Source organism: Lates calcarifer, linkage group LG11, assembly GCF_001640805.2.
Source record: "Lates calcarifer isolate ASB-BC8 linkage group LG11, TLL_Latcal_v3, whole genome shotgun sequence".
In the NCBI taxonomy this organism is placed as follows: Eukaryota; Metazoa; Chordata; class Actinopteri; family Centropomidae; genus Lates; species Lates calcarifer.
In genome coordinates, this window is record NC_066843.1 from 21,455,357 (window position 1) to 21,599,535 (window position 144,179).

At 39.3% G+C, this 144,179-nt stretch overlaps 7 protein-coding genes across 12 annotated transcripts in view; 3 read left to right on the forward strand and 4 right to left on the reverse strand.

Annotated features, from left to right (window-relative positions):
• Positions 1 to 429: 429 nt before the first annotated feature.
• LOC108898550 (TANK-binding kinase 1-binding protein 1) lies at positions 430 to 27,643 on the forward strand. Of its 2 annotated transcripts, none has more exons than XM_018698464.1 (13): positions 430 to 543; positions 10,570 to 10,810; positions 10,974 to 11,102; positions 12,843 to 12,947; positions 13,058 to 13,208; positions 14,267 to 14,460; positions 16,349 to 16,416; positions 16,519 to 16,625; positions 17,633 to 17,823; positions 17,937 to 18,215; positions 20,692 to 20,772; positions 21,776 to 22,006; positions 23,013 to 27,643. In XM_018698464.1, exons 2-13 carry the CDS (start codon positions 10,577 to 10,579, stop codon positions 23,139 to 23,141), a joined length of 1,899 nt encoding a protein of 632 aa, XP_018553980.1. In that variant the 5' UTR covers positions 430 to 543; positions 10,570 to 10,576; the 3' UTR covers positions 23,142 to 27,643. The 2 variants fall into 2 exon arrangements, with proteins under 2 accessions (XP_018553980.1, XP_018553981.1); XM_018698465.1 differs by having other exon boundaries at positions 10,570 to 10,804.
• Positions 27,644 to 28,630: 987 nt separating this feature from the next.
• Positions 28,631 to 48,301, reverse strand: LOC108898547 (oxysterol-binding protein-related protein 7). Of its 5 annotated transcripts, XM_051074011.1 has the most exons (24): positions 41,858 to 41,940; positions 41,668 to 41,732; positions 40,226 to 40,445; positions 39,362 to 39,505; positions 39,187 to 39,240; positions 38,908 to 39,021; positions 38,536 to 38,703; positions 38,124 to 38,265; positions 37,815 to 37,933; positions 36,655 to 36,744; positions 36,280 to 36,433; positions 35,362 to 35,495; positions 34,045 to 34,137; positions 33,367 to 33,547; positions 33,179 to 33,253; positions 32,245 to 32,459; positions 31,905 to 32,042; positions 31,745 to 31,808; positions 31,566 to 31,644; positions 30,714 to 30,858; positions 30,450 to 30,600; positions 30,170 to 30,296; positions 29,962 to 30,084; positions 28,631 to 29,751 (listed from the first exon to the last, which is right to left on the reverse strand). In XM_051074011.1, the coding sequence occupies exons 3-24, from the start codon at positions 40,391 to 40,393 to the stop codon at positions 29,643 to 29,645; spliced, it is 2,787 nt and encodes a 928-aa protein (XP_050929968.1). In that variant the 5' UTR covers positions 40,394 to 40,445; positions 41,668 to 41,732; positions 41,858 to 41,940; the 3' UTR covers positions 28,631 to 29,642. The 5 variants fall into 5 exon arrangements, with proteins under 5 accessions (XP_050929968.1, XP_018553974.1, XP_050929967.1 ...); XM_018698458.2 differs by lacking the exons at positions 41,668 to 41,732; positions 41,858 to 41,940 and adding an exon at positions 48,163 to 48,301; XM_051074010.1 differs by lacking the exon at positions 41,668 to 41,732 and having other exon boundaries at positions 41,858 to 41,993.
• A 2,693-nt stretch (positions 48,302 to 50,994) lies between these two features.
• Positions 50,995 to 61,792, forward strand: LOC108898537 (NACHT, LRR and PYD domains-containing protein 12-like). The gene is given in 10 exon segments (XM_018698439.2): positions 50,995 to 51,132; positions 53,084 to 53,369; positions 53,902 to 55,771; positions 55,987 to 56,160; positions 56,297 to 56,470; positions 56,939 to 57,112; positions 58,066 to 58,239; positions 58,400 to 58,446; positions 59,172 to 59,257; positions 59,259 to 61,792. Coding segments are annotated over 10 exon segments (3,537 nt in total). The 5' UTR covers positions 50,995 to 51,051; the 3' UTR covers positions 59,730 to 61,792.
• Positions 61,250 to 74,177, reverse strand: ube2z (ubiquitin-conjugating enzyme E2Z). Its single transcript, XM_018698441.2, has 8 exons — positions 73,807 to 74,177; positions 73,240 to 73,718; positions 71,527 to 71,599; positions 69,307 to 69,494; positions 69,017 to 69,128; positions 64,764 to 64,876; positions 64,521 to 64,611; positions 61,250 to 64,019 (listed from the first exon to the last, which is right to left on the reverse strand). The coding sequence occupies exons 2-8, from the start codon at positions 73,698 to 73,700 to the stop codon at positions 63,837 to 63,839; spliced, it is 1,221 nt and encodes a 406-aa protein (XP_018553957.1). The 5' UTR covers positions 73,701 to 73,718; positions 73,807 to 74,177; the 3' UTR covers positions 61,250 to 63,836.
• A 2,444-nt stretch (positions 74,178 to 76,621) lies between these two features.
• atp5mc1 (ATP synthase membrane subunit c locus 1) lies at positions 76,622 to 82,867 on the reverse strand. Its single transcript, XM_018698457.2, has 5 exons — positions 82,733 to 82,867; positions 81,180 to 81,227; positions 79,981 to 80,061; positions 78,795 to 78,973; positions 76,622 to 77,038 (listed from the first exon to the last, which is right to left on the reverse strand). The coding sequence occupies exons 2-5, from the start codon at positions 81,216 to 81,218 to the stop codon at positions 76,924 to 76,926; spliced, it is 414 nt and encodes a 137-aa protein (XP_018553973.1). The 5' UTR covers positions 81,219 to 81,227; positions 82,733 to 82,867; the 3' UTR covers positions 76,622 to 76,923.
• Positions 82,868 to 110,544: 27,677 nt separating this feature from the next.
• eve1 (even-skipped-like1) lies at positions 110,545 to 141,702 on the reverse strand. The gene is made up of 5 exons (XM_051074077.1): positions 141,625 to 141,702; positions 125,120 to 125,196; positions 121,907 to 121,917; positions 117,000 to 117,223; positions 110,545 to 111,454 (listed from the first exon to the last, which is right to left on the reverse strand). Exons 1-5 carry the CDS (start codon positions 141,700 to 141,702, stop codon positions 110,972 to 110,974), a joined length of 873 nt encoding a protein of 290 aa, XP_050930034.1. The 3' UTR covers positions 110,545 to 110,971.
• Positions 141,703 to 143,023: 1,321 nt separating this feature from the next.
• The window catches only part of hoxb13a (homeobox B13a), a 2,981-nt gene continuing 1,825 nt past the window's right edge, over positions 143,024 to 144,179 (forward strand). The window contains exon 1 of the mRNA XM_018698421.2: positions 143,024 to 144,179. This exon is cut by the window's right edge and continues 251 nt beyond it. Coding sequence (XP_018553937.1) covers positions 143,704 to 144,179 — 476 coding nt within the window. The 5' untranslated portion in view covers positions 143,024 to 143,703.

The window sequence follows — 144,179 nt, forward strand, 5'->3', positions numbered from 1 at the left end:
CCATAGTTGTTGATATAGAGCAAAGTGGTGGACAGGCCCACATCACCATCTTTAAAACATCATAATACACTGCTAAAATGAGTAAAGTTGAGTTTTAATAAACGAAAAAAGACGCTGGCTTCCACGGTGTACAAGCATGAAACATGATGCTGAACGAGACTGGCTGACATCAGTTTCTGATTTGGTGAAATAAATGTTACAGATGATCTGTTTTAACGAATTTTACCGTAATGCTACAAATATATTTTGCTCTGTAGCGATCAGAGTATAAGTCTAAAAAATGAAAGCAAAAATGTGTGTTGTTCCGTGAACCTTCTTTAGAACCAGTCAACAGAAAATAGTGCTAACGCGAGCTTCTCTTCCTCTGATGAGCATCCTCTGTTCTTTCCCCCTCCCCTTCTAGATTATGGTCAAAAGAGGGGAGGGGGTGGTACACACACACACACACACACGGCAGCATCCACTGCTGATGTCAGACTCCAGTCATGTCGACCCTCCTCAGCACCATCAACACCATCATCTTTATGGCTTTTCTACAGAGACGTAAGTAAACCGGCGTCGTCATCGTATCGGTCTTTTCTTCAACTTCTCGTTGTGAGTGTGTGTGTGTCGCTGATTGCCTGTTATCTGCCAGATCTGCGTAGAAAAGCGTAGTTTACCGGTGAGAATAAGATTTCAGTGTTTCTAAGCGGGTCAGGCTGGGATGTTGTGTTTGCGCAGCGGTGGATGCTGTCGGGGAAGAGGCTCAGCAGTGACGCTGTAGTGAATATTAGAATAATAATAGACAAATAAATCCAACACAGACATTACACTGTGAATGTGAAAGAGATATAATATCACCAAGCTCGATAAGGTTGATGGAAACTCTCTCCAGTCCCACAGATGCGCTATGTGGCGCTATGGAGTGATAATAGGATGATTAAGGCGCAATTATGTTGTATCTTGACTGTAACATACAGAATGAGGACATTTTTTCCTGAGTGACAAGGCTTCATAAAAAGCATGGATGCACGTGTTGCCTTAAGGTACTGTCGGTTTTCTGAAACACATATCTATCCAATACGGATATATGCCTCTATAATTAGTTGTCAAATGACCTTATATATTTTGGAAAACCTAAACCTTAGCATCTTACTTAGATGTGATGGCAGACAGTAAATCTGTTGTCTGGTTTGTTTGTGAGGAGCCAGTTGAAAGGAAGTGAAATAGGCATGTGCATTCTGCTGTTTGCACTGCACATAAATAGTATTCAAAGGTGGCTGGATATATACACAGTGAACTAGTGAGAAATAGTTTATGCCCCTGAGGTCACTCATGGTTAATGATCAGTTAGTATCCAGGTACCCAGGCATGAATTATTAAAGCCCATGTCAGGATTTTTTTTCCTGTGTATTTTTATCCTTCATAGGGCACATTTGTAACTTTTCTTAGTTTGCATATATTTTTATGTGAAAACTGTGAACATTAAATGTCATTGTGTTACTGTAAAACAAATATATCTAACATATTTTAACCCATACTGCTGCTGTTTATGGAAAAAACTACGTTAAGTCTATGAGAATTGTGAGGATGCTCTTTCTCTGTATTTTGTAGCTCAGCCCAAATAATGTTCCTGAGGCTAAGAAACATCCCTGAAATAATTTTCAGCAATTTTAAGCTCTACTCTTCACTGTCCTTGAAATGCACATCAGTTCCTCAGTTCTGTCATATGTGAAAATTGGCAAAGCACATAGCACACAAAGCAACAGGACCCTACATGCAGATGTACTTGTACATGTGTCATTGTTTGTTTGCATTCCTTGTTTTTAGTGACCTGTGGCCAGTGGTTTCCAGGGCCAAATCTTACTTTAGTGCATAGAAAATATGATGATTGAATGCCAGGCATCAACAGACCTGATTAGCACAAAATATTGTCTTTTGTTGTAAATATAAATATAATAGATATGAAGTGATTTAGTGAGATAATGTTACTATAGACAAAGTATTTCCACATCAATAGAGTTTTGGTGCAACATGATTTGTTGCTGAATTATAACCAGTAATGCATGATGTCTATTTTTGGCCACATGAGTTATTGTAATCTTCTGCTTGAACACAATAAATATTTGAGAAATGTGCTGTTCCTTTCATGTTACTTGATATCAAGATATGATTTTTTCACCTGTAAGACTCCTCTTCTATCGAAGGACTAGGCAGATATTCCTGAGGTACTTGGCATATACATGACATTTCATCAGCCAAGTGATGTTGTGGTGTTAAGCTACACAGACAACTGCTTGCCACCAGGTTGCTGCTTATGGTGTTTTGAAGGTCAGTCCACTGTAGTGAGACAAAGTTAGCGCCACTGTAACCCATGCACTTACAATAAACTGACTTTTGAATAGCTGCCCACTGTGGGGAGCATTATGAATGAAATGTTAGCACTCCATTCCTTTATTTTCAAGAAATTCTCTTTCAGAAAACACATTCACATAGGTTTGACGTAACCACGGCAACATGTAACTCCAGACTATCCAGGTCCTCAGCAGGGTAGTTTTCATGTTTAGAAATTAGTCACCCAATATGAGGGTATTCAGACTTGTATAAACCAAGCAGTATAATGCACCCAATGGAGAAATTTAGTTTATAGAAAATGCTGATCATCTTATTTTCTCATCTTTTATATCAATTATTTATCTATTATTTTTAAGCATTTATCATACAATAACAATTCCCATTACTCATATGGGACTCCAGTCCACAATGATTTGATTACAGCAAAGTGTTTTAACTGCAAATTTCCAACTGAATTCATCTGTACTTCTGTCAGAGTCTGTGCTCACTAGCTTTCCGACAACATGCTGCCAAAAGTTGTCTTTTGCTCAGCTAATTTCAATTGCAATACACTACACTCAATATTATATAATTAACATGTGCTGCTTTGTGGCCATGAACATTGTTGTTTTGAATGCTTTGTATGTTTTCTTTATTGTGGATTGATTTGATCAGTACTTAATGTCTCAGGTCTGTGTTTCATGGTTATGAAATGAGCCAGTTTTGACTTAGTCTGATCTTATTAGCATCAGGTTAGCTAGGAGGCTCACCACCTGCAAGATGGAGTGCAAGGATCAGATGCTGTGTCTCTGGAGACAAGAAATCCAATCTAATTAGCTCTAATCATGTCTGAAGTATTTGACTGGGAATATTACAGAAGCTCGGCCTGGAAGGCTCAGTTTAAGGCCACAGAGTCCTCTTTGTGTCTAAGTTTTTTTGTAGGCTGACACAAAGTCTGGCATTCTGAATGTTGCAATGAAGCTGACGCAATACTAGAATGGCTAATATAAAACATGTTCAAAATAATCCCTAAATACTAAGAACTGATGCATCCCAGCATGAAAACACATCCGTTTTAAACAATAGGATTTAAACCGAACACTCTAAAGTGATGACATAGACCACCAGTGTTGAATTTATAACTGAGTATGCAATGAAACAAATTGCACAGTACCAGACTGAATCAGATGTGATATTAATTAAAAAGAGCTTGGACACACGGACAGCACAGTCCAAAGCTGTTTACTTTATCCCCATCTGCTCTGTGCCTCCTGTCACTCTGTCATTGACCTGGCTGCCTCCTCTCTGCCCACATCACTGTTTAGTACGATTGGTTGGGAGTCAGATAGCTGACTATGTGCAGTGACCTCCTAACCATGCTGCTCATCTCGTTTATGGATGAGACGCGTAGGCCACTTCTCTGTTGGTCACTGTGTGTACACTGTATTGGATAAGGTCACAGTGTTTTATTTAAAACTTAAACTTCCACAGTTCAGTTGGTTTCAGTCCTGTGTCCACAATGGCAGTCATGTTGGATGCCATTGTGGACACAGGAGTGATGACTGACTTTGTATTTTCATATATCATCATTATCTAGCAAACTGTAGCTTTTGCATTGAGCTGCCACTGTATAACACTGTTTATTTTCAATGGATGGCCATCTTCTTTAGGGTTAATATAATATTTTAACCACCAATACGCTATCAATGAAACCACAATACAGTGACCATCAACCACTCAGGACTGAGTGGTTGCTTTTAAAAGGATAATGTTTATGCTGAATAAGGTAAACTTCTTGGAGGAGGTACTGCAAACAAAAATCATCTGTTCTGCAGAGTGGTTTGCAGGGATTGTTTTTAAAATAACTCACATCAGACTTTCATCTTAGCTTCAGTTAGTTAAAACTTGACTTTTTGAAAAAGTGACAGCCTTAGTGTCAATAAATTGTCACATATAGGTCATGTTGCACAAAGGCTCTGGTTGGTTCAGGATGTTTGTTTTTTTATGTTATAAGAAATGTTGCTGTTTCTTTCTCTGACTGTGTTAACTGATAAATTGCTTTAAAACTGAGCATTGAATTTCAGGTTGAGTTTACAGCTCTCTGTCAGATACCTTAAAGAATCATAATAGCATAAATGAAATGAAGACTCTCTTATCCCCCAAATCCATCTGCATTACTCTTGGTTTTCAAGAGACTGACTGAAACTCATTTGGCCTTACCTGTCATATCTCCTCAATATACTCCATTTGAAAAACTAAAACTAGCTGGAGGTGGGTGGTCTGCTCTCCAGTACAGCAGCTGGATAAAGTCCAACAGAGCCAAGAGTAGCAGAGAGTTTTGCTTTACGTGTGGTTGGCTGTAACAGCAGAACTGTTTGTTTCAGAAGGTAGAGGGAGATAAAGGGGTTTGGAGTGCATGCTTTAAGTTGGTATTTGTGTGTACATGTGTGGGAGGAGAGGGCAGAGGATGACCTGCAACACTTCAAAGTGTTTACCCAATACCTGACTACAAATACAAAAAGTACAGTGAGGAAAAAAAAAAAACTGTCTCAATAGGCCCACAATTCTCAGAGTGATGTGGTTTCGGTCCCTTCTTTAGGAAGAGGAGGGAAAGCATTTGATAAACCCAAAGATATGTCACATGATTACAGTTGTAGGACACAATGTTCTCCTACCGACCTCATTTACATTTACTTCCCCGCTCTTTTCTCCCCAACCCTCTCCACCCTCCTCTCTCTCTTTCTCTCTCACTCTATCTCCTGTCATATTCTGTCATCATCCTTAACCTAATGCCCTCTCTCATCTCACTGTGTTTCTGTCACCTTTGTTTTAAATGGTCCTCTTTGCCTCTCTCTGTGGAGGGTGGTTTTACCCCAAAAAATTTAAATGGAAAATAAAATCAGAATTGAAATTATTATTATTATTATTATTATTATTTTATTGCATAGGATAATGAATCCATAATTGAATGGTAAAGAGAAAAAAAATAATTTAATATTGAAATTAATATTGTAAATTGGCAATGTGAAAATGTAAAGTGAAATTTAAAAATAATATTTACCCTTAGAAATAAGGTGCACACAGGTGACGAAATGTAAAAATATGAGATAAATAAGTATGAAAATAAATCACATAACATTTCACAGATAGATGCAGAAAAACAATTGAACTGTTATAATCCTTTGTCCCTGTGTTCACTAAGTTAAGTTTATAACAGCTACCACCCAGCTGAAACAGAGGATGCTGATGGATGCTTTATCACTGAGGCTCCAAAGTGAAAGGACCTGTCATCTATACACCAGACCTGGACTGTGGATGTAAAATACATAGCATTACACTGATATGTCCTGAGGCTGCTGAAAATGAAAAGATTGATAAGGTTATTTAATCGCTGTGTATCAAAACCAATTCAGAAATTGTGCCACCTCAAGACAACACAGCATGAGGAGAAGGTACAGAAACATGCTCCTGAGTTAACAAAGGGACTGCACAATGGCCATGAGGTTGCAGTCTCTGAATTTATTGTGAGTCCTGATGTCATCACATCACCCCAAGTCCTTGTGAGGTACAACTCCTGTGGCAGAGGGAGTCTGAAAGGAAGTGTCAAAATGCCTACATCCAGTCAGGATGTGAAAACAGGAACAATGCTTAGACAGGAGAAAGTAGCTTATTGCTTATTATAAAGTTGTTCCATCTCTGGTTGAGGCAGCGTCACCCATCAGCACACCTGGTACAGCAAGAACACAGGTCGGCTTTACAGGTTGTTTGATGATACTTTACTATACTGTGGCACCCAGCAGAGATCAAAATGCTGGACCCCACAAGTTTAAATGACTGTAGGCGAGGGAAAGGGTCAGGGTAAGGCATTCAGTTGTGATAGTGTACAAGGATGTTTGTACATGTGCGTGTCAGTGTGTTGTATTGTGTGTGTTTTGTGTGTGTCTGTGTGTCTGAGAGTTGGCTCTCAGCTTTGCTCACAGATATAGTGCCATATCCTTAAGGATGAGGCCAAGAACTTTGTCCTCCTTATGGTGGTGGTGTTGGTGGTACAGTGGTTAGCACTGTCATTTCAAACCCTGGTGGAGTTTGCATGTTCTCCCTGTGCCTGTGTGGGTTTCCTCCAGTGCAGTTCTTGGAGGTATTGATTGTGATAGACAAACTGAATGCTGATTGGCTGATAGGGGACGTTGTTTTTTGAGAATATCTAAATTCTTGGAACATTCTGGGAACAAGGATGAACAAAAATCTCAAGTAATCAAGACTCATGATCACCAACTTATGGCTATTTACACTTAAAATGTTGCTGTAGAACCTCAGAGTTTTGGTGGTGGTTGAGCTTGAGTCAAAGGAAAAAAAAACAGTTCATGAATTTTTAAACATGTGGTGATTGTGTGCATTGAAAAGTGATCCATAGTTTAGTCTGACTGTGTGTATTGTTAGATTGAGTGGCAATACACAAAATATATCTCAGTGTTTTCTGTCAAATGGACTAAAGGTTGAGTTGTCAGATGTCACACATTAGATGTCACATGCACTTTAAAACAGACTGTGATGAAAATAAAATGCAAAGACAGGGTTTCCATTGGATGCAACCTGTTTTCTGCAAATGACATGGTTTTGCTGCTCAGCTAATTTTTTCCAGTGAGCAGCAAAACCATGTTGCAGAAGAACGCTCTCCCTGTTGCAGGAGAACTTGTGTGAGAGTAGGGTCAGGTTTATGCACAGATGCAGGAGGAGAGTGGGGCTAATTTGCACTGAGGTGAGAGTAGTTAGTTCATTTTTTTAATTACTTTCAATAGGCTTAATGTGGTTTCACTTTGATTTGGGACAAGGGTGAATATGCTTTTAATTTCATCAAATAGCGTTGTGCTATTCTTAACACAACATAATTCTGTTTTTTCTTTTTTCATTTTTAGACATAAACTACTAATTCAAGATCACAAAGTAGGTAAGTAGAGAGAGCTGTGCAGAAATGATTACAAGTGTAATTAAATATTTTAGGAATCAATCAGTAAAATTGATGGAATGCCCCTTTAATTTGAGAGCACAAATCAAGAAAACAAATGTGGCTTTACCCCCATGAAACCTGCAAGATTCTGTAGAAATAGAACAAATAATCTTGATTTTTGTTTCGTTTTGTTTGTTTGTTTATTCTTGCTTTTTTGTCTTACAGCTCATGATTATGAGCCAAATTGTGATCTATAAAGGCTACATGATGGTGCTAGTTTCAACAAAAAAATTCAGTTCTTTAACCCCTGATCTAACATTTGACCAAATTTTACCAAAGTCCATTTGATAGGTTTTGAGAAATCCTGCCAGTAGTTAAAGAGAATTAGAAAATAAAGAGTAAAAAAACTAACTAGAGGCGGAAATAGAAAAAAAATACCAAATGCCAGTGTTGAGCTGTTATTTCTCTCTCTCTCTACTGTCCTGGATCATTCTGTGATCACAAGAACACATATTCCAAAGAATGCTGGAAAAAAAACTCTTAGATAACAAATACAGTAAATGAAATGAAATACTGAATGTTGCGTTATTGCCGTTGCTATGTGGCCAATATGGATGCCATCACTGCACATACTATGATGATGAGGCAATCCACTGGGTTTTGTGTTTGACTGCAGGGGACTGTGGGTAATACAGACCATTAATAAATGAAACAACCATGTGATGAAGACATATGGCCCCACTCTGATCTGCCCTTGGCTGGCATAGTGTGTGCAAAAAAAAAAGTTAATAGAGCTGAGTGAATTGAGTAGAGGAAAAGCTGGACAGATAGATGATAGACACAAGCAGTGTGGGCTGAATGTGTGTGTGAGAGACAGAGTCTGTGGGCTGTAGGAGTGGGAGTTATCTGCAGAGAGATGACCTCTCTACCGCTCTGCTACTGCAGCTGTCTTTAGGCCTTACATACACACACACACACACACACACACACATTCAGACACCCTTGAACACCTGTCTTTGTAGGGTTCCATCATTGATATAATGCATGTCCCAACCCCTTACCCTAATCTTAACCATCTCAACTGAATGCCTAAACCTAAAAATCTCATTCCGACCCTAACCCTAAAACCATGTCTTAATCCATTTAAACTTGGGCTACAGTATTTTGTTCCCCATATCTCACAAACATAATGGGCTCTCCACTTGCGGACCCTACAGATATAGAACATAACCTGCTTCGCTCCGGAGCAGGTTATGTTCAGTGTGTGGTGGACTTCAATCAAGGGGTAGAAAAGATGATCTCAAAGATGATCCAGAGAAGGAGGTACTTGAGCTACATGTCATAGCAAAGAGTCTAAATACCTATATCAATTTTGCAATTTGCAAAATATTCTATAATTCAGAGTGTAGACTGATGAGGGAAAAATACTTTTTTTTTCTTTAGCATAATGTGAAAAAGTAAGAGGATCTGAATACTTTCTGAATGGACTGTATGTATGCTGTAGATGATGCAGGGGGATGACCCGCATAATTGCAGAGGGCCAGCTCCTCAGCAGGAGTGTACTCCTGTGTGGGAGGGCCTCCTCCAGTCTTTTTTTTTTTTATTATTTTTTTATCCTGATAGAAACACTAAAGCCTTGTGCTTGTTGTACTTTCCATTTTGAAATAATATTTATTTTTTATTCTATTATTTATTTTTATTTTATCTGTTTGATGCTGCTGGGGCTACAGGTGAAAGAATAAAGCTAAAATTGTCACACACACTAGAGGAATAAATCTCAGCAATAATGGAATACACAAATGTAATTCAGATGTCTGGTGTATTCAGTTAGCATATTAGCCAACAACGAAGTGAGACTAGTTAACCAGCTGGTTGTTTAAAAGCTGGTGGTATAGCTTACACTTATATATTATATAAATATGTAGGTGGCATGTTTAGCAGTGGTTAGCACTGTCACCTCACAGCAAGAAGGTTCAGGGTTCAAACCCTGGTGGAGTTTGCATGTTATCTCTCCAGCTTCCTCCCACAGTCCAAAGACATGCAGCTTAACTGGTGACTCTAAATTGCCTGTAGGTGTGAATGTGAGTGTGAATGATTGTTTATATCCATATGTCAGTCCTGTGATAGACTGCTGATCTGTCCAGGGTGTACCCTGCCTGTCGTCCAGTGTCAGCTGGGATTGGCTCCAGCCATCCTGCGACCCTTAAGGAAGGCTGGACAAAGCAAGTAAGCAAAGTACACAAAGAAAATCTGTCAACAGGAAACCTGAGTTGCTCTCTCACCTCAGCTGATAATGGCTGGACAATCTGACAACTGAGTGAGGAAAAAGGGCTGGTATAAGTACTGGCTGTAATAAAGAGAAACCCAGAACAGGTGTATGAGTGGGCAGGGAACCTCTGGTGACTGAGAAAATGGAAAACAGGAGATGGAACAAAGTTCTGGGACATCTGGTGGGAGTATGCTAGGTGACTGTAATGGTGGGAAAGCAGGCAGGAGGAAATGGCAGGTCCAGAGGAGGGAACGAGGGAGGCCAGGGATGAATCCCAAAACAACCATTAAACTTAAATCATCATTGAAAACAGAGTTATTTTTGTGTATTTTTGTGTTAAAAGTTGCTTTAAAGGGATTGAGACACATGTTTTCTCAATGCATTCACAAAAATGATACGTTTGTTTATTTCTTTTATTTCTTGAATTTTTAAATGACAAGGCAGGCAACCAATCCAGTCTGTTGTTATACCTGCCAACTAGTCCAGACACCTTGCAAAGAAGTGGCTGCGAAAATGTCATTCATTTCTGAGCACGCACTGGTCGGCCAAAAGATGACTGTACAGTGATGCCTCATAAATCAGAGAGCCATAAATTAATAATCTTATTGATCCTATCTTTTGCAGTTTTCAAATGAGATTCTCCCTCTCCATTTTTTTTTTTTTTTTTTTTTTTTTTGTAGTGGGGTATCAGTTTTCCCCAGTAACCATGGCAACCGCCGGTGATATGTAGGGGGCAGGCAAGAGAGCAGCAGCAGATGGGAAATACCAAACCTTTGGCTGGCAGGCTCAGTGGGCTCCTGGCTGCACTTTGAAACACACACACACACACACACACACACACACACACACACACACACTCTGTCATCTCTGCCAGACCATGAGGCTTGGCAGATTTATTGCCATTAGTGCCCCCGCTATGTGAGGTGGAGAGTGCAAAGCGACTTGCGGAGCTTTCAGTCTGTGTGCCGGAGTCCAGTTCATGTTTCTTCATTACAATTTCCACAGATCACCCAGAACTTTTTCTTTCCCTCGCCTACAGCTAACTGATGATGGACCTATTTGGCAGAGGAGAGCTGGGGCTGCTGGGAGGAGGAGAGGGGCTGAGAGATGATGTGGGTGTACCTGGAATCAGCTGGTCGGCCAATCGTCTGCCAGACGACATGTACCCGGCATCAGGGTTGGCTCTGGCTGCTGCTTATCATGACATCAAGACCCGGCTGGCCAGTCTGGAGAGAGAGAACAGCAGCATCAAGAGGAAACTCAAACACTACGAGGTCAAGGTGGAGAGCAGCACACACAGATTTACACATACAATATAGAATACAATATAACAAAATGAAGACTTTTTAAAGGTGTGAATGCATTATTTTCTTGGATGTATATCTCTCCTCTTTCCTCCTGTCCTCTCCTTTCTTCTCCTCTCCAATTTTTACATTCCCACAGTTTCCCATGATCAGTGAATTTGGAGAGGAGAGGATAGTATGTTGTTCCTGTGAGCCTATCAAGGACACTAGTGTAATCCAATCAGAGACCACCAACCTACAACAGAGGATCAACTCTCTCACTCAGGAGGTACACTGTAATACTAGTACTGCAACTACTACTAGTAGTAGATCTAAAAGAAAGTTGCCTATGTTGTATTCATACCATTATTGAGTGACAGTTAGTCAACAGAGGTGATAACAGAGCTGCAAGTTCTGCTCAGTTGCTTTACTAGTTCCAAGCATACAACTGCAAGCAAGCAAGTTCTGCACTTTTACTGTACCAAACATACCTTTTAATATTTGCAGTGCAGGTCCAGTTGGGTCTCTCCAGACTGAATTTTGTACAAGAAGTTGTTTACAGGCAGTGTTGCCAGTTTAGTGCTTTTTTTAAGCAGCTTTTTTTCAAAAAAGCACCTAGTGACAAATCTATCAACTTATTGAACAAACCTGTGCTTTCTGTCTCAGTGATCAGTTTCTAAGTAAATATAGCCAAAATCACAGCACAGCCATCACCTTTTAACTTATGTGTATGGTGAATTTGTCAGATTATTTGTCAGATTATGCTGTGGTTATATTTTGTGGTAGATTTTAGCAGTGCAGTGCAGCAGCTTGGAAATCACTTGGAAATGAGTGCTGGTTAACTGGTTAACATGTAGTATTAATGGGCCATTTTTCTGTCAGTATTTCATAATTGTTCTGTAAATGTTAAATGAAAACAGCTTTATTGGTAATGTGGCTGTTTATTGTATATGAGGGCTCAGAGAGAAGGAAAAGAAAACAGATAAAAGCTGTCTGACACTAAGCAGAATGCAAAGTATGAATTTACTAATTAGAATGTTACATCATCATTTAGGCTTTAGCTGCTTTCCGTGGAAAGTAGTTGTTTTCAGCCCTTCCACAACAGTTTTCAACTGCGTCCTCAATTTTGCACATTGAGCATACACTGTCCAGAGCCATATACTAGGTTTTGACCTAGTCTTGTTTATTTTAAAGACAGGAGTCAGTAAACACAAGAAACTAAGGACCGAGTTCTAGTTTCAGTTTTATCACTTCTATAATCTCTTGCCTGTGCACCCTCTTCCTCTCACTCATTTAAAAAATGCACATTCAGTACTTGCATAGTCTCAGTTAGGTGGGAATGCGGATGTGTGTGCTGGATGTTGGGAGGAACAGGCACCTGAGTCAACATCTAGTATAATAATGAAACACTGTGTGCAAAAGAAACCAACAGCAATAAACCCAAACAATACATAAATTATCTATTTGGCAACAAATGTCAAATCGTATCTAAATCTCTCTCTGTTGAACCTCAGCCTATTGGTTAGTCTACTTAGCCAATCTGCCAACAGACTTTAGCCCTTGAATATAGCACAAACTTAAAATTCTTATGAGACATAAAATAATAATTTGTCTTTACTAGTTCTGATATGACTAAATAAAGTAATTGCTGAGATCTGGGAACACACACACACATTGCAACAAATGTGTAAGGGTCAAAGAAACACAAGTGATCACACATGTAACATCAGAGCTGAAGCAGGAAGTGGATTTTAAACAGTGATGGATTTTACAACAGCTGTAATGTCAGTAGTCATCCTCTTTTTCTCTAATAATAAGGCTGACTTCTGTGGAGGTTAGTGTAACCTGTCTAATCATCTGGCTGCTCAGGTTTCCTGTCTGACTTCTTTCAGTTGATGCTGATGTGTTCATTGATGTGGTATCATTTCATGCTGACATCATGGCCAAAATGATAAATATAAGGCCCAGCTGTATTATCCTTCAAAGTCAGGATAAAGTATGAAAGATTACTGTTGTTTCTCTGCTCCAGCTTCAGAAGAGTAAAGAAAGAGAAGAGAGGCTGGAGGAAGTCATCCAGGCGTATGAGAAGATTCACCTAGAGAAAAGCAATGTCCAGAGAGACCTTGACAAGATGGTGAACACACACACACACACACACACACACTAATGTTTCATGCTACTGTGTTTGGTAGCAGTCAAGTTTCAGTTCCATATGTGTGTACAGTAAATGTGTGTGTATGTCAGACAACTCTAGCAGAGCAGCATGTGGAGAGGATCTGCAGTTTGGAGTCGGCTCTGAGACAGAGAGAAACTTCCATTCAGAAACTCAGTGCTCAACTCCGCAGCAAAGACGCACATCAGTCTCAACTCCATACCAGCCTGGATGTACCCAGAGGTGGGTTCTGTTTGAATCAGCATTAAACCCAGATCTTAATATTATCAGATAGACCATCTTATCTGTTCCTACCACATAACTTGATTAAATTGAGGCCATTATTTTAGACAGAGGTGGACTGTACTGTGCTCTTGTCTTTTCTAGCTGGCAACCATCAATTGACCGCTGTCACTGGCAGATTCAAGCTAATTAAGCTAACATTTTGATGAGTTCATTTTAAATGCTTCCTCTAATTTACTTTTGATGACTGAGGATAAAGCTACATGTCTCAGTCAGCATCTTAAACAGCTGATGATCCATGTAGAAACATGGAAGTAAAGTCAACATTCTTTTTGTATTGCAGTGTACAGTTAAGGTCTTTACACACCAGGACTGAACAACATGAAAATGTGAAATACTCACATGTGAATATACAGGAGCTGAGCTCTTCCACTCCCTCAGAAAAAACAACTGTTGTACTAATCAACCTCCTTCAAAAAAAAAAAAAATATATATATATATATATATATATATTAAATTAAATTAAAATTAAAACAAATAGATTTTACAATTACATAGCTTTTATGCTGTTTGATATTTGTGTTCTGTGTGAAAGTACTCAGAACATAAATAAGAGTTTGAAAAAATACGTTCATGTTCGAATTAATGGCACACAAAAAATACCCCCAGTGTGTAAAGTCTTAGTATTATGAGATCACATTCTGTCATATGGTCTAAACCATAATAATGACAACAATCTCCTACATAATGAAAGGAAATAGACATGCCAATAAACTTATACACTGTTTGCATCTGGTTTCACTTGACAACAAACTACTACAAATATGAAACAGCAAAGTGGAAGTGTTTACCTTCATGATAAAATGTGAAGAGTTTGTGTTAACCACAGATCCTATTTCAGACATCTAATTGAAAAACCATTCAAAAAACCCATGTACATCTACCAATCATTTAGGAATTAATCACTCTATTGCTCCATCAATGTGACTGTGTGCAGTGACTGGAAAGAAAATCAAGGACAAATAATGAAACAGACTGAAGCTGTCTGGTTTTGGCAGAGGGACGTGGGCCGACGCTACAGAGCTCCCGCAGTCTGGACGCCCTGTCAGACCTGAAGCTGCAGCAACTTGAGGCTGAGCTGGAGGGGGCGCGGCACCAGGCCGAGGGAGCCTGTCAGAGGGAGAAGGAGCTGAGGGCTGAGCTTCAAAGGCTGCAGCAGGAGGTAGCCCAGCTACAGGAAGCACAAAGACAGGTAGGCCAGATAATCACATGGATGTTTGTATTTGCAGTACAATCAGAACCATTATCTCTACTGTACCTCCAAACAGGCAATTTATGAATAAATGACAAGTTACCAATAACAGACATTAGAATTGGGATCAATTAATAAAAAAAAATAATGAATCATCAAACAATTAATTAAATAATCATTAAAAAACTGAGGAGATTTCTGGAAAATAACAATATCACCAACCTTTTCATCAATGAATTATGTCTTTCTTTCACAGGTTTTGTGTGGTTGTGTATGTGCGAGTTTCTATTCTTTTTTTTTTTTCTTTTTTTTTTGCTGTTACCTCTGTTAACCAGTGCTGTGTTACCATTTTTAGGTAAGAGGGTTGTGAGGATGGCCTAAAAACTCTCTCAGTTGGTGCAGTTTAAGTATAATGTAACGCAATATTCTATTTTTTTTGTGTGTGTGTGTTTATCAACAAATCCCATGTTCAGAGCTAAATCAATGATAAATGTATCTTCTGTCAAAACTATTCATTTTTACTTGGTCCTACATTTATTTATTTAACCGAGAGGGTGTGCTTTAACGTCATTTGAGCACGACAGTTAAGCGAGGCATCACTGAAGTGCTCAAATGACGTTAAAGTACACCCTCGAGTATGATATTGCGATTATACAACTATTACCAACAAAGTAAAATGTATAATCAAAATCTGTTCATGTTGAGGAGCAATTTGCTCTCAAAATTAAAAGGTTTTGGTGAGTGTTTTCCTGTTTCCATGGAAATACATGGGGTCTGACTAATAACTGGATCACAATCAGTCACATCAGTGAACTCCTATGTGTAATGGAACCGGGTTTACCACTAAGGCGGAGTAATATTTTTATGATGATGAGTAAGGTGTGCTGTCATGCTGATTTGAGCACATTCTAAATGTCTTGGTGACCAATCAGATTGCTCGGTCAGAACTACTTGTTGTATAATGTGGATTAATCCACTGGTGAAAATAGGGCTGAAAGCCACATTATGAAATCAGGTGTACAATAATTATCATCTCTGTAATAATTATACCCCTTGTATGATCAGTAATTCTGAACTTCCCAATGTAAACATTTTGACTCTTTTTTACTTTTTTCCATATTAGTGAAATGTACAGAGCTTTTTATGTGTCTGCACTATTGACAGTCAGGCATTATGTTTTCAGGTTGTCTGTCCGTCCATCTATCCATCTGTTCATCCCATTCTTGTGAACTCAATATCTCAGCAACACCTTTATGGATTTTTTTTCTGTTTTGGGACAAACATTTACTTGAAGTCAAGGATGAATTGAACAGAATTTTTTGGTCAAAGATCACTGCACAAAACATGTTATAACTTAAGAATTCACACACAATTGAACAGCAACTGGTGATCCAATCATATCTTTGCTGAGATATCGTGGGAGTGCCACTGTCACCACTTACATCCTCTGTACAGCATTTGTTTTTGTTTAAGTATCAAACGTTTAAGTCATGTTTAAAGTATGTGTTTACACACTAGGATGCATAGTGTCATTCAGCTGTTCATGCTAAAAGTTATTCTGAAAATCTTTGTAAGATTCTTTGTTTTTTTAGCACCTGAAAACACTGTAGTGGGTAGTGAAGACAGAATGTACTGGGAGATGGACCAACACGTTGTTGTTTTTGGACTTTTCATGAGATTTGCTGACAGTAAGAAAAAATGAAAAATAAGATCAGCTTTATCCTTTAAGGGTTTGATGTTCCTACGACACAGCTCATAGACACAATGCTTTGCAACAGCTTACTATGCTCACATGTCTGAGCAACTTTGAATGCAGCACCAAGAAGTGTTTTGTATTGTGATAAGTGCTGCAGCCCTAACCACAGCAGTGCGTCTGTTTCTCTGTCAGTCACGGCAGCTGGCCCCACACTGTGAGCACTGTGACGTAGAATGGATAAAGAAAGCTGGGGATGAACAGTGAGTATTATTTCAGAGAGGAGAATATTTTGAAAGCGCTCAGTAGTACTCATCGGTTTGTCATTTGTCTTTATTTATTCAGTCATTCTTTGTGTGTTGCAGGGTGAACCTAGCTTTAGCCTACACTGAGCTAACAGAGGAGTTAGGTCGGGTTCGCAGTCTGGCTGCAAAACAGAGTGACCTTCTACGACACGTCCCACAGGAGACTGGTAGGTGGCCTGACTGGGTTATTGGTTTAAGGACATCATGGCATCACTTGATACTTTAAAGCAGGGAGTAGTGTAATGGTTAGAGATATGGAAAGTCCAGGAAAAAGGACTGGGGCGCACTAACAAAGTGTGTGGGTGTGTATGCATGTGTGGAGGGTGGGGATATTTTTTATTGCACATATCCACTCATTGCATGTAGTTTGTCACCATAGAGTTTCATGATCTTTCCAATTTATGTCCACAGAGAGCAGGACAGTCACACATCGGCCTGTTACATTTTTACTTGAGGTGCCAGTGAGGCAAAGCATTAGTTCAAATGAAAAGATCTGTTTTATTAAAAGAGCCACAGCAACTACACAGGCAACAACTGCAAGTATGATGGAGTGAGTAAACATCTGGACATGGACGAGAGAGATGTAACCCAGGATCACTTCATCATCGCTTATAATAATGCAGGCCATTGAGAATACATCCAGTTCATACAGTAGACAGGCAAAATACACTGATCTACCATCTACACATCACAGTCCACATTGGACCCATCTATAGGTTACAGCTAACACACAGACTCCAGCAGTGTAATTTACACACTTCACACTTACATTGGGAAAGATGATCAAAGACAGGTTTTGTTGTGTCACACTCTTATCTCTCTCTCTCAAGTTTATATGTGTACTCTCTCTCTCTCACCCTTTTTTTGGACTTTCCCTTGAAAGGAATCACTGTTTGCTGTGTATTTGTGTGCCAGTGACCAATCAGTACTTGCCATGTTTTCTGAGGGCACTGCTTCATTCCCAGGCAGCTTCTAAAGAAGTGTTCAGACTACAAGAGGTCTCTCCATGGAGCTTCTTTACTACTGTCCCTCCAACCTTTGCTTCTCAGGGTTCCCTTCAAACTAAGGGTGACTGAAATGGGGGGTGTGGTTACAGGTATGTCTGGTATATGTAATGTTCAGATAAAGCCTACATCTGTTTACAGTTCTCTCTCTTTGTCTCTTTTTCCTACAGTCTCTCGTCCTCCTCCGGGTCCTCAGCGTCTCTCCCCTCCTTCCCCCCAACGCCCCTCACTCTCCCCTGACAGGCTTCTCTCCACCCCCTCTCCTCCTCTCTCTCTATGCGACGGCCCTGCCTCCTACTCTCATCAGCCAACCAGCAGCCGTCTACGGGCAAAGTTCCAGGGACGCCGTAGTTACTCTGAGGTGAGGCTATAACTTTTTGCTGGAACTTTGTGGGACAGTTGGACTTGAACATATTTGAAATGGATTACTGCATAGAGGAGTCATCTGACCTTTTGACATCCTCCTTTTCCCAGGTATCTGACCCATCAGCCATTCAGAGGCCCCCAGCAAGGCTGATGAGAGACCCAGTATCCACCCTCCCTAAGCCCAGGCCCCTCCTGGGCGAGACGCAGGGTTACAGCCAAACCAAACCTCAGCTCCGAACCTCTTTGGTGGGTCTGGTTAGACCGGCCTCAGCTCACGGAGCAGGAGGGGAGAGAGGAGGGGGAGGGGGAGGAGAGAGAGGTGGGGGCAGCAGTCTGAGCAGCAGTCCTCATCACTGTGCTCTAGACCTGGGCTTCCCAATGGCCGAGGTGAGACAGAGCTTTTATTTGATTTATTAAGTCAGTGACCTCCTCATTGTTTAGCTTTATACACCCACACTGTTACCTACTGCTTCTAGGTAATTGCGGTAAAATTACTTTAATGTCCTGATATGTTCTGATGATAATAAAATCCCCACATCCCCACAAGATGTGTTAGCATGAGAAAAAAAACAGACAAAAGAAAGTCACAATTACAGAGACAATTACATAGACATATTTATAAAAACATAAGAAAGACCTCACAAAAAAGTTCATTCAAGTGTGCTATCAGTATACTTCTTTTAAACTAAAATAAGTGAGTATGCTTCTAGTTTGCTTTTATATGTACTTATTATAGATATACTAAACAAAATTAAACTTGAGTATGCTCTGCTTATATTGACAAGTATACAGAAAAGTCCAAGTATATTTGGCTCATACGTGTACTTGATCTTTTGATTGATATATACTTACTAAAAGTATAATTAAGTATTTTTGCCTTATACAGAAAGTTTAAGTATACTTTGCTTGTAGCTGTGCTCTCTCTTTTGATAAAATATCCCATTAAATATGTAAATATTTCACACATACTGGCCTTCTTTGAGGTGGTACTCATATCTTTTACATATTAGCTTATAAATGTACATGTTCAAGTTTATAGTAACAAGTCAGCTTTGAGGTGGAATAGCTAACTAAGAGTAAATAGCGTGTGGGTGGAACTGAACCTGATGTTCACAGTGTTATTAACTCACTTAGAAACAGGTTAACATTCTGCTAATTTTACCGACAGTTCTTCCATTACCTACATATACATACATACATTTTTTCTCTCTCTTTGTTTTATGATTGGTTTTGTAAATCGAAAGATTATATTTTGGAGATGGAAAACTATTTACAGTGAAGATTTGTCTCCATATTTCAGTAGTTTTCTAGAGGAGGAAATTAACGCAAACGGCTAAAAACTACAAGCTCTATGCTTCATTTTAATGTGAAGGTTGTGGGGGTGTGAAAGACATAATGATAGATTTGGGTTTTGTCTCACTAGCTCTGCCTCCTTCTCTTTGATGCTAGTGTGACAGCTGAAACAGTCAGCTGACAGCCGGCTGCCTGCTGGGTGCTGACTCACTGTGAGCAATCACTTTTCAATAATGGTTAATAAATGAAACAACTGATTAGTGAAATCAAAGTTCAATTCAGTTCAATTCAATTTTATTTATATAGCACCGAATCACAACACCATACTCTTTAAAATAGGTATTTACAGAGAGAGACCCAACAGTTCTCACCATGAGCAGCACTAGGAGACAGTGGAGAAGAAAAACTTCTTTTAAGAGGCAGAAACCTCGAGCAGAACCAGACTCAGGGTGGGTGGCCATCTGGGGGGTGGGGGGTAGGGGGGGGGCATGCAGACCAGATTGGGCCTTTTTATCTCGTGGCCATCTACAATGATATTGTGTGTGAAGGTGGGCGGTACCAAATAACATCCCTAGTAACCAGCAAACTAACTGTATACTGAAAAGTTCACTTGGTATAGTTCACAGAATGGTTATCTACAAAATAAGTTTACTTGCAGTATACTTCAAAGTATACTTTAATAAAACTGAAAAGTGGGGCGGAAGTATATAGCTAGTTAACAAACACTAAAAAGTTCACTTGTAGTGCACTTACAGTATAGTTAGAGTACAAAATAAAACTAAGATGTAAACAAGCTGTGTACTCAATGTATACTACTCTTACACTTGGGTCATAGTCACAAGAAGTATCCAAATAGCACACTCACTAATATAAATGTATTATACTAGTACATTTATATTAGTATAATTGGTACATAAAGTATACTTGGGAAATATACTTGAACTTTACTACTAAATGTATTTTGTGAAAGCAGGATAATTTGAGTTTAGAGGCTGGGCCAGCCTCAATATTTACTGACAACTGTAACATTACAGTGTGTGTCAGGTGACACAAGGAAGGACTTCTTTCTTACAGTAAGAGAAGAGGCTGCTGAAGGACAGTTTTCATGTAGTGCTGCAAGGAGGTTGACGTGGTTCAGTGTACAAAACGTTGACAGTTGGATTGATGAATTCTGTTAAGTTTAGTGATCCTTTAATATTTGATTTAATTCTTCCAATATTTTAGTTAATGACAAAAGACCTATGAAAATAATGAAATTTCCATCAGCCTCTAATGTTCTCTGTGTTTAATTAGCAAATGTGAGCATGGTATCACATTAAACTAAGCTGATGAAAATGGTAAACAATATGCCTGGTAAACAGCATGTTAGCATTGTCATTGTGGGCATATCAGCATGCTCAGGTTAGCATTTAGCTCATGAGCATCACTGTACTTGACAGAGCTGCTAGCATGGCTGTAGAATCACATTTGTCTACACAGGAAGAGCACAATAGACAATCACTACAGTTACACTCAGAATATAATTTTTAGAGTAATCATGCAACACTCTCCTGCCTCTCCTCTCATCCAGGTGCATCACTTCTGTCGCCTTGACGACCCACCTGAGCCCACCCCACTGGTGACACCGCCACAGTCTTCTGATGATGAAGAGGTGATGTAATACATGATGTAATGCAGAGTCCATGTTGAGATGAAAAATGGTATTGATAATAGCAGACCGTACATCTCTGGAGGGAGAAATAGCTGCAGAAATTGACGGGAGAAGAAGAGAGAGACAAAGAGCACAAAACTATGGAAAAGGGAAGATATTGCGTTAGTAACAGGCATTTATGAGATATGAGTACATACAGATAAGGAACGAGAGACGAGCTGAGTGCATCAAGGGGAATTCCCCTGGCAGTCTAGGCCTATAGCAGCAAGGGGATGATTCAGGCAAGCCTGAGCTAGTCCAAACTACTGTAAGTCTTAAGTGATAAGTTGAAGGCAACTGGACTTCTTTTAGGTTTCTTGAAGAGGTGAAACCAGTCTTCAACTTACAGACTACCATGACCTGGATGACAGAGAACCAACACACACCCTAACTCTAAGCTTTATCAAAGAGAAGGGTTTTAAGTCTAAGGCGTCTGCCTCCTGGACCCAAACTGGGAGAAGGTTCCACAGTAGAGGAGCCTGATAATTGAAGGCTCTGCCTCCCATTCTGCTCCTGGAAACTCTGGGAACCACCAGTAAACCAGCATTCTGAAGTGCAATGTTCTAGTGGGATTGTAGGGGACTATAAGCTCTTTAAGATAGGGTGGTGCCTGACCATTAAGGCCTTTGTAGGTGAGGAGGAGGATTCAAAAATCTATTCTGTATTTGACTGGGAGCCAATGTAGAGAAGTTAGCACAGGAGAAATATGGTCTCTGTTTCTTTCTTTTTTCCTGTCAGTAATCATGCTGCAGCATTTTGGATTAACTGCAGAGTCTTTAGACACTTGTTGGGGCAGCTTGATAATAATGAATTTCAGCAGTCCAAACTGGAAGTAACAAATGCATGGACTAATTTTCCTGCATCCTTCTGAGACAGGAAGTGCTAATGATGATGTCTATGGCTTCTCTCATGTCTTTAAGACTGGGGTATTTATTTTGAAAATGTGTGTTGTGCACATTCTCAGGATGTATGTACGTATCTATCGCCGGCTGCCAGCCCACCTCGGACTCTGGGCGCAATTGGGATTGGCTCATCATCATCATCTAGAGAACAGCCCCTCCACCCCTCTTTCCCATCTCCAAGGAAACAGCCCCACCATCCCTCCTTCTCAGCCCCTGAGGGCCCTGCCACCCTTTCCTGCCATCTGCCTGCCTACATGAACACAGAGCATGCTCAGTCATGGCCTTCTATTAACGTGAGTAGAAAACAGTAAATTACTTTGAGAGCAGTTTGATGAGAAAAAATTTACATATACATGGAAACAACACTGAGCCGAGGTTGCAGGCTGCAAAACTAAACAATGAGTTAACACAGGCTAAAAAGCTGTGCACACTTTTAAATGCCTGAAACAAATCAGATGCGAAAATAAAGTGAAATAAAATATACATTGTTATTTGTATTAGCTTTTTATGTCTATATGTTAAATGCTAATTATTTAGCTTTTAATTTTTAACAACTGAATGAATTGTGACATGACTTTTCAATGCTACATTAAAATGAAATCACAACACAGAGAACAAGCTCTGCCCATGGTCTAACTCCCCCAAAGCTGTCATTGGAAAGATAATTGTTCTTCATTTTGACATTGATGGTGCACCCTCCTCTGTTGCTCATCTGCATGAAAACTAATGACAGAGCTATGTATGTTGTTTTGGCAGATCTATGCTGTCTGCTGCTAGACAACACTGAAATCTAGTACACTTCTCCACTTTGTTTTCTGTGTTGTGATAGGATTTTAGTGTGGCAAGGAAAATTCATTGTCACAATGACAAACAATTCATTCTGTGAAATAAAACGGGTAAATTATTGTTATTTAACATGATTTTCATTAAATTATGGAACAGTAAATGCAGACATTAAAAGCTAAAATAAGCATAACAATGTGTATTGTATTTCATTTTATTTTTGTGTTTGCTTTGTTTTCATTTAGACACATAAAATCTTCCATAAAGAACATTTTTTATATCATCACATTGTTATTCAATCTGCTGTTAATGTAAAATATTGATTAGAGCAGTTTTAAAATGTAAATTATCTACCTGTTATGCAGTATATAGTCATTTGAAGGAACAGACATCCTCTATAGATGTAACATCTGTGTAAGTGTTAGTGTTCATGAAAAGGACTTTTGATCAGATTGTGGGATTTTGCTGTAAGTTGAGGGTCAGTGCTTTCACACCTGTATCTTCCTCTGTCTCTAGTTATGGATGGAGTCAGAAGAGAGTGCTGTTCGTAGCTGTCCTCTGTGTCAACTGACCTTCCCAACTGGTTACCCTGACGATGCCCTCATCAAACATATTGACTCCCACTTGGAGAACAGCAAGATCTGACTTCTTTTTCTTTTTTTTTTAAATCATGGATTTGCCACCCATTTTCACCAGAGATGGATACCAGGCCTATCTTGATTATTTTCTATTTAGTTTTAGTCCAGAAATGGTTTAATGAGCCTGCATGTGTTTTTCAGTGCTGCCTATGGAACTCACTGAGCCCCAGTTACATAGCAAGCTTGTTTCCTAGCCCCAGGGCTCAAATGTTTATCATTGAATTTCCAAGTTGTAAATCTCTTCATCTTTATTCACCATGGACATGCATACATTACTAACATCTCTCACACAGAACCATATCAACAATTCTGTATCAAATGGTTGTTTTTCTTTTTCCATAAGAAAACTCTTCATTTGTACATAGACCTGAGTGCTGAGGAAAAAGCAGTGCTGTATATCTCAGATTCACAGGAGCTGCTGAAGCTCTCATGGTAACCTCAAGTATGCCAGTCTGAGAGACGCCTTGGAGATGGGAGGTGTGCTGGAAAACATCTGACACATGTCAAAAGCACCTGTTGTTTTCATGTCCCAGCATGCATCAAAGCACCTGGATGTCACTGCTCTAATGTGGTTTTGGAGGATTAATATGAAAAAAATCTGAAGATTTCCAGACCTGTAATGAACTCTAATTATTCTGAGGTCATGTAAACAGTAAAAGTAGACAGCAAAAGTAACAATCACTTGTTCATTTGGATGTGATGACAAAACACGAGCACTCTATGTGACACAAGCTATAGAACAAGCAATGGTCAAAGGACAGATTAAAGAATACAGTAAATACGTCTGGACACTGATGACAGTAAATGGAGCTAATCTACTGACTAGTGGAGTTCCAAAGCAAATTATAGGTAAAGTCAAATGGGTGAAATGCTCCAAAGGTAAAAATGTGATCCAAAAAAAAAAAAGGAACTACAGAAACAAAGCACCTACTGCCATCTTCTGGTGTAATGAAAGTGCCTTGCTTAAACCACAACCATTATTTTGAAAAGGCAGAAAGCTATGGAGGCCCATATTTCTCACAGTGTAATACAGTATCATGTAATATTTCAAAATCAATCTCTCTTCTGTTACAATTATAAGGGAGTATTTGGAGTTATGAAAAATCTTATATCTATCTATCTATCTATATATATATCTATATATATATAAGCCTATTACCTCCCTTGTATGGGTCTATAAAGGAAATGGCAAGAAATGAAATGATAAGGCGTAACATGTTTTACATACCTGTTTCAACACATTTTTACACTAGAAACATTCCACACTCATTACTTTATATAATTGGTTTTTGGCAGCTCCAGATGTTTCTGAAACTACAGTAAAAGGCAATGATCAACCACCTGCAGTGACACCAGAGAAAACATCACATTAAACACATCATCATGTCATCATTATCATCACATATCCATTACATCTGGGCTACTGCACCATAAAGGCAGATATTTTGATTCTTAGCTGTTAGTGTTTTAAGGATGAAAGCCAAACCTACTAAGCAAAAAATGTGAGAATCTAATAATAATGAAGCAAAAATAATCTTCACTATAACTACACAGTGAGTCACTCCTGGGACAGGAGAGATTTTACACATGGCTCTTGTTCAGATGGATTTACACTATGAGCGGCAGCAGATTCACTGCCTTGCTTGAGAACACGTCAACAGAACACTTAGTCGTGACTGAACACACATCAGCTGCTGGGAAATCAAGGTGGAGGCGTCCCGAATTCTCACTGATTCACTGAGTTTTTCTCCCACAAAACCAACAGAGAGCTATGGGAGGACAGCGCTGACTCCAGATCAGCCTCTGAGTGAATACAACCTCATTCCTCGCAAGTGTCTGACAAGTTAAGACCTCATCAAGCTGCCAGTTTAAGATGGGAACTCTGGACCTCTGTGTGTGTCTGTAATGCAGTTAGTGTAGAACATATTTGTAAACTGTGTAGGTTAGATACCAAAGAATGAAAAGGTATATTCTCTGACTTTCCCCCTAGTTAAGTGAATTACGTGGCATTCAAGATCCTATGATTCAGTGGATGGAGGTAGTTAATTCCATCTGTTCATGAAAGCCATGTGATATGGTTGAAAGTTCTAGAAAAGGCTGGTAAGCAGACCTTCAGTTGAAAATGTTTTTGTCAAATCTATTTAACTTTCATCTTAGTTTAACTTGTTTTGAAGTGTCTGGGATATTGCCCCTGCTCCAGTACAGTGGAGATTAATAACATTTCAGTCATGGATCTCACAGCATCACTGATTGCCATTTACTCTGGATAATCCACAGATTTTACAGTGCACTGTCACTGAAACCACTCTCTGCTCAAAAATTAGTCCCCAAGGACAAACCCTCATTACTTCAAATCAGATGCTGTGTGTTTGTTTGAATGCTGCCCACTGTATTTCATTGGCCTCAGTATGATGATCTGTGGTGAATTACAACATCCGCAATCATCTGAATGTGATGCTCTTCCCATGGCCTGCATGAGATGTCTGCCCCAGAGGCACTGGGTTTTCTCTAAGTGTGTCACTTATTTGGGACAAATCACATCTGTGGATCTTCTCAATACTACATTCAGTATATTAATGAGAATGAATACTGGAATACTTTGCATTTAAAGTTTTCTGTATCATGATCTGAATTACAGAACCAGGACTTTGTGAGTATGAGTTGCCCTAAACAAAAAATATGGACTTGACACACTTGATTTTTGAGTGCAGGTGCATTGGTGTACATAGTAATATAATGTACAATATTATACTCATTGAATTCCTACATTGTACATACAGTGCAAATACTAGGTTAGGGCTATAACAATGGGAAATCATTTCAGGACTTTATGGACATGTTCCTCCAAAATGTTTAAACCTTTGTCACTTTAACCTCCTGGAACATGATGAAGGGAGGAGGGTTTTTCTTTTAGATAGCAGCTGGCTCTTTTATTTTGGGTGCTATGTATTTGGTTCTCTCTTGAACTAAGGCTCCATTAACACTGCAGCTGACACTGTCTAAGATCAGTTCTTCTATTCTATTACGAGTTAGAATCAGTCTTTGATAACAACTATTATTTATTTAACCATTGTGCATCCTAAGTGACATTTTTGTTCATTTTATTGTCAATTTTTCAATCATTTAGACTCTGTTAATACATATGGCAAAAAAAAAAAAAAAAAATGAGTTGTGAATTTTTTCTATGAATTTTAGAACTTAAACCTCAGCTCCTATAATACGTCTAAAATACACTGTATACACAAAGTTGTTTAAGAGCCTTAACGACAAGAATGTCCCCATTGAAGTCCATTAAATTTAACAACACCTAATACGCTACACTTAATTCTGGAGTCCTGGTCCACATATATGTAGGGACTGATGTTTCAAAAAAAAAATTACTCCTTGAAAGTGCAAAATAATATTAATATGTAATATTTTCATAGCAGTTTTTTTCACACTGACATTTTTGTTGTCTAAGGACCTCAGTGTAACTCAGTGTAACTTTTCTCAAAGATACACACAAGTGACGCAGTAATGTGAAGCAGCATGAAATACAGAGTTAGCATTAGCAGTGATGGATAGACAGAAATGCAATGATATTTAAAGAAAAGAAACCAGGGAAACCTGAAATTATGAACATGGGGATTTTGATAACATGGGAAAGTAGAAGTGACAGAGAAAATATGAACAGCGGGAAATAGCAGCCATTCAACCACTGAGGAAGAAAAGCAACATGTGAGGCAGCAGCTCTTCCTTTTTGAAATTTTTCCAAAGCTTCATTAAAAATCTGACCTCATATTGAAGAAGAACTTTGGAGGCACATAATGAAGCCTGCAGTGTGGATGGAGCCTAAAGCCTGAACATGCTTTTGCATCTGCAAGTCTGCTGCACTATGCAGACATTCACCCAGGTGATGTAATATGTGCAGTGCTTTCACATTTACAAAAGGAGGGCAGGATGTTTGGGGAATAAAGAAGCAAACCCAACACAGAAACCTATAAAGTCAAAGAACTCTGTACTGTCTGTTCTTCCACAGCTGAACATTTGGGTAAACTGTTGAGAATTGGTGTTACCTGTACATTCAGGTTTACAGATCCATGTAGTGCACATGTTACTTGAGTCCAGACTTGTAGATATAGCTTGAAGTTTTCAGGTGTTGGGAGGGGAAGCTGCCATTGTGGTGCTGGTTGCATTCAAGGTCCCAGAGGAGATTTCAGAGAATCAAATACGACAGGAACCCCATCACTATATCACAACTGTTTTACCTTTTACTTTTTTGGAGACATAATTGAATTTTTACAGTATTTTTTGTGGTTAATATTATTGTAGATTGCAGTTATCACTGAGCGATATTTACTCTTTTAGGGTTTGTTAAATGAGGATTTGAACGCAGCCAGCAGGAGGCACTCTTTGGTCCCTTCCCCTGTGCATTGACATGAATACCTCACTGTTACTTCTCTGTTTACAACATCAGCAGGAGAGCAGAGTGAAGGCTTTTCAAACAATAAATCATTTGTTAAAACTGTGGACGGGCTTTGAGCTGTAAGTGACTATGGGGAAATCAAAGGATGATTTCACTTTGAAACTAAGTTGTTTTACATATTAAAGGTCACAGATCAATGTGGTCCAGCTGTGCTAGTGTGTGCACCACCAATGCATGAGTACATTTTACCCAAGCACTGTATTGACCACAAATCTGAGGTACTTGAGTATTTACACTTCGTGCGTCTACTACTTTTATAACACAGCTTTAGACATTTAGAGTTTATCTACAGTATGATAAAATTCACTGTTATAGAATCATCTCCCCGGCAAACAGTTGAATCAATTAATCAACTTTACTACAACAGGTTTTTACTTTGATACTTTAAATTAATTAATTAATAAACATTAAACAGTGACATTGACATTAACAGATAGTTTTTCTTATACAGCAGGTCTAAACCATACTCTTAATATCATTTAGAGACCCAACATTTCCCCCCATGAGCACACACTTGTAACATTTTCAACTCAGGACTTTTATGTATTGGAATATTTTTATATTGCAGTGTTGCTACTTTTTCTTCAGTAAAACATCTAAATATTTCACCACTGCAACAACACTTTCTTATAAGGCTGTCTTTGGGGCTTTTAAGCTTGGCTTTATCTTTTTAACTCTTTAGTTTAAGACTGCTCAAATGGGCCATTTGAATGCATGCAGAAGTTGCTTCAAGCATCTGGAACACAATCCATTTATTTGCAACATTACATGTGATGGACTATTTTCACCGAGGATAATTTACTAACCTTTGCCAACTGTTCATTAGAGAGTACACAACTCATCTAAATGTAGTGACTGATTTTAACCTAAGTCTTATCATGGCTTTTTCTCACCATCTCATCGAGAATAAGCTAAAGGTCATCATCAATTCTAAATATAAATCTAATACACTAAGAACAGCTTTTTTGTGCAGATTCCTTATAGTGTGATTCCAGATGGACAGTGGTGAACAAAAGTTTGACAAGAAACTGTTAATTATGAAACATTTTATTTGAAAGAAACCCAAAAGAAAAAAAATAATTTGGCTGGGATTTAACAGTAGTCTCTTTTCCTTATTAAAAGCAATTGTTGAAACATCAATAAAAATACTTCATTGCATCAACTGAGAGCATAAAGGTCCAAGAGACGCAATCCTTGTCTGTCAGCTAAATTAATCCAGAGTGAAGATACTACTAAGAAACTGATGCGTCACCAATGTGCCACAGCTAAACATGAGGAAATAAAATACACATTAAATTTACAAATCATCATGAGTTTATACATTTAGACCCACTGAAAAAGGAAGCAGGACAGCACCAGTTCACCTATAATACACCCCACAAGCACCAGAACAAGCCCTCCTCGTGGTCTGGATTCTTCCACAGGAAGTAAGCCTCTGACACTTTATTTCTGAACTCATCTCAATGAGCCTGACCACAAATACTTATAGAGACACATTAAAAGTAATAAAAGGTATGACATGTAATCAGACATTTTTCACACAAATATAAGACGCCTACATGCAGAGAGACCAGAAAATCCTGACAAAAGCTTTTTGATTTTTACCCACAATTTTCTCAAAGGCATTGATAAAAAGGGTTAAAAACTGGATTTCAAGTTAAGATTTGCTTTTGAATTGTGAATGCTTATATTTAACGTCTCCATTATTGTTAGAGGTAGGCGAAAGGCTGGAAAGACATCCGGCTTCATCTAAATCAGTCTTCATTTGTTCCACGGTGGCATATCACCTCTATGTGGCACAAAAAACCCAATGAGAGGTTCATGTATGCTTTCAAACATCCCTCTCCTCTACACCCTTGCAGTAATGGTAGCAGCAGGCCTCAGTATGTGTTCACTTTATGACAGTATATTCATGCATAGGTTACTGGACTAACATGATCCAATTCATTATTTTTACTAATAGAGGGGTGCATTATTCATCTTCACCATGTTTAGCACCTGTCTGGTTTCATTAAGCCTAAGCATTAATCCAGGTGCAGTGTTCTACCACAGGTCCAGGTTTTTAGTGTTGGAGAACCCTGGGTCTTTGCGGAGCTTCCAGTAGGTTCCGTTGTACAGCCACACCTCTCTGCCAGCCTCATCCAGAGATTTCCTGAGAACACAACAAAAAATGATTAATGTTAACTATTCATCTCGCAAAGATGTTGTTTTTCTTACCAACATTTTAACAAGACATTTAACATTAAAAATAGTTTGGCTCATATCTGTACAGTAATACTGTATGAAGCCACAGCTAGTTAGCTTAGCATACAGACTGGAAAAAGGAGAAAACAGCATAATATTCAAAAGCACAGCTCCTCACCTGAAAAACCTGGGGATGTGCTCCTCCCCTCTCTTGGCCATTTCCTTCCTCCTCTCCCTCTGCTTCTCTTCCACCTCATCCTTCTTTTTATCTGCCTCTGTCACCTTTCCCTCCTCCAGAAGCCTGATGGATGTGAAGACAGATAGGAACTAAACAACCGTGCAACATTGAAGATGGTGCAAGAACACATTTTTAATCTTGTCTGTACCTCTGGTCTGGTCTGAAGCGTGTGTCTGTAGGTGGAAGAACAGCCTTCAGTTCAGGTGTTAGTTCGTTGAGTTCTCTGGCGTAACGTGAGAAGCCGTAGAACTGGAAGTGGTCATCAGGCTGCACGTCTAAACAGGAAGCAACATTGTGCATATCAAGAACACTGGACAATGTGGAGCAATGTAAAAAAACAAAGCGTAGGGTTTGTGGAGGATGAATTTCCCATTTGCAAACCATGTATTTGTCATTGTAAGGACCTTTCCAATGCTCAGACTACTTACTGGGCTTCCAGATACACTTTGGTGTAGAGAGGGTGTCACAGAAAATGCCTTCATGCCAGAGGCCTCCGAAACGATGGACCACCTCTCCAGCTTGGTCCAGAACCACACCTTGCACCTCGTTCTTACTATTGTCTGAGGACCAGTAGCGAGACTAGAATATAGGAGGAAAGGATTATTTTGACTTCTGACTGAAAAAGCACCAACAGATGGAGGAGAGACTGGTTAAATGAGGACATCAGTGTGTGTGCATCTTTGTGTTCTGACCTTGACGAAGGTGATCTTGCAGGTGCAAACGTCACTCTTTGTATTTCTGATGACAACCTCACCATAGTGCTCCAAAAATCGCTGCTGACTCAGCACATTGTGGATACATGTCACTGCCTTGTTCCATTCGTAGTGATCATCATACCTACACACACACACACAACACAGTGCAAAGTTTGACTTCTTAAGGATCATTTAATAATTTCCATGATTCCTTTTTTCAAATCTTTACAATTAATTTGTTCTTTGCTTTAATGTCAAAGTACACTGGAGACATTACACTAAAGACCCACAGTGTTAGCTGTACATAGTATCATCATAATACGATAGGCATTAGAGAGGAAGATTTATTGGCTGCTATCCCTGAATGGTTTCATGCTACAGACCCATGAGGTATGTATGTTTTATTTACCATTAATGATTTCATTAATAGGTACACTGTTTTAGATTGTAGTAAAATGTAAACAGGTTTGTTTTGCTCCCTACCAAGATGTGTATTGGTTTTTTGTTTTTTTCCCCATAAATTCCTTTTTACTATGGCCAGACAAAACAGCAGCAAACTATCAGCTAAGATGCTAACTGTTGTAAAATAAAAGTTAAATTGTTTTGTGTTTGTAATTCCTGTCAAAAAATTGCTAATGTGCCGGTGACCATCTGGCACACTAAGCATAGTATACATGTATAACAGATATTGATATGAAGTAGAACTTGTTGCAGAGTATTGTATGGTTGTACTACTACAATATGGTTGTACTGTTAACAGGTCATGATGCAGTTCAGAACTACAAGTGTAGTACAAAGCTGTTATATGCTGTACTGTGTGACTGCTGTTAAATGAAGCAGGTGACTCACTTGGGCAGGGTAACATTGACCAGTCCAGAAGAGATGATCTCCACTGATTTTCCCCAAAACTTGTTCTTCCATCTCTGATCTGGGAGCAGACAGACCAAAACAAACAGAGCATTAGGTATAAATGTGCTTACACAGTGCAGGGGAATCGGGCTCTGATGATTAACCACACTGGCTCCTACCTTGCCAGAAAGTGAAGTTCTCTGACTCAGCATGGCAGGCAGAGATAGGTGGGTGATGGCTAACCTGAAAACACAACATAAGACACAGCGTTATAGTTTGTTCTAAACCCATATGTTGAGGTTTTGTCAACATGTTTGTATATCCTTTTCTGCTGGTTACCTGCTCACTGATGTAATGGAAGCCTCTGTCTTCTCTGTGACTCTCATATGTTTCTCCTAGAACAGGGTTGAAGGGTTTGTAGCGATACCTCCAGGATGCCCAGGCATAGCCAGAGATAGAAAATGCTGCCACGTAAACCTGGCAACATACACACACACATATGTATACATACATACACACACACACACAATATATATATTTTTATATATATATATATATATAATATATATATATATATATATATATATATATATTTTTTTTTTATATATATATATATATATATATATCTCAAATGTTTCTCAGTTCAAGCTAATTAGCGATCCAAGTAAACCAAACTCACCATTCTTTCATATGGATCATCAATGTGATTGGCGATGTCTAGCAGCTCAGAGTACTCCAGCTCTTCACTAAGTCTCTGGAGCAAACAAACTGGCTCATTTAGAGCGACTGGCATGGAGACTCTGGACAGGTCCTTGCCGATGTTGTTGTACAGGATGGTCATGATGCCGATGTGGCTGTTGTCTGTTCCTGGGGCTGGTAGGGTGGTGCGACGACCTGGATCATGCAAACACAAATCAGTACAATTCTAAGAAATCTAAAATTCTTTAAACACTTCTCACAAGACAAAAATGCATATGTAGAGATTATATTCTGAAAAATAATAAGGGTGAGCTCTGTTTATAATAACAAGTACTTCCATTGCTTACTCAGAGTTACCATGTGACTTCTACTGGAAAGCAGGTTACTATGACCATGCACAAGTGTGAGTTATAACATCAACAACCTGAGCAGGGGGAACCAGCACATTTAACTAAGCTTTCAGTTTAGAGGTTTGTGTTTATTGCTTCATTAGTTCTTCTATTGTGATCTGTTTGAAAACAACACATTTTAATGGAGTTAATGTTTTTATGTTAAATCTAGTAAAAAACACAGTTGCAGACACATTTGCATGATAAGGAAAGGTTGTGTGCTTTCACCATTGAACCTGTCCTCTCTCTAATACAGTTAAAATGAGTGAGCCACACTTCCACATTAAGGAACTAATGATATTGTGTCTGTCTTTAATAAATGTTATTTGCAACTCCAACCTGCATACTTCACCAAAAAACTTTACATGATTTAAGACATAAGACTGGAGTTTGAGAACACTAAATTATGTCCATGAAAGGCTGCAGTACAGCTATCAGTACTGAAGAGTCTAGAACTGGTGACGCAGCAGTACACAGCACTGCACTCGTTCAACATAAATGAGTTGACACTAGTGGTGGTGTTACCGGTATCAGTGGGCACTGGGCTGGGTTGGTTAGGAGCACTGTTCACACTGGCTCTGTAGCTGAGGGTGGCAGCGGCTGGAGGAGGAGAGCGCAAAGTCAGTCATTCTTTACATTCAAAGTTTGTCTTCTGTCATGTTGGTGAGAAAATGTTGGAGTGGAGGCTAGGCAGGATGGCCTGTAACACTCACCGTGTCCCTCTTCTGGCTCCGAGGTGCTGGTAGTGGTGATGTCACTCAGACCTGACTCATCTGAAGCCTCGGCCTCTGACGAGCTCTCACACACAATCACCTCACTGGCATCAAAATACTCTGCCATGGAATCTGCCACTGAGGGTGCACGATGGCTATGGCGACCCATAGATGGGGTCCTCTGTAAAGGAGTTCGGGGGGGGGGCAATGTTCATGTATGTTTCAAACTATATTTTTATCTCTCAAGCAAACTCAAGTGAACAAAGTAAAAAGTGGAGACAGATCACAAGGAGGCAGAGGAAACAGATGAGACACTCAACTCACACACAGTCAGGTGTGAGGTTCACTTCCCACTGCAGCTACCCATCACCTGTCTATAGATATTATCCTGTTAGGCTCTTATGTGGAACTGATCAAACTGCTAACCTGATCATACTAACTGCATAACAACACTGACAATCATTTGTATTGGCTTGTAATAGACTGAGATGTTCTTTGCTGGGATAACTTGTGGGATCATGTCAACATTTCATTCATAATTTTGAGACAAATTTGATACTCAATGTGAAAATGAACGCAAATGACCAACACGCAAATGACCAACAGCAAGATCATGAAATTGCCATACACAAAAAGACAAACAGACTTCCACTCACAAACACATGACACAGTACACACCTGGTCCGGACGGACAGTGCAGAAGGATTCCTCAGTAGAGTCAGAGGACAGGGAAAGCGAGTGGACTTTGGTCAGACGTGACTGTATGTCAAGCTATACACATGCATGGACATGCACACATACACATACACAGACCAGCCATGCAGGACACAGGAAGAGGAGGCAGAGAAGATCAAAAATCAGAACATCATGCAGACTCCACAGTATTCACACGTCACGTGGTGTGTCTGATTGTTATCAAGGCCAGAGGACAGAACTATATCATTGCTGTGGTCTACAACATATTTAAATGGGTCAGGTAGGTCTTTTTGTTACACTAGCCCTGCCTAGTTAGCCACCAAGTATTATTTCTATTACTGGAAAATAATCTTAACTGTATAAAATAATTGTTTGATTGATTGTTACAGTTTTAAACAGCACTCCAGTGATGTAGTATTTCACATCCATGAGGTTGGGGTCATGCAAGATTTAAAAAAAAAGAAAGAAAAAATTAAAAAGACAATGGCCGAAACTGTCCTGACTTTGATTTCTGTGTATGGGTTGAGCTCAGAAAACACTCATGACTTTCAAACACCACTCCAAAACTGTTCTCTGCTCTGCTCTAAGTGCAGAGAGGAGAGCAGGAATGGACTGACTTGTTGAGTTTTGCATGTGTTGTTCACAGTGAGAATGCAGGGTGACAGCTAACAGCCAGACAACTAACAACAAAATAAAGCCAGAAGTCACATTAACTGATGTCCCATTGGTTCAAGCACACAGTGAGCATGCAGCATGGACAGAAAACAGGGCAGGCGGCAAAGAAGAAACCTCATGCAACACCAAACAAGACAGGTTACTAAGCACTGTCAGTTTGACAGCAGGAATTAACAAGCCCCTCAACTGATGCAACTACTCAGTTTCAGTGTGTGACAACAATCCTGTTATTTGTGTTTTTGTGTGTGCGGAAAGAAGGAGAGAAAGACTTGAGGTGTGTTCCTTCAGGTCGCGCCTGTGATAACTTGTGCCTGTCCTGTCTAGAAACAGCCCAAACCTGCTCTGCAGTTTCACAAAGCACTTCACCAACAGACAGTGAGGGATTGGCCCCATTGTATTTTGCAGGGTGAAACTAATATTTTGTGCCAGTTATTAGTGTTTTAACTGTAGGATTCCACAGGGAAATGTAAGGGATGGTGGTGAAGAAGTGAACAGAGAGGTAAAGAGGAATACATACTCCTAAATTATATCATATTGTCGTTACCATCTAAATGAATGAGGACTGTTTTTGAGTTTTGTTTCTATGAACCCTCAGTCTGGTCTTTGTGTGTGTGCATGTGTTACCTCAGACAGTGTGCTACACAGTGTAGCAAGCTGATGCGAGGTGTTCTGCCTCAGATCCGGGCCGGTCCAGGCTTGCCTCAGTCTCTCTCTCTCCATGGACAAAACCTCATGAATGGACTTGAGAGAAGAATGGACTGCAACACAACATACAGAAATTTCATGAATAACAAAGACAAAGCCCAGTTCATGAATATATGATGCATTTATAATATACAGCACAAAGAGGGGTATTAGTTTAGTTATTTTTCCACTTATTAAACTCTTTTTTGGTTGTAAAATGTCAGAAAACATTCACTAATGTTAGAAGTAGAGTTGGGTTCTGATAAGTTCCAGTTTGGATATGGGTCCCAGTCTGCAAAATACCTGGGTTTGGTAAGCTCTGATGCTAATGACTCTTACACAACCTTCTGTAGCTACAATTTACAGATATCCCCTAAACACCTCACATGCAGAATGTCAGCAGATGCTACAATTTACCAATTCAAGCCTCATATTTGTAGTTCTGAAAAATCAGGTGCAAACATCAGTGTGTACTAGCTGTTATTTCAGCTTGTCACAACAATCAATAATCAACATTTCAGACGTCCTGCTGCTCAGTTCATTTTCAGTTTGGAGCTATAGATTATGAATATTAATCAGGCTGATGTTTATTAATTTAGTATAGTTTAGTAGTTTAACTACCACTCATAATTCTATTAATTGTCTTCTGAGTGATCCCAGATCTAAGCTGAATCTTTGAATATTCATAACATTAGTTACTTGCAAATGATATCAAAACAGATACTAAACAAATCTTTTTACTTATGTTAATCACTTGAACTGAGAAATGCACTGATTCTGTCCATCAACACTTATTATTAAACACTAGCTCATTTAAACCTATTCAGGAAATACAGCTATTAGTTGGGAGGGCAGTACCCCTCTGGGAAACGGTGCAGATGTCCTGGTGGAGCTTCTTGGCCTCAGGTGAGGTGACCTGAGGGTTAGACAGCTGAGAGTAGACGTAATCAGGGATAGACTGAGCAGACGCCCCCAAACCGCTGGAATTGGTACTCAGGTGGCTGGAAGTAAACTGGAAAGGGCAAGACAGAAGAGGAGGAATGGTATGATATCAACCTGATGAATTCAACTCAGTGAACAAAGGAAAATATAGGGTACTGATTGTAAATTCATGATGGAAAAAATGATTTTTAAAAAAGTATTTTAGCATAAGACAACTTAAAAAATACTCTCAGAATGCACTGTACATTAGGATAAATAATCACATTGCAAAAGTATAAAACTCAGTCCTACCATTCCCCCCATGGCTTCTACACGGGACAAAGTCCTGGAGTGACCAAACACTTTCCCTGTCTTCTTCTTTGGTTTCTCCAGGGAGAGATTCTAAAACAGAGATCAACAAGGTTAAAGTGAGAAAACAAACATACAATTTTTCTACTGCCAATTAGCCATAACATTAAAACCACCCTCCTAATATTGTGAAGGCCCTCTTTATGCCACCAAAACAACGGACTCTCAAGGCATGGACTCCACAGACGTGTGTAAGGTGTCTTGTGGTATTAGGTACTCCTCTGAGTCCTGTAAGTTTCAAGGTGGGGCAGATTGGACTTTTGAGTCCAAGTAAACATCTTGAAATCGTCAACTCTTCTGCCTCAAACTATTCCTGAACACATTTTGCAGGGTGCATTATCCTGCTGAAATGACGCACATGCACCCGGCCATCCATAAGACTGATTCATCACACCAGGTCACCTTCTCCCATAACACCATGATCCAGTTCTGCCACTCATGTGCCCGTTGTTGGTGATTTTGGTGGTGCACAGGGCTCAGCATGGGCCCTCTGCTCAGTCTGCAGCCATGTAGGCCCATACCCAGGAAGCTACAATGCTCTGCATGGTCTGTCAGTTATCTATCATGGTCAGCATTAAGGTTTTCAGCATTTCATGCTGTAGTAGCTCTTCTGAGGGATCAGACCAGACAGGCCAGCCTTGATTCCTCACGTGCATCAATGAGCCTTGGGCACCCATGAGCCTGTCGTCACTTCACTGTTTATCCTTCCTTGGAACACTTTAGGAGATACTAACCACTGCATACAGGGAACACCCAACAAAACTCTTGCTTGTCTGCTTGCCCATTTTCCCTCCTTCCAAAACATCAGCTTCAAGAACTGACTGTCCACTTTCTGCCTAATATATCCCAAACCTTGACAGGTACCATTGTAATGAGATACCTCATGTTTTTCATTTTACTTCAGTGTATTTGTTAAGTAATATCTATTGTCTTCAAATTCAATAATGAAAAGTTATCTTATTCAGAGCAACATTGTGTTAGCAGATTAATAAAAACCATAAAATAAAGTTTGGGTTGAATACATGCCAAATAATCAGTATTATCTTTCTAGTTATACATGATTTGGACAATCATGGACATTTATAACTGACCAGAATACCCACCTGCATGCTGATTCTCATCTCCAGGTCTGTGTTTGTGATTGGCAGGCCTCCCTCTAGCCATTGGAGTCGCTGGATGAGCTGAGCCAGTTCCGTCAGCTCTGCCTGACAGCGAGCTAGATCTGACAGACACAAGGTCAAGAAGTCACAGTTCAGAGATTAAATGAACACAGACACAAAGGTTTGAATCCATTATTGTTAAGACAATGAAGATCAGGTCAACATATTTATTTTCTGTATTTAAATATCTTTATGGATCACATCATTAAACCAGGTTTCACTCGGAGGATCAAGATTACAGGTGGCTCTCACCATTAGAGGTTGCATCAATGTCATGGGTCTGCTGCAGCCAGGCTGACACCTTACTGGTCACGCCTGGGTGGGAGGACATGACAGGGGCGGGGCTTGCCATCTCTGGCTGGTACACTGAGGCTGAACTGGCATAGTGAGAAGGCTGGAGGATTAAACACATCACAGTTTAATGACTCATCTTCTTGACTTTTTCTTTAAAGAACTATAAGACAACTGTTATTGTTGGAGATATTGCAAATAATTTCTTCTTTCTAGTCAGAAAGAGCCATTTTTATATGAAGATTCTGTATCTTCACTGACATATTAAGGTTACACCCATTAAGGGGAAAACTTACTACATCAGGTGTCAGATTTCCTATTTTGGGAGAAAATCAAGCTGGTGACATTAACTTAAGAAGAAATTTATACTCACTGTTACTCTGTTTTTTTGGGCAAGAGTGGCCATGGATGGCAAGGTACTCTGGCCCATGGAGAGAGCATGTAGGACACCATGATGGACAGTCATTGCCTCATTTTTCCTATATACACGATGGGCACACAGCTTGGTCAACCAGATGTAGAAGATATCATGGCTCTTTGCCTAACAGAAAGGAGAGGAACAGAGAAAACAAAAGAGGATACACAGGAATTGAAAAAGAGAACAAGGAGAAAGCAGTATGTGTTATGTTTACTTCAGATGAAAGAATGACCAGACATTTGGTTGCAAACTCATTGTGTCTGAGGTAATTATATTCTCTTAAAATAGATTATTAATCATTAATTATACTGTAATCATGTAGGACACCTTGAGGTGGTAGAGGCTGTCTCCAGCATCCAGGTCTATGCGTTTGGCTTTCTTGTTGATGGACATGACAGCCAGGCTGACGTCCAAAGAACCATGGAGCTTCCCTCTCTGAATCTAAAATACAACAACACAAATTTTAGACATTTTCAGTTATTACCTATTCAACAAATTTATACAGGCCTGTTAGGCCATACCACAATCAATTTAAAAGCAGCAGGAAAGAGCTAATGCCTGTAGGCCTGCATAGTGTTGCAAGCTGTATTTCTGTTCATAACTTACATCTTGCTGTGTCTTGGAGTACTTGAGAATTCCTTTCTCCAAAAGGAAGTATCTCTGAAACAGACCACAAAGAAGTGTTAGAAAGAAAACAGCTGTGCCTCAACTTACAGTTAACCAGCAAAAGTTCACATTGAACAGATATGATCGGATCCTGTCCAATCCCTGCTATGCTCACCTTGTGCCAGCCTTTGAGTGGGTATTTCCTCCTCTTCATCAAATAGCCCTCACAGATCCCAGGGATACTGAGGTCCATAGTGGAGCCAGGAACCGAACACATATCCATATTCTGCAAGTCGTCCAGCACCTCCCAGTTACGAGACTATGACAGAAAACAATTGATTACACAATTTGATTTCTAAAATATAACTATTTGTGTGAATGTGTTCAAGTTGAAATGTTCAGAGTTTTATCCCTGCAAGTGTAAGTGGCACAAAAAAGGAAACACATATAGCCTTTGGGAGCTTAACTGAGAGGAGACCTGTATGGAAGACCATTAGTGCCAAGCAAAGAAAAAATAGATTAAAAATACCAATTTTGAAAATAAAGGCATTCATTGTAGGTCAGAACTGTTGTGACTTACTATGTCATAATTTTTTGAAAACTTTGCCACCAACTATCTCATAATTTATACATACCACAAGTTCAGTTTATGTTTACTGTCATTCAACCATGTTAAAAACATGAAGGAACAAAATTTATTACCCAGGTCCAGCAGCATACAGAATAAGTATTTTCATTTTTGGCATTCATGACTTTGCATTTTTTTCTGATGACTGGAATAATATACAGGTACTAATAAAAACAGGTAGATAACATTATGCAAAAGACAAGTCAAAATATAATCTCCTGCCTACTTTGCTGGCAGATGCAAAACTGTAAATCTATGGAGGCTCAAAGTAGCTAAAATGGTACAAAATACAACAGAATGCAGTAAACAGAGATGAATACAGGCATTAGGGAATTCAACATGGATTAAAATGTTTTTACTTACAAACAACAACAAAGTAGAGTCTGATAGTGTACTTTTCAGACTTGTTACCTGCTTTGAATGTTTGGAGGAACCAGTGCTGCTGTTCCGTGAGTGACCAGGTCTACATGTGCTGGCCGGGGATTTGTCCAAGCTGCTGATCACTGATTGGCTGCTGTTCAAAGGGGGCGGACACACCTGAGGGTCCATTGGTGTAAGGTGATAAGGATAGTGATGCATGGAGTCAAAGGAGCTTCAGGGCTGGATGTGTCTCATGGCAAAGTACACAGGACTGGAGGGGTCAACAAAAAGTGTCAACAGTGCAGTGATCCAGTGAATTCATCATGAAGACATGACAAAAAGTTAATTAAAAAAATAAATATACAGTAACACACTCAAGTTTAAGTTAAATTATATAAAGTACATTGAGTAAATATTTTTTTTTAAAAGAAATACATGTAAAATACAACAAGATGCAATCATGAGTTTACAAGGACACATGAAATGGAAATCAGGATTTTTCCTGTTAAGGAAAAAGGGAAATCACAGAGTTGATTACAGTTGGTTTGGCTGGACTCGCTTGTCAGATGACTGAGACCACACTCTAGTATAGACCTTGTTCATTTTAGATTGTAAAAATCAAACTGTTAATCAATAAAAATCAAATCTGAAAGTCACTAGACCACTGGGTCAGACAGACAAAAAATGCATAACGGAGATGAAACTATGGTCAACAGATGGCCCATTGAATATTCAGTGGCTCTTCCTGCTCCACTTGAAAAAAAAATAATTATTATTATTTAATAATTATTTAATATAATTAAAATAATAAAGCCACACACCACCCTTCTCAACTGCCAGCACTCCCTTTTCTCATTCAGCAAGTGACAACAGTCTATAAGAGGAAGTGAAATTCCAGTCTAAGGTTTTGAGAGGTCTGACCAGATTCTGGTGGAAGCTTGCTGCTAATGGCTTGAAGCCATTATCACATGATGTTGTGTTTCGAAGAAAACTGGAATGTTTTCCAGTTCAATTCAAGATGGACAGGTAGATCTTTACCCCACTAGCTGCTATCCTAGGTCAAACAGAATTTATCATGTGTCTGAAGAAGCAGACTGATATCAAAATGTCTTAAAAATGATCAAAAAACACTGATTCAGGTGCCCTGAAACTACTCCAAGAAATGATACTGAACTATAGCACTGAGCAATAACTGGACTTATTACATATACGTAATATATACAAATGCAATGATATCAATTTGTCAACCCTGAGATTTTACTATACTACTCATACTTTAGTATCTTGCAGTGAATTAGGCCATTGCAGTCAACACTGCAGTAGTCAAATTTACATTCCATATACTATGATCCATATACTTTATCCACCCACCTTAACTCTGAACATGAACAGCAAGTGGTAATACTGAGGACAGTTTAGCCAAAACTAGCACATAAAACAACATAAAGAAGCCATAGGAAAGTCTTGGTAGCACAACAACAAATGAAACACACCTGTGTTGGACTGATGTCTTAGCAAGCTGCTCCCCTGGCAGTCCACATGAAATTCATTTAACTTTCTTAAAAGAATAAAGAATAATTGTAGAGCTGCAAAACTTTCCCTCCAAAATCCTCTTTAAAATAATGAAATAAAAATAAATAATAAAAACAAAAAACAACCAAAAAAAAAAAAAACCCCACACACCTCAAAAAGAGATTTTCCTGTTAACGTTCCTTCCGCATCAAACTGCCCTCTGTAAAACTCCCTTCAGCTCTCCTGTGTTACATCAAGAGCAATGCCACACCTGACTGATGATGTGCTTGTTAGACAAGTGCATATCAAAACCAGTGGGTATCTGGGCGGGGCTGAAAGTAGAGCAACACTCTCTCTACCTGACCAAACAGGCCTACCAGCTCTGTCATCATGAGGATAAATAACAAGATCTGCAACAGATTTGTTGTTACTAGATGCACATTAGAAAACTGAGAGCTCAAAATTGTATTAAATAATCAATTCTATTGTCCAAAAACTATTAAAAATACATGAATGAGCCACACTTTTGCAATTTGTAACATGTTCCTTCATTACCATGTACACACAAATTAGTTTATCTGACTCATTCCCACATACACCCTCCTGCTACCAGAAATACCCAGTCCTGCTGCAGTAAAGTTAGCTTAAAACTAGTGCCCAGCTGTTTTAGGAAATTACTGAGCCTTTTTAAAACTTTATTTTAACAGAGATTCATGTTTTTGGGATGGGAGCTAACAATAAGGAAGAATAAGGAATAACAAGTAGTATCTTTTGAAGTGCACTCAGTCAGTTCATGGCTATGCTTTAAGCACTTTGGTGGGTTTGTATCTTTAAAAAACAAGCAGGGCAAGCAAGCAAACACGTAAAATCCCAGTAATGCCAGGTATTCACACTGTAATGGTGCAAGTGGAAGGGAAAGCGAGCTCCACGAGCTGCCTCAATGAGTTTAATTTCAAAATACCATGCATTCATTAGGAAAAAAATAAAGTAGAATGACCGCCTTATGGTTGTATGCCTCTGCCAACCAGTCAAGTTGCAGTTTACATCCATGTCAGTCCAAATTCAGATGCAGTGAAGACTTTGTAGGATGTACATGTACATGTACAAGCTTACATTTGTGCCAGATGTAATGAAATTCCCATCAGGTGCATCATGTTCATAAGAATGAGATGGACATGAGGTCAAGAGAGTGCCTCGAGATAACTTCTGTTGTGAATTGGCGCTATATAAATAAAATTTGACTTGACTTGACTTGACTTGTCACAGTGACTTCGGCCTCTGATATTTGACCAACAAAATCTAATCAGTTGATTTTCAAGTCCAAGTGAACGTTTGTATCAAATTTGAAGAAATTCCCTTAGAGGGTTCAATTCAGAACCCTTTGTTTATCATGTTGTAAGTTTTATTGTAAATGGATAAAAACTTTTTGACCAGAAATGTGTAAGAGTGAAAACATGTTTTTTGAAACAAATAGTAAACCAGTTAGCTCTAGGAAGAAGTTCTCCTGACTGTTATAACCAGAAAAGACAAAAAAGAATGACTTACACACCTGAGTGGAGGCCAAAACATTCTCTGAATGCTTTGCACTTCACATCATCATATCCTGGTTACAAACTTACTATGTAAAACATTCTTAACACACAGTGATAAGTGTTGTTGTATTGCTGACACTCAGCCTTATAAGGCAGTGTGATGTACACCCCTATGAGGAATATATTTGATGGGAGCAACATACATGCTTTTTTCCGGGTTCCAGAAAACTATGTCATGCTATGACTGCGTGCTTTGTATGGTTTTTGCTTGTGTGTCTATTTTGTTAGGTGAACTGTTGCTCCTTGTAAATGGAGTGTGGTCATGAAAAACCTGGAAAAAAAATTAAAATAGCAATTTCCTGGCCTGGATAAGTTTTGGAAAAAAATAATGAAATCCAGTAAGATTTGGAGATGACATGGAAATTTACTTCACAATAACCTGTTCAGTAGAATGTATGTGTTTAGTTTTTTCAATTCAAAAAATACTTTAATGTTCAGGCAGGTCAGCCATGCCACTTGACATTATGACTTGATCAATAAATTAGAAACAAAGAAAATTATCCACAAGGTGAACAAGGTAAACTGCAGCAAGAACTAGAAATTTCATTAAACATTGTCTGACTTTGGGACCAACCTCAAAGAGGCTCACTCTTCGAAGTGTCTCAATAAGAGGTTAGGCACAACAGCATCTATATGAGCTCAGGAAGCTACCTTGCATAGGTGAAGCATTCAGTGAGGTATTGTAGCTGTTCTGTTATCATCCAGAACTTAAGTCTCCCCAGTAATAATTTCCATCTGCTACTCTTTGGCAGGAATTTCAGAAACTTGGGACAGGTTAGGAAACCTCTTCTTCCTTCAAGCAGCAACTAACTGATCTCCATCTGTCTGTCTTTGGTGAACATGGCACCTTCACAGAAATGCCTCACAGCTGATGTCATAACCCAGGTATGAGATGTACATGTTGAGTCATTAATCAGGACAGAGAAGAAGTTCAGAGCAAGCATGAGAAGTATGTGGTTTGACTAGTAAACCAGAGGTGGGTTACAGCCCTGGGAGCATTATTAACAACATAACCTTAACCTTGGCACGACAAGGCTTGAGCTGTACCCGACGACCAATTTTGGCTAGTTCACTAGCTGCCCATCAGGATTTGTCCCAGTAGAGTGAATATCATAACTAAAAATCTAATTTAATCTTAGCTGGTCTCTCTCAACAGAGAGATGCACTAAATCAATGACTTTTAGGGGGAAGCCCTACACAAGACCATGTGTCAGTCATAGAATTCAGTGTCTGAATTATGTGAACACATTCAACAACATGTTTCCTTTTGCAGGTTTCCTCAGATTCAAATCCATCAGACTGTAACACTGGCAGCAGCTACCAAGGCTAAATGCTGACCAGCCAGTTTTAGTAATGATTCATGAGTTTTAAGAAAACCAAAGACCATCCTGTCCTAAAGCAGTGGCTAAGCATTGGACGATATACGATTTAAATCTCCTATCACGATAAAATTGTAAATGGTTGTATAAATTGTAAATGAAAATCATTAATATCCTCACAAGTGACTAACAGAAAAGCTATTGCTAGCCCACATACAGTCCTGTATCTGAGTTGCCACCGCTGCATCTTTCTAGTCATTCCAAAATGCTAAGCCTGTCACCATGGCTGAAGGCTCAGTTTGCCAATTGTACCCCCTGCAAAACAAAGTTAAGTCAGATGTGTGGAAATACTATGGATTCCAAAACAAAGGACTCAATGTAAAATTAACTAACATCACTGTCAGTTACTTAATGTAGCAAGTGTTGGTTCAGTTATACTAACGCTGATGTTTATCTAAATGTTTGTTACGTTGTGATGCTTTTTAGTCACCGGTGAATTAAGCTAACATTAGCCAGGTAACATGACCTATATAGTTAAACAGCAAATAGCTCCGGCGTCTCAGACCAGAGCAGAGCTACGGTCTCCAGCATATTGACTGCAGTTTACTATAGTTTTTCCTTTCAGTGTTAACCGTAACATTATTTTGATCACAGCCCATAAGGAATAGTTCATATCAATTAGAATTTATTTACTTTGATAGAAAATGCATCTTCTTATTTGACGAATTATGACATTACATTTTCAAATCATCCCATGCCTAGCAGTGGCTTCCCTGCAATTAATGAGAGCTGCATTTTTATCTTTTATCCAAGTCATGTGGATGAATGGAAAATCATTTGCATGATGAAGAAAAACCCCTTTAAGACTGCACAGCAATCACAAATGTTCCACAGGGTTAAGGCGCACGTTTTCTTGTCAACGATAAAGAGGAGACTTGATGAGCAAAACCTCAGGGGATTCACTACAAGATGAAACCCCCCTAGTAAGGATCAAAAACATAAAAGGTCAGGTTTCAGTTAGCATAAAACAAAAAATAAAAGAAACTGGTGAACTTCTAGAACGAAGTTTTATGGACTGATGAAACATAACAAGCCACTATCAAAATGATTGAAAGAAGAAACTGTGGAGCAAAAATTGCTCTTGACCACCTTATGCGTCAAACAGTGGTCCTGTATTGGCTTGGGCATGTTTAGCTGCTAGTGGAACTGGTAAACTACCACTTCCTGATTATTTCACTGCTGACAGAAGCAACAACATGCTTCAACAATAGAGGAGCATTCGATGTGCTCAGATTCAGTCTAATCACCCCCAACATTTACCCATCCTTACTAGAATGTTTTGGTCAGAAACACTATGTGTTTCACAGAGCAGAGTCTGTCCAACAGGTAATTAAAATGTGTTTCTTTAATAACAGACTCTCCTGTACTCTCTGAATATATTAATGTAATGTGAATACATTAATGCACTATTGCACTATTTGAACTAGATAATGTAACACAAACAAATCAAATATAATTGGTGGGAGTGATATCATACCAAAGTTGTATTTGTCTGGTATGAAAAATGCACCGTTGTGGTGATGCTATGTCAAAACAGTTTGATCAGCTGAAGCATCCAGTCACTGGCAGATTTGAGATAAGGGAGTGTCTGTCTCGTACAGTATTTCTGCTAACACCTCCTCCAGGAAACCTCCTCGCTCCTCTAAACAAACATTAAGACACCCTGGGTCGCACGAAGAGTCGGGAGACATAAAACAAAGAAAATGAGAAGCGCCCCATATGTACAGCCAACACCTCTTTTTAGTCAGCAACCACAGTAGCTATAATAACCTTGGCACAACCTGGCCAAACCAAATTCCAGATTTATAAACAGATGCAGACTGTGTCGTGGATTTGTTATTTACTAAGGGGAAGTGTTGTCTAGAACAATCTGTTCACAGTCACGTCTATGTGATGTCATGTCAGGCAGGACTGAGATCTGAACAGACTGGTTCTCACTCTCGTGCTCCAAGAATGTGCCAGGGCAACATGCACACACTCTTTGGCCACAGGTGACTGATGAGAATTCTCTCTAGGTATACAACACAGTGTTTACAACCAAATGTAAGTTCTGGTTGCAGTTTTGTCCCAGTATATAAAATAAGAGGGGAAAGTCTCTCATGCAGTTTAAACCTGCAGTCCCCTGCAGTGAACACAAGAAAGTGGTGAGATAAATTTCCATAGGAGCTGATGATATGCATGTAAACACTCTTCAAGCACTGTTCAGTGTCATTCCAGGTTTTTATTAAAGCATCTTAAATCATTTTCTAATACCACCTTAATCACACTGTGCTTTCATAAATTTCCCAGTTAAGTGTACTCATTGGCAGCTATTAAGGCTGTGTTTCAAACCCCAATTCTGTTTTGGTACGGTCTGAACTGTGTCTGTAGCCCAGTGTAATGAACACTGTCAAGTACTATAATTTCAGTGAGATAAATTATCATTTGGTGTATGATATGACATAAAAAGATAAAATGCTCAAGACAATTTTCAAGAGCCCAACTTCATGTGTTAAAATGTCTTGCTTTGATTGACCAACGGTCTAAAACTCAAAGATATTCAACAACAATGATGTAAAAACAGAGAAGAGGAGCAAATCCTCAAAACTGAGAAGCAGTAATCAGCAAATGACTTGAGATAGATACACACCTCTGAGCATTGTGAACTATGAATGTTACTTCCAAGGCTCTGAGCTATACCCCCAATTTGTGGATATAATTCATCACCATTACATTCAAGTCACAGAGCTGAGCATCCCAATGCCTGGTACCTAGCAATATTTGAAAAAAAAAAAAAAAAAAAAAAAAAAAAAATCCTATTTAATTAGAATAAAAAATCTAAGGTATTTCCAGAACTCTCAGTAAGTCCTTGAAGTCCTCCAGTTTCCTACTGATCTTATTTACACACACTACTTACACACATTTAATACTTTAATACAAAAATAATGTGTTGCTATTATGCAGATGTCACAAACAACAGTTTCAGTGTGAATTCAGCAGCAAACACAGTAAAGCTGAAATCTACCAAACAGGAGAACACACCCAGCTGGCCTCGGGTGAAAAGAGGAGCGTCGCATTGGAGGGTGTGCGGGGACAAGAGGGCGCGTGCGTGTTGTTGGGAACGGATAAATTAAGGGTTTGGTTTAAGTGAACAACACCCAAAAACACCAATATGGCGTGACAACCACGACGTGACACATTTTAAACCGCCGATAAGGAATTTTCTGATTTCTGATTTTTCTGACGTTTTTTTGTAAAACATTTGATTTAGCTAATTTCACACGGTAAAAACCACACGCAAAATATCGTCGGTTCTGTAACCGTCATATTTTTTAAAAAAAATGTTGAAAACACCTGCCAACTTATTTCATCTTGTAAAGAAAAGAATCCGTTACAACGAGTGAACACAAAGCCCCCTGACCAAACGAACCACAAAATGAGCTCCGAGGTGTTTCTTTCCCTTTTAAAAACTAAAACGGGTTCAGACATTTAATTTGGCGTCAACTGTAACGATACAGGAACTCACCTGTTAGGTTCTTATTGTGAGGTTGCGTCTTACTCGACTGGAAAGCACCTGCTGAACTAATGAGGTCCCTCTGCTATCTGTAGTCTCCACGCTCTGCTAGCTCCTTGTGCGCGTGGCTTAGATTGGAGTTCCGCAGGTGTACTGCCAGAACAGGTGCATCATGGGAACATTGGTTCTTTTTCTTTCATTCTTTTTTTTAAATCTATCTTTTCAGAAATAACAATGTGTAGTTTTTATTGACACAGTTAGACACAGTTATTATTTCAACTATGCTAATTATTGAGGTTGTGGTAGTTGTTGTACTGGATGGTACTGGGGCATTGAGAGGTGTATTGCCCTCCGCATTTACAAACATAAGGGGGGAAGAATATTAGAAACACATTTCATTTCAATGTGGTCCAGGATGAAACCGCCACTAACCCTGACCTCAGTCATTAACCTTAATGTTTAACAGTTTAAATGACACTCCAAGGAAAGTTTTAACAAAAGTTTAACTTAAAAGGTTTGTAAAGGAAGACTGTGTGGCAGAACTGTACTGGACTTCATTAGATTGCATGCATAGGTGTACCTAATAAAGGGAACTTGGAAGTTGATCTTCATCTGCTATTAGGAATGGTAAAGTTGCACCTGTATTAAGAGCTGAGCAGCAAGACACAGGACACAAGTTTCAGATTTCCCTAAAGAACATATTTTTTCATTTACTAAAAAAATGAGAAAAAAAAATATGCCCACCACCTCTGCCTAGTCTGTAATCCCTCTCTCTTTCTCTCCCACTCTCTCCTTGTGTGTCTGTGTGTGAGTGTCTGAGTGGAGACAGGTGTGCTGGAGTCAGAACAGCAGTCCACCAGCTGCATCTCATTCTGTCAACACATATACACATACCCAGCTCTGCCACCACTACTGGTTTGGTCATATGAAAATGATCAAAATATTGGTACAAAATTAATAAGAGATTGTATTTGAAGAAAAATAATGGTTGGTAATGGCAAAAATGGGTTCATAGCACTTACAATATCACCATTCTGTGGGAGTTTCTTTTTTCTTTTTTTCTTTTATATATATATATATATATACTATATATATAAATATATATATATATATATATATATATATATATATATATGAGATGCCCTTGATACACACACACACACACACACACATATATAGGACCAAATTCAACAAAAATATTTTTACAGGCCTTAGTTTTGGGACATAAATATTATGTAGACAGATTCTGACCAAAATCTGAGAAGGTGCTGCAGCCTAATTATTCTTCATTAACTTAAGTAAAATTCCAAATTATTTTTACACTGTCATATTGCTACTTTTACTTACACTGTCAGTACTGTAAAGAGTCTGAGTACATCTTCACGATTATCATCCATAACTTCAACATAAAAGACTCACTGGGAGGTGCAGTGATTAGCACTGTCGCCTCATGGGTTCTATGTTCAAACCCCAGTTCAGCTGGAACTTTTCTGTGAGGAGTTTGCATGCTCTCTCTGTGATAGACTGTCCAGGGTGTGCCCTGCCTCTCGCCTACTGTCAGCCTCTGTGACAAGCAGTATAGCTAATGGATGGATGGGTGAAAATGGGTTTTCCATGTATTTTACAGCAATGTGCAGAATCATGTGTCTCTCAGAACAAGGAGTTCAGAGGGGTAAAAGACTGGGGCACCTTGCTCATGGTACAAACATCAGAATGATCAAAAATAATTATATACATTTGAAAGTTAGGACATCTCTGGGTCTTATTCTTTGTTTAGTCAAGTCAAGTCAAGTCAGTTTTATTTATATAGCGCCAATGCACAACAGAAGTTATCTTGAGGCACTGTACATATAGAGCAGGTCTAGACCTAGACTTATTCACAAAGAGAGAACCGACAGATCCCACCATGAGAAAGCACTAGGTGACTGTGGCAAGGAAAAATGTTCTTTTAAGAGGCAGAAACCTCGAGCAGAACCAGACACAGGGTGAGTGGCCATCTGCCCCGACCGGTTGGGTTTAGACGGGGGGGGCATAAGAGAGACAACATTGCAAATACACAGTCTACGTACAGTCAAAATGTACGTAGTAATAATAATAATTATTATTATTATAGCTAAAGGAATAATAATGGCAGAGCAATGAAACATTAATAGCAATAACACTACCACTAACATTAATAAATGTTTAAATGAGGTAACATCATCGGTTGAGCTGGATCATCTGAGCAGCAGGAGACTCTACAGCTCCAGAGGCAGAACCCTGCAGTAAGAGACAGTAAAGAGAGAGAGAGAGAGAGAGAGAAGCACAGCTGGGGCACTAATGTACTTGTTTGATATATGCACTCAGGAACTGAAAATTATTGATACAGAGTGGATTACCCTGGTGAAGTGAAACAAAACTGGCAGTAAGCTTTGCCTGTGAGTCTGAATTCAGGGCAACTAAATTCCTGAACCAGGAATGGAAGGTCCAGAACCTTCCGTGTCAGTCAAGTAGGCACTGTGCTTGTCACTAGATGGCTGATAGTTCTCCATCTGGTGGTCAAAGAGTAAAAGTAAACTTGAGCTGTGCTTTGGGATAATGGGAATATTGTGGCCTGCACTCAGCCTCCCAGGCAACACTTCCTCCATGCTATGCCCTGCTGCCAGCAAGATAATGATTCATAATTATAAAAAATTTAAGGCTAACGTTAAAGATTAAGATTTGAATCATGAAGGTGTTAGGGTACCTGCCAGTCATACTTCATACCACAGGAACTGTAGACAGCATGCAACGAAATGTTGCCTGGGAGGCTTAATTCAGGGAACTAATGCCTCCATTGCCTCCTCCGCTCCTCAGACTTGCACAGGTCACACTAACGGACTGACAGAGTGAAATTCTGATATAACAGCAGCATCGAGTCAAATGAATACAGACACACAAGATGGAGGAACTATCAGCAGTGTTTCCGATATAGATGAACAGCGGAAATCCCTTCATTTGGATGTGAGTTTTTCATGTTTCACAAATATCAATAGAATAATTGCCATCTATTCCATATATGTACAAGGATGACTAAAAGCGTGGTTTTATATCTGAATATACAATTTAGGTATTTGTGCTATGACTCTGGGACCAGAATTAAACTTTTTTTTTTTAAACAACATTTTGAGGGTTATCATTAGTGTTATTAGAATGAGGACGCAAGAGTGTGAGAAAATACCAGCACTATTCTGCCAGTTTGGATCATTTAAACTGAGGATATTTATTTATTTAATGGACTTTTTAGTCTTTATTGATAGGACAATGAGACAGAGACAGGAAACAGGGAGAGAGAGTAGGGCAGTGATATGCAGCAAATGTCAAATCAAGCTCCAGCTGCTCTGAGCACTGAGGCCCATGTAGCACCCCTAACTGAGGATATTTATGACATTGCCACAAATATTTTAGTAATGGTTCACCTCACCATGCTACATTCAGGGCTTACCTGAATCCAAATACAGTGCAAAATCTGAAATATTGAGTTTAAACTTTGTACAGTCACTGTCCATTGGTAAATACATATGCTGAGAATTAAGTCAAAATATATCATTTTGAAATAATATTTTACTTTGAAAAATGTTGAAACTTGTATAAACCGGTGTTAGATAATATGAAATGTTTTTAGACTGAGCTTAAAGCTTTGTAACTGTTTTAGTTCCCTTTATTTTACTTCCCTTTGGTGCAAGTCAGTCACCATGGTAACCATACACTAACAATTGACACATAGCAGTGTCTGTTTATTACAAATCATACTGTAACTTTATATGAGTTGCAACCACTGTATAAGTATGACATGATCAGTGGGGAAAAGTGAAAAAGCAGTGGAGTATTCTACCCTAGTCTAGGCATATCTTACTCATTGGATCCCAGCTGTTTTTTCAGCTATTTTACACATAATTTCAGCAATATCCCTCTGCTTTCAGCTTCCAAGTTTTTCTTTGGCATTTAAGCTGCTTTTTCAGTCAATTTCATTATTGGTGTGGTTACATGTGCAAAAGAGCTCCTCTCTGACCACACTACACACTGAAACTGGGTGTGGTCAGAGGTTAATCAGACTTGAAACACAGTTTTTCAACCTGGTTTTAAGTTACACTTTAAGATAAGAGAAATTTTGGTTAAGGTATGGTAAGGGTTAGGCAACTACAACACTTGGATAAGGTTTATACTAAAGGCTGACTTTAATGGAAAGCCTGTAATGGTTGGTTCTCATCTCCGGCATGAAAATCAGATGTACCATAGTCAGATACACTGCCACAGCCTTACTTTCTGTCTCACTACATTAACAGCACTATTTCCTGAAATTGCCATTAAATGGTGGGACTAGAGATATATTGTGCAGAATCAACAGATATGAACATAATTTCTCGGGATAATGGGCTGGTAGTAACTTAGTACTTTTAGGCTAGCAGTTATTAATTTTGTAATAGCTGGCACCAAACATATTCAGGTGTTTTGTGGCTTTTTCCAAACTCAGAAAATAGTTACAGTCATGTAAAAAGACTTGACTGGGTGTAAAGTAAATGAAGACAGCAAATCTCCCAGTGTGTAGATCAAGTGGAAGAAATGCAGAACTTTGCTTATTATGCTGGAAAAAAGAGACTGTGCAACAACAGATGAACTGTCAGCAGGTTCTTGCGTAAATGTAAGTGCAAGTCCTTTGCAGATTACCTTGTCCCTTCCTGTGAAATAGCTATAGGTTACAGTATAGGTGTTGGGACTTGTGTCAAGTTGCCAGCTGCCCATAGTGTGCAATGATATTGTGTGACTGCTCAGTAACTCCTGCAGAGTTATGTGAATTGTTTTGGTACAGATGTATAGTGCATAGTAACAATATTGAATGTTACAAAGTAAATAAAATAATAAACAGAATCAATGTATATAAATTGTTAGAGTAAAACATCCTCTGATTTACCAGGCACTAATGATGACGTCAGTTAAGGAGCTGCTCCTAGAAACACTGGAGGATCTGGGAGATGAAGAGCTAAAAATCTTCAAATGGTTCCTGCAGCAGGCTGAAGTACTGGAAGACTTCCCAGCCATCCCAAAGAGCCACCTGGAGAAGGCAGACAGGCTGGACACACTGGAGCTGATAGTGCAAGCCTACAATGAACAGTCTGTGGAGGTGACCAAGAAAGTGTTGACAAAGATCAACAGGAATGATCTGGTTCAACATTTTTCCAATGTTAGCTCAGGACCTAAGCGTAAGTAATCGAATCTGTAATGAAAATGATTATATATGTTTTATATAAAATGAAGGTCTTGGGGCATTCATTTGTCTCTCATTATCTCAAGATTCAATTTAATTCTCACTATACAACACAAGATTGTATAACAAAACTACACATATATTGCCTTTAAGCTATTCACTAAATCAAAAGTTATATAAATGAATGAAAAATCTGGTCATAAAAGTAAAACAGTTTTTGCTGTGGAGTGTGGAGGATGATTTCAGTAGGCCTATAGCCTGAGGACAGAAAATGTTCCAAAGTCTGGTGGCATGAAGCCAGGTGGGTATTCTCCACCTATGTAGACAGTGGTCTGTGGGTCTTTGCCTCCTTTCTTCTAAAATCCATCAGCGCCTTGGTACAAACAAAAGTACACTTATTCCAGTCAGACTTTACTGGCTTCTACATATATGATGAAATATGTTAATCTATTAGCAGATTAACAGATTTTTTTTTAAACAAAGCTTGATACTTTTTTTCCTCTTGTTTGTTAATGTGTTCTGCACAGATTTCCCACAGGCAGAAAATAAAACTCCAGAACCAATTGCATCATACCAGTGCACACTGCAATCGCACCTCCAGAACAGATTTATGTGTGCACAAGAAGGATGGACAGAAAGGATAGATAAAAAACATCTAGATGACATCTACATAGAGCTCTACATCACATACGGGAGTGCTGTGGACGTCAACAGGCAGCATGAGGTCAGGCAAATTGAGATGGCTTTAAGAGGACCAGGCCAAACAGAGTTACCACTTCAACCCAGTGATATCTTCAAACATCCCTCTGGAAAAAACACACCTGTAAGAACAGTGCTGACCAATGGGATTGCAGGAATTGGCAAAACATTCCTTGTACACAAATTCATTCTGGACTGGGCTGAAGGAAGAGCAAATCAAGATGTGCATCTCACATTCCCCTTCACCTTCCGTCAGCTGAATTTACTGAAGGGGAAAAGGTTCCGTTTTGCTGAGCTTATTCATAAATGTATAAGGGAAACCAAAGACATCAGGGAGGAGGATCTTAATGACATCCTCACAATAGTACAGACTTCAGGAAATACCAACTATGACAAGAGTAAATATAAACTTCTGTTTGTGTTGGATGGCCTGGATGAAAGTCGCCTTCAGCTCAACTTCACTACTGACAAAAATCCCTCTATTGATGTGACACAAGCAATTGGAGTAGAAGTCCTGCTGACAAGCCTCATCAAGGGGGAACTGCTTCCTTCTGCTCGCCTATGGATAACCACACGACCAGCTGCAGCCAGTCAGATCCCTCTTGACTTTGTTGACATCATGACAGAGGTGAGAGGGTTCACTGATCCACAGAAAGAGGAGTACTTCAGGAAGAGATTCAGAGAAGAGGAGCTGTGTGGCAAAATCATCTCCCATATCAAGGCATCACAAAGCCTCCACATCATGTGCCACATCCCAGTCTTCTGCTGGATCACTGCTACAGTTCTGGAGGACATGGTGAAGACCAATGTGAGAGGAGAACTGCCCAAGACCCTGACCGAGTTGTACACAGAATTCTTGGTGTTTCAGATCAGACAGACAAAGGAGAAGTATGGCACAGAGGAGAGCATTCAGTATATTCAGTCACTTGCAAAACTTGCTTTTCACCAGCTTGAAAAAGGGAACATCATCTTTTATGAAAAAGATCTCAAAGAAAGTGGCATTGATTTTGATAAAGCCTCAGTGTATTCAGGAGTGTTCACACAGATCTTTAAAAAAGAGCGCCAGTGGAGGAAGGACAAGGATGAGGATAAGATGTTCAGCTTTGTCCATCTGAGCATTCAGGAGTTCTTGGCTGCTTTTTATGTGGTACAGTCAATCATCAATAGAAACAAAAATGTAATGATGCAACAACAATTCAGGTTCCAAAGCGTTCAGATGCTTTTCAGTAAACCATCTATAGCCTCGATCCAAAAAATGGCAGTTGACCAGGCCTTACAGAGCCCAGATGGACACCTGGACTTGTTCCTCCGCTTCCTTCTGGGACTCTTTGTGGAGGCCAATCAGAATAACCTAAAAGACCTGCTGAAACAGACAATAAGTACTTCAGAGGCCAATCAGGAAATAGTGCAGTACATCAAGGAAAAGATCCGGAAGAATCCATCTCCAGAGAGGTGCATCAACCTGTTCCACTGCCTGAATGAACTTAATGATCATTCTCTAGTGGAGGAGATCCAACAGTGCATGAGTTCAGGAAGTCTCACCAGAGAGAAATTGTCCCCTGCTCAGTGGTCTGCTCTGGCCTTCATCCTACTGTCATCAGAAAAAGACAAAGATGTGTTTGACCTTAGGAAGTACGCTGCTTCAGAGGATGGTCTCCTGAGGCTGCTGCCAGTGGTCAAGAACTCAAATGTATTCTTGTAGGTGCATAGGTAACATTGTAAATCTTTATGAAATTAATTTCTGACAGAAGATAGTGATTTTACAGAGTCATTTTATTAAACTTCTTAACTTCTAAATGCAATAATTATTGGTCAATACTGACTTTGACCAATAATTATTGCAATTATTGCAATATTACAGTACTGATTGACAGTTTTGGCTGATGTTACATTTTTCACAAATTCCTCCTCAGTCTGAGTGGCTGTAATCTGACAGAGAGAAGCTGTAAAGCTCTGACTTCAGTTCTCGGCTCCCAGTCCTCCAGTCTGAGAGAGCTGGACCTGAATAACAACAACTTGCAAGATTTAGGAGTGAAGCTGCTCTCTGTTGGACTGGAGAGTCCACACTGTAGACTGGAAACTCTCAGGTCAGCTTACTTCAGTTTTACAACAATTTGTATATGACTTTTTACATGTTTTATGTTTGTGTTCTTCTTTAATCTCTTTTGTGGTAGTACTACACAGAGATTTATTATTACTTATTGTGAGCACATTCCTCCTCAGGCTGAGTGGCTGTAATCTGTCCTGGAGAAGCTGTGAAGCGCTGTCATCAGTCCTCAGTTTGCAGTCCTCCAGTCTGAAAAAACTGGACTTGAGCAACAATGACCTGCATGATTCAGCAGTTGAGCTACTCTCTGAAGGAATGATGAGCCTGTGCTGTAAACTGGAAATGCTCAGGTCAACATTTATGGAACTGCACAGTTTAGCTGCGATTTTACATTTAGCTTGGAACTGTTACAATAAGTTATATAGCAACAGGGAACAGAATAGGGCTGTCACATTTCATTTGAAACTCAAACAGTTGTTCAAAAATTCAAAATTCATCAACAGCTTGACCTATTGCAAGTCCTCTCATCAGTACACTAATCTTATAACTAACAAGACTAGGCAAAAACCTAGAATATGGCTTCATTGCGTATGGGTGTCTGGAGTGAGCTACTACCAGGTTGTTGACAGCATTGTCAGCCAGTGTTAACTTGCTATAACGTGTAGTTTCTGCTTTAGCTGTATGTGTTCCTGTGACAGGCATGCAGGTCTGTGCAGGCAGAAGTTTGCAAACACCTGACACGTATTTACCATATGTGAATATGACTTTTTGATACTTGACAAAATACATTTACTTTTTTTAAATTCAAATTTATTAAGGTTGGATATATGTAACCTGTCAGAGAGAAGCTGTGAAGCTCTGGCCTCAGTTCTTAGCTCCCAGTCCTCTAGTCTGAGAGAGCTGGACCTCAGTAACAACGACCTGCAGGATTCAGGAGTGAAGCTGCTCTTTCCTGGACTGAGAAATACAAACTGTAGACTGAAAACCCTGAGGTCAGCAATGCTATCTTTTACTATTTAAGTCTTGCTCTATATACAGTTTCATATCAGGGCATACAGTACATCTAATGTGAATTTTCTGCATCAGTTTGAATTTCAATTCAACTTTTCACACAACTTTCTATTCTCTGAATTATATTCAGTGTTTTATCATTTATTTCTTATGTTTGTCTCTGGTGATGCAAGCATATTCAAGACCTGTCAATATACAATGCAATAATACAGAATAATACAATATACTATTCAAAGACAGATGAAAACAATAGGAGCAAAAGCAACAGTTTGTTTTTCTATAACATTGTACAAATTGTCAACACATCTCTCAGGTGTGTTCCCACAGGCCCTGAAAATCATCAAATCATCAAACCACTCATAAAATAACAATCTAATGAACAGTTACAGACAAATATCAAATCTCCTGTTTTTAAATAACAGCTGAATAATGTTTTGGCACTAAGACTGCTATTGTCAAGGTCTTCAGTAACATCTGCTGAAACACAGACAGCAGCAGAACTTGAGTCTTAGGATTACTGCATCTCAGTGCTGCATTCACCACAGCTGACCACAACATTACTACTGGAAAACTAGGTGGGACTTTCTTAAACAGTACAAACTGGTCTGAATCCTAAAAGACAGGAACTCCTTTGTGTCTAATTACACACCTGAGCAGACAAAAATCACATGCAGAGTTCCCAGTGTTTCATTCTGGTTCAGCATCCCACTAAAACCTGAATTTTAACACCCAAATTGAGACAATTACAAAGTCAGCCCATTACTACCTTAAGAACATATTCAGAATTAAATGACTTACGTCTTGGAGAAACCTATCCATTGTCATATTGCTTTTACATTTTGTCTTGGTGCCTTTATATTTAATATAAAGTACCCTGAATTGCCTTGCTGTTGAAATGTGCCTTACAAATAAACTTGCCTTGCTGTGCCTGTAGGTTGTCGGGCTGCCTGGTCACAGAGGAAGGCTGTGCTTCTTTGGCCTCAGCATTGAGCTCCAACCCCTCCTATCTGAGAGAGCTGGACCTGAGCTATAATCACCCAGGAGACTCAGGAGTAAAGCTGCTCTCTGCTGGACTGAAGGATCCACAGTGGAGACTGGACACTCTCAAGTATGTAGAGCCAGAGGATGCTAAAGGGCTGGAAGCTCTTGCACATTTTCTCTGTCTCCCTAATGAGCTGATAAGTATTGTCACACATTTAACAAAATTATTACTAATATTGCTTGTTAAAAGAAAATTAATAGTCTGCTGATGTTGTTTGTTTCCCTAGTTTGGATCATACTGGAGAGCACAGGCTGAAATTTGGTCTGAGGAAGTGTAAGTATGTATTTGACTTATGAATATAAAGACAATGAAAGAAATTGTTCAAAGTCCCATTCTCTTGAAAATGGACAGATGTTTTGTGTGAAAAAAAGAGCTGTCATTTTTTATTGAAGTTTGAAACCAGCCCACTAACTAACTATGATCATTTGAAGAGATGTGTAATACTTATTATACATATTCACAATGGACTGGGTCAGAATCCATGGTAATTTTATATCTCTAGTTTGTTGTGAGGTGGACAAAATAAGAAACAGATTTTCATGTTGTATAGTCCAATATAACTGTTGTATTCTTAGAAAGTACCACATAGCCAAGACAAAAAACAAACAAACAACTAAAAATATATTTTTAGTGCTTTGTTAATTAGCTATAAAATATTAAAATTTCTGCTCATACCAGAGCAGAGGACTGAACTATATACTGTTATCCAGCTAACGAAACCTAAATGACATTATCCCCCTCCCCCCACCACAGACAGTCACAAGGACCAGCTACAACACTCCACATACATAGTAATGGAGGGACACATGTGCAAACAGCTGTTGTCTTATATAGCAGAGGGTTACACTGCAGTGAGCTAATGAGGAGTAAAGCAATGGAGGCACCAGACAGATCAATTATGTGATTGTTCAAATTCATTTAGACTTGAGCATCTGAAAATGTGACAGGCCTTGTGCTTCATTACCTGCATCTGAACCGTTTCTTGTTCTCTCTGTTAGATGCATGTGAACTCACCTTGGACCCAAACACAGCAAACACATACCTCTCTCTGTCTGAGGACAACAGGACCTGTGACACTGGTGAGAGAGAAGCAGCCATATCCTGATCATCCAGAGAGATTCCACCACTGGAAGCAGCTGCTCTGTAAAAATGGTCTGACTGGCCGCTGTTACTGGGAGGTGGAGAGGAAAGGGTGGGTGTCTGTAGGAGTAACTTACAGAGGAATCACAAGGAAAGGAAAGGGTGCAGACTGTTGCCTTGGGCTCAGCAACAAGTCTTGGAGTGTGTGCTGCACTCAACACTCTTATTCTGCTTTCACCAATAACACAATATGTGCATGGATACATACTCCCGTCTCTGTTTCAGACAGAGTAGCAGTGTATCTGGACTGGCCTGGTGGCACTCTGTCTTTCTACAGAGTCTCCTTTGACAAACTGATTCACTTCCACACCTTCCACTGCACATTCACTGAACCTGTCTACCCTGCTTTTGGGTTTGAGTATCTGATTAGGTTTGACTCCACAGTGTCTTTGTGTCAGAGGGAGGGAGAGTGCTAAAAAGTCCTCTGTAAAAGATCCCCAAAAAACAAGCAAAACCAAGAGCATGGGAGTTTAAAAATGTATTTACATGGATTTATAAGGTAAAGGGTTAGGCTTGCATTGTTAATAATCTTCTAGAAGGAACTGCCTGCAGAGCTCAGAGACAGTTTTGCGTCGAGGCACAGATCTGGGGAAGGCTACAAAAAAGTTTCAGATGCTTTGAAGGTTTGCAAGAGCACAGCAGCATAATTCTTAAATGGAATAAGTTAGGAACAACCAGGACCGCACGTCGACTCCAATCAAGGTGTAGGAACAAGAAATATCTGCAACTTAATAAAACGTGAAAAAAGTGAATACTGTTTGAATGCACTGTGTTCATGCAGCTGGTTTCACACTATTCCTCTGATCTATAGAAGTATGCTAGTAAGGAAAACATGGATGTAAACTTGTAAGGATTTAAAACTTAAAGAAATCATCTTGGCAAATGTGTATCAGAAAGAAAATGCATTCATTTGTTTGTTGGGTCTCACAGATAAACAAGTGTTTGTGTTTTATTATTGTATAACACTGACTGTAAAGAGAAACTTTGTTTACAAGAAAACTCCACCTGTCACCTTTAATTCTAAAAACCTTTGCCTGTAAAGGAACCTAATGGCAGCATAAGCACTCATTTTTATGTCACCAATGGGCAGATATGTATATTTTTTCAACACTCATATGATTCTTTATTAGAGCTGGGTATCATTGGAAATGTTTTGGTACTAGTGCTGATTCCAAAACCACTTTTATGATATATTTGAGAAATATGTGTTTTTCAAACATTTTTCCATTTAACAACAGAAAACTGTCTGAACAGAACGTTCTAAAGTTTTTAAATATTTGTTGCAAACTCATATTTTCAATTTAAATTTCTGTATTTTAAAGCAGGAACTGTCTGAGTAAAAAACTCTTTAAGCTGCAATATCTAATATTTTTATACTAAAATTGATCAAATAACTATGTGCAATGAGAAAGTGGAGACAAACCCACAGAGAACTGACACTAGCTCCCTTCAGCTCTATGGACCATTTTAGTAGCATTCAGTTTTATTGTCAGTTCAGTCTTAGTGCTCTCATGATTGTCATTTCCAGCAGCAGCAGAAGGCAGCTGTTTTCAGTGAAAAAGCTCTCATAAACCCGGTGTGCATGAACCCCACATCACCACAGACAGTTAGCAATTATTAGCTATTTTAGCTGTTTAAGAGATAGATATTAAGAGTTGGTAGAGGCCAAAACATAGCCATAAGTTTTAGACTAATATGAGCCAGGCCACAAAAACAGACTTGTTTCAAAAGACTTGTTTCAGCTTGTTTAAAATGACAATGCTAGATGTCCACTATCATGCTTCAGCTTTTAAACACAGCCATGAAATACGCTTACTACAGAGAAATAAGCGCTAAGAGCTAGTGTGCACAGTATATCTGAATTTACTCCCAAACACAAATATCACCACCTTGGAATGGGTGTACATGTAAAAGAAATAAATACTAGTTACATGTATCAGGACTGAACAACATTTTATTTTGTACTTTTCCAGAACTTCTGTACAATACCAAAATTTTCTAGATTTAGAAATGATCACCTCTGAAAGTAATCCAGCCTTTATAGAGCCACAGAGGAACCCTGCCTTAAGCACAACACAACACAACCAAACAGGGATATGATCTTTTCACTTCCACCTCAGGAAGTTTGTTGCAATCAACATTTTGGCAATCACATATATTCTGCTAGGAGCTGCATGTCATATAAACATTCTATAACATAATAAAAGAAAGACAAAGGAATGCCCTATATTAGTAATCTGATTTGAATCTTCAGCAAAATGATCCCTGCCAGTGGGCCTAGGGTTTGACAAAACACTGACAGCAGAGTCAAACTGCTCTTCTGCCCAACAACATGTCTGTGGAGAGGCCAGGGGGCAATGGAGGGCAGAAAGAAATGTGCACAGCAGCCATTCATTTATCTGACCCACTTGTCTCATGTTGAAAAGCTTCTTGCTGATGAACCATCTGTTTATGGGATTAAAACAAAAGTAAACAAACATTTTGGAAAACACTGTGTGCTTACTCATTTTCTGGCAGAGTTAGATGAGAGGATGCCACTCTCATATTTGTCTGATAAATATACCCACATTTGATTACCTGAATGAGGATACTGACTTTATTTGAGTAGCTCAGATTGCTGAAGCAACAAAAGCTGGAATGAAGATTGTAGATTTTCTCCCACCTTTTACAGTTGAATTAAGCAATAGGGGATTCTCTTTACAGTCAGTATGAACAGGTGGAATGATTACAGCAAACAATAGCACTTTCAATGGGCATATGGACATGTGGGCATTGAATTGAGACAGACTTGAAAAAATCTGAACATATGCTTTTAAGAGTGTTTCCTTCACTGAAATCCCTACAAACTCTGTCACCTTCTCTTTTCCTAGAGAACTTTCCTCACTCTGTTCAGACTAAAGGCAGAGCTGCATGTCAACAGCTTTGTTGCATTGTTCAGCAGTGAATCTTGACCAGTGTGTGAATTAACCAAATACAGTAAACTCTCATCTGTGAAAACTGGTTTCTGATTTCTTCAATGCTTTATTTCCCCAATTGATGTAATTTTGCAACACCAAACCTGATCTGTGTTGAGCCTGACATCTAGTGGTGAAAAGGATACTTTTTAAATTAGTTGGGGTTTATCAGTTTATTTTTAACAAAAGGTTCCTGACATCTTAAAGTGTTAAATGAAATGATGTGGAAACATAAGACTTGCTTTGCCTTCTGTCTGTACCTCTGTATAGATGCAACCAAAGCCTTTGGATAGGCCTTCATTCAGACAGAGCAGTGACTTAGTTACTTGCAGTGTAAACAGATGGAAAGTTCCTTCAATCCCAGGTGAATCTTGCTAAAGCACAGGTATGGTTTGGTTTGTATTCTGACTGGTTAATCACAAGAGCCAGCAACCCAAAGAAAAAAGCAGGGTTTCCAAATAAACAATGTACCCTACACAGCAAATTATCATTAGTTTCAGCAAGACAATGAGGAAAAAACATAGCAATGGGTATAAAGATGGATGTCAATGAAACTGACATTTCTCTAACAGCCTCTTATCTGGTAAACAGATTTACTGTAAATTCAACAGCACTATTGGAAATGAAAGCTAAGCAGAACGTTTTGTACAATACACAGGAATCATTATATTTAGATCTGAGAGCTGCTGATGTTTTTATGTAGCCTGGTTCTGGTGGCAGCTGAGATCCAGTCTGAAAGAGGTGTGGTGTGGTTTCACCCTGGCCAGAGAAGACAAGGCACATGACTGCAAAGCCTTGGCTAATATTCACTTTCTCAAACTACCTTTACTTATGAAAAGTCCATCTTTCCTTCCTCCCCTCTTGAATTCAAAGAAAATGAGGCAACTCTGAAGGAGAGCTTGATCTGATGAACACCCTCCTCTTTCACTGGTCCAGCCAACTCAAGCCAAGGTCCCTTCATCTTGTCCAAACCTGCCTCCACTTAAAAGCCAAAGTGAGCTCCTGGACTTTTCCTTGTAGTTCTCCGTCTTTCCATAGGTGGTATGGAGTATAAAAACTGACTAAATTTCTTTTCGAGCTTGTGAATCAAGGTGCAATAGCTGCTTTAGAATGTTACTGCGTGTACTTTTATCCATTCCTACAGCATCAATTTAAAGGTTTGAGACAAGAAACTAACATTTCACAAGCAATATTGGCTGGTTAATCTCAAAATCTATCAGGTGTTTGGGCAGCCATCTTGAGTTTTAGAGTCAAATGGGACATGGAAATGAGAGCTGGTTTGCTACAAAAGTAGCACAAATAGACCACTCCAGGCCCAATTCACCAGCATGTGACAAGAAGTTGATGTTAATTTTTCACTGTCAAGAGAGCACTACCATTTCATCTCCCTCTGCAACATCCATACAACATAAGCTTGATTCCAAACCTGACTCTGGACTCACTAAAGCCTTAAAAATAGGCGCTGCATTCTCTTTTGTGATTTTGTTCCTCCACTGCAAACAAAACAAACAAAAGGTCCCTTTGTCTTTAGTTCTCGGCCTGGGTTTGAGTCCGGCACTGTCCAGAGAGTCAGGGGTGGGAGCTGCCCTGGCTGTCCGGGTCCGTCCCTGAGGAGCTGGTGTCTGAGTCTGAATCGTCATCATTGTGGTCAACCTCCGCCAGACTTTTCTCCCGTATTCGCCTGTGGGTGGCACTGAGGCGAGCCAGCAAGCCCTGGTAGTCAAAACGACCACGCTTCTCACCAAATGGGTCCTGAGTAGAGAAGACAGAAAAACAAACTGTTTGAACGTGTACAGTGGTGTATGCCACTCAGAAGAGCTGTAATCATGTATTCGTCCTTATGAGTTTACTACAGCAGAGGTGTAACATAGGGCTATTATTGTTAAGTTTTTGTCACAAAAAGATCTATTTTATTTTGTGTTTTGTACTATATACAGTGCATTTGGAAAGTACTCAGATCCCTTAAATTTTGAACTTTTTTTTTTAAATTGCAGCCTCATACTAAAGGAAAAAAATATATAGGGCCAGTGTAATAGCGTAATTAACACCCTTACTGCTTGCTGTGAAAAGCACCACCATAAGGTTAGGTTTAGGCACGAAGAGTGATGATTGGTTAGGCTTAAAATAACAGCAAACGTAAATAGGGGCACTAATCACACCAGCACATCAACTTTGGACATCAGAAAGGGAACGCTCCTGTTGTTAAATGCAACAGCTTCATGAACATAAAAAAATGTACATGAATATAGTCACCTGCATGTTCTGTCCCTGTAGATGCAGTCTCTCTTTGCAGACTCCCTCATAGAAATCATAATATTCTAGAAAGGACTTTTCCATCACACTCCTAAAAATACAGATGCATACACCAATCAGTTAATTAAAAAAAGAGTCAGTGGATAAAAGGAGTAAGTAAGTAAGTGAGAATGACAAGAAATGAAAACAAGTTACACATGGAAGAAAAAATAAGGATGAATTGGACAATTATGTTAGTCTCACCACAGAGCTTCAGGACAGGGGACTTTCCCCTCCAGCATGTCACACACAGCCACCCTCATGGTTTCATGGCGGATGCACTCGTTGTAGTTCTTACTGTCTCCTGGGTGGCGCTCCTGAAACACACACACAGTAGAGCTTTATCTAATTTGGAATGTGATCTGGACCAATACATCAAGATCAGCATCTGCATTTATACATCAAAGTTGTGTGTCTTAAGATGACAGAAAATACCCTGTTAACACATACATTTTTAATGTCTTAAGGCATTTAAGTTTTTTTTTCTATATGTTATGCTTATTTTTCATAAGACTTCTTAAGATCTTAAGACTTAAGATCTTCAGGAGAGAGAACTTCAGTCCAAGTGAACATCTGATGCAAAATTTTAAGACATTCCCACAAGGCACTCCATGATATTGCTTTTGTAATATGAGGTCACAACAACAGCATTGGCTGTTCTTTTATCAATGAACCACAAGAGGAACAGCAACAAAACCAGAGCTACGTGTAGCCTAATTAGACCCCTATGCATGACTCAAACTGTTAAGTCACAGTCCTTCAGAACTGTTTCCCATTACAGCTCTGGAGAAGTAGTGACCAACATGCATGGTAAATGGTAAATGGACTTGTACTTAAATAGCGCTTTTCTAGTCGTATCGAGCGCTTTACACTACGCGTCACATTCACCCATTCACACACACATTCATACTATGCACACAAAGCGCTCTAACACATTCACACCCATTCACACACCATGCAACGTGGGGTTCAGTATCTTGCCCACTTCACCACGGACTGGATAAGGTGGGGATCGAACCACTGACCTTCCAATTATTTTCTTCTATGATAATAAACTAAATATTATTATATATTACTTTTGCTCCAAAGGCAGCCCAAAAGCACTCAAAGGATTTATAAGCTGCCTGAAGTTTTCCAACTCTTCATCACTGGGCTGAAATTGGTTGTAGCCACCCCCTGATCGTACCCTGGAACGGGCTGCTGATCCGCTCCAAACAGACACTGGATACCAGTGTTGATGTTACAACTGTTGTGCCAGACAACCTTGCACAAAAATCTGACGTGGTGACATGTGTCTGGCAGTGGTTACACGGATTGCTAAAAAAGTTTAGGTCATGGTTTATCCAGGGTAGGAGGTGCATTTTATGGAGTTACTTTTTCTTTAATTCTCCAGACATGTAGACATCATCCCATAGCCTCTCAGTGTATTGGTTCAGAGTGTGCCTCCCACCTATGGCTCTCCCCTGGGTTGAGCCTCAGAAGACATCTCTAAAGAGACAAATGGGACTATTACATGTTTTAAGGAATATCACAAGTTGGTTGTAACCATCAATTCCTCCATTGATTACAATTCTCCACCTAAAACAAGTGGAGATAGGGACTAGAACAAGGGGGTAAGGCTATAAAGAGAGATTTAAATTAGCTAGTCTAGCTGCTGTTAACATGTCAACTTATAAATAAGGGAACTAGCCATCAAATTATGTACAGCATCTTTACCACAAACCATAACTTAATGTAAAACCTAGTGTTAGTTAATCTACTAAGACACAAGTTCAACTTCAGTATCTTTGCAGTCAGTGGCTTCTCTAACCTAACAAATGCATTCAGGCATGGTGTTTTTTAAAGAGTTGCAAAAGAAATGCTTTTAGATTCAGTACTTTTCTATGTCTCGATCTCAGTCTTATCCAGAACATCATAACATTCTTCAGTGCAGAGCAGCTTAGGCTTAAGTGTGAAGTTTGTTTGCTAGCTTTAACCTCACAATCCAGCTTTGTGGTTAATAACAGCATTCACAACATGTTCAGCCAGCTACATCAAAGATTATTGGAAAACCATAAACATAACCAATATACTGGCATACCTGGCTTTGACTTTAGTTTTGAAGACAATCAATCCATCTATACTGAATAAGTAACTTGGCATGTTCACATTGCTAATTGATTGCCTACCTGGTTATAAAAGGCTGTATAGAATCCAGTTGTTGGTCATCTGATGATAAAAAAAATGTACGACCATGGTTGTTCAGAAACTTTCTGGGGGTCATTCTTTGCTCTCCTCACCCATCAGAGTTCACAATAACCCACGCAAATTGATCCATCCCACACAAATGGACTGTCCAGAATCTTAAATCACAGTTGCGAAAGACACGTGATAGGTACATAGCTCAAACATACAAGTAGGCACACATACAGGCCAACGCAACCCCTATGTCAAAAAAGGTTTGGTATGTTGATACCAACCAACAGAATTTAAGCCTTAATGGTCCAAACACCTTAAGATGTTAAAAATGGCTGTGTTAAATGGGTATTTTCTGTCATCTTAAGACATGCTAATTTGGTGTATTAATGTGGAAAAAAAAACTAATGTACTGATCTAATCTAGAAACTTAAATGCAAGTGCACTAAATAAACAAAAACAAAACATAGGATCAACTGCAGTCTTTACTGGTGATGATGAATTATATAGTAATTATATATATAGAATTATAATGATGAGTATAGTTCTGAAGCTCTTAAAGTCAGGTTGGAAAGATTTGACAAGGTTGGATAAGATTTACTGACAGATGAGATAGATTGTGGTTGTCAGAGAAAGACAGCAGAGCTAAATAAAATAAATCCTTTCCCATTAAGTGAACACTTATGTGTAGCCAATGTCCCAGGTGCTTTTGTTTTCAGTTCACTTCCTCACTTTGGAGAGGAGTTCCTGAACCTACATTTTGGCACTGCTCAGGGGGCAACCCAATGTGTGTGTTTATCCTGTCTTTATCCACATTTGTAGAACAGATATTGTGCATAGTGTTTGGGAGAGTTGTAGTTGTAGTGTACTTCTGTTGCAGGTGGTGCCAACCAGTAAAACAGCCAAAATACACTGGTACTGTTTTAAAGAGTCACATCATAACCTGTGCATACACATTTTAATTATTTAAATGATAACTGATGTTTAAAAATCATTAAAAAACTTCCCATTTAGTACAGTTCAGTGGGATCATGAGACAGAACCAAGCAACAACGCTTTACAGGTTGTTCAAACTTCAGGTTATGTGAAGCCCAAAAGTTACATATTAGTAAGTTATTGAAATGGAACAGGGATGAAGTAGTCACACTGATATTATACACCCTATATAAACTGATCATTATCATTTTAGGTTATACACTGACTTTAGGGACAAAATATCTCTCTTACACTTTCTTATTTAAATAAACAGAGCATTGCTTTTACTTCCATGTTGGTCTACATTGCTACTAATATACTAATCTATACAAATCAAAATTAAAAGAACAGAGCACTACCATACAGCATTGCTGGATGTGTTATTCCTTGTGGCCTTCAAGCATTCATTGTACTGCAGTGTGTGGTGTTTTATCAGGTGGTTGAACTAGTTGTGTTGCTTTGCAACCAACAAAAATCTCATGCACTGTTTTTATATCATAAGTTGTTGTTTAACATCATTCACGCTAAATTCAAAATACTTCCAAACAATGGATGATGGTCTTCTTCAAGAGACTAGCTCTTCGCCCTCTGCTCCAGACATCTGATTTTCATTTGGCCTATCTGTTAGTTTAAGGGGTGCTTGATTTGATTTGCCGCAGAGTTTTATATGAGCATAGCACTTGTTTTAAATGTCAGTATCGCAGTTGATCATGTTCATTTATTTGTGAGAAGCCAAAATTGTCATCAAGATTAATATTCAATTTGTGCAGTGGAGTTCAGATGGGAGGTAATGCCAGTGCTTGAATTTCCTGCTTAAGGGACAAAAGGCGTTTTGTTGAACAGGAGGTTTCACTCTGACCCCGTTTGGGAGGCACTGAGAGACCAGAAAACTTTGTACAAACGACCTGTATAACAATTGTAATCTGTACATTGTTTTAATATCTGACTGAGACTCTGACTGGCACCCTGTGGCATTGCCAGAGACCGCTACAACCTTTGGATGAATTGTAACTTTCAGAGAGAAACTCTTTGCACAAATCTTCTGATACCTTTTGAGGAAAATGGACACAAATGGATGAGACTCTTTGAGTTTAGGTTTGCGTTTTAATTATACTTCGGATGATATGGTGCATTAATCAACTCTGACTTCTGTTCCCACATGATGCCAATACTGTGTTTAGGTGCATGTAACAAAGAGCCTTGAACAGGGGAATTACTGATTTTGTCATTAGTTTCTAAAACAAAGATGTGCTACAGTTGTTCTATAAGAGTGATAAGAACACAAACACACATACACACAGACATACCTGTTCAAAGCCAGGTTCATTGTGATAGGGGTTCTCTGTCATCAGAGACTGGATGGAGATGAGGACAGATGAGATACTCTGGGCTGGACTCCATGCTGGGCCTGTCCATGTCCTAAACACACACACATACAGACTGGTTTATAGTATAGAAACGCCAAGTTGTAAGACAGAAATGCATGAAACACGTGTGTTTTCAAATGCACTTGTATCGATTCTCACCATGACCAACCGTCCTTGATGGATTTCTGGTGAAACATATACAAACTATCAAAGAAATTACTCTGACTCACCCCAGGATGCTGAGGCAGACTTTGCCATTACGGTAGAAGTTGGGGTTGAAGCGGACAGTGTTGTGTCCCGTGGTGATGAGCTTGACCCGGGGTGGGTGGATGGGGTAGTCCGGCGGGCAGCGGAACAGGAAGAGAAAGAACCCACCCTCATATGGCGTGTCGAATGGCCCTGTGATCAGGGCATGGATCTGCAGGGTATGAAAGAAAGAAACTAAAAAGTTATGTCAGGAGACAGAGAAGTTGGATTAGTGGATGAAAGGCAAGAAGGATGTCAGGTGAAGACAAGCATGGGATGAATAAGAGAGATCATAAGAGATGAGAGACAGAGGATTGCTGGGAACGACCAGATTGTGGAGCAGAAAATCTGACCTACAATACAACTGAAAACACCCACATCAGACCCTACCACGAGGAACAAATGAGTAGAAAATTAAATGTCAGTGATTCCTTGGCCTAAAAACTTCAGTTCAGACTATATTTGTTAACGGTGGTTTCTAGTCTGGTTTCCACACTAGTTAAACAATAACACCCCATTGTGGCAAAGTGTGACGCTTGCTGGAAAAAACCCTGATACTGCTCAACATACACTCAATATTTGTCAAATTCCCATATTCTACAAGCAATCAAAGAATTATTTAACCATGTGTTCTTTTAACTACTGTGTTCAAAATAACTCGAAAGTTGCAACTATGGTAACAATTTTCAATATCAATTCATCTTTTCAGCGTGAAAGCTCATACTGTATGGAAACGCTGACAAAATTATCTTTACTTAAGGTTCAATTACAAGCTTTTTCCAAGAACTTTCACGTCAAACTCTCTGACTTCGTTGGCATACAGAGTTTGCTCCACTGTCATGGATATGGCTCAGTTACGTGCCCTGAGTATAACAACTGACCCGCCATCTCCATGACAACTGGGCAACTCCATCTGCCGACAATGACACTGAGATGTGGTTGAAAGTGCTGGAAAAAATGACAAGTGGAGCTTGAGTTACAGTAATCCTGTCAAATTAATCTTGGGATTCAACTTTTTATTATTTTTATTTAGAAGAAAAGATTATTATCTATTGCTTCTTTAACTTCAGGAAAAAGTAAAAATTGTAAAGACAGCATGTGTTATGTTGTCTGGCAACTAGATTAAAGCCACAAACAGATATTAACATGTGTAAAGTGCCCTCAAAATATGAAGCTAAAATGGAATATTCCACATATCTTTGCTTTATCTTGCTTTCTCTGGGAACATCTTTACTAGCTTAGTAGCTTTACTACTTGGATTTAAATCCAGTTACTTACAACCTGGGTCTTAGTTATCTAACTTCAGACATCATTTATGTCAGTTGTGATAACATTGCACTCACAAAGTTAATTGCTGAAATCTGTGAGCACAATGACATTGCTATAACAAACTATTTTTCATGACTGTGCCACAATCCTAGAGCTCAACAATTACAGTTACAATTACAGTTATGTCATAAATATAATTTAGCTGTAACTTTGCAAGTAGTGTTTAAAAAAGTGTTACTGCACTCAAGAAAATTGTAATTTAAACTGAAATCGAATTGTTCAAACCAGCTTGTTAGGTTTTAGAGACATTCTAGCTAGGTGTTGAAAAAGTGTTGATGTATCTGTCTCTCTGAGATATATATCTTTACACGCACAAAGTTAAAGTACGTCACTAAGTGCACTGCAGACGTTGCCTCTACAGGATCTATTCCCTATGATAAAGGTAGCTTAACTTGAACAAAAAGAATATATGGTATATGATCATACACAAATTGCACTGAACTGTTGTAGCCCTCCTGCCAGTAGAGCTACCGTTGGCAGGTTGTGCGCGCAATAAAAGGCTGATCATTTGGTCTGACTTTTGGATGTTTAGGGTCGGTGTCTGTCCATCTATGATTTACAGAGACTTACAACACTTGTCTGAGCTTTTCTTACTCTTAACAGCAAGTTGTCAACCTTTCTCCTCTGCAGCTCTTCCACTCGTGTGTGCAGACGCATACGCAGAGACGCGCGTGAAACAGGAAGTGGGAGAGAGAAACGCGAACGTAAATGACCTTTTAATTTTTTAAATACTTTTCTTTGCTGTTCTTGGGAGGGCGGAGGATCGCAGCCCGCCCTGCCAAGACAACGGTAGGGGAAACACTGGAACTCTTAAAATGACAAGTGTAATGTGGACATAGTGTAAATGCTTTGTCAGACACAACATAGCGTTTTACCTTGGTCATGTCTTGAGGATCAGGGACAACAAACATTCCTGGTGGAGGCTCCTTGTAGATGGACATGATATCCCTGCAGAGACAGAGAGCAGATGAGACAGATGAGGTTCCTGAATGAGCAAAGTGATTGAAAGATGGAGAGAATCTTACCAAGACACCTGTAACCTCTACTTCTGGTACTAACTAAGGGTGTAATGATCTACACTACATCAATACATTGATTCAATGATCAACGGTCCCATAGCATCGACCCAAAATGAAAACATTGATCAGACATAATACATATTGTAACATCCCTCGCCAAGCAAGTGCAGACACATCACCTGGTTTCGTCTCACCTTTTATAAAGTGCGATAACACAAGCCACAGTGGGCTGTAACCAACGCTGAAAAAAATAACAAAAACACAGAACTTTTTCTCTGTGACAGCCACTACCTATATCGACTCACTCTCAGCTCCTTGTTCTGTGGAAAGACTCAAAGCTCACCTCCATACCCGGCTCCTAGCCAATTACAGATAGCTGACCTGACAGACAGGCTTCACTGTGTCTCAGCTGACAACATGTTCATTAACCCTGGAATAACAGTACTTTAACTTTAACAGTCTGAACAGCATTTCTTCACTTACCCAACACTGATATGACATATAACCTCACAGCCCACAACAATATAATCATTTATAGACACGCCTTTATTTTGAAATTCCACTGGCACGTCTTTTTTGGCATCAGCACACACACCTCCAAAAAAAATGCGAATGTGGCCTGAATGTGTCTGAAGGCGTGGTGTGTGGTTATGATACAGGAAGACTGTATTACCTTGGTTAATATTACTAAGTTGTAAAAACATTTTGTTTGAGACTTAAGAGTAAGGTTTACACAATATCCTGCTTTAATGTATACAAATAGGAATTTAATGTTCTTTCAGTTTTCTTGTCTAGAATGGGAAAAATTCAAAGCTCAATATATTAGAATGTGGCACTCTATAGTGAACAGAAGGTCAATTTTTATTAAAAGAGACTATTATTTTTCATTTAAATGTCTGGTTGAGCTCAGGAATAAAAATGTCAAATGATATTCTATTCTAGTTGTTTGTGATTTGATATCAACGGAGGTGACTGTGTTAAATCAGTATATGATATTGTCTCATATCAATCACTGGCTTCTGAATTGAATGTAACAGAAATCTTATCGCAGCAGATTTTGTGGTATCAGCAAACATCGAATCGTTGTCCATTGAATCGATATAATAACATGATGAAACTTGTGATTATTACCATTTACTTGGCAGAGAGTAGTTTTAAGTGTCCACAAGATAAGCTTTAGTTAAAGTGACACTGCTTGTAAATACCTGACTAAATACCACCAGGGTAAATGAAAAATGCCTTTTTGTAATTTGGATGAACTGACTCTTAAATAACTTTTTAGCCTTGTTTAATTATGATGCACACATGACAATTGTTTAGGATAATGGGATAATAATAATAATAATAATAATAATAATAATAATAATGGATTTTAGCGCTAAGTGTAAACTAAAACTAACTTAAATTGCCAACATTTATATGGTCTAAGAAGGTTTGTCGTCATGACAGAAACTTTATGGAAAGCTTTCACTTTCGATTTTACTCACCTTATTGAGATTTCAGGCGTCTGCTTACCTGACATCTCAAAATATACATTTTTAAACTGTTTGGCCGATTTGTTTTTATTACCTCTTTATCCTCAGGATGCACTGCTGGGAAGCCTTCTCGTTGTCCCAATCCGTGCTGAGGGTCGGGTCCCAGGAAGTGGCGTGGATTTGGGACAGAAGGCCCGCTCCTGCCACCCCGGCCACCCCGCCGACCCCTAGCCCAATACCGGAGAGAGGCGAGGAGGCGTGTACGGTTGGAGACACGGCTACGACCGGTGGCGAGGTACCGGGGGTGAATGTGCTCCCAAAACCGGCAGGGGTAGCAGTGACAGCGGACATGGGGGCTACCACAGCAGTTAGGCCACTCTGAGCGGCCGCAGCGGGAGGAGGAGAGGCCGGGTTGGAGTGAACAACGGTGGCTGCCGGGTTCGCCCCCGGTAGAGAGTTGGCCAAAGTCGGCAGCAGCGAGGCTCCGCTGCCCTGTCCAGTAACGCCTAAGCCAAGGGCACCGCCGCTGGACTCCTCTCCAAAACTGTCCGCCATGGCTCGGAAGCTAGCAAGCTAGAGCAAAACACCGTTGGTGTTGACTAATTTATGAAGCTAACAGTTGACTAGCGTTAGCTGTATTGACAGTTGAGTGCGAAGTTACCTCTGCTTGTTTTGTTGTCCAGTGGGATCAGAGAGCAGTCGAACGGGGTAGAGGCGAACACAGAGGCGAGGCCAGAAAATAAGACATTTCTTCCCACGACATGGTGGCTATTTCTCGTTAGCTTAACTGTGTTTTCCCCAGGCCTCCAAAAGTATGAAGTCGTCGGCGAAATTACCTGGTCGACCTTGTTCCGGCTTGTGAATCAGTTCACCGCCCAGTTTTTATCGGTTTAAAGGAATATGGTGACACAATATTGTGTTTAATGTCGACCACATCCTCACCAGTCCATTGACACAACGCAACTTCAGGATCTGATTTCTCACTAGTCAAGCTGCACTAAAATGGTAACATACGGGACATCCGGTGTGAACTTTCAAAGTAAAATTCCTCTTTGACTCCGGGACTTCAGTACGACTGGGAGTGCTAAGGTGACAATTAAATAAATAAATGAACAACTAGATTTGTCCTGATGAGAGAACCAAAGCTGAGCTTATTGCAGGGAAACAGTAGCCTAAGAGATTTTTTGCTATTAAACAACAGTGTTTTGAAATGTGTATCACATAAATAGGTTAAAACATTTGTTTATCCATCTCCCAGTTGGCCACAGAATGCTTTATCATTGGTGCATTTTTTTTTTCAGATTAATTCTTAGGACATCATCTGATATTATTATATTGTGTCTGTTTTTCACCACAGCCACTAACTGATCGAATTAACTGATAATACACCATGCTCCTACCAGTTCCCCTGCATCCATCCATTCCATTATCTATACTGCTTATCTGTAAATGTTGTGGGATGTACCCCACCACTCGCCCAGCTGACATTGGGCGAGAGGTGGGGTACATCCTGGACAGAGCACCCATCCATCACAGGCCCAACATATAGAGACAAACAACCATTCACACTCACATTCACACCTATAGGCAATTTCGAAGTCACCAATTAAGCTGCATGTGTTTGGACTGTGGGAGGAAGCCCGAGTACCCAGAGTACCCACGCAGGCACAGGGAGAACATGCAAAACATGCAAACTCCACACAGAAATGTCCCAAGCAAACTGGTGCTTAAACCCAGAACCTTCTTGCTGTGAGGTGACAGTGCTAACCACTGCACCACCATGCCACCTGTCCCACAGTATTTTCTTGTCAATTCAAAGAATCTTGCGTGATGGCTGGTCTGAGGTTATCTACCACTGTCCCATTCAGATATTCGCTCAGTCAGCTCCCAGTTGATGTTGATGTAATGCACATTGACAACCCTACTTCCTGCCCAGCCCCAGGAAGGTGAGACATAGCCCCTCAACCTATTGTGTCACACCTGAACTGATTATAAGCCTGGACCAGGCCCTGCTCAGACTCTCTCTTTCTTTGCTGCACAATGTTGATCTGCATATCAAATCAAGAACATTTTATTTGGCTAAACCCATGATAGAGAGACTGTCTTGCCTGTCTGTTGCCAGCTTCACTGGTTATATCTGGTTAGATCCACTCCAGAGTGAAGCAGAGTGTCAAGTCAGATTTGTGACTCCTGAAACCTCTCTGCAAACCAGCCCAGCGCCTAGGTCTAACCCAAAACAGCCACCATGCTGCATGGTACCAACACCAATCCCCATCTCCCATCCCATTTTGGAAAACTGGAGACTAAGCCCAAAGCATGCCAATACTGCAACTCACTTGACTATTCAATAATCAAATGTAAAAAGCTGATAGAGTTCAGAGAATGTAATAGCCTGGATTAAGTGGGAAAAGAGATATTGTAGGTGTGCAAGACCACATATAGCAATGAACTGCAATCTGAAAAAGCACCTACCACCTACCCTAGGTTTCATTGTGGATGGTGACTCTTATAGTATAATGCTCCTGCTAACAACCTGTAAGCAGGCAGGACTTGAAGGGTCCAAAGAACATCTTGCATTATGCACAATTAGGCAGAAAACTGAATCGTTCAGTCAGTTTTGAGGTCTCTCCTAGAGTCTCCAGGAGTGGAATGGGAGACAGAGCCTTCAGCTAGCAGGCTCCTCCCCCGTGCAGCCAGTTCCAAGTCTGGGTTGGGGAGCCAACACCCTTAAAACTTTCCTCTTTGATAAAGCTTATAATTAGGATTGGCTCAGGTGAACCCTAAACCTGCTGAGGCTGCTGGAGGAACTCCCATGATGCACTGAGCACCCCTCTTTCTCTCCCCCCATAAATTTATTTCTCACCACAGCGTATCATTAACCTTGTGTCCTCTCTCTCCCTTAATTTTTGCTTTTCCTCCCCGTTCTCATTCCACACGTATCTCTACTCACAGGGCACACAAAAGGCAAAAGGTGATGGAACTGATGGTTTTCAACCATCATGAATCTTAAAAAAAAGATTACAAATTAAGACATTTTCATAACAGTACACAGCAATTGGTCACTCTAACTCCAAAGCTGCTGGATCCAGATCACCACTACTACGCAACCCTCATCATTATTAATATCAGTTATCATCATTATAACAACCAGTCTGACAGTGCTTGAATACAACATTATATACTTCCTGGTCTCTCTCCCCCTCCCATTTCCATCTTCTCAACCCAACCAGTCAAGACAGATGACCCTCCCCACCCCAAGCCTGGTTGTTAGGTTTCTTTCCAGTGAAAGGGAGTTCTCTCTCTCCACTGTCCATTTTAGTTTCATACATAACCAAATTCTGCTGTGGTTAGTTGCCAGCTTTTCCCTTTCTTGACCTTTATCTTGCAACAATTTCTAGAATGGGCAAAACAAAACCATGTACTTTGAGCATTTCTCATATGCAACAGAAAGAAAAAAGGTAAGACAATGCAGACCATTTAGTTATCCCAACCATTTATTTTGGACAGATTATTTCAACCGAAGTGAGGTCTTACATAAAACTTCAGAAAAACAAAAATAAGTGTAGGAACATAAAAATGTAGGATTGGAGGTTTGTTAACCTCAGATATTTAATATTTTTTTCCGTTGATTGGAATGGCCTATCAGCTCGTTCAGAGTTCCCGTTATGGAAACCCCCCTCCGGAGGTAAGGAAGGAAGGGAGAAGGGACCAAGGAGGGGAAAGGAGACAGGGAAGGGGGGTAAGTGAAGAGAAGAGAGGTGTGGGTGTGTTTTCAGGTTTACATGGCGAATAGGATGAGGAACGCCACCATCAGACAGAAGAGACCCATAGCCTCAGACAGCGCAAAGCCCAGGATGGCATAGGAGAAGAGCTGCTGCTTCAGGGAGGGGTTCCTGTGGAGGAGGGCATAAAAGTACACCATGTCAAATATACACTCAGTTGCCAGTTTATTAGGTACACCCAGCTATAACTAGTGCCCAATGATTTGAATGGGTCAAACAAAATAAGGCACACTGTCAACATAATGCTATGCTGTTCAACAGCACCACTTACTGTATGTTTTACATTACTTATGCTTCCAACCAGAGTTTAAGGAGATCAGTGCAAATCCATTTAAAAATGAATGTTTTGAGGCAAAATGGATTAACGACTAATGTGCAGAAAAATGACAAGTCTTCCTGCCCATTTCAACTACACGGATTAGGTCTATATCCTCTTATCTCAGACTGGTCCTGACTGTCCTCTGGTCCCTTTCTGGATGCATTTCCTACCCCAGTACTTTCTTGAGGACTGACTCTACTCTGATGTCAGCATGGTAAAAGTAGCTGGAGTCAGAAGCTACGTCCAAAAGTAACAAAATCAAGACTCCAAGAAGTTACTGGTCCTAGCCAAGAAATGGTTGTTCAAGTTGGCCTTTACAGAGCATGTTCTAAAGATGGATTTGAAGTTACTGCATTTGTAAAATGGTGACACCCATGTAACAGTGCACCCTCTGAGCCTTAAAATCCACAACTGAGGCCCCATGCCATTTAAGCAACACCAGCTGGCAACAGTAATAATTTACCTGCTTGTACACTTCACTTGGAATGGTCAATGTGACAGAAATGTTAATCTGAGTACAGTAGTTTGTGCTCTTACATTGTTGTCAAGTTACTCCAAGTGCAGAAAAAGTTGCAGTTTGTTGTGGCCATTCTGGTCAAAGAGGTATTAAATTAAGATAACTATAAATGCTACAGTTACTACTGAGGGAATAGGTAATCACATTCATTCCATTTGCCCCTGTCTCCTCAAAATACCTGTAGAAAGAAGTGATGCTACTAATCAGCTTTGGCTGCCATCACTAAGGTGTACACATGACAACGTAGTCTGCTGTAGTGCAAAACAAGCTGAATGTTGTCAGGCCATGTCATCTAAATGAGAAGCTTTGATTTAATGCAGTTAGTTTTGTAAAGATACTGTGGTTACACTTAAGTCTGCCTCTTTAATGTTGTATTTGACATTCATTAAAATGGTAAGTGTTTAACATTATGCTATATTGATTTATATGCAACAATTATATGATTATATATATAGGACAAAAGATTTGTGACAAACTAAGATAGTCACTCAGACACAGTCACTACATACTGACCAACAATTCGCTATTAGCTTAACCAGCGCATTGTGGTTGTGTTACACAGATCAGGAGTCTGCAGTGAAAATAAATGTGGTGGTCAATGGGCTGCCACAAATAAAGCAATGTATAGGAAACACTTTTGGGGTTGGGGCATATTTTCAAGTTGCACTAGTGCACCTAGTTATACAATTTAGTGGTCGCAAAATGCAACCAAATGGTTGCAGTCTGGAGCCCTAAGTTAGCTTCTTTCCCACACCTGGGCTCTATACTGTGGACAAAGTGGACTTGTGTTAAATTTAAAACAAATTAGGGACATCTCAAACAATATTATACTTCTAGCCAATTTTCATGAGGAAATCTACGACCTGTAGATCCTGACATTAGTGAAGAGTTTTAAAACAAATGGGACATCAGAATGGAATGGAATGGTACAGTGTCACAGCTGCAAATATCCAAAACAGTTTGGTAACAATCTCCAAAGTACTGAGCAATCTTTCAAGGTGTTGTGGATTAAATAGTCATAAAAATGTTACCTGGCATAGCCAATGATGAGGCTGCCGAACACTGTTCCGATTCCAGCTCCTGAGCCAGCAACACCCACTGTGGCAGCACCAGCACCAATGAACTTAGCGGCAGTGTCAATGTCTCGGGAGACAGCGCTGGTCTGGAAGGAGCGGGTTGGGAATACAGACTGGCTGACTGGCAACAAGGCCTGGAAGAGGTATGAGAAGAAAAAACACCACAGGATTAGTTGCCTCATCAATCTATCAGCAAAGAGCCAGTGAGACATACTGGATATTCACCATAATCACAGTTGAGTTAGCTTTATCCACCATTTATAAAAAGGTGAATCAAAAAGATACCATGAAATCGGTGACCCAATACATTTTTACACTTACGATGTAAAGGGGGGGGGTGCACACAACAAAATTGTTAATTCCAGTGAATATCATTCAAGAAACACAATTTAATGGTGTGACAGAAATTGTGAGGTTGGAGAACATTAGTAAACTACTGCATTTTGTCTGTAATTTGCTTGCAAGATTCTGTCCTCTTGTCAGTGACCTTACCACCTGTTTGATGTGGGCAATATGGCGATTTACTATATACCCACAGATTTTTCTAGACACTGAGGTAAGAGCCCCTCAGACCAATTTGTAGAATAAGCACTATATTCATATGTATGTCCACATTGTAATAACAAGATATACAATACCAGTCAAAGATTTGTAACAGGCCCATTTTTCCAGTTGTTTTTGAAATTTAAGTACATTGGTACAGAAGTGGTGAACTGGCCATGGGTAAACAAATGAAAATGGACACCAAACACTCAAAAAAGTTTATTTTATATTCATGGATTAAATGTTTCCTATAGGTGGTCCATCTTTTGGTGACTTACAAAAACAATCTGCACAGAAGTAGCGTTGGAACAGACTGCTGTACTGTATGCAGTAGGACTATATATTGCCATTGTAATTAATGCTAGAAGTGTGTTTAGCTTCTGAATGAGCCTGTTAAAATTTCAGAGAACACTGGGAAGTTAAACTTCATACATTTCAACAACTAGAATACCTGAGGTGTTCTTTGAGAGGTGGTGTATACAATACCATGTAGACTGATTCAACAAGCCATCCACATATCCCAGTATTAGGTGCTGGCAAAAAGCAAAAGCAGTTTTAAAAGAACTAGGCAGGAAATCATTTGTGTGAAATGACTGACCTGCTGCTCCACTGTGGCTTCAGGTCTGTTGAAGAGGGAGACTGAGACTGGCCGGGCGAGGACTCTGGACCCCCCACGCAGCTACACACAGAAAGAAACTCATTTAAACCAGACACAAACCCTGGGAAACTGTATATTAAAAACAGCAACATATGTCATTATATTAATTTTATACTGCAAAAGACCAAAAGAAAGACCTTAACTATTAAGATAATCCAAAATTAATATCTCTGATGATACTTCAATTATACCAAAAATGAACTGAGATCAAAAGTAGCATCAAAGTGAAAATACAGGAATTAATGAGCATAAGCAGCATACCAATCCAAAAATCAACATTTTCATGACTAATAATAATAATAATAATAATAATAATAATAAAATAATAACAACAACAACAACAACGATAACATTGTATTGAGAACAGTTCAAGTAAATTACAAATCCTCACTTTCAAGAGGCTGAAACAGCAGCCTAACAGAATATTGGGCATGTTTTCTTACTTTAATAATCAGTTGTCAATATAGCTGCAGATTATATTCCCAAATAAATGGCTAATTGTTTCAGCTCTAATACTATGTTTTTAAAATCTGTGTTGGGCCATTGCATGCAATAATCACAAACTAGCATGTTTTATGGCAAATTTTGATTCACAATATTTCTGCATCAATTATGTATCCACTCAACCCACCCCTTGAACCACATTAAGGCAACTTATTCTCTGGTGATCAGTGTGTCAGATGTAAATATGGAACTCTGTCGTCCACACCTCCATGACTGAGATGCTCAACATGCTGCAAGGTCGGCTGACATGGAAATGCCACCGACTGTACAAATGTCATTAAGAGCATGGACCAAGTGTGGCTGCCATCCACTGGCAATAGTTGAAACTAACTACTGTCCTTGAAATCAAACAAGGATGCTAAAAATGCTGATGCTGCCATGAACCTATAAAATTCACCCTGACACTGTAATTTAAGATTTTGGGTTGTATGAGTAGGTTTATACTTGTCTTCACAAAAGTATATTCACAAAATAACAGCTACATGACAGTTAAAAGCTTCACGTGAAACGAGCGATGGACATGTCAATATTTGAACCAACTTTCAAAAAGGCAGAGACTTCGAACACCCCCTGCAATCTTAGTGGTAAATGTCTAAAGATTATTATCAGAGTAAAAGTATGAGCAGCTGACATACCACAGCAGGAGAGGTGACAAACTTGGCGCAGGCATACATGGCTGGAACCTGGAGAGAGGGGAAATATACAACTTCAGTGCATTCATTCACAGATTCTACAGGGTGATCAAGCAGCAAATTCAATGACGTGGTTAAAGGCTGTATGTTCACAGGAATCAAATATGTAACTTTTTAGTCATGACAGTGCCACCAACAGCTGTTAGGAAGATGATGACTGAAAAAAAAATCTGAACACAAAAGAAAGCACATGATGGAGGTGAACCATGGGACACTGAAACAAGACGTGGATATCCATCCACTTCACAAGGACCTCTAGGTTATGACTGGCGACTTTTCAGGGAATTCAAAACATTGTGCAGGCAGCAGCTCTGTGCCATAGTTTGTTCTTTACTGACCTACAGCCTTCCAGCTATAGTATGCTGCAGCAAGGCTGCCTTATGTTCAGCCCAGGGTCAAAGTGCACACATGCTCATATGTAGGCTTCCAGTGCTTACATATGAGCATGTCATTCATCCAAAATTAAAATTCGGTTTTGCCCTGGTGACAGAAGGTAAAACCTGGAGTGCGCATTGGTCAATTCTGGCAACAAGTTGAACAAGAGGGGCTGCAAGTCTTATCTGTTGCTCCTGGTCCAGTTCAGCCAAGAGGCTTATCCAATTGAATCGACTACTGCAAGGATCAGCTCCAGGAAAACCGCTAGAAGTCCACACATGCTGCCGAATGAATGGCTTAAACACTCCCACTCTCAGACGCCATTAGCTGAAACCTGGAGGACATTACTGCTTGGAAGTTTCACCTACTCCAAGATATGGAGTAAATATCAGTATTTAGTGGAAACGCCATTACGATTTGAATTCCCCCAAACCAAGATAGAATGTTCGCTTACACGACAGGATCATCCGTTTAGACCTACGCCTGGTTGATTGTCGTAGAAGAAGGGAAGCGCCGGAGTTAAGCTAAGTTGCTATGCTAACCAGACTCCACCGTGAAGGTCAAAAATGATCCACAGACGGTCAGCATGGGGCCTAGAAAGTAGCCACGGTGCACTCCGATGCTAAAATAAACCATAACCGAGCTGTAGTGCAATGAAAAGGTGTGACATGACACCGCAGGCATCTGACAAGGGTGTCCTTGCAGCGGCAGACTCATTCAGAGCACAGTAGGCCCAGAGTGTCAGACATTTTACGTTCACTGCCTGTCAACGCAGCTTGGCCGCGCTGTGCCCGTTGTGTGACCCGCTACTTGCATTAGCTATGCGACAACCACAGCAGCTGGCCGAGACTCATTCGTCATATTAACACTCCTCTATTATCTGCCTCGTATACTGCCCGTAAACACACATACTGATCCGCTCACAAGTTAGTCTTAAGAACCAAGTCACTGAATGGCCGACCTAGCTTGCTAGCTACTGAATGTTAGCAATGCTAGCTAGCTTTCCAAGCCTCTGCTGACAGTTCGTACAGAGAAGTTTAATTGTCAGACATCCATGCATCTGGAAAACTGTGCAGAGTTGGTATGGAGAAGTGTAGGAGTTAGATAAATGCAAATATTACCGGTTTGTTACGGCTTTCGGAGGGTCCGGGATTAGCTGCTCTCGCACACAGCGGCAGTCAATGAATGTAGGATGAGACAAACTGTCACCTTGTCATTTATAAGCTCAGCGTCTACGTCCTAAACGCCCATTGGTCAGAGAAAACCCTCCTTCATTCATAATTGGCCCATCGCCATGTAACGTGTGTGCCTCCAGCCTATCGGAGAGAGTTTTACTGAACCACAAGGTTTGTGACTGGCCGGGAGGTTTATGAAGGTGGGACCAAAGAAACTTTCATTAATTTTATTGGACAGTATTGCCGGGAACGACTAGTTTACGAGGAGCGACCTTTCAAAGCACATCCAGTGTCCTATGTGCCTATTGGTTAGTCTATGGGAAGTCCCGCCTACAGGTAAACAGTCTCAATATCTATTGATAAACTATTTATTATGCACCATGAATCACAAAATATAGACACATGTCAGAACTATTCTACGGTCTAAAGCTATTGCATGACTGTTTTTAGATAATTATTAGATTATATTATGAGCAATGTGTATGTGTGTATGCGCTGGTGCGTGTGTAGGCTCTATATTACTGGTTTTAGTTTTAGAAAACCTCAATTTTTCCACGCCACAACCTCACAATAGCACAGTAGGAGTCAGATGCATCACCCAGCAGCTATCTGCCTGGACCAAAGTGTTGAACTGACCCCTAACACACCTGTCCCCATTCCCGTAGATAGTGTCTCAGATCTGTGAGAATGGGACAAAGGCACTATGAAAGGAGGAAACAAAGTAAAGAGGCAAGGAATGGCACAAGGAATAATGAAGAAAGGACGGAAGGATAGAATAAAGATGGATACAATGAGTGAGTGGTGGCTGATTAGAGTGAACATGAAAGACAGACAGAGAAATTGACAGACAAATGTAGGGCAGAATGATGTGTTTTGTTTTATAGACAACATCTTCACTGAATTATTAATTAATTATTAATGATGACTAAATTATTAAGTTCTGATCCATATACTATATATACCACTGTAATACATGTCTGCAGTATGAGGGCAGTGTGCATGATTTCAAAATGTAGCTCAGTTTTCAATGATCTAATGTTGTTTTTAGTGGCTTTTAATGTACACCATCTCCCATATGCCCTAGATGTTTGCAGGCTAAAAGCCTAATTGTGGCTTGACAGAAAAGACGTCCAGGAGTGAGTTGAGTTCTGATAGTAACAGCAGGACTGAGAGGACTGAAAACTGTATAACTTAAAAGATTTCAACTAGAAAGTTGAAAAATGACTGCAAAAGAGCTTTGATGAGTTTTATGGATATGGACCAAAGTTAGGGTGTATACTAACAAAGTAATCATTCTTTAACTTTGCTAAAATCACAAAGGTTTCCATTTCTAATGGTGACTGCTGCAGAGGATTTGACAAGTTAACAACAATATGGAAAGTGAACCCCGGGAACGTGCTTCAATTTTCATGAAGACTTATGAAATAAAAGCTAATGAGAAGCTTGCATTGAGTTAAAGGGCAACTTTTCAACTGGATTCGTATGATTTGTGTTTGGAGTATAATTTGTTCTAGAGTTAATCTTCCCCATGCCTTCCCTATATTAAAATATCTCTTTGTTTCTAGCTGCAAAGCAAGGTTTACAACCTGCGTAGACTGCAAAGACATCCAAACTCAGGAAGCAAAAGAATTCCTCTACCATGTTGCTCTCTAGGAAGCAACAGAGAAAAACTGATATTAAAATAGTAGTGTATTTAATAGAAAATTAGTTTCATGATGTAACACCAACTCCAATATTTGGTGTAACTATAACAAGACAGAATGTAGAGCTATAGAACCAGTGTATAGAAGAGGAGATGGTCACCAGAGCCAAAAGAGAGGCCCTGTGGCTGAGGTGGTTCATCTGCCAGTGCTTGGTGATGACTGGTGTGATGTCTGTGTGTCACGTGCACATGCATGGAGACAGAATTGAAATCACCTGGCTACAACACACTTCACTCTGCTCAAACTTCACTGTGCTGATTTTATTGATTGATCTTTGAGATGAAGTAATGGGTAAAGGAGCAGAACACAAACTTTTGAGTCTCTGGACAGAAAAGCAGATACTAAGATTACAATGAAATAAATTAAAAAATATTTGATCTGAGATAGTCAAGTCAATTTTATTTACACACACACACACACACACACACACACACCACCACCACCACCACCACCAACTCCCTAACTGTGTGTGTTATGGTATATACCTATAGAGGGCACTGTCAGTCATCAGAATGTCACCCAGCATGCACCTTCACTTCTGTTCAGACCATAGACTGTATATAAAAAACTTCATTCTATTATTATTTTCTATACAATCCATGGCTCAGAGGTGAAAAAATATTTATTAAAAAACTACACAATTTTTGTAGGCTCCTGAATAAACAAAGGAATCTCTGATACATGAGGGAACATGCCACATTGAATTTAAGTGTGCATATTAGGAGCATTGAATCCTTAAGTAGTGTTATGTCAATATCGGCATTCATAGACTTCCATATTCTTTAGCCTTTCCTTCATCCCTCCATTCAACACATTATTAGGTAGTGTGACCTCTGACCTCTGGATCCTCTCCTCTTTCTGACCCAATGTTCCTCTTGTAATTGCAGCTTACTCTACCAGTGCACCCACTTCAGCTTCCTCCAGATGAAAACGTCAGCTAAATGTTAAAAATGTAAATTTACTGCCACCATTGAACAGAAGAAGCAAGCTGTCAGCTGATTTATGCTTACCATGCTGTCTGCTGATTGGGTGATATCAGAGAAGGATCTACTCATAAATATTCATTATATCTTGTAAAAAAAATATATAGATTGTATATATTCTCCACAGAGAGAGACAAACAGAGCTCATTCACACTCCATAGCAGCAGAGGGCGCCAGAACATAATATGTAACAAAGTTTACTTTGGTTTTGGAGACTGACTGACTGAGAAGTTGTTTTATGGTTTATTTTATATGTGTGGGTTTTTTTTTGTTGTTGTTGTTGTTTGTTTGTTTTTTTGTTTTTGTAAATTTTTGGATACAGATATTTTTGGTTAATGTAAAGAATAGAAACAACACAAACAAGCTAAAACTATATCAACCACTTTCTACGTGTGTGGTGTGTGATTTCCTTCACCAATTTAAAAAAAGAAAGAAAAAAACTGAAAACACCTACAGGCAGTGAAGAAACTCTCATGCTGTACAAAGTTAGTTTTTGAGTTTCCCCTGGATTCTGACTCATTGCACTGTTAAGAATCCTGATGCTCTGGTATCATTGAGAAGAAGGCTGGCTCCAGCGTGTGGGTGGAATTTGATTCTCTTGTTGAAGTGTTGGAGAGAAGAATGTTGCTCAGACTATTATGAACCATGCCTATTATGAACTACACCCTTTCATGCTTTCCTCAACAAAAGCACCTTCAGTAGCAAACTCATGCCCCAAGGTACTACTGAGCACCGCAAGAGTTCCCATTAAATGCATGCAACCCACTGGACAAAAATAGAATAGAATGGAATAGAATAGCCTTTTTATCATTGTACAGTGGAGTACAACAAAATTGTGTTCAATAAAAAAATTATCATGCAAACACAATCCACTGTTGTAGTTCCATTGTGTCTGTCCTTGCATGTATGCGTGCATGTGTGTGTGTGTGTGAGTGTGTGTGTCTGCAGACTATGTGTATTTATTTCAATTTTTGCACTGAAACTTCAGGATGAATGAAGTTCTATCTTATCTATAAAAGTCAACTTTAGAGAACTACTACAACTACAGGGTTCTCTGGAGAGAATAGACCTGCAGTGGCATATACCTTAAAGCACCCTTTTCAGAAATAGGATGTAATGAAATTGCTCTGAGAAAAAAATGAGTTCTGTGCATCGTATGTGTAGCCCATCACCATCAAAATACTCATTAAAGTCACACTGCCTACTACACATGACAAGATTATATTTGACCTAGAGATGGTAAATGGACTGCACTTATATAGTGCTTTTCTAGTCATGTGGACTGCTCAAAGTGCTTTATATTACAGGTCACATTCACCAATTCACGCAGACGTTCATACAGAGATTGTTCTATACAGTAAGCATTCCAACAGCATTCCTCCTGAGCCACAGCCACCCCATAAACAACCAGTACTGCATGGGTTGCTGTATGTTTGTTGATTTTGGTCATTTAAATAGCAAATACATTTTTATTTTAAAAATATATGCCATGTAAACACAATATCAGCTGAAAAATCAGTTTAAGTAAAAATAAAAAAGTAAAAATCAATTAAGTAAAAACAAAAGTTACTACAAACCAAATGACACAAGGTAACTGAGAGCAAAGAACCTTAGGCTCTGAGGCAGTTGCCCGGTTTGCCTGCTTGGTAATCCAGACTGGATCATGGGACCATCAGATCATTGGAGGTACCACAGAACAAGAGCAGAAACCAGCAGCCAAACATTGCTCGATTTTATGTGTCTTTTATAGGTTTGAATGAAAGGAGAAATAATTAAACTGTGATTAAACAGTGATTACTTGCCGTCTTTTAGTGATTTATTTATTTATCCTTGCATACAACTATATTTTATTGCTTTTGCCCAAAATAAATTAATCATGCCTTGATAATTAGATTGAGATTTACACTTACTTTAAACTTCTAACAATCTGACAAGTACAGCATCATGTCAGTTTAGTTTGGAGCCGAGGACGAGGTCCCTTTCAGAATTATTTGGGTCTATGGATCAGTGCCGAAGCTGTCTGTGATTATAGCCACAAGTATTGCATCATACTGTAGCCTGGTAGCCATGGATACAAAAGAACACACACAGAGATGTGGCACGTATGTAGAGAGAGAGAGAGAGAGAAGAGAGAGAGAGAGAGAGCAATATAAGCACTAAATGTAAAAACTGAATGAATTTCTGCAAATCTCAGCATCAGATACAGACACAAACTGTTTAAGGTCTGTCTTGTTTTTCCTGTTATAGTGCCTTTGTCCTATTATACATCAGATTTGTGACCACACTGCACTTTCAACTGTAGCACAGCAGAATGCTTTTTCTAATTATGTAGTGGGTGTTGATCCATGTCTCTAACCAGGTTCAATGCCTGCAAAGCCAGTGGTCCAGACAACATTCTTGGTTGGGTGTTCAAAGACTGTACCGATGAGCTCAAGAATGTCCTCACAGACATTTTTAACATCTCCTTGAGCCAGGCTGTTGTCCCCACTTGTTTCAAAGCCACCACAATCATACCCGTGTCAAAGAAGTCATCCCTGTCCACTGATGATGCAGTTTCCTCTGCTCTCCACTATACCTTCACACACCTGGACCAAAAACATTCATATGTGAGAATGCTGTTCATAGACTTCACGTCAGCATTTAATTCCATCATCTTATCCGGAAGCTGGACAGGACGGGACTTAACACCTCTCTCTGCAATTAGCTGCTGGACTTCCTCACTGAGAGACCACAGGCAGTTTGAGTTGGCAAAAACACATCCAATACCATCACACTAAGCACAGGGGCCCCTTCAGGATGTGTGCTTAGCCCCCTGCTCTTTGCTTGCTAACTCATAACTGTATGCCAAATTACAGCACCAGTCACATCTTTAAGTATGCGGACGACACAACTCTGGTGGGTCTCATCAACAATAACGATGACACCAACTACAGGAAAGAGGTGTACCAACTGGCCAAGTGGTGTAACGATAACAATCTCTCCCTAAACTAAGGAGATTGTTATTGACTTCAACTGAAAACTAAAAAACCCTGCAGCGCAAAGTGAACACAGCTGTCATGATCATTGGTGCTCCACTCCCCTCCCTCCTGGACATCTACAAAACCCGTCTTGCCCACAAAGCAGCTAGCAGTGTGGGTGATCCCACTCAACCCTCTCACAGACTCTCTCAGCTCCTGCCATCAGGAAGAAGGTACCAGAGCCTCCGTGCCTGCTCCACAAGACTGAATAACAGCTTCATCCATCAGGCTGTCAGAATGCTGAACTTGAATATATATACAATATATATACCATCTCTCCCCACTGCCCTCAATAAGTCTGGACTCAAACCCACACCCACATTGAACATTTATATACATAAACAGCTGTAAAAAGTCTAACAGAATGTACATACATATATGTACACATAAGTAGATACAATTTTTGTATAGTTTTTTAATATAGTTTTGTACTTTGTGCCTTGATTTACCTTATTTAATCCTTTTGATTTTTTATTCATCTGTTTTTCTTATCTATTAATAGCTGAACACTGGGGATCTGAGAGAAACAGCATTTCAATCCTCTGCATGTCCTGAACATATAGCAAGTTTGACAATAAAGTTAACTTTGCTAACTTTGAATTTCCACAGATGGCCAGTTTGCCACAGAGACTATGCAAAGGTTTGATAATGATGCAGCCGACTTTGGCCCCTATGCTTCTCTCTGCCGTTGCCTTTAAATTCTCCTCCAGCTGTGCAACAAATATCTTCCAATTTCTGAACATGATTCTGTGCTGAGATGGAGCTGATTTTCCACCCTGACCCAGGCAGATGCTGTGACTGCTGACTGCAGGCCCTTTTCATTGTATTTACACAAAAATATTCTGAATGACCTTGAACTTTTTATATGGGGAAAGATGAGAGAATGGTCCAACCACAGGATAAAGATACTGACATGAGATTATTTCTGTCTTTGTACAATTATTTGTTGAGGAGTGGTATCCACAACAAATATCCACAGGGAATGCACTGACCCTGAAATATAACATTGCAACCTATTATTTTTATCTATCTCAAAGGTGATTACTGATGTGTATAAATAGGAATAAAAAGAGGAGTGTGTCTGAAAAAATTATTCCAACTTTATGGGCAACAGAACCCTTGTGATTAAATTTAAAAATCATAATGCAAACAATGTTACAGATTTTTAAGGGCATCTACATGGAAAATGCTTTTTGAGCCAAATTGAATTTTTGTTGCAGTGCTGCACAGAAGCACGGGACAAATTAGTGGAAAGTTTGGGTGGCAGTGTCATATCCCTCTCATTTAATACGGGAGTTGGTCCCCAGCTGGTTGCTGGTTACCTGCCTGTGTGGTTTCTGGGATTAAAGTGATGTTACAAACTATTTTTAGAGTTTACCCACAGATATATTGCACCCATCAACTGAAAGTTACGCCAGTGTCATTTGGAGCTAATAATTGACACCCCCTGGAGAACAATAACATGGGGGGAACTGTCACTGAGGAAAAATAAATCAAAAACTTGAATGTTTGTCAGCTAGCATGAAAATTCAGTCAGACAGATTGAATCCTCCCTGTCTTTACTATCCAGACACAATACACACACACACACACACACACACACACACACACACACACCGAGAGAGACTGCCATCTTCATTAGTGCAGAGTGCCAATGTGGCCTCTGAATTTATTGGCAGGCAGAGGGGAAGCAGACATGTATCCACACACACCACACACACACACCACACACACACACATGCACCGATACACCGACGCACCCACACTTGCACTCCCACCTCCTCAGCATTCCACTTCACAGTAGCCTAGTAATGATGACCTTCCTCAGTGGGATCAATAGACTGGAGACAGATGAGCACAGTTAACACATTCAGGCACACACACACACACACACACACACACACACACACACACACACACACACACACACAGAGGCTTTCACATCTCAACCTTAGTGTGTGTATGTGTATGTGTATGTGTGTGTGCATCTCTGTGAAAGTCATCTACATCATGAGAGCATGATGGAAATGTGACTGGATATTCCTCACTCCCTCAAATCCATCCATCCATTTATTAACTGCCTCTCCTGTAATGGGATTTCGGAATCTCACCCAGCCTGTGATGGGCAAGAGTTCTCTGGGCCACCAGCTGGCTGCAGCCCCCTGTGACCCTTAAGGATAAGTAGTAAAGATAATGGATGGATGGATGATTAAATACTAGTTGTACTACCTGAATGCCCACTTTGTGTAGAGAAAATACATTTGTTGTGCATACCCTTTAGGAAGATTGTACTATCCTCTTAAGGGAAAAATAAACAAACAGAGGGAAAAAAGTGTGTTTGAATAGAACTGTGGGCATTTGCCATTTAGCTGCAAACCACCTCACTGTGTTCTGAAGTTCGCAAACCTGACACTCTCCTCACCATGGCTGTGCCTTGACATTCTGTTAATTGGAGTACTGAATCAGGTGGCCCCCTTCTAGAACCAGACCTGAGACGGGAGCTCACCAGTGAGCATCTGCTGGATAGGTCTGTAGCCATGGGCCAGGTGGCAGTCAAGGGCTGGGACCCAGGTGCACTGATGCCTAGACTGGTTCTAAATGAAACAGAAGTAAAGAAAGTGGCAGGCCAAGGAAGGTAAGAGGTGTTCTTATCAGATTCAAGAAACTTTATTTATCCCGAGGGAAACTGCTGTGCACCAGTTGCAATACAGAGGTGGAAAAGCAATACAGTGTGAAGAGAGAGTAGGAATAAAGCTATTATAAGGAATATATAGGAATAAAGCTAATAAAATAAAGGCTAACATAAAATAAATAAACAAGTAGCTAAATGCAACAAATGCCACAAAGATTACAGTAACATATGTATATACAATATACAACAATACGAACTGTAATTTAGTAGCATAGTTGGAATAAAATAAGTACAAGAACAAGAAGTAAAGTGATAAAGTGAAAATACCCAAACCAACTCAACTCAGGAGCAACAGTTCTACTGCAAGCTCTTTCTGGGAGTTTGAGCTGTACCAATCCACTGACCACCAGTCACTCCATTTTATCCTCACTCATTAACAAGACCCTGAGATAACTGCACTCCTTCATTTGGGGCAGCAACTTCAACCTAGAGGGAGCAGTTCACAGGGAACCATGGCCTCAGACTTAAATGGATTTGTACCATATCTGAAATGCATGGCAGATTGTCAGATAGGCTAACTAGCTCCCCCCACACCATTCCAACACTTCATTGGGGGTGTCAACCTTTTTCTCTAACATTATGAAAATGATGAGTTGACCTTCACTTTCTGTGATTTGCCAGCTGTGTGAAGATCGGATGAGAACCAAGTATTGTACTTCTCTCTGTAGCTCATCTTTTTCATTTGTTATACAATTATTTGTGGCACATTATCCCATTTTTAAATGGTGTCACAGGACCCACTGAAAATGTATTTGACATCCTGCTGAGAATACGGACACAGCTCTCACTCTGGTTATATAAGGATGAGATGATCTGGTACCCCACAGCACCCCTGCAGCAAACTTCCACTAGACACCGTGGGAGACATCATCACAGTATAGGTAACTGTAAGGACATCAGGACACTGTGTGGGTGCATGACAAGAAAAGAAGGAAGAAAGTGGAAATAAAGCAGTGCTACATGAAGATTTAGGTGAAGTGCTCTCCATGGTAGACATGGATTATATTCATCTGCCTTTCCACCTGCCCAGACCATTTCTTCCACGGCAATTGATTGTGACTGGAAGCTCTTCAAAATGAGCCAGTTGAGTTAGTTTGGGCCTTAAATGTACCTTTGGAAAGCAAAATGGAAAACTTTCCCCCAAAAGCTGGCCTGAACTCCACTCTTAGCTCATATGTCTGCTGCTATTAAAGGTTTAAAGAGGATGACAGGAGCTGATGTGATTGGATTTCTTGAAGCTTTACCCCAAATCTACCAGCTACTGGGATGAATACATTTCTGAGGACCTGAGATGCTGCATTCAGATCTTGGAAAAAGGTAGCTGTTAAATTAGGTAGAACTTAACTGCCATTGCAGCAGAAAAGCAAAATGGAATTATACACAGCTAATCAATGGCCACTTTGCTGACAGCGGGGACACACAGCGCTTGTGGAAGGGCATCCAGGTCATCATGGTCTATAAAGCCCCAGCACAGACTTGTGACAGTGATGCAATCCCTTCCAGACGCATTGAACAACTTCTATGCATGATCTGTCAGATTGAATAATGTGCTGGTGATTAAGACTATCCCTCCCCCATACAACCAGGTTCTGCATGTGACTGCAGACAAGGTAAGACAAGTTAAGTCTACCTTAACAATGGACTTTACTCCTTCCTCCCTCTTTGTCTGTAAGCTGCATTGTGATTATTTCTGCTTATCTCCAAGACAGTCAAAATAACACTACTACTAAGTCCTTCATTTAAAATGTGCCACCTAAGATATATGCAACTTTACATGTTTCTGTATCAGTGTCTTAATATTGCCAGTGCCTGTGTCTGTGTGCATCTGCATAGAATGCCTACTGGATGTGTGTGTTCATGTGGTGCTTACTGCATTGCCTCTGTATGTGCATATGTGCGTGTGTGGTGGCTGTGAGGGAGTTTTACAAGCAATCTCTTTACTGCTTTGTGTGGTGCACACCTACTTTTACTACCCTACCACAGTGAAGAAGGAACACAGACACAGACACACACACAGACACACACACACACACACACACACACACACACACACACACACACACACAAAAGCAGCTCCATTAATGCCATGTGAATGATATGGGCCGGTTGGTTTGGTATTGAGTTCCCTCCAGCTCAGTTTATGAGGAAGCTGCAGTGGGGTGGGGTGGTGAGGGTGGTGCTGGACAGAGACATTAGTTTAATTGTAGCCGGGGTCTGTGAGATTCCAGTCTCATACAGCAGTCATGTACAGTGCAGTCTCTTATCCATATACAATGGGTCAGTTTAACTTTACTCTCCTATATTGCCAACATTAGAGACAACTAGTAATATAAGGCCAGTGGTACAAGAGCTGATCAAACATGTTTAATTAAGATGTCATTAAAGGGCTGGTTCACTCTAATTAAAAACTATAGTTCCTCTCTTACCCCCTGTGGTGTCTTGCCATACATATAGTTTGGTTTATTTACTATGTTGAGATATATATAATGCTGCTATTAGATTTCTGTAGAGGTGGCTGGAATTTAATTTGTGGCCCTCTAAGCATTGAAAAATGTAATCAAAAAAATAATCCTCATCAAGTTTGATAATTGATCAATTGTTTAAGTTGTTTATACATTGGTGCATCATATAAAATATGGAAGACTGCTTTTTCTGTCTTTTATACAGTGCATTTATACATTGAATAATGTATGATCAAAATGACTTAAGTTAAGATCTGTGTGGGCTCAATACAACACCAGTAGCAATACTGATTTAACAGTGGGTTGTTGTGAATGATTCTGGGTGTGATCTTTATTGTTACTGTTGGCTCAGAGGATTAAAATAACTGCTTGTCCTAGCTGTCTGCAAGAATGTCATCCCATCGAAAAACATCTATGATTGTGTGAGACATCATCAGTATTTTTAGCAAATGCCCCAAAACGAACGTGTTTATGTTCAAGTGGCAACACCATCTAGTGGCTGTAATAATTACAATAACACTGAATGAAGTCAGGTGACATAGTTAAAGAGCAACAAAGCATAGGGAGGCGTCTGAGGTGGATAGACAGGTTGAGAAAATATTGGACTTCAACATGGGAGACCACTGTTCATTTTTCTGAAACCATGATCATGATCGTTCTATAACCATAACCACACATTTATTACTGTAACCATGACAACGAACATTCTCTAACGTTAACAGTTTTATTTTTTTTCAAACCCTAAAACCTACCCGGGTTTGTTTTTTGGTGTCTAAACTTAACCAAACAATAACATCTATCAAATTGAATACCAATTCATCATGCATCAGGTTTATCATAGCATCATAATATTGTACATGTTTATTGTTGAATTGTAATAATTTTTGCATTCAAGAAAATGCTCAGAGGGAGCCCCAGTCACTCACCTGGAAGAGTGTGTACTACATATCAAGACTGAGTCCTTACTGTAGTGGCACAGGTTCAGATCCAGCCTGGCCCTTTGCTGCATCACATCATTCCCTCTCTCTACCCATGTCATTGTCAAATAATGACAGAAAATGCAAAATAAAGAAATAAGGAAAAGAAAAAAAGAAAGAAAAACAAAATGACCATATAAACTAGTGCTGTCAAACAATAATTATGTCTCAATTACTGAAAGTAACATGTTTTATTTACTGCAAACACTATATTAATGTAAATGTAAACAGTGTAGTTACTGTACTTACTTACAGTAAATCCTAAATTCATACAAAGCAAAATGATCATTATGACTGTATCCCAATGAATCAATTTACTTGTTTCTGTTTCACATTGACCATTAGGTTTACATCTATATTTGGGACATGACATATTACCTATTTCAGTTACTTTTGAGTTTACATAATCATCAAAAACGCAGTGAGCTACAGCAATGTTGTAATGGTGGAAACCATAAAATACTAGACCACTCTAACATACACTCAATACATTAATACATTCTGATTGTAAATAAAAATGAAGAAATACATTGATGATGATGAAGTGAGATTATATGAGAGAAATAATGCATGATACCTGCATTCCTAAATTTTGGTTCTTGTCAGTTTAAGACAGGAAGGGGTCAACATCACTATCAGAGATAGCAATACATTGTACTATATATTATTATTATTATTAATCCTTGCAATCTGTTAATTAAGCAGTTGATTCATTCACTAGTGCAGCTTTATTGGTTAAAATAAATGTGATATGTGTTGGTCGTGGTTGTGTGTGAGCTTTATATGAGATCAGTGTTTGTGCATGTGTTTGCAGGTCCCTCATGTGGCTTTGTGCAGCCTGCAGCCTTCCCCATCACAAACCCTTCTCCCAATAAAAACTTTAGTTCATTCCTTCAACTCTAGTTGCTTCATTTGACCGTCACTGCCACAGCAATTAGCACCAAAATACTACTGCATCTCTGTTTGAAATAAGGTGGGAACATAGCCTGCTACAATATGAGTTATACTCAGGAGCATTCAGCCAGGACACACTAACCAACACTCATACCCAGCAATGTGAGCATGAACATTTCCTTTGTGCAAAATTCTGAGACACTTCTACTTTCCTCAAGTATTTACATTTTTTTCTACTTTAAACTTTTACATTTCAGAGAGAAGTATTGGTCAACTACATTTATTTCTAGCACAATGTCTTATCTAATTTTAGCTAGTTAAGCAACCCAACTATAAATAAAAGAGTTAAAACTATCTCCACCTTAACCAGCTATAGTAAAATGCTGCTTACATGTTGTTGAATCAGTATTAACAATCTAACAACATCATATATGATCGTATATCACGGGATATTTTGCTGCATAATGAGAACATTTACTTTAGATACTACTATTGATCTGTACTTTTACATAGTAAGAGTTTGAAAACCTTTCACTCATAATGGAGTATTTTTAAACTGTGGTACTGCTACTTTTACTTAAGCAAAAGATCTGAGTACTTCTTCCACCACTGGATAACACTGGTGTAGAATGGGTGTGACACTGGCCAATGTTCATTGTACTGATTTAACATAAATAGTATGATGATAAAGATGTAGCAGGGTGGTGCAAGGATTACAAAGGCATTCCTACCAAAAGACAGCAGTTTGAGCAGCATATAATGGAAAGCGTCTCTGACCAAAGAAACATTCTACTCGCTAACTATACTTTAAGCTGGATATACTTGAATTGAATTGACGTGTATTTACAATACAAATGATAGTATTAAGGGAAGAATACAAAATTTAAACAACACCTGTATAAAATAAAACCTACATAGAGTAAGAAAAACTCCTCACACACAGCTCTCTTTACCAACATACAGCTCAGTGCAATGGTTACTCTCACATCCAAAATGAGCCAATGCAACCAAAGCACTTCATACACATCTTAGCATCAACACTGACAACATTTCTCTCCTAGCAAGAAAACTGTAAAAAGCAGTAACATTACAATATGTGTTACTATTGCCTTTAGAGCTTTTATTTTTAGTTTTCATTAAATTTTTTCTTGAACCAAGATTCCATGTTGATAAAAAAAAAAAGAAAAAAAAAAAAGAATGGTACCTCATTACTGCATGGCTTGTGCTGCCTCCCAGTACAAGTTTGAGAGAGGATTTTGAAAAGCTGAAATATGGCCCAGTGGGCTTTAATAAGTAATTCCAGTAGTGCAGAACAAATATGAATATATTCACTGCACATGTACAGGATAGCTGCAAATATAGGTACGCAGTGCTAGTCAAACCATTTGGCCACAGTTCCTATTCACATCACACCTTATGTTCTCTCTTCAGTACACCTGGGAAAGAATTCTTACTAATCTGTTTAGTATATATTTTACATGTATTTGACAGGGACAGTACCCATTAATTACATTTCTGAAAATATGCTAGTTAGCCAAAAGGCTCATTTTCATCTGTAGTCCCTGATCACACACAAAAGTTCATACCATACAATACAATATGATAATGCCATACAATAATACTACACAATAAAAATATTCTCAGTGCATGAAAGGAGCATAATATATTATCATCAATATAGTAAGATAATGCTATACAATAAGACTGGTTGTACATGCAGGAGACTGTAGCAAACTGCAGTGTAATGTCACAGTAATTTTCTGTCAAGATAGGTTTAGAATGTAAAACAGTATTTGAAATAGCATGTAAACACATGCAAAAAGGTATAACTATGTGATGTAATTAATATTTTAAAAAATATTAATAATAGTAAGTGATGAAAGATGACCAAAGATCACCAACATAGCTTCCAGGATTCAGAACATTATTCATATTTATTTCAGCATTTCTATCATACCTACTCATTGTGTCAAGTAAATTGGTGACTGGCTGCAGTACAACCTTGTCAACAACAGATGGCAGTGCACATATGTTAGAACCTTCAGTGTGGGGATATCTGTAAGATAATGGGTTTGTTGCCAGGGGAGGGAGGGGCTTACTTGCTGTGGTTTTCCTCATTGGTTGAAAGAGGAATGTCTTTGACACAGTGTCATGCTCCAAGAGAGAAAGACGTTCTCTCTGCCCATCTGAACCTGTCTGCAGTTCACTGTCCACATATCATTGGTACATGTAATGGTACAGTTAGAAAACTCTGGTCACACACGCAACACAGCAATTCATGTTCAAACACATTATAGATGATCAGTTTAATCTTGATCAAAATAATTCCTAAATAAATGAACAAATAACAACAATTAAAAAACACAAAGCAAACAAACAAAACATTAACATCAAAATAATAATAATAGATCATAATAAAAACCAACCAACCAACAAGCAAACAAACTTCTTCAAATGTCTTTTACACTATTTAAAGCAGCATAATGTAAGTAGCCTCTGCAACAGTGAGTGGTGGTCCAAGTGAGCACTGCAACTGCACAGTCCCACTCACTGACGTGAAACACAACCAAATAGTGTATATAGTGTATTCCTCATGGTCTTCTGGAGCTGGAAGTCTCTGTAAAAAACTGTGCTGTAACTGATCTGCAGTTCAGCATAACTCTTAAACTTGTTGGGCCTAATTCCAGGGGTTTAAACCTCTGACCATCACTCATTATGCACTTTGTACTGGAGGTTGCACCCACTCTCCAAAGTTACATAGTACAAAGATAGGCACTGGGGCACAGAGTGGGAATGATAGAGACACCATTCTCCTTTACAAGTCAGTGTACCATCAAAATGATTTTGAAGCTGTTATTTTAAGGTAAAATAGTTACATTACATAGTTACAAGCATTTAACATCCAGCTGTGAACTGTAGCATGTCTAAAAAAAGAGGAAAGGATCTCTGAAAGCAGGTTCATTGTTGGGGCACTGATGACAGGAGTTTTGGTCACAAAAACTGCTCGAGTGGCTGGTGTTTCACTGGGAACAATTGACTAAACTGACATCAGCATTTAGATCTACGGGAAAAACGTTCAGCGATTGGGGTCGGAAATTGAGGTTGACTGTGCATTTGATGACCTTGATGCTTGTGCATTGGTGCGATATGTAAGGAAAAACAAAGGAGCAACTCTGCCTCAGGTAACTGATAATGTCAATGCAGGATGTGAGCAGACTGTGTCAACAAGAACAGTCTGTCAACATTTGCATAGAGAGAGATATTACTGTAGTGCATAGACCTCACATTATAAAGATGAATGTACTTTTGAGAGTTCAGTGGTGCAAAAAACATATACACTGGACTTCAGAGATGTGGGAAAAAGTCAGATGAGTCATAGTTATATTCTTCACAAGTGGATGAGTCTATGTGTGGCGTACACCAAGAGAATGATAGAAGCTTGACTCCTGCAGTGATAGGATCTGGTGGCTCCATTATGCTCCTGGGGGAATTTTGCTGGTGTGGTTTGAGTCCACTTGTCCCCTTCAGCCAGTGTTGTACTTTCTGCATCTATGTGAGGGTCCACTAGGAAAGAAGGACTAGAAAGAGGTATAATAACAACAGCTACACACCCTTGTTATCCACAGCTGTCCACAAGAGAGCATAATAAGGGTCATGCATATCAATACAAAGTTGGTCTGAGCAACTTTTATCCTATTAGGAAACATTGTTGGGATGACATGAGCGGTCACTGAATGGTTTGACGAGTATGAAAATGATGTGAATCATATGCTATGGCCTTCATGTTCACCAGATCTCATCCTAGTTGAACACTTATGGGAGATTTTGGACAATAGTGTTAGACAGCTTAGCCTAAGAATTTACTGAGACACTTAATGTTGTTTTTTCTTCAGTTTGTCAGCTGTCTATATATAGAGTACAATACATAACCTGTATTAAATTCTGCCTAGAGGAGCAAATCCTCAGCCCTTTGCAGCTATAGACCTTTAAAGGAAAAACCACTAGAGATGTACAATGTATTGGTGCTCAATATATTAGTCTCTGAGAAATTACTAATTTTTGTTCAGATAACAGAATTTCTGCTGATAATTATGTAATGACAATGTTAGCAATGTGATCATTTCATCATTTTGACCAAGGACAGTCTGAAGGCTAAAATGATCAATGACAAGATCATGGAGTTGAAAACATTTGATGACCAAACCTTTTCACTTGTGGAGGACCAGGGATTAAGCTGCATCTTTGGAACCCTGCTTCACTCTCTCAAGCTCTACTACTTTTCGGATATATGTCTTCCAGCTCTGTCACCACACATATTCACAACATGGTTACACCAGAGACATCAGCTTTACAACCAACATATGGACGTCTGATGTTAGCCCCAATGGTTTTGTCAACTTAACTGCTAAGTGGCAGGAGGAAGACTTAGAGTTGACGCGGGTTATTCTGCATTCTGGAACTCAGAAACCATCTCAGGTTGTGGGTTTCTTCCAACCCCCTGAGCCGACATCAGTTAAAACCACTTGCCCATGTTCCCTGACTTTGTCAGAGTTTGACATTGACATGGAACAAATCTTTGTCAATTTGGATTAAGATGAAATGGAGGAGGCTACTATGGTTCATTCCCCGTCATGGGACCATCCTTGGTGGGTTATCTGGCCCTGTCTTCTTGTGAAGGGAGTGGTGGCTCAAATATAGAAGCGTTTTGGCAGGGTGGAAGTGGATCTGTTTGCCTCCAAGGGTCACATACCCACCTCCACTCTCTGGTGGCCTGTGAAGTTGTGGTAAGATAAATGGATTGCTTGCACTGAGGCCCTGGAAGTTTCCTCTGCAGGGACCTCCTCTCCCAAGCAGGAGGGGAGGATGATTCATTCACACCCAGAACTGTGGCAGCTGCGTGCCTACCTGTTAAGAGCTCCAACTTTATTAACTTTTAAATGGTGGGCGTTTCAGCAGTGGTGTATTCCCATTTCAGTGCTCTTCTTTGAAGTTTTGACTCTTTTTCAGGAGATGCTGGATAAGGGTCTCTCATTTTCCATGACTAAGGTCTGTTTAGCAGCTATGCTGGTCATGTTAGGCTTTCCTGGCATGACACCAGGCACTCTCTTACTTCCCATTTTCCCATGGCCTGTGGTTAAGTCCAGTATCCCCTCTCGGGATTTGGCATTGGTGCTTGAGGCTCATTGTTGCCCCCCATTTGAGCCTACTGAGTCTGTGGATATTAATTTTCTTTCATATAAGACTGCACTATTGCTTTGTCCTCCACAAAGCAGGTGGGCGACCTTCATATTTTCTGTCCATGCATCCCTTATGTACCCACTTCACTTTGGATGGCCCAAATGCAGCAAATTCGTCTAAGGTAATCCCTGCTGCTCATAGATCTATGGCTTTTGAACCCTTGATGTTTTTTTCTCCACATCTCTGACACTGAATCATGGGCACTGACATTGAGTGACACACATACACACACACATAGATTTATTAGAACACATCCAGCCATATAATTAAAACCTGTGTTTTTAAGTGTCATTGATCCATCTCATCTGTGACAAACAGGCCACTTGTAAAGTTCAGAGAGAACTTTTTATTCAAAATCCTAGCAGCATTAGTATATATAGTATAGTACAGATATAGTATAGTAGTACTGCTCTACTTGACACTGTCCTTACCAGTAAAAAAGATAGCAACAACAGCATTACTTGTTCATTGCCTAAAACAGCCTAGTCTTTTGCTAAGAGAAAGGAACTACATCTGTCAGGAGCAAACATAAGTAGCTTAGCACTGTAAAGCACTTCTTAGGAGGGTGGATTTTTCAGTCAACAAAGCACACTACTACACTACTGCAAGTGAGACATTTGAGAATTAATTTGTGGAAGCATTTCAGGTTCTACACCCATAGATGGCAACATTGTAGGTAAAGGTAAGGCTTTGTATAAAGCAACTGCTTTGTGATATAGCAATAATAAATCTGAAGGAGTAACATGTTAGCTTATCACTGAAGTGAGGCATTAGTACACCACAGAGCAGTGAAGCAATTGCAATGGCAGTTTAGGATTAGGACAATGGTTATGCTAGAAAAGAAGAATATTGTCTGTAGCTGTTCCAAACCAGCACATTCAGAATGCTTCTTTTTTAACTTATCCAAGAGGATTGATGACCTCAAAAAAATCCTGGTACAATGTAAGCTTAAGGTCTACCCCCGACATGTGCATCAGTCTTCACTTATGTGCGTATATGTTTCTTACGGTCTCATGCATGTTATGAGGATCAAATCTGCTTGTAGGACAGCTGCCAGTATTTGTTGGTCAGCATTTTTACTTGTGACTGATGTGGATCAGTAACCTCAAGTCTGTCACTCTTTTTGGTTTCACATCTAACCAGCCCATTAAACTGAAAAGGAAAATTATTTGCTGAGCTAATTTATGCATCAAATAAATGAACAAGCACAAGGTTAAATGTTACATGGCTGATTGTACCAGTCTGTTAATTATGAAATAAAATGCATGACCATCATGGCTCTTCCTATTGTCATATAGAAAACGAGGGCAGCACACTGTTTTACAAGAAGACTATTCGTATTTCATCTTTATGCCGATGTATTGTAGCTTTGACGCAACATTTCTTATTTTTTGCCAGGCTAACTGTTTCCCTCTGTTGCCAATCTTTGTGCTAAGCAAGGCTAACAGGCTGCTGACTAAGGCTGCATATTTATTGTACCAACATGAGAGTGGTATTAATATTATAATCTAAGTGATTAAGTGTATTTCCCATACTGTTCCTTTGATGATAAAACTGACATTTAGCAGTGAAATACTAATTTAAAAGTCAAGACAGAGTCATGTCTGGTCACCACTGTTGAGATGAATACATGCATAACCAGCTTTTTGTAGAGCTGAGGACCTCCAATATGGCCAACAGACATTAAATTATGTCACATAAAAGCCCTTTATTCACCACTTACCTCTCTACATCCCACCTGAGCCAGTTCAGACAGGCCAGTCTGCTTTCCTCCTCTACTTACAGCTTTACATGATTATACCACATTATTATCCTAGTGGTATCCTCTGTGTGTCCCGCCATGCTAAGCTCTGTTCAGACGTACTCACCTGTAATTAACCCCTCTGTTTATTGTCCTACATTATTACACACAGCATGTGTAGAGCTGTTCCTAGTTGCAGCCCACTCAAGTATGGCTATCATGGTGAACACCTGTCCAGGTGAGCTGGATATCAGTGCAGGGTGTCTGAGGTTTAATGGCACACCTGCTGGCCTGGAATCAGCAGAAAAAATAGGACTGTGCTGTCTGTTCTTTCAGCTCTCACACACCCTGGGACTCCACTACCCATATCGTCTGAACTGTATTCACAATTAACTACCAACTGGATCTGGAAGTAATTTTGCTAAAGGAAATTAATTACCCCACAAAACCTTAGAGGAGATCATATGCCTCAGTTACAGCTTTGTTTTGATTCTGTAAACCTAATATTGATTTGTCAATGAAGCATAACTGTTGCACTGTAAAGCCTTCACAATGAACACACACAGTTTTATCATTCATATTCTTTCGTTTGTTCTCCAGCTCTTACTATCATAAAACTTTAAAGTCCATCTTTGAAATATGCATCAGTGTTCTCATGTAGTTTTTGTGGGCTGAGTTGTTAGAACTATGAAATAAAGTATCGACCTGACATATCCAAGTCTACTGCTGTTGAGGAGCACAGTAAAACATTTGCTTTGTTAAATAATTGTAGTGTTGTGCTATTTGGTCTGTATCTATATCTCCCCACACTCATTTATCAAGCCTGTTTTAAAGTATATGCTGTCATTTAATCAACTGCTGTTAAAGGATAAAAAATGCATGCATTATGTATATTTGGTACAGCGTATTTTGTATCGAGTAAGTGCATAAGATATGGGGGATATATCATAGGCCTCCAGTGTTTTTGAGACTCAGTATATTTAAATTTAACTACTTTCAGTCCAATATATAAATAAATGAATTATTCCTTAATTCAGACATTTATCCACTAGTATTTTATTCCTGGCAGTGTGGAGAAAAGCTTGGAACAGCATTACAGTCAAATAAAAATTAAATAAATAAAAAAAAACTATAATAATATATCATCATTTTCATTGATGAAAGGAAAAAATAAATGTTCCCTAATGCTCACCAGACTGACAACAAAGTTCATTGGAGATATACCAGAAATCCTCTTTTAGCCTCAAATCCTGTGCTTAAGAAGAGCCAGCCTGCATGGTTGATTGACATCTGGGCTAGCAGGGACACTGGGACACAAGCTCCAAAAAAGTATAACACTGAGACAAAGCATTAAATGTGTTTTGTCAGTAGTAGTTTTGAAGGATCAACATTTAGCATTTTAACTGACAATGTTGACTTTTAAACCTGGCTTTAGTGGTGTACCTTTCCCCCATTCAGTGGGGCATAAACAAGAACAGTAAAATTTTAAATGATTAGACATACGGAAAAGTTTCTCTGGCAGGGGTTTGCTGTCATAAAACCAAAGAATTGAATGTCAGTTTCTCCTATTTGGTTACTGATTTGTTCTTAAAACAGCCTGAGAGATGTCATTTACAAATACAGATCTCTTTCAGTTAAAGGCTTTGTTGTCAATACAAGCATTTCACTTGACTGGAGTTTTTACTACGTATTTTCATTGATTTATTAAAAATATTTAGATTTATCACATACGGGGACGTTTCATGTTGCTGATGCTATGACCGACTGCTCTGACAATCACAAATTTACACCCTCATTGTCTCTCCCTAAGTTATCTCATGTGCTTTACATTTACATAGCTGCACATCAGATCAGATTTAGGGCATCAGATCTAGTTTAAAACAGAGAAGAATCTTTAGAGTTGGTACAATATCAGCAGCAATATCCATACAGCCCCTTTTTTTCTTGTTTTATAGGAACCACCCACTGACAGACTGATTGACTTTTCTATCTAAAACCTTTTTACAGCCTCTGTTCCATTTACAAGACGGGGACTGCTACACTGTATGAGACCAAATATCAACCACAAAGCATGAACAAATAGGAAGGCACATGCATTTAAACAAATTCACGAATACATATACATGTGTACAGTTTAAACACATGGCCAAATTTAAAAACACACACAAACACATTCATCTCTTGGATTTTACTCTTTCTTCTTATCATTCTCTCTTTCAAACACAGATATATGGTCATTTCAATCTCTGTCGTCAGTTTATTGCTTCAGCAGTGATTTCTGTTTTGATTGGATAACTCATCTGATTGCTGTGATACCAGGGCTATGAATCACAGGATGTTTTATTCTACTGAGTAAACATGGTAGATTTCTTATAAAGGTGGCATTTAAAGGTACATTTATTTCTCTGTTTATCTTATCTCTTTTTATTTATCTGTAACTGGATTTTGGCTGAAGTGCATTTGTAACATTTACATTATATTATGATACGTTGCCATACATTTAAGTGAATGGGAAAAGGAAAATAAATCTTTCCAAGCATTACTGCAAGATGTTATTTTTTGTGAGGGTCAAATTTGAGTTAAAGAGTATCAACACCAGTTTAGAAAACATGGCATTTAAAGCACTGAATATTGTTCACTGTTTTAGTACATTGAAAATAGAAACATCTGAACCCCATGGAGAGAACTTGTTGGGGCAGTATGTTCTTGGAATTAAGTAAATTGGTCTCAGCTTTGCAGTTCTCCAGTTCAGAAGCCATTTCACTAAGTGCTGATAATTCAGAAATAGCATTGGTACAATATTTAGGATGTCTTTTTCTTTATAGTACAACTACACTTTTTAATAAGAAAATATATATGATGTAAATATACAATGAAAGCCTCTTTTTGCATTCACAATTACCCTTTTGATATATAAATACATAATCCGTCAGATATGAGCTTACATTACAATTGCAGTAGGAATTGGAACTTTTAGGCCCTGACTGACCATTGGGAACACTGGTAATTCAAAAGTAATTAACTTAACTTACATACAATTTTGAGAATTCAAATAAAAAGTCATAGTATGGGCCACGAGCATGGTCCACTTTGACAAATAGGATTGGATGTGACAGGTTAAGAACAAGGCTTTCAAATGAGTTATAACTGAGTTTAGGTTTAGGGTTGATAAATAAACTCAAAAATGGCTGCAACTCATCTGGCTAACATAGTTATTCTGACACAGCCACGTTTCAAGACAAAATGAAATCCATCCATACATTATCTATGCTGCTTATCCCATAAGAGTTGTATCGAGGGCTGGAGCCAATCCCAACTGACACTGGGCAAGATCAACTGACAGGTCGTCAGTCTAGGGCTGACATATAGAGACAAACAACCAATTACACTCACTTATCACACCTAAAGGCAATTTAGAGTCACCAATTAACCTGCAGGTCTTTGGACTGTGGGAGGAAGCTGGAGTACCCAGACAGAACCCACAATGGCACAGGGAGAACATGCAAACTCCACACAGAAAAGCTCCAGGTGGACTGGGACTTGAACCTGGAACCCACTTGCTTTTTGCTAACCACTGCACCATTACCACTGAAATAAATCAATATAATAATCTGATATTAAATAATTTACTATTACAGCTTTGGATGAGAGAGATATAACATTTCATTCAATTCAATTTCAATTTTGTTGTGTTGTTTGTTGTTGTAATTCTCTTTTGCACTGGTGGTGTTTATTTTTTCTTATGTTGCTGTGAATAACTCCTCTTCTGTTTACTTTTGATTCAATTACTGTAAGTGGTTGGGGAGCTGACACAGTCCCACACGTGTAAATCAGTCTGATCGTCTACACTCGCATCTCCTGCCTGAACTTATTTTGTACAGTAACAGACTCCAATACCACACTCATGACATGACAAGACCCATGATAGTCTTGGGTGAACTTAGTGTTTCTAGTGTTCTCCATTAATAACTGTTTTTACTAAATGTGTGGGTGGATGTGGATGAGGTAAGGGGAACATGTAATGAAGCAGAACTGTATAAAGGCGAGTCCTTCAACAGCTGCTTTATTGATTGTATCTCTTTTTCTGTTGTGTAGAATGAATTAATAATTTTCTTTACCCACCTGTTGCCTAAAACCAGCAGGGCATTTTAGGATCACAGCATTGTTTAAATCTAAGTACTTGCTTTAGTATTTTAGAATTTCATTTTATAACAATAAAGTGGTCACCTAGTGTTACTTTTAATTTGTATTGTATGGATGTTGTCATTATTAACTTCAAACTTCCTGCATAATCGCTTTCAGCACCATGGACAGCACCATGGATTTATCAATAGCTGCTGATAATTTTAACTTGTACAAATCTCAGTCAAGTAAAGGATGAATGAGGGAGACATGACTAAAATATTCAACTCTATAACAGTTACTAGGTGATGGAGAGGGCGAGGGATGCAATGCATTTTGGTCACTTTGCTAACAAGGGGGATGGCATCTTCCTTGTCCCCCTTCAAATCACCTACTGACTGTACTTTGTATTTGTTGCTAAGAGCAAATGTTGCCTACAGGCCAATAATTAAACTTTCTAGTCATTAAAATGTATTTTATCTTTCACATTTTAGTTACAGCCCAGCGATGGACTGGCGATCTGTCCAGGGTGTACCCCGCCTCTCGCCCAATGACAGCTGGGATAGGCTCCAGATCCCCGTGACCCTTAACGGATAAGTGCTATAGATAATGGATGGATGGATGGACATTTTAGTTATACATATCATCACATACTTTGCACATACCAGTAACTGCTGGCATCATAAGGGTGTTTAATGAACCTGAAAACTCTCATCTTTGTAGGCCTTACATTGTAGTTTTGAATTGTCACCTCTATGTTGTTTTCTTTAAATCACAGATTTAACAGTTGCTGAATTTGTATAATAGTATAATAGTAATTAATTAGTAAGTAATTAATTAACTCAGTTATGTTTATTTTTGTATTTGTGGTGTCGAACATTAAAAAAAAAACCTGTTGCTGCCTTTTTACCTGATAAGATTTTCACTCATTTCGTTTTTGTTATAAACTGTATTAGACAATGCAGACAAACTGACAGACTGGGTTGGCTCTTTATTAATTAGTTTCATATGTTATTACAAAGTGACAGTGTATGTACTGTACATGTGTTCATCCCTTCATGTCTGATACAATAAAATATATTATTATATCTTCTACTGCAACAGTTAGATCAATAACCTATTAATGTAGGTTCAATGTATGGTCAGAGCCATACAATTACATTTTTTTATTTTTTATTTTTTTGGAACTATAGAAACAATTAATCAGCTTTTGATCTTTTTTGGTTCCTTACTTTCCAGCATCGTCTTTCCTGTGCAACCTGAGTATACAGTGTGTGTTTGTATCTGGGACTCTGGGTGTGGTGTTAGCAGGCAAGACAAAGCCTGCTTCTGTTCTGAGTTTTATGGTTGTTTAACTTAATACAGGAATTATTTAACAACTGGTCTGATGTCAAAGCAAAGGTCAGCAAATTGAAAAAAAAGAACATTATACAGACACTGCATTATTATTACAACCTTCAAATATCAGTCACATATCAGGATTATTTTACAATAAGCAATGACACATATGCAACTTTAAAGGGACATTGCCCTAAGATACCGAACAGACTGAATTTCATTGTGTCAAGTTACATCGTCCATTTTTGGGATATATACTTAAACACACTTTAAACACACTTTGTACCTTCATTCCTCTTAATAAATGCAGTTCAGCATAATCATACAATGACTGGAACCCTACTAGAAGCATACTCATACTCTATAAGTCCATAGTTATCCTTGTCCTAATTAGGAATTTAATTCTTGAATGAAATGTGAACAGCTATGAACTCTACTCTTTCTACCCTGAAATAGCCCAATGCGTCAGTGAATGCTACTTAAAGTACAGTTGAAAAAATAAATAAACAGTAGTCTGTAGTGTTACAGCAGAGAAAACAACAAAAATCAACTCCAAACAATGATATATACATTAAAAGCTTCACTCAATGTAATTCTGCTTTTGCAGCTACTTCAAAATGTTCCCTTGTGTTGCTTTTTCTTGGTTAAGCTCCCTGAAGAAATAGAAATTTATTTCATGTTAATCATATCAAACATCCTGCCTCAAACTATTGCATGCATACATTAAGTCTTGCCATTCCGTGTCAGTGGCAGCCTAAATGCAAAGGTCTGAGAACAACTATGCCTGTGGTGAAAAGTGACAAGTGCGATATAGAGAATCTGAGAATCTTAGAAGGTGTTTGGTTTACATTAAAGTGCAGAAATTCTCTAATAGCATTCACTCTGAAGAACCAGCCACTATTTGTTACAATGGAAACTGAATCACAGGCAGTGAATCAGAACAAGAAACAAAGACTATTTTCCTTCAGGGAGACACAAACAAATAGAGACGTTTTTGAAGATGGTTGAAAATCAGCTGAGATCTTGGTATTTACCGAGATTTTGTGCCAACATCTATGTTCATTTTCTTCATAAATAACTGCGAGAATATATGCATGTGCTGAAAACTACTTATGTATGGATACAAAGCCACCTTCTCCAAACTGCAACTAAAACTGCCACATTTAACATAGATAAATTGTTTACTGACGTATGCAGTCCAGTGTTTTAGAATTTATATTCATACTGAACAATTCCACAGATCACGATCCATTGCCAACATTTGGTTACAATACAGGAAGTAATGTGTTTTATATTTAGAGAAGTGGAAAATAAGAATGTGGAGGTTGGGAAGGTAGAAGGATGTGCAGGGCATATAACTTTGATAAAGGAGACCAGAGTTCACATCCTGTCACAGACCTTTAATTTAAGGAGCACTCCACTGATTTTACACATCAGATTCAGTTAATTAATCACAAGGCTGTTATATAATGTCTTCTGTAGCTCTGGAGGGAGGATTCCAAAGTCTAACCATAAATATTATGTTAGAATATATATCTATGAAATAGAAAACCTCTATACCATATAGATGCTAACATAATATTTATGACATATATTTAGTCCTCCCTCCTGAGCTACATTGATTATTTTCACAAGGCCTACATTATTAATGTGTGCTTTAACCATGATCCTCCCCTACCCTTAGCCATGTGCTTTAGTTTGCTAACCCTTAGCAGAGTTTCTACGCTAATTTAAACCAGTCTGACATTGCCAAGCATAGATATTGTCCTAAAAACATTGTAACTAAATGTAAACCAGGGTAGTTATTATGATATTAAAATTGAATAACCTTTGTAGTCTGTAGCGTTTTCTTCTCATTTTTCTTATACAAGATTAGCAGCTTGAGTTAGAAGTGATTGTTAGAATAAATGTTCACAAAGCTGAGAGCAAAATATGTAAAGATATGTAAATGAATGATAAAACAAACAACAAAAGGCTTGAGAGACATGCAGCCTTCATCTCCATGAATCATAAAACAGTGGGGTGGAGCAGGTGGAGAACTCAGAGCACAAAACAGCCATTACAACACTATACAACTGGATGGAAGTGGGACAGTTGGATGAATCCTTCATGTGGGATATTCTCTTATAAACAGTTTTCTTATTAATTCTCCATATTCTTAAAAATGTTTAACCCTAATTTACACTGAAAAATGTGATGCACATCAGGGGCACTGCTGTTTTTTGTTTTTTTATACAAATCTGATGTAACTGGTTTCCATAGTACTTGTACAGTGGCCTTAAGGTTTCCATATGTGTTCAGACTGAATCCAAAGCAATTGAAAAAAGTGTGCTGCACTTGTAACCAGGGCTATAAAGGCTAACCAGGGACACCTGTTCATGAATATGCAGACCACAGGTGAAAGAGAAGAGAAAGAAAAAAAGAAGAATATAATGGAAACAACTGACACTCCCATTAAGAGTGTGAGCCATGAGGCTAACATTTGTACAGTTGGCTGATGTAGAGGATGCATAAACACAGATTGTACAAAGAATAACAAAGTGAGAAAAAACATTTGCTCAGCATTCAATCTGAATGCATCTTTAGGCTGGCAGTGTTGTCCAAGGGAAATTTAATTTGGCGTGTTAGCACTGGCAAAAATGTTAGCTTGCTGCTGAAAAGAACATTTGTGTGAACTGAGCTGAACTTGTTGAATAACTGTACAGCTCTCCAATACACTGCACATTTTTGGAATCTAATAGTACCATGTGATTTTTTGGTGTTTTAGATAAGACCTTTGACTTGTGTGTTTCCAGTTCCTGTTTTAAGGTGCCTGTGAATTGTGCCTGTTATTTGGGGTGACATATTAGCACATGAAACTCTGTAGGCTATTGCTGTAATAGCTTGGCAAGCTCTTCCCTGCAGATAGCGTTTAACTGAGGTCACAGTGAGTGCACTGCTACTTGTTTGCTGCAGCTTATTCGACAGCAGTTTGACAATCTTGGAGATCTTGGTGTATGGTGGTGTTTCCATCTGGATTTACACTATCTCCTCTCTCCGCTCCAGACTGGTAGGTTGGATGTTGGCCTTGGTACTACGGGGCTGGCTCAGTCCCAATGCCTCCCCTCTGGCTTTAAGGAGTTGTTCTGGTCCCCAGTGCAGACAAAGGGCACAGGGGCATGAAGCTGGATGGTGCATGATGCTGGCAGAGGGGTAGAGGGTTGACGCTGTCTGAGGCAGCCCCCCTGGCCTGTTATGGTATGGGGAGAGGCGGAGTACATCCAAAGACCTCATGGGTGCACTGTAGGGACTGTGAGCTGAGGATGTCGGCGAGGGGAGAGCCAGGGGGGAGTATTGGTGGAGGGGAAGGTGAGGGAGGTGGGGTGGGATGAAGGGGTATGGTAAGGTGGAGGACGGAGAGACACGGCCCATCAAGAATGCAAGGGGGTCGACGAGAGGGTGAGGCCAAGGTAAGGAGTGTCTCTGCCGTTTATCCTTCATCCTCCTGTTCTGGAACCACACCTGGAGAGAGCGAGGACAGAGGAGAGGAGTAAGGAAAGGAACAAAATAAGAAGAAGTGAGGTAGGGTGGGTGATAAGATAAAGTGAAAAGAGGACCAACCTAAAAGGTTCATATCATAATGATATGAAGGTAAGGAGATACAGCAGAGAAAGGCATGGAAGAAAGAAAAAGAAAAAAAAACAGGAAAAACAAAATTCTGGATGAATTCTGTCAGGTACAGGCCTCAGCAGTTGTGTATATTAGGGAAGGAAAATATGATATATAAAATCTATGCCTCAATAAATGACACAGTTCATAAACATGGTCATGTATTCAAACAGTGCTGGAAGCACAGACAGGAAGTATGCTGGTGTAGCTTTGCTGTGGCACAGAAAAAGTATCAGGGAGGATTCATGGCATACAAAGCATTTAAAGACTCCATAATGTACACTTTTCCAGTGTTATTAGGAGTTTTGATATCCATAAGAAGATTTAGTTACGTTCTTCTCTCTTAAGTTTTTCTCTTGAGGTATAGCAAGAACAGGCTTTCATCTGTCTCTAATTGGCTGACTCTTTTCTGAGTGACACACTGCCAGGCCAACTACAGGTAATGTGTTGTTGCCTACTGTAGCTTGATTTTAAACTCACTAGTAAATGCAAATGGCCATGGACACCAGTGAGGAAAATGTGAAGCAGTCAGACTATAATGCCACTATATAGTTACATAAGTCCTGACAGATGGTTCAAAGGCACAGTGTCTGAATACATTACTGTTTGGACTGAGCACTACTAGATCTGCTTCATAATAAAAAGAAGACATGATAGTTTTAAATGACATAACATTAACTATATATTAAAGAGCAAGTTAACACCCTGTTTTGGCTTGAAAATTAGAACCCTGACACTCGCTCCTCCCACCAGCTCTGTCGCACCATTTCTCTACTGTTCCTCTGCACCCCTTGCCTTCACTTTATTTTAGAAAAGCTTTAACAGTTGGTGCAGAGATATCAGAGGCAGTGGAGAATGACACAACATGGAATATGAATGATTGGTAGGGATGGTGTAAATTTGCCACAAACACAAAAACATCAGAGGTGTTCAACACTGTAACCTGCTTACAGGCAGTAGAGGTACTCTTTGTCTTTCTTTTTTGGACCAAATGTTTTATTTGTACAGTAAAGATGTAGATATAGTCTACTACTACTGCTATCAGTTGCATGCTCGCAATCATTCATATATCCTACATATGAGTGTTGTTTTTGTAATGGTGGCCTTGGTTTTCCTTGGTTCTCTTCTGTTACTTTATGCACCTTGACCTCTATGAATTACTGACACTGCTGATGTGTACACATCCCACATCTTTTTGATGATACTTAACTTAAGTTGCTTTGTTGAATTTTTGAAATGGTTTGGTGTCATTTCACCCCTAATAATAGTCAATTTATTTATGACTGGGCTTAAAGTAATTTTTTTTGTGTGGCTGTCAATGTGAGAAAAGGAGCCATTCATGTTGTAGGTAATTTGGAGGATAAAGCAAGCTCCAGATTTTTCTTTAAGGAAGACTTGTGTGACTGTTACAGCTTCAGCTCTATTAGGCCGTATGTACGCAAAGCAGTGCCTTGTGCTAAATGCTAATGCATACAGTCTACCTGCAGATGTACAAATTGTTGTAAAAAATTTACTAAATGTATCCAAATATTTAACTTGCATTATTCGGCACCATATTACATTACACTTCATTTAGTCAAGTTAATAGCTGCTTTTCTGTGTTGCAGAACTGACCTCTTCACCTTCTTAAAACTTTAAAGCTGAGGCTGGCAAGTTGTCTGTGTGTCTGTCTGTCCAGTCTTCAACTGTTTTACCAGCTCACAGAATCTCCCGGAAGGCTGTGCTTCTAAAACGTCAGGTGGCAGCGTTTACAAGACCTCGCCTCGCATTCCTGCTCTTTCATAAAAGACCCTCCAGTAGTTGCCAGAAAGGTGTGTGCATTTACGGCATATTAAAGCTGCCTGGGTCAGTGGGCCTCTGTGTCAAATGTTAGATGCTGCTAAACCTGTCACTACTCAATCTCCTGTGCTGATTGAAACAACAAATAAGAAGAGAGAAGATGAAAAACTCACATTCACGGGGAATGTCACAGGGGTGTTGTCACTCAGGTGAGTAGGTTTTTTTTTTTGTTTTGTTTTGACATGCTTGGTTTTGTTTTGTTTTTTACTGTCTCTATAAGCAGCAAAACTGTGTATGAACAATGAGGCGAGACAATAGAATTTCATAAAGCCTCAAAATCAGTAAAGGGGGTAAACAAAGGCACTGTTGTTTTTCCATATGGAGTTAGAGCTAAAGAGCAGTTAGCTTAGCTTAATATGAAAAGTAGAAGCAGGTGGTAATAGTTAGCCTGGCTTTCTCCAAAGGTCAAAAATACACCTCTAATGCTTACAAGTCAACAGTTTGTGTCTTGTTTGATCTGTAAAAAACAATATATAATGTCACCATAAATTTTTACATTTCAGATTTTGAATAGACTGAACAAACCAGACAAGCCATATTCAAAAATAGGTAAACATTTTGAAAAATACACGTATTTCCTTTCTTATATTTTGGCAGATAATGTACACTTGGCAGCTTTCTTGCCAAGAGTTTGATGAGAAGATTAATACCACTCTCATGTCTTTATAGTAAACATGTTGCTGAAGCCAGCAGATAGTTAGCTTGATTTGATTAGATTTTTTATTTGGATCTCTTTTAGCTCTTTTAACTGGGCTTTTCTTCCAAGAGTCCTCAAATATAAAAACATACTAACAGAAACAAACACTGTACATGTACAACACTTAAAGCCCACAGTTAGCCTCATACATTACACAGCACACAAAAAGACATTAAATCAGCAGAGGACAACAATCCTGCAACCAGCAGGAAAACCACCTTATATACAATGAAATATATCATCACTGACTACAAATTTCTATTGTCTCATATACGTTAACTTATTTTTAAAAACTATTCATAGCTATTTCACTGCTGGTATAAAGTCTGATAGAAGACAGACTTGACAAGACATCATTTATGCTTGTAGCTGTTCTTGTTGTGTCTGTCTCTCACCAAATGGAGTTGGTCATAAATAGCTCTTGGTTTCTTCCTATGATGTGTGTTATAACATCACCTCAGAGGGCTTTTATCAATGGTGTCATTCACAGTCAACCACCCCAGAGTATCTACATCAGTCAGTGGGGTGTCATACACACACCTAGCCACCTTATTTTGTCTTTTGGTGCCTTCCTATCTCATCGATATCTGCATTGCTCCAAATGGACTGGCTACTGGCTACCAGTTAAGGCCTTGGTTAACTGTTTCAATCAAAAAGTACAAACAACAACCTAAACAACCATATGGGTTGCTTGTTCCTACCCTGGGGTATGAGCTATAGTGTACAAGTGGCTGTCATACTACGTCGTCATGGTGACGATAATAAACAAAGGGTTAACCTTGTGGAACAGTCTCAGTTTGGTTAGTTTTAGGTATAAAAAGTTCTTGGTTAGGATTAGGAAAAGTCTGTACTGTAGTTTGGGTTAACAATAGTGACCACTGGGTTGAAATGGGAAATGAACACCAGTCACCTGTTAGAACATCCTGTGTTTTATTAACCCACCCATGCACCCCAACCTCCTCCACAGACTGTGAGGTACGCAGCTACACCCTACCAACACTGTCAATTCAATGCAGATGTATAAATTGGCCTAGTATTAATGCAAACTTTGATGGACTTTATATTATGTCATCTACTTTATTCCCATCATAATAGACTGGTGCAGGGCTGTCATATTTCTCTAGGCCAATCCAGAAGTTAGCATCACCCTGGTTCCCTGACAAAAAGCCAATAAGGTTTTTCATTGGGTTTTGGATTATTGTAGGAAAAAAAAGAAAAACTCTGGACCAGTAAAAGTTTATGATTCTTACTTGTTTTGTTTAACAAGATAATCTTGACAAATGAACACCACTTTTATGATTTTTGAAGCTTAAATACGATCACCAGAACTAAAAAGCTAATGCTAGTCTCTAAACAAACTACACTATGGTTACATGATGCCAATGTCACCACCACTAAGCTTCCAACTTACAATGCAAATATAAACACAAGTATAAACGAGGCTGTAAAGGTGGACTGATGAGTAGATCAGTTTTTGTGTGCAGCATTATATTATTTAGCTACTCATTAGCAACCACAACCTTTAAGACACGTAAAAGCTTTAAAAAATCACAAGTGGGGTATTTCCTGTTTTCCTGTATTTTCTATTGCGTTACTGTGTATACTATGTTAACCACAGACCTTATTTCAAAAACCCATTGGGACAAGGGAATTAAGAGTGCAAAAATGCTAATTCATTTCCAGGCTTTAGGATCCATTCCTGCGCCACTCTATTACTACAGCTGCTAGATGTTGCTCAACAACAAAACGTAACAATGGCTTGTAATGAGCTTCTGCTTATTCAGATGACCTATGGACTTGTCTCATTGCAAAACCTGTACTAGTGATGTCTTTTGATTAGTGACTAATAATGGGGAGTTCATGATTAGCAATTAAAGTTTAATAACCACTGTTAAGGTTAGTTTAGCACAAAGAAAAGAAACAGGGGGAAACAGCTATTGTCCCTTCAGTCTTAATGCTTAACTAAGATAATCAACTTTAAATTCAGCACTGTACTCAGGTGTGTAACTCTTAGAAAGAAATCTTAGAAAGTTTATTTCCCATATTGTTGAATTATTTCTTTAAATATACTTGCTCTTATCTATAGACTGTACACTTTTCTACTGACCCGCTAGTTCCTCTCAGTCTCTCTGCATGCATAGACATAGATCTTTATGCTGGAATATTATGACCCCAGGTTTGTAGTATAAACATCTCATGGTGAACACACCTGTTTTTCCTGCAATTACAAATCAATGCCTGCCAAAAGCTGCCAGAGCTAATATGTATCTAGTATGAAGACCATTGTGCAAAATCAAATAAAAAAAAAAAAAAAAAAAAAAACAGTTACCACACAATCAATACAGTAGCCTGTTTTGTGTGTTTGGAAATGCAGCCTTGTCCTCACTGATCTAATGAACCACCTGACCTCAAGGACCCCTGGAGGTCCCCAGCTCAGACACCAGTAGTTAACATCAGGTGAATGTATAGTTCTAATATTAAAAATACAGGTAAGTTGATACTCTGATTGTAAAACAACTCCAACTTGTGAATGACTGAACATGAAGTAGCTTCTGGTATAATTTATAGTGAAAAAGCCGTGTTGGTCATGACCAAGCTACTCATCTGAAAGCTCATACATGCTTCATGCTGAATACAAATAAATAAATAGGATCATCTGGGAAAGCCACTCAAATTTCTTTCTATGCTTTTAAATAATAATCTTCATTTTCATTTTCGTAATGTAGCCATTACATGTGATGGAACCAGTGGAAGAGTAATATTATTATCAATGGTCAGCAAGTAAGTTCATTGGTTCTAAGGTAAAACATGGGAGAATGGTCCTTTACCCACACTAAGTGCAGACTTGGTTAATGACTGTACCTTAATCGTTGTCTCTGGTAAATTGAGCGCCGTGGCCAGTTCGCACCGCCGGGGTCTGGAGACGTAGCTCTCCTTGCCATACTCTTGCTCCAGTCGGGACAGCTGCTCCCGCGTGAACGCCGTCCGGTGCCGCCGACTTTGGTCGAGCAAGACGCTGCGCGGGCACGGCTCCTGCTGCTGCTCTCCGGCGACTACCGTTACCGGCGTCTGTCTGCCCTCCGCCACTGAAATGAATGAGTGTGTAGAAGCACGAGCTTACAGTAGGCACGAGGGACACTTAACAAATAATATTCTAATATGACCTGTCAGTGGATGTCCCTTTGTTAATATGTCCAGTTTCGAATAGTTTTTTATTGGACAGGTTACAGTGCTGTGGGCTGCAGCCATTTACCTGTAACTAATACATCAGAAATGTAATAAGGTCAAAAGGTTGATCTGGTAACGTGTCTACATATTTACTTCTCCTTCCCCGGTGTTCTGTTTGGGCTCTCTTTAAAAGCTCAAAAACAAAGTTAACATTGTTTTATCAGCTGTTACTTTATGACTATGAATTGCCTTTAACTTGATTCTGAACATCATGTTTTAGGTCTCAGACATCCCAGCTGTAAAACATGGCTAAATACAACAGATTTAGTTGACTCTATATCTGTGAGTGCTGTTTGTAACTAGGCATTTCTCCTCCTAAATCCCAAATAAGTTTACTAAGTGTTTTGGAACAGTTTGTTCATGGAGGGGGAGTAAGCTACATTTCTTTTTCTGTGGACAAGAAGAAACAATAAGACATTAAATATTTCCTAACTTGGTGTTATAATAACTTTATTTCTGTATTTTCACCTTCATCAATAACACAAGTCCAGTTCATCAAAAAGGCAAAAGTTTAATGCCTCTCTACCGACTAGGTCATATCATGGTCAGACAGTGTTTACACACAGCAGTGGGGGTCTGTGGGACGATGAGGAAGTACAGACCCACTGTCAAGTGTGTTCAGTGTTAGGTCTTTTGAAATATAGTAGACTTTGCAAAATTGTCTGTAAAAGTCTTGTGCTCCTGTTAACTGTTCGATAGGTTTGTCAAAAGAAACACAAGAAGGAACACTAGGAACTGATTAGGTCTCAGTGATAACAGAGTTTACTAAAGAGGATTTACTTACGCATCAGGTTGTTTCCCTTTCAGAGGTGTAAGAAAAAAATCCCTCTTTCCTTCAGGTCCTCTTTGTGTTTTCCCTGTAGACCTCCAGGCAGCTCTGCTCCACTCCGCTTCAGGACCGCTGAAGATACTGCTGGCTGCGGTCTGACAACAATCTCCTTGACACTGTCTCTCAAACTCCCTTCATTCAGGTCTGTTCAGACTCTCACGGAGAAGATGAGGTGTTTCTGTCCCAATCACCCCCACCCCACCCCCGCCCTGACCCCCCCCGCCGCCCCGCTACTGTCTGTGTTCCCCGGGGCTGCTCCTCTCTCCTCCTTCGCCGATATCACAGGCGCTCCAGACGGGCCGCGGTGTGCGCGTCGGCCCGGCGCGGCGCCGCGGCCCACAGAGGTGTTAAATGTGTTTAGGAGTAAAGCCTTTGGTCTCCGTCTCGGCCTTTGTACTTTTGTTATGGAGAATTAAAGACGCACAGGCAGAGACAGCAGCCAGACCCACATTGTTCTCCGCCGTTTGATGTTTGGAAGTAAATCATTACAGGCTTAATGGCTCCAAATTGGCCGAGGTGGAGCACGGTGGAGAAGACTTATTAATTAGGATAATATTATGGCGACAACTTTTGATATTATAGCGATAGATGTTTTTAATAATTAATATTAGTTTATGATGGTTGCCTATGACAAATATTCTGAATCAAATGTCGCGTATTTAACTTCGATTACTCGTAAAATATTTCACTTCCTCGTGTTTGTTTGTTTTTTTATTACAGTTATTAATAGGGTTATTTTCAAAATCGTCTAGGATATAAGTTTTTGAAATAAGACTTTTTGCTATTAAACAGGTTGGCTAGTGCTTTGATTTTGGACTTGAAGAAATATTCTGATCAGGTTTTTAAATAATAACCACTTATAACTTCACAGGGCAGATAAATTGAGCTTTATAGATCCTAATAGCGGCACAGTGTCAATCAAAAACACTGTTCTGTAAGTGTGTAGCCTTGCCTCCAGTGAAGCTGACCCTTGAACCTGTGTTTTGTGGCTTACTATGACTATGATCTGTTCTGATTGTTAATCCGGCGGCCAGATGATGACAAAGCGGACAGAGGGAGGACAGAGACAGACAGACGCCAGGTAGGGTGGAGTCACTATCGCATGGAAGAAATTTATCATTACTCATACATGTATATATAATCAGAATCAGAGTGACATTCAGAGTTACTCCTGACCTGTCCTATTAGCAGTATATTAGAAACAAATGAAACTTTTGATTTATAAGAAGCTAAACACTGCTTGTCTGTTTTTAATAGTTTGCTGTGTGACTTACAGCGCTGGAAGAGGTACTCTAATCTTTTACTTATGCACAAGTAGCAATACCACAGTGCAGAGTCCTGGAGTCCTGTATTCCATTTCTTTTAGGAAAAAATAAATATATATATATATATAAATAAATATATTTGAATGCAAGAAAAGTTTAACTATATAAGTGCATGCATGAGTGCATTGGCATGAAAATATAAATAAAGTATGAAGTAACATGAAGTAGAATTAGCTGAGGACAGAAAAAATCCATCATTTTTTATTTTATAACATTTATCTTTTTTTAACCTTACAGATGCAGTATGAACAGAGGCATTGAAGTGGTAACTCTTCCCTTTGCCAAAAACTGGACTTGCACACACCAAAGGTCAAAAATATGGAATGGCCATAAAAACATTGTTAATACACCAAATAAGGAAATATTTATTTATTTATTTTTTGCTTGGTGCCAAGAATAAGTAAGTCAACACTTTGATTTATTTATCAATTTTATCTAAATTTATGTATGAGTTTGTCATCAAATGTGGTGAAATCTTCATCTAGATCACAGTTATTTAAGTTACATTCTGTTTTGTAAATTTCCCACAAGTTTCTTAGTCTGTTTTCATTAATAACACACAAACCATTGTATCATTCTCGAGCATTCCGACTTAGGGCTGCTTTGGCAGTCTGGGCCTGGACTGTTTGCCAACCTCAAGATGAAAATGAATTCCTAAATGTATTAAGTTGTTTTAACAGGATGATGTCAGGGTGGCTGTCCACCAGCTGAGGCTCAGTAGAAACTGGGTGATGCAGCAGGAGGATGCCCCTTCACATGGAAGTAACTCTACTGACTTAAAACAAAGAAAATCCACCTTTTAGAGTCAGAGCCCAGACATTAACCCAACAGAGATGCTGTGGATTTACCTCAAGAGAGCTGATCATACCAGACACCAGCACCAGCACTGTGCATATTTAATGGATATGTTCAATAAAGACACAAACGATATAATTGTTTGTTAAGCACACCGACTTTGTCTGTACTTGTGACTCAGATGAAAATCAGATCACATTTCATATATACACATATCATTAATTGAAGTAGAACACCAGGTATTTCCTGAGGTTTTTCTGGCCACTGTATATAAGAACTATGTATGAACAAATTCCTTCTGTTTGTCAAATCATTCACAGACAAAGAAATATACAAAATATTATCATACAGAGTGATGTTTTTGATGTTATGGTCAGTTAGACCACAGAGACACTGACCCTCAGTAACAGAATTTCAAATAGACTTATTTGGGGTTTGGAAGGAGTTGTACTATGTAAAAACTACTGTCAACACCAGTCACTGATATAGAGCATAATAAAAAAAACCCTTTGTATTTAACAGCTGGAGTGTTTTAGAGCTTTAAAGAAGTAATACATCATTTTCTGTAGTAGACTTCTGAAACATGGCATCACTTCAAAATCATGTTTATGAGCAATTCTTATTAAAATTAGTTAAAATTATGAAGTATCAAAGGGACAAAGCAAAGTTATTGTTGTACATTTCTCAATCAATAAGTGACAGAATGAAAGCCAGCTGCTGATGATGTTTGACAGTATTGTTTACTGCAATTTAATATTACACTTCCATAAAGTAGAGAGATTAACAGAGATATAAAAACAAAATGTTTAAAAATGACAGAGCACCGCAGAGATGTCTGACTTGTGTGAAGTCCTGTGTTGGCTGTTGAAGCTTTAAGACATTGTTTATTTATATACTGATGCAATGCTTGCTTAAGAAGAATGTCTATATTTACTTTGACAATTATTTCTCTGCTTCGCTCAGTCTTTTCTCCAAGCACCATCCCATGCATTAGTGCTAAGCTGCCACTGTCTCTAATGTTCAAACACTGGATCCTCTTAACTCCCATAATGCAAGTTAACAGCATCTTTCATTACACCGTCCCTGCCTGGTTTCCCACATCTTTTAAATTCTATTATTCCAGTTGCGGATACATGGTCTCTGATCTGATGGCCCTATCCTCAGGACATCATCTGTCTGTGTGTTCCAAAACTGTACGAATTCACAGATGAAAAAATAAATCTGTTTTCTAATGTGACAAAGCTGTGGTTTGGTTTTGGTTAGGTTTAGTCACAAAAATTACTTAGCTGGGTTTAGGTAAATAAATTACTTTGTTAAGGTTAGGGGCAAAGTCCAATGTTTTGTTGTACCATCCACCCACCCAAACCTCCTGCCTACGAGGACTTTGTGTATTAAACACCATTCAGCAACAACATTAAAACTGGTAACTGATAATGTAGCCAACTGGTGTATAACACACAGCTGCTAGAGGGTGCTCTACAGCAAATACTCTTATGTTGTTATGGAGCATTTACTGAAATGACTGATGCTGTTATTCTCAGGCTCACTTTTTCTTAAATCTCTTCGACCCCCTAACCACCAGTTTGACTCACCAGTGGGTCCACTGGGATTGGGTCAATCAAGACACATTCACACCCACAGAATATAATTTCATTACTTCATATTTGGAGATCCTAAAGCGACCAAAGATTTAATGTGAGTCTGGACAAATTTGGGTGAAACGTTTGAAAAAAATATGTGACTTGTAGGATGTTTCCAGTTGATGGAATTCTACAGACAGAAAAAAACTTTAAGTTAAATTATGTTAAAACATGATAAAATATAACAAGATGATACAGAGAATAAATAGAGTATATTTTGATACCATCAGATAGTGTGGACTAAAGGGAAAGCTAGTTTTTAAGAGGTTAAAAATTAAAGATGTGCACAGTCATAATGTGCCAGCTGGCAGGATGTTTTTGGGTAAATGTTGGCTATGACTTGTGCTATGTGCTCAGTTAACATGCTATAAATTTGCTGCTTCAAATGATGCAAAAAGGGTTGTGAGTGAGCAGGTGAAAGATTCAGGGTCCTGCACAGGGACATGTCCTTAGGAACACACAGCAGGGTCTAAACTGTCTGTCTTTACTCAGAGTCCAGTAGCTTGCTTTCTGTCCCTTTGATAAATTCAAATTTGTTTTTCTCTCTCTTTGTGGTAAACACTGGAACAATGTGAAAATGGCTTTCACGTGTTTTTGAAAATTGGTGGTTAGAGAATCCTCTGACCTCACTCTGAGGTCATGGGAATAAAGGTTGGGAGGCTGTCATTTAGAGGGATGATGTGTCCTGTTCTGTGTGACTGATCAAACCCTCACACTCTGTCTTCTTCACCATTTTCATATTTGCACATGTTGCATTACTTCTAGATGAAACATGTGTTTAACATATGCAACTGGGTTGCACATGTTGCTATACTGTTGGTGAACTTACAGAAAATATTTGTGTTGTCCCCAAGTACACCCACATAGTGAATGTGTTAAAAAACAAATAATCTAGCAGGGTTTGTGAAACATATGCTGACATCTCCATCTACAATTCAGGTTTCAAATTGTTTTGTTGTGATGGTGACTCATACCAGTAATGACTCAGTACAGTGGAATTAATGACTAGCATCCCTCAGTGGCAATGATAATTTGAAGCGTCATTGGCACTTTTATTTCTTCAAGATGATGGGTAACAGTCATATATATTATTTTCTTCTCAGGGTCTGTTCTAAAGCGTGTCTCATATATTTGGAGATAAGCCAGCTGACCTAACTGTATACATTATGTTCACATCTTGTTCAGACATCAGAGCCGAATTGTCTGCTAGCAATCAAATTTAACGGTGTTTTCCGGGGAAGTTGTTATTAATTAGCTTTTCATCCTTGTTTTTTTCCTCTAGTACCATACCAAAAAGATGGATTAAAAACATTTATGATATCCTTAAGCCTTGAAATTCTCCAGTGGTCTGTGTGGTTCTGTACAACCCAGAGAACACAGTTGCTTCCATCTTCTGGTGATGATACACAGTTCAGTATGTTTTTGTCCTGTTGTAACCTGACTAATCAAACATATGACCAGACAGGATGTTGATACTGGATGAATCTGCAACCCCCAGCAACCCCCTGCAAGAGTCTGCAGTCATGTTAGCGGTTCTGTTAGGCACTGCATTGCTTTGAGTCAAATGCTAACACTAGCATGCTGCTAATGACAATGCTAACATGCTGATGTTGAGCAGGTATAATGTTTACCAGGTTCATGGTCTTTGATTAGTGTATTAACAAGCTAAACATTTTCTTATTAGCACCAATCACAACAAGTGCAGGTGAGGCTCAAGGGAATGGCATTAGCTTTGCACAAACCAAAGTACTTGACAAACTTTGACCTGGTTATGGTGCTAGATGAAGGTATCAACACAGTAATTATAATACATCCATGGGGGAATATGAATCCATGTATTTTCTTTTTCATGACAATCCATTAAATAGTTGTAGGGAATCTGGATCAAAATAGTGAACAGACTGACCAACCTACTAGTTGACAGACCAACATTGCCATTCCCAGAGCCATGTGACCAACATGACTAAAAGTGAATATAAATTGTTGGATTGTGGCAGTCTAGAAACTCTGGTCTTCTGCGTGAAAGTTAGATGTACTACATGACAATCCACCCCTGTGATCTCCACATCCATACTATTTGCTACATAAGGCCCATGGCTAGTGAGCTGGATTTGATACGCAATTAACTGTTTTTACTGTGTGGAACATCAAAATTTGTAAGACATTAAAAAATGTGAACATGTCATGTGTCAGGTGCACCTCTTTCTTCATTAGATTCTTGAAGAAAATATATTTTTACAGTCAAGCTCTGTGTAAAAACAAGAGCTAACACGGTGGAACAGACACCAACCAACACTAAAGCTGAAGTGTCTCATTCACTGAAGGCTCAAGTCTCATTCCATGATGCCACCATGCTATATAAACAAGCAAAGGCAGCTTAGTCAAGGGTCTTCTTAATGCCAGGAAGAACCTCTGTAATCTCTGTGTAAAAGGGCCTCATTCTGGACATTGCAGATGTGGCAAAAGATTGGCCTGGGTTGGAGTTTTTTTTAACATGATGTCCAGTGACCGCAGGTCATAATTCACATGGCCAACAGAACGTATTTTCAGGTACATATTAACACGTTTGAATGTACAGTGCTGCTGTTTCTTGTGAGACAGTTTTGATATCCATCACATAAATATGAAATATCAGAAAATCCTTTACTCATATAAAATGCTTACATTTAACAGGCAGTGGGTGTTAGCAGGGCTGCGACAGGTAACCAACTGTGTAAAATTCATTAAAATTCTAAGACCGAATTTAATCTCACAATCCTGTTCGAACTGGATTTCATGTGTTAAAAATAGTAGGTGGAAAGTTGCCTTACTTGGGGCAGTTAGGGATAGCATTGTGTTTCTCATTGACTTTGATCATCCAGATTTCATCCAGATCAGATTCCCAACAGCTGTTATTTTTATGCTCTTGTTTCAGCAGCCATTCGCTAACACCTAACCCCAAATCGATACAAGTTAGGATGGTCTTTAATTAACTGACTACAGTGGCAAGTGCTCTGCTGGACATGTGTCTCAGAGGAGAAGAATACTCCCACTGCAGACCACTGAGTGATGTGGGTCTTATTAGAAACACATTTAATGCAGAAGAAAGATTAACTTCATACAGACACCTAATAAGCACATATTTTTCTAAGACGGGTAAACAGCTTCATTTGTGACTGTGCATACCAATGAGATTTTTTGTTGGCTTTGATTTTAGCCTCAGCACCAGGACATTTTAGAGATCCAATGCTTTCAATTGGTTGCTGTCACACTCTGCCAAACCCTGTTATCCCAAAGGATTGGTAGTTTTGATCAAATGATCAAAGTAGACTGTTGTATCTGTAAAACATATGGCATTGAATCTGCTTTATCGCCACACTCTAGTATTTCACCATCTCTACTTGTGCTGAGTCTGCACTGCAGTACCCTAAATTCTGTCCATGATTTTGCTGTTGCAGTGCCTTTGGTTTTGTAGGAATGTCCACTTTCAATCAACCTGCTGCACCTGCTGTTCCTAAAATACTGTACAACTGCAATATCTGTCTCTGAAGGATTTTCAAATACTAGAACACTTTGCAGCAGTTATGTACAGGTTATGATGCATTCATGTTATTTAAATAGAATGGATTATCACTGCATTAGTGTGGCCACATGGCTTTAATGCATTATTCTGTGGTTACACCCTTGCTGGTTTTGTGATCATCTCAAATAAAGGGGCTACAGAATATTGTGGTATACTGTATGTATCTGTAGACGTTTGCCTGGCTAGGTCAAAAGAAAACAAAATCAACCTACAAGCCCCTGTAAAACTCACCAATTAACATTTATATCTTGTTTACTTTAGTTGGACAAAAACATGTATATACTGGACTATTTCTTGACTTGGTGAAGTAACTTCCTGTAGTCTTGACATCACTTTGAAGTTGCCAGGCAACCAGTGGAGGCCAGCTACTAGTAGTAGCTTTGTATTTACAGCTGCTATTGTATTCATATTTGCTGCCACTTTGTGCTCATTTTGAGGTTCAGTCTTAGAGGCTGTAATTAGATGTGATCACTCCAAACTCGTTCATCATTTTATTCTGTGTCATGATGTTCACAAAGTAAACAGTAGAGAATTCACTGTAATTAATTTCAAGTTGATACAAATTAATTGTCGGAAAATATGAGTTAACTTGAGAAAACAAGTTCAATAAAGTTATTAAGCTGAATCAACAACTGTTGAGTCGCATAGACAATCCTCAGGCCCACAGACAGATTTGCTTTCCTTTTATGTTTTTTCAGCATACAGAGTCCGTTTTTCATTTGAGGACTTAACAGCTGCAGCTGTTAAAGCCATTTTGTACAGAGTACAAAGACAACATGTGAGGTGGCTCCCAGTGAAAAAGTGGAGAGAGAAGGCATGCAACACAGGTCTGAATTAAACTGTGGGCACTGCAGATCTGTGCTTTAACCTGCTGACGACCTAAGTGCTCTGCTGCTTCAGGTAATTTTGAAATGGGGACTGAATTGAATACTAACCTTTGTCATGGTAAGGACTGTTTTCATCATTATGAAAAAATACAACCATGGCTTATCTGAGTATGTATTAAAGACACACAGCAAGTTTCTACAATTTCTGGTTTTTTTTTTCAAAGTAGAAAAAGTAGTGTCTTGAGCAAACATGTACGTTAGATGTAATCAATAGCAGATGCTTTATCAAAGTGTCTTTCAGAGACAACACACTGCAGTAGAAGACTTTGAAGTAAATATAAAGTGCTAAATCTATAAGGCAAAGTGCAAAAGATAAATTACATAAGTGAGCCACAAGTGCACAGCATGTTAGGCTGTTAGAAGAAATGAGTCTTCAAGAGATTCTTGAAGATAGACAAGGCCACTCCTGCTCTGATAGTGTTTGGAAGCACATTTCACCATCAGGGAACCACAAATGAGAACAGTCTGGACAGAGAACACCTTGTGTGGAGGGATGTTAATGCCAGACGATGATCAAGTCAAAAAAGTTCAAGTCAGGCAACATTTTTTTTTAGTTCTGGAGTGTTCTGAAAATATATATTTAATATATATCTAAGGTTATAGTTCCACAAGGGATGATTATTTTTGATTTAATGGATTAGTGGAGTGATTGATTTGGAGAGAAGACACCTTTTCTAATTCCTTGAAGGGTATGATCTGATTCTTCTGAGTCATGGGGTGATACCCTTTGGCCCTTGCAATCATCAATACAGAGTTGTTTTTGTGTGGCTGGAAGGCTAAAGCTGAGAAAAAGCTGTGTCTTCAAATTGAGCCTGCTCAGTGTAGACATTAACATGTCTTGGGTGATCTGATCACAAGTGGACTGTTTTAAGTCTGTCAGTTCACAACTGGCATTAGAATCCATCTCCACACGCATCTCTTGTCACCACTTGTGATCCGATCTCACGTTCCCACTCTATGTGCAAATAAAGACGTCTATCATTTCTGTTTGCAAAGACCAAATGCATTGTTGTTTGTAACCAGTGGAAGCCAGCAATGTACTTCACGTGCCTAGTCTGCCAGAAATTAAAATAAAAACAACAATTCAGACTGGATCTATTCCTTGGCATGTTCAAAGCAACACAAGTCACCCAAGATGTATGATGCACTTGTAATATATCTGTAATATATACATTTATAATCACACTGTTAAAAAAATGTGGCCATATGCAGCCCAAACCGCTTCGATGTGGATCTCAGTACATCCTCAATGCATCTTGGGTGCTTTCACACCTATACTTTGAGCTGTCCACATGTGATCTGATCACCCAAGATGCATTTTAGTGCCAGGTATGACTAGAGCCATAGTCTCTGTCTGTTTAGTTGAGTGGATGGTGAGAGTATTAACACCACAGAGGCTGTAGATAGTTAGCAGCCTGCGTGCATGCTAGTAATACCTGCTACCATGCAATCATGGAATTATTATTCATTAAGAACATGCTATCACTGAGATGAATGTGATTAATCCCTTAACCCATCCTCACCAATCCACTCCAGTGTTAACAGAGGAATAGATAAAATGACTGACAATGCCTGTAGTGCCTGTAATTACATCAGTTAAGTCACACTGACTGAATATCAGCACAACATTACTGGTGACCTCTCCCAAGCTGTCTTAGTGAGAACAGTCCTTACACTGAAATGAACAGAGCAGCTCCTTCACACTTGACAGTGTGTGCTTCTTATTGCACGCATCAGTTAAGTTGTGCAGCTGTTCATTTTTCCTGTTTCAGCTGACTCTGCTGCAGATTATAGTGCTGCCCAGATGTGATGTACTGTTTGCTCAATAAATCTGCGGGCTTTGTGTTAAAAGTCAGTGAAAGCAGCTGCTGCTTTGAACAACAGCAGGGACAACACAACTCATTATCTCTAAAAAATGTGGGACTATCACGAAGCAGTATTTTACAAGATGTTGGAAATAATTATATTATCACCACACTGCAGTTTGCTCTCTTTAGCTCTTTTCTGGCTTGCTGTGTTCTCATTTGCTTAGTTATGTTTTAGTTTGACCTGACCTCTACATTGGCTGGAGCTCTTACTCTGTTGGTAAATCTCTGGTGTCCTACTGTGAGCTCACAAGTCAGGTTTCTGATGCTCTGACACCAGGCACAAACCAGATAATATTATATGCATATTACCTACTGTTATCTAGATTACACTCTGATTTACTTTCCAGCAAAACTATTTGTCTTGCTGTGCTTATGTCCTATTAAAATAAAAACAACTAGAGTCATTTCTTTAAATTAAAAATAGTAAAAGGTGTCACTTGAGGTATCATGCCTATAGACAGTCATTTCCAACTCTGCAGCTCCTGTCAGTTCTACTGAGGTTTTTTATAAGTCTTTTAACAAATTGTTTGGGTTTTGATTCACTCTCACCATCGTCATCAGCATTATTTTTTGGCTATAGCATGCAGCTGCTTTCAGTAAGAACCCACTGTACCCTACCTGCTTGCCACCTAACAGCAGACAGACACACACAGTTAACACAGTCAAAGACTAGTTGATGAACATAGTGGAACATTTAACAGCATGAGTAGACAGATCATTCCTTCAGGAGTTGGTGGAGACCAAAACAGAGCTAGTGAGTGAATATAATATTTAACTTACATTCATCAGGTGACCAGAAACACAATTTTATAGATAAATGCTAATGTTGTTCTTAGACCACTAGATATGTAAACATGCAACAGTTTGCCAACACGTTCAGCATACAGATCTCTTGCAAGAAGTTGTAATGCTTTATGGATTGTAACACTGACTGCCTGTAACTACAGAGTTGTCACCCCACTCTATTGCTAGTCACACAGTCAGTTTAAAGCTAGTCCCTAGCATCTACAGTTTAGCCCACAGCTGCTGTGTGTTCAGATGTTATTGGGTCAATCAGATCAGCCAAATGCTGACTCGACATGAGTGGACAGCATGATTGCTGGTTTGTACTCAGAGGATGGGTTTGTATTTGCTGCCTGAGCGATTTACAGGTTTTGTTTTCTGTTAGCTGTGCATATGCTGCTTCCAGTATCAATAACCTTAACCACTCGGACTTAGAGCCCAAGAATTTATTTCACCAGCGTCCTGTAATTACCATTTGTGGCTGTAGAGGCCACTGTTTCCTGTTCTCAGCATTAGGTTGCTTTAAGTGAGTTAAACTTAAAACTAGACTAAACTCCAGACTGTAACAATGTTATATGTGTAAAATTAGATGACTTCTTGACACTAAGTCTATACCCATTAGGTATAGACTTAGTGTCCAACAAGAACAACAAGAATGGTCTGGCTTGCAGGTCAAAGAAGATGGTAGTTTGCTTTTATCTTTGCCTAATGCCTTTTTTTTCTTTTCAGTGACTTGTATGTGACGGTGCTGAGATTGGTCATCCACTCTTCAGAACAGTGAGGTTACATGTTGGTGTGCATTCTCAGGTGGCATTGCTAAAAACTGATGCTTGTGTGTCAGTGCTAATTAAAGTGAAGGAATGTATGTTAAAAACGAGTATGTTTGTTAAGACAAAATATTAAAGTAAAATGTTGAAAATGTTCTGGATGCTCTTTTGTTCTGTAGTTTAGTGAACCTTTGGTAATTTAATTTTAATGAATGCTTAAGGGTACTATCTATGTAGACCACACTAATTGAAACAGTAAGATTTATGTTTGTAACACCATCAAAAAAATCACCTTAACTCATTCAGTAAGACTGACATTAGTAAAACAAATAAAACCTGTAGTAGTTCATAGAACAAGGCTGAATTTCATTGGAATGAACAATGTGACCAGTGTAAGCTGAACTTAAATGAATTTGATTAGACGAACTAAGGAGGAGCATTCTGATCCAATAAAAGGCAAATTGAGGTGGTAACATAACATTTAACCAACAAATTTACATGGTGTTGAACCAACACAGTCTTGATAGACTGGCTGTACTTGATTTGTTTAGATGGAATTTTAGTGGCATAATGAAATTACGTTCATCCAGATTTATTTTTTTGAGTGTAGGCAGTCAGCAGACTTCTTCATTTTCAAGAGGTGAATATTTTATTCACAGTGCTCTCCAAGTGTAACTCAGGCAAAATAACAACAAATAAATATGTCAGAAAATAACTTAATGAAAAATTAAATGAAAGCAGAGATGGCCAGTGTTTAGATTACTTCAGCTAGAATTGTAAGAAAGAAGACTGACCCACACCATGACCCTGACACGAAGAAATCAAATAACATTCTCTTTTACAAACTCATTTACATTTCTGAATGGTTCTCTAAAAGGTTAGTAATCCTAACACAGTACTTCATGATGCATCAAACAAGTCAAAAGAAACACTGCTACAGAAAAGAAAACCCTCCACTTGATTTGGCTCAGTGATGTCAGCCATGACATCGCTAACACCATAAAAATCAGGAAGCACATGGTGTAATGTGTAAGGTAAGAGTCACGGTGCCATCCAGCAAATATTAGCAATATTAGCTGTCAGTCCATCAATGTGACAGCTGTTTAGAGCTGTTTTGTCTCTTGCATTGCAAAAGTGAAGCTCTCAAAAAGAAGAAAAAAAGCAATAGAATGGAGAAGTATTATGTAGAATAAGCAAAATAATGTTTCACTTGCCAAGATAACATAACAGAATTTTGATTATTTTAAGTAATATTTCCTCCAGAGCTGAATTTTTGCAGCAGCAATTATTATTCTGGTCATTTTAGTTTCAAACATTATGTTACTGAGAACCAGTAATATTTAGAGTTAGAATATCTTAGTAAGATAATTAAGTACAAATAAGCTTTTTTTTTTTTTTTAATTCAGTGACATTGCATAATGCAAAGCAGTATACAGAAAATATAACAACAGTCAACAGATACTGCAAACTGACCAGAATGCTCATATGGAGTCTGACGTGTTTCCTGGAAGACAGGGTGAAGAATTCAACAGTGAAATAACAAGTTAAACAAAATCGGTTAATTCCAGTGTTATTACTGCAGGGAAATTCCTCTTGAGATCTTACTCACTATCTGATCATACAGTGGACAGCCACTCAGTTTTTATGTGTGATGTTTGATTTTCAGGGATGAAAATAAAAACCTGGCATTTACTCTTTATGTCTTTGGTCAGCTGAACTGTTTAATCAGAATTGCAGCAAATGCTCTATGTCTGGACAGGTATCCACAGGAACACCTGTTCAACAATGTAACTGTGGAACCCTTTTCAGTGGAATATTTTTCTAAACATCCACATAGAGGAAAGTCACATGTTTCTATCAGAGCGCTCTGTGTGAGTCAGGATGATCACCTGAGCTGCACACTGAGGTACAAGGCTCCCTCCTATTGGTCGCTGGGGGAACAGAACATCACACAGAAAGACCTGCCATCACAGGCCCGAATGAACATCAAGTCAAGTCAGAATTTTATTTATAAGGCCCAATATCACAAATTTGCCTCAAAAGGCTCAACAATCTGTGCATCATTACAACACCCTCTGTTCTTAGACCTTCTGACTGGACAAGGACAAACCCTCCACCACAACAACAACCCTTTAACAGGAAAAACACAAAGAAACATCAGGAGGAGCAAAAGAGGACGAATCGCGTCACAGACAGACAGTAGATGTCGTCTGTACAGAATACAGCTACATCGTAGATTTACAGTATGGATAACTAGGATGACAACATCATAGATGAATTATTATTGTTTTGTTAATTAATATGGATGTTGAGCAATTTTTAGGTGTCACCAACACCTGGAAAGAAGATGGACTACACACAAACACACAAGAGGTAAAACCAAACACAACATGTGTAGAAAACAAACACACAGAGTGAGAGAGACAAGGACGCCCTGTCCATTAACAAATAAATAAATAAATAAACATCAGTGCCCTCACAATACTGGCACCTGACTGCCTGACAACAGCTCCTCTGTTTTAAATGAGAACAGTGGGACAAACCAGCCTGACAAATCAGAACCAAGTGAGAAGCACTAAAATCCTCAGTTGAAAAAAGTGAAACATATTTCACATCTATGACTTTAAATTCCTAAAACAGTTCACAGTTTAACTGTGACATATGGAATCTGTGTACTCGACAGTTTTTTATTCTGTGACACATCTCTATTAAAATATTACAAAAGAATGTTTAATGTGAAGCCAACAGTTTCTACAGAGAAAAAAAAATGAACTGCTACCACCAACCTTGGTAATTGTTACACACAGAAACATTTCTTCATGTTAATCCACTTTTTTGTGTGACCTCAGAGAAAGTCGGCAGCTTATTATCAGCTTCATTTCAAATAAACCAGCAAATTTAATGATGTTAAGTTAATTAACAAAGTCCTGTTCCTACATGGGCATCTAAGATACATAAGAATGAAACATGTCTGATGCTGAGTAGAAACTTTTTAATAACAGCAGCTGATTTGAATTTAAGATATAAATGGTTATATGGTTTAATGGTTTATGATGGACATTCTTTTTGCATTATTTACTCATACTGTATGCTGCTATGGATGATAGCTGGTTGCCGACGAGCTTCGTGCGTCTTATATTCATTTTCTATGTCGAATTGAATCTAATCATTGTGAATCTAAAACAACAGGGATTTACGAAAGGATTCACGGGTTTTCTAAAAGTGGAAACTAGTTGAATTTTATGCCGCTAACCTCTGTGCTCTGAATGAATTTGTACTTTTTTCTTTTTTTAAATAAAGCTGTTTTGAGTGGCGTGACTGGACTGAACTCAATGAATTTCCAAAGGACTGTAAAAATGAAACCTTATATGCTGAACTGTCAGAGGACGATACACACACACATACACACTTTCCGACCTTCGACTCTAATTTCGTCACATTAAGATAAAAAACTGACTGAGGTCATGTGAGTGTAATCTGCCTCTTTCCAGGCTGCTGTGCTCAGACACTTTTTAGTTACGACGCAATTATAAAATCTGTTTAAATGTAAAATATAGATAGGGAAATGCGGACAAACACGACTGAGGTTTCAAAAGGTTTGAGGTAATAAAACAGTCAGACAAATCTCTCACGACTGTATGTGTTATTACTAAAGTAACAGTAAGACAGTAACAGTCACTCTCTGGTTCGAGGAATGTAAAAAAAAACTTTCTGATAATTTTAGTACATCCAGGGTCCTCTCTCCACGTGAGTGGGCTGATTAATAAACACGATTTAAAAAAAATATATAATGATACATTTTGATCTCGTGGTGTAGGACGCTCAGGCCAGTGCCGGATTGCTTGCAGGATTACACTGACACATGCTGCAGTGAAAAATACCCGATTTTTAATTTTTATTTTTTTTAGGTGTTAGGTGATATTTCACTGAGTCCACTCAAAAACATCAGCTTTAGAAGAGTGTTTCATCTCTACAGTGAAGTGAACAGGCGAGGTTTTAGACTATCGACCATCGACTCCTCATGAAATCCTGCACTGTGATACTGACCTGCCATTCTGCAGAAGGATGGAACAGAAGACAGGAACAGCCTGAGGTGTTCAGTTAGACTGTTCAGTTACTCTCACAAGATTTTTCTGCTATCAGGGCTCTTACTATTGTAAGAACAAACAAACAAACAAAAACCTACCACCATACTCTCTCTCTCTCTCTCTCTCTCTCTCACACACACACACACTCACCCACACAGCTGCTCCCCTCTTGTTAAATACTCAACAAGGTCAAGTTCAAGGACACAGGACACAATGAATGCTATGTAACATTCTGTATTCTAACCATATATGTAAATATACATATATATGTGTGTATATATGTATGTAAATAGAAATAAAAAATCATGTAAATTATAACATTTGAGTTAAAAACTGGGTGATATGGTAGAAATGAATGTTGACATATATTGTTTCATAATACAGTAAAGTGCACTGTTTTACATTCCTATAATCAAAAGGCACTGCATAAATCAGTTAACTTAAACAACACGTTTTGTGAGTTTATCTTAAAATTTGCTCAGAATGATTCAATGAGACAGAGGGATTTGGTAAAACAATAAGACAGTGTTGATATCATCACACCAGGGTTCCACTTAGAGTTAATTATTATTATCCAGCCATTCCTGCTCTCTGCTAATTAGTAGTAACTGGAAAAATGGTCATGTCTATTTAACCACTGTTCACCTTAATCAGACTTTGTGGTAATTACAGCAGGATTACCAATAGGTGATGTATGTTAACATCATGCTCTGATGAAATGTAATTGTAAAGTTGATTCTGATTTGTTTTGTGCCTTTATAGGCTGCTTTATCAAATGTGTTTCTCATCAGTCAGCTGATCCATGCTGCTGAATTTGTTCCGTGCTCATACAATATCTGAGGATCATTACTGACTCTCCTCAGAGGAAGCAGACCTGCTTTACAGCAAATGGAAGCTAACTATTGAGTGTGCAGTGGTAATCAATGGTCATCAGCACCCAGTAATCATCGTCAGAGACAATAACCTTAAACATGAGCACAAGTCTATTGCTTTGGATGAGCTGGCCACAGTCCTGCAAAAATCAGCTGTTTATCTGCTGCTCTGGTAGAACAGATGTTTGTGGAGACAACAGATGATCTAAAAGCTGATCCTCACCATCAAACACACAGCATGGAGAGATCATATAGACCATATTTTCAGTATCTAAGTCTGAACTGGCTCAGCGTTTGATCTCTGCTCAGTTAAAAAATGTTGAATGTTGTCATACAACTACATACAACTGAGCCTAACCAGGCAGAGCAGACAACTTCCCCAGCAGGGACCCCAGGTGTCAGTGGAATTGTAGTACAATGGCAATGTGTCTTGCATCAGCCCACATCCCGAGGCCCTGGCTTGTACAAGTATCTAGTTTTAAAAACATAAATTAATGTATTTTCTTGCTTAAATTGACAAAAAATGTTTAAGTCTTTGGGTGAAATACAGTAATGTTATTAAATGCAAATGCTGTGAGGTGGACACTTCATCCATCATACTGCTTTTCTTGCCAGATGGTCTGACAAACACATTTCTACTGAATGGATTATCTTGACTGGACTCTGCACATGTGCATTCTCTCACTGAGGTGAGGCAAATTTGCAAAATCATATTCAAGGAGTCCTCTGGAATTTTCTTCTAAACAAAGCTTCTGTTTACATTTGGTGTTTCTGCGCAGTGTTTCCACACAGCTCACCGAACCAACTCAATTCATTTCCCTCCTTCTTAGAACATTTGCAAAGCATGCAGCATCTTTTTCTTGACATTACAGCCACCATCACTGGAAAAGAATGAAAACATTTATTTAAATGTTCATTGCATCACCTTGCATGTACGTTTGCCCTTGTTCCATGTGAACAAACACAGTGGGGACCCACATATATAAGACACAGCTATTAGTGGTCAGAAACACCACGGGGTGCCTTTAATTTGTATTTTATTAACCCACAGAACAGTTTACCTGTTCTCACCACTGCCCTGGTCTAGTGGAGGACATCAAGGAGACCTGTGTAGGAAACAAACAAATGCCCAACTACAGTAAACACCAGTGTTTTTTTTAGTTTCATGACCTGATTTCATACAGGCGTCAGATATGCCTGGTGGCAGTTTAATCCGCCACACAAATAATGAAGTATGGAGCTGAATGGGAGGCTGGCAGGTCCCTGTCTGCTGCATGGAGGCAGAGCAACAACTACGTACCGGACGATAGCTACAGGCAAAACACACAGGCTTACATGGTGGCCTTTTTACCCACATGATCATTCAAAGCCAAGTAGCTCAGGTTCAAACATTACACAGGAAGTTACACAGAGAAATTCTAAAATTAAGCTGAAAAGCAATGTTAAAACTCCATATAGACTCTTATATTATATATTGCACATAACTATATTGCAACTTAAATTATTTCCCTGTATATATTTTATATATTTTAAAGACTTTCTTAGCATTTATAGTCCTTACTTTTTTTTCATAATGTTTGTTGTTACCTGTTGCTGTCTCTGCTTCTGTAACACAATTTCCCTCACTGAATCAATACAGTACATCTATCTATCTATCTATCTATCTATCTATCTATCTATCTATCTATCTATCTATCTATCAGTAACAAATAAATAAATAAATAAAATAAAATGAAAAAAAAAAAAAATCTGTACTCCAGGTCCACTGACTAGCTTTTTCACCTGCATCTCATGGTCTTCCTCAGTGGCTTGAGGTTTGGTAAATTATCATAGAGATGGCTCAGTCATCATTACTTGACCTATGTATGGGGAAAACTGACAATGGCCATATGATAATATGTTGAAGAATAACATGGATGCTGCTGAGAGCAACAGAAAAAGCTTGTGAGACGACATGCAGTCAATTTTTCAAAAAAGTTTGATTCTCAGTTTTTACCCCCAATAAAAAAAAAATACTGCCCCTTAACACATTCAAGGTGATCAATCTTTCATATCTGAAAATGTGTTCATGTCCAGTCACAATGTGTTTTCTACCACATCCTTTTGGTTTGGTAAAATGGCTACAAATCTGTATGTTTGTCAAATAGCTATGTTGTTAACATAGGTTTTCTGTTTAGTTTAATGCATTTGGTTAAGGTGAAGGTAAAGATTTGGTCAAGGTTGTTCTAAAAAAAGACCCACAATTTTCCATTGACTGACATTCCTTTTCCTTAGAAATAAACAAAAATTCCCCCCAATGAACATGCCCTGGTATACAAAACCACCCAGTTAGCCCCATGCTGCCAGTTTCAAACATGCCATTCCAATTTATCAATATTTCAACAGTCAAAGGAAGCAAGGTGCTCTCTAATGCCCTGCAAAGATTACATAAAAGAAAATGTTCCTTAAAATATGAAACACTTTATTCATGACATCTTACAATTTGTTGGTTGGTTTTTATAATGAGACAGCTAACATCATGTTTCAGCGTCAGTCCCCCAGACTCACTGAGCACCCATTTTTACCAGCGTGGACTACGCTGACATTGAACAATCATACAGGGAGAAATCCATCAAGTACGTACAGAAATAATTAAAAACCTACAGACGCAGAAAATAGAGCAGAAAACCATTCATTTGCAGGACAGATTAAAGTTGGAGTAATATAGATAAGAGGTATTTAGGTAAGCAGAATATTCATTTTAGCATAAAAAAAATGCAGCACTTCACTTTTTGAATATCTTATACAGTGATTCTAGAGCAATGGAGAACCAGAGCTCTGGAAATTGTCTGTAGTTTAACCTTAATGTTTCAGAACATTCAGAAAGCAAAGATGTCTACTCAGGGACTGAAATGATTTTGGAGCTAGCAGGCAATGCTGGAAATGAATCTGGTGGTAATATTTTATATGTGCAACATATCTGATGCTTTCCTCTTCTTCTGTCAGCTGTTGTATTTATCAGTTGTCTTTAATTGGTGAAGCCTAAGACAGTTTTCAACAATGTGGACAATAAAGTTCCTAAGTAACTAAGTAACATGTGATGATGATGATGAATGGCAGGAGAGTACAACTGGTGAAGTCATTGCTCTGCTTTCCTGAAACACTGCCCTGACTCTCAGCTGGTCCTGGACAGGCAGCAGCTGTCAGTGTGTTTATCAGAGAGGAGCAGACAATGTGCTGACTGTCAACACTTCAACTAAGAACTGGTCAGTTAAAAAACTTGGAGGTATTAGTAAAATTACTCACTGACAGTGAGGCTGTGAATATAAACAGATGGATAAGAACAAGATGAAGAAATAAACTAAGATATTCCTCCTATCGTGCAGGAGATGAGATGAAACCTGAACTTATATTTACATAACCCCCCCCCCCGCTGATATTAGTTTAATATCTGGTGCATATTCTCTCAGCATATTTTGACAACGCTTTAAATGATGTCAACACTTGGTAATCACATTAACTGAAAATCTTCCTTATAGCCTGAGAATGTAGGATTGTATTCATTTTAGTAGATGCAGATTTTCCGTTATCTGACTGCATGAATTCACACTAGCATACCTGAGTGTCATCATTTAGATATTCAGGTCATTTCTCATCTCTAATCCGTGCTGTCATGTTGCGGTGCTTTGCGTCTTTTTCGGGCATTTCGCAGGTTAACCACACGTGTGAGGTGAACACGACTGGTTAACACGAGTAGAGTCCTGTCAGCAGACCCACACTGACAACACACAGTCGGACACTGTACAAACTATAGGAAACCGTCAATGGAACCTCGTGGTGCAGGTAACATTTCAAAAAGAGCTTTTGTGGCATCAGATGTATTTGAATCTAATTTCAGCATTGAGCCGTACATACAGAACAAAACCCGGCAAAAACAATATTAAAATGCAAACTGGAACTAGGTACGGACCCAGACTGGGATCAGAAGCAAAAAAAGAAAGTGACCAGAACAACCTTACCGTCCAGCAGGGACCGTTAATGACAGTTATCTCATCCAGAGACTCTGGATGTTGGGGCCTCCTAACGCTCCGGATCCGGTGCTAGGATCAATCACTCTATCACAAGGCCCCGGCTGTAATCCTTTAGTTTTTCTTAGTGTCTCTACATAAAGTTTTTTTTTAAATACCCATCTCGGTAGACACTGGTCTCCGTTTTTGTATTTCCATTGAGTTTGTTTTTAAAGTATCTTCTGACGTCATCAGACTTTAGATTGTTTTATGCTTGTGAATTAACTGTGTGTATTTTGGAAGCCCGCTTGCTTCAAATCGCCCCTTCAGAAATCCAATTCAGTTGAACTGAATGTGCGACACTGACACTATGACAAAGAAATAAATGACAGACACATAAAGAAAATAAAATGTTGTTTTCCGATTCTGATCAGCAGTAGAGATTTTGATTTTCGGAAAATGCATGACTTTTGTGTATGAACACAAAGTCATGAACCACAGTTATTAGAACTGACAGTGCTGTCAATAAGCTGCAGATACAACGTAGGCTACGTTTAAGGCAAAACTCTCACCAGATTAGGCCACAAACAAATCTGGGGTTGTTGTCAGCATTACAGTGAAACAGTGAAGATGACTGTGCTCTCAGTCAGGGCGGTTATTACATGCGATTCTTCATGTAGGCCTATGAGCAGTTATTATCATGGGAATGATTTCTCTATGGTAGTCATGGGTTTTGTCTTTCCCTTTAACTGTCTTCTCTTTGTCACCATTTTCTTTTGATTTATTTTTACTGGAGAACAAAACTAATTTACTGTCAATCATCAGCCCGTGCTCACAGGCCTACAGGCCTATCTCCTACTGTACATATTACTGAGCATATAGGTATTATAAAGATAATGGTACTATTATCTGTTTATGTAGGCATTTCTGCAGTAATTAAAAACGAGCTCTTCCTTGCTTCGCCAGTTCTTATATTCCTCTGCCTCCCTTTTATAGCCCCCACCCTTCCCACTTTATGTATAAGCATATCTTACCGATGGTATGTATGGCTGTATGCAACCTACAACATTTCATAGTTAGTTAAATTATGTTTCTCCACTGACAAGTTTTTTTTCTCTTTGCAAAATGAATCAGAGCTGAAGACGATGATATCGGATTGACGATGATAATCCAGCTATGAATTATGGTTATATGGTTCACCTCTCTATTTACTGTCGACCTATTTTTTCTGACATAGATATCATTCTCAGATAAAACTATATTGTGTTTAAATGTGTCGTTACTCGTTAGATATTAAAGATAACAAAGTCACGAGGCAGCAATAATCTCCTTCACTAATTCTACACGTAATGTCTGGTAAAACCCTTTAAAACACCATTTTCCGTCAGTCACCTGCATTCAATAAACAAGAGCTAAACTTCAGTCTCTTTCTCAGGGACTGAAGCGGTGTCATATGTTGAGACATTACAGAGACAGAGTTACATGTTACCGACTGGAGAAAGAAATGCAAAAATTCTACTGTGTAACTGAGAAGTGTATTGATAACTTGTTGATGTACTCTTATTTTGAAGGAAACCTGAGGTATTTTGTTCAGCTGTCACTTTCTTCTCCTTCTCTTTTCATCTCGCGCTGAGGCGGATTTATTTTGGTTAATGATTTATCAAGTCAGCAGCAGTCTGGATGTTTGTGTATACCTGCTGCACTGGTTATATTGGACCGTGTCAGTGCCCATCACCGAGACAGTATGGCGTCTTCTGTATTATTTGCACGGTAGCACACACACACGCACACACACACATAAACAGAAGACGCTTCAAGGTGTGCAGTGGCCTTGAACTTGAGCTCATTACATCTGTCTGTCTCTCTGTCTGCGCCCCCTCCCTCCCCTTCCTCTCTCTCTCTCTTTCCGTGTTAAACTTGACCTTGACCCCCAGGGGCCAGTCTGACCCCCCCCCCCGCGCGGCAGACCACACTATGGGAGAGAGACTGACTGTCTGGGTGGTTTGCGTGTGTGTTGTCTGCTGCCGCCCATGCTGCAGGTCCACGCTGTTTGAGCGCCTTAGTTAAAGTGAATCTGTCCCTGACTGAAATAATGTTCCGGTGTTATTATATCACTATATGGAGAAGTAAACTCATTCTGCCGCACGCCAGACCTCCACAAAGAGGAGACAGTCACAGCCAGTCATCTGAAACTCCTCTAACAGCCTCTCAGTACCTTCACTCCGTTGATTTCTTCTTTCCTGTTAGAAATATCAGCTCTGTGCACTGATAAATCCAAAGAGCCGGTTTGTTTATTTCTTTTTATTTTACTTGAACTTAAAAAATATATATTAAAAAACAAATATAAATACAATGAAATGAAAAAACAAACAAACAAACAAATAAATAAATAAATAAAACTCAGCGTCTCCTTCTCACGGTGTCATCAGCAAACTCTGCTCCATAAGTGGAGCTCCAGTTAAGAGTTCTTTCTCTTTATTTCTTGTTTATTTTTGTTTATTTATTTATTTAATTTGGAAAGACTACATTTACCTTCAATTACCTGGAAAGAGGATAAATTAAGCAAAAAGAAAAAAAAACTGGAACAATATACTCGATTCTTCATTTTCAGTCAAAGTCAGTTTAAAGCTTCATGTTCAAATCGTGCTGCTGCTTTTGAATCCACGTTTTAACTCGCCCCTTTTTCTTCCGTATTGAGGTTTGCTACCATCACTTCACCCGCTGTGTTAGTTAAGTCTCCACCAAAGCTCAAATGATTATGACGGTGTATTTCGCCTTCATGCGTGTTGCAGATTGACACCTATAGTGGAGGTAACAGGGAGAAAGAACAGACGCAGCTGTTTAACGTCCCGCTCACATTCCCACTGCTGGAGGTTCCACCTCCATCACCTGCGAGCTTCACACCTGCTCCTGTCATCTGCTGCCAGTCAATCATGTCGAAGGCTGCTTTTTAAAATCTGACCTACAATCACCAAGTCATTCATTCTGCCGCACACAAAAGAAATCTGGACTTCTCCAGGCTCCTGAAAAGAAACCAAATCACGGCAGCAGACATAAATTAAATCAAAAATAGAGTCAAATAAGATCAAATAAAATAAAATAAAATGCTAACCTACATTTGACACCCATCATCTTAGATAGGCGGTTTCGCCTTTTCCTCGTCAGCCCTGTTACACCCCCAGGAAGTGTGTTACAAGCTCATGTTGCTGTTGGCAAACTTGTCCAATCACATAGATTACTCATAATCTCATCCACAGATACCACATCTGTGTAAAAATAATGCACATAATGTCTAAAAGATCTGTTCAAAATCATGTTCAATCTGCAAGTTTAGAACTGGAATCATCTGAAAAACATAACGAATCACTGAAGCTGAAGTGAGGCTTTCTTTCCCTTAAAGATGGCCTACTGACGAGAGGACGGAGAGCAAGCAGAGTCCAAGATGTTAATGCTGTAATTACTAACACTGGCGTATCACTGGTGAGACAATACTGAGTCCTGTCTGCAGTCACTCATTTGAACACTCGATTATTTTTTCCATCTAGGAAGGCCCAGAAACTCACACACTTGTTTTAATAGTAAATGTGTGTAGAGGGTGGCAGCCCGTCCGTTTCTGTATTCTGCACACACTGTGGATACACGGAGGGATTTATGCTAAAATACTGGTGAGGTCTTGGTAAACTTAAAACCATAAGCAGACAGTCAAATGATTACGCAAATAAGGCGGCTCAGAAGGGAGGTGCTGTTAATCAAATCCGTATTCCTCGAGTCTTAAGACCCCCAAATCCCCTCTATAACCCCATTTACACCTCCCTATGTCAGATGATGTGAGAATGGGACCAGTGTCACAGCGGATACAATTATGTTAATAATCAAATGTTTCTTTCAAAAAACTGGAAATACTCCCGGTGCGTTATGATTTATAATACTTTTATGACAGCGATAAACTTTTTCATGCATTTGGCAGTGCCGATTATATGTCTTTAAATATATCCATAACTCTGTGTAATACTGAACATTTTACTCTGGAGTTCAAATAATTACAGGTGATATTTAGGAGCAATAGTTCAAACATATCATCACTAAAAGTTCGTTCATTCTTTTCTCGCTCTTAAATTTCATCGATGACCAAATATTTTTAATTTATTTAATATTCACGCGCATGTTTCCACTGCACGTTTATTCACACTCATTGTAGACTAAAGACAAGATTGAATTAAAAAAAGAATGATCTAATTCAGTTGCTGGCAGTATTGTTGGCACGTGTGCGCGTTCCCCACGCGTCTTTACGCACAACACAAAACATCTTCTGTTCAAGTTGAATTATATATTTGTTCGTTTCTGGAGTCACAGAGATAGTGTCACTCTTTGTGGCGCCCGCAGGGGATCAGAGACATCAGAGTCTTTGACATAATACAGCTGCACCAAGCAACGCAGCACATACAGGAAGCTGAACCCAATCTGCTCATGCTCCTGTCGTGCCACAGCTCGAGCCTCATAAAAATATTTTTTCTTTGACTGACAATCCCCAACAAGTCTCCTCTTCTCCTTCTTTTTTTCTGATGTGCCATCACGTGATCATCCGGTCTCATCCAATGGACACGCGCCCTCCCCCCTCTCCTGGTCCTAGGGGCTTGTTGCGTCAAGGTTGCGGCTTGGATGTAACCGGAGGTCCAGCCGGTTACCCGGAGTCTTTGCCCGCGAGCGAGCGCCCTCACTAAATGGTGCAGCGAGACAGTGCACGCGTGCTACGATAGTGCGCGTGACGGTACGTGTGAATTACCTGAACTGTGTATGTGGGCCGGAAAGTCCACAGAAGAATAAAGACGCACCAGTTCACCTCATTCAGCCAATGTAGCAGCTTAGAGGACAGGACCGGACAAAGTCTGAGAGGAAACGGCGACGAACGGAGGCCAGACCGGGAAAAGTAGCGCCTATGACAGCCTCCCTGGTCCTCAACCCTCGCTGGCCAGCGGAAACGGTAATGTTTGTGTATGATAACAATTTGGACGACCTGAACAAGAACATGGAGGGGCTGGTGGGAAGCGGCAACTTCGCTGCGGCCACAGCGGCGAGCCAGTGCCGCAACATTATGGCGCACTCGGCGGCCGCCGCAGCTCTGGGCGGCCACCCGTCCGGCCTGGTGCACTCTTCAGCCAGCTACTCCACAGTGGACGTGTCCGCCTCAGGCTCCGGCGAGACTGGTGTGTCCTCGGGGAAGCAGTGCGCGGCCGGACCATGTCCGGCGGCCGGCGTGCCGCATCAGAGCTCCTCCGCCGCCACCGCGTTACCGTACAGCTACTTTGGTAACGGCTACTACCCATGCAGGATGGGGCGGGGTTCTCTCAAGTCATGCACCCAGGCGGCCGGAGCCGCGCTCAGCTCGCAGTACATGGACACGACGGTGAGCTC

Excerpts from the sequence above, each read along its gene's own strand:
- LOC108898550 (XM_018698464.1), top strand. The coding sequence starts at position 10,577 with ATGATGGACCTATTTGGCAGAGGAGAGCTGGGGCTGCTGGGAGGAGGA. Across the intron at positions 10,811-10,973 it reads TCAAACACTACGAGGTCAAG|TTTCCCATGATCAGTGAATT; the intron begins GTGGAGAGCAGC and ends ACATTCCCACAG. Across the intron at positions 11,103-12,842 it reads TCAACTCTCTCACTCAGGAG|CTTCAGAAGAGTAAAGAAAG; the intron begins GTACACTGTAAT and ends TCTCTGCTCCAG.
- LOC108898547 (XM_018698458.2), bottom strand. The coding sequence starts at position 40,393 with ATGCATCACTATCCTTATCACCTTACACCAATGGACCCTCAGGTGTGT. Across the intron at positions 36,745-37,814 it reads AGATGAGAATCAGCATGCAG|AATCTCTCCCTGGAGAAACC; the intron begins GTGGGTATTCTG and ends TCTCTGTTTTAG. Across the intron at positions 30,859-31,565 it reads GTCAATGTTACCCTGCCCAA|GTATGATGATCACTACGAAT; the intron begins GTGAGTCACCTG and ends GTGTGTGTGTAG.
- ube2z (XM_018698441.2), bottom strand. The coding sequence starts at position 73,700 with ATGGCGGACAGTTTTGGAGAGGAGTCCAGCGGCGGTGCCCTTGGCTTA. Across the intron at positions 64,877-69,016 it reads ATGAACCTGGCTTTGAACAG|GAGCGCCACCCAGGAGACAG; the intron begins GTATGTCTGTGT and ends TGTGTGTTTCAG. Across the intron at positions 64,612-64,763 it reads CCCTGTCCTGAAGCTCTGTG|GAGTGTGATGGAAAAGTCCT; the intron begins GTGAGACTAACA and ends CTGTATTTTTAG.
- atp5mc1 (XM_018698457.2), bottom strand. The coding sequence starts at position 81,218 with ATGTATGCCTGCGCCAAGTTTGTCACCTCTCCTGCTGTG. Across the intron at positions 80,062-81,179 it reads TTGTCACCTCTCCTGCTGTG|CTGCGTGGGGGGTCCAGAGT; the intron begins GTATGTCAGCTG and ends TTCTGTGTGTAG. Across the intron at positions 77,039-78,794 it reads CTCATCATTGGCTATGCCAG|GAACCCCTCCCTGAAGCAGC; the intron begins GTAACATTTTTA and ends CCTCCTCCACAG.
- eve1 (XM_051074077.1), bottom strand. The coding sequence starts at position 141,702 with ATGATTGACTGGCAGCAGATGACAGGAGCAGGTGTGAAGCTCGCAGGT. Across the intron at positions 125,197-141,624 it reads GAACCTCCAGCAGTGGGAAT|CAACCAATTGAAAGCATTGG; the intron begins GTGAGCGGGACG and ends AGAGTGTGACAG. Across the intron at positions 111,455-116,999 it reads TACCAGAGACAACGATTAAG|GTGTGGTTCCAGAACAGGAG; the intron begins GTACAGTCATTA and ends CGCTCTCTCCAG.